This window comes from Lytechinus variegatus, chromosome 16, assembly GCF_018143015.1.
Source record: "Lytechinus variegatus isolate NC3 chromosome 16, Lvar_3.0, whole genome shotgun sequence".
Lineage (NCBI taxonomy): Eukaryota > Metazoa > Echinodermata > Echinoidea > Temnopleuroida > Toxopneustidae > Lytechinus > Lytechinus variegatus.
This window is the reverse complement of record NC_054755.1, coordinates 10,689,923-10,812,345: the sequence shown is the minus strand read 5'-3', so window position 1 is coordinate 10,812,345 and position 122,423 is coordinate 10,689,923. Positions and strand designations below refer to the sequence as shown.

The 122,423-nt window shown below is 36.2% G+C and overlaps 4 protein-coding genes across 6 annotated transcripts; 1 reads left to right on the top strand and 3 right to left on the bottom strand.

The window, feature by feature from the left end:
• Positions 1 to 5,631: 5,631 nt before the first annotated feature.
• Positions 5,632 to 11,541, bottom strand: LOC121430077. The gene is made up of 2 exons (XM_041627351.1): positions 11,434 to 11,541; positions 5,632 to 7,610 (listed from the first exon to the last, which is right to left on the bottom strand). The coding sequence occupies exons 1-2, from the start codon at positions 11,458 to 11,460 to the stop codon at positions 5,916 to 5,918; spliced, it is 1,722 nt and encodes a 573-aa protein (XP_041483285.1). The 5' UTR covers positions 11,461 to 11,541; the 3' UTR covers positions 5,632 to 5,915.
• A 7,958-nt stretch (positions 11,542 to 19,499) lies between these two features.
• Positions 19,500 to 83,090, bottom strand: LOC121429448 (rho guanine nucleotide exchange factor 7-like). 3 transcript variants are annotated; one of them, XM_041626455.1, is made up of 17 exons: positions 82,697 to 83,090; positions 69,781 to 69,905; positions 68,398 to 68,650; positions 54,488 to 54,570; positions 52,974 to 53,068; positions 49,083 to 49,178; positions 45,118 to 45,240; positions 41,560 to 41,698; positions 39,465 to 39,524; positions 38,324 to 38,404; positions 37,533 to 37,679; positions 36,891 to 37,127; positions 35,693 to 35,939; positions 34,457 to 34,591; positions 30,691 to 30,784; positions 28,390 to 28,505; positions 20,922 to 21,009 (listed from the first exon to the last, which is right to left on the bottom strand). In XM_041626455.1, the coding sequence occupies exons 3-16, from the start codon at positions 68,618 to 68,620 to the stop codon at positions 28,409 to 28,411; spliced, it is 1,857 nt and encodes a 618-aa protein (XP_041482389.1). In that variant the 5' UTR covers positions 68,621 to 68,650; positions 69,781 to 69,905; positions 82,697 to 83,090; the 3' UTR covers positions 20,922 to 21,009; positions 28,390 to 28,408. The 3 variants fall into 3 exon arrangements, with proteins under 3 accessions (XP_041482388.1, XP_041482390.1, XP_041482389.1); XM_041626454.1 differs by lacking the exon at positions 28,390 to 28,505 and having other exon boundaries at positions 19,500 to 21,009; XM_041626456.1 differs by lacking the exons at positions 28,390 to 28,505; positions 30,691 to 30,784 and having other exon boundaries at positions 20,916 to 21,009; positions 82,697 to 83,089.
• A 6,112-nt stretch (positions 83,091 to 89,202) lies between these two features.
• LOC121429900 (thymidylate kinase-like) lies at positions 89,203 to 97,823 on the top strand. Its single transcript, XM_041627159.1, has 5 exons — positions 89,203 to 89,379; positions 91,439 to 91,547; positions 92,299 to 92,389; positions 93,431 to 93,619; positions 97,057 to 97,823. Exons 1-5 carry the CDS (start codon positions 89,256 to 89,258, stop codon positions 97,171 to 97,173), a joined length of 630 nt encoding a protein of 209 aa, XP_041483093.1. The 5' UTR covers positions 89,203 to 89,255; the 3' UTR covers positions 97,174 to 97,823.
• Positions 97,824 to 99,191: 1,368 nt separating this feature from the next.
• On the bottom strand, positions 99,192 to 119,050 carry LOC121429480 (very long-chain specific acyl-CoA dehydrogenase, mitochondrial-like). Its single transcript, XM_041626505.1, has 15 exons — positions 118,860 to 119,050; positions 117,004 to 117,100; positions 115,825 to 115,897; positions 114,481 to 114,545; positions 111,087 to 111,221; positions 109,821 to 110,089; positions 109,382 to 109,510; positions 107,725 to 107,819; positions 106,978 to 107,081; positions 105,940 to 106,131; positions 105,633 to 105,695; positions 104,795 to 104,896; positions 104,374 to 104,471; positions 102,577 to 102,795; positions 99,192 to 101,913 (listed from the first exon to the last, which is right to left on the bottom strand). The coding sequence occupies exons 1-15, from the start codon at positions 118,928 to 118,930 to the stop codon at positions 101,700 to 101,702; spliced, it is 1,926 nt and encodes a 641-aa protein (XP_041482439.1). The 5' UTR covers positions 118,931 to 119,050; the 3' UTR covers positions 99,192 to 101,699.
• Positions 119,051 to 122,423: the final 3,373 nt, after the last annotated feature.

Here is a 122,423-nt window from a genome sequence, read left to right as displayed (position 1 = left end):
TGTTGGTATATAACTAAGACCTGATAAAAAAATTTTTTTCTTTTTTTATCATTAGTGTTATGAGAAAATATCGAATTTGTAACAAACTGAGTTACCAAATAAAACATGTCATCACTGGTTTCAGTGATCAGGGCTGCGCCCCAACATTCAAGTCATATACTACTGCAAATGAATAAAGGCAGTTATTATATACAGCCAATGTCAAACAAAGTGAAAGGGTAAATGATAATAATAATGATGATGATAGTACTAGTAGCAGTAGTAATAGTAAGTAGTAGTAGTAGAAGTAGTAGTAATAGTAAGTAGTAGTAGTAGTAGTAGTAGTAGTAGTACAGTCGTAGTAGTAGTAGTAGTAGTGGTAGTAGTAGTAGTAGTAGTAGTAGTAGTAGTAGTAGTAGTAGTAGTAGAAAGTAGTAGTAGTAGTAGTAAGTAGTAGTAGTAGTAGTAGTAGTAGTAGTAGTAGCAGTAATAGTAGTAGTAGTAGTAGTAGTAGTAGTAGTAGTAGTAGTAGTAGTAGTAGTAGTAGTAGAAGTAGTAGTAGTAGTAGTAGTAGTAGTAGTAGTAGTAGTAGTAGTAGTAGTAGTAGTAGTAGTAGTAGTAGTAGTAGTAGTAGTAGTAGTAGTAGTAGTAGTAGTAGTAGCAGTAGTATAGTAGTAGTAGCAGCAGTAGTAGTAGTAGTAGTAGTAGTAGTAGTAGTAGTAGTAGTAGTAGTAGTAGTAGTAGTAGTAGTAGTAGTAGTAGTAGTAGTAGTAGTAGTAGTAGTAGTGGTAGTAGTAGTAGTAATATAGTAGTAGTAGTAGTAGTAGTAGTAGTAGTAGTAGTAGTAGTAGTAGTAGTAGTAGTAGTAGTAGTAGTAGTCGTCGTCGTCGTCGTCGTCGTAGTAGTAGTAGTAGTAGTAGTAGTAGTAGTAGTAGTAGTAGTAGTAGTAGTAGTAGTAGTAGTAGTAGTAGTAGTAGTAGTAGTAGTAGTAGTAGTAGTAGTAGTAGTAGTAGTAGTAAATGGGAGGGCTTGGGTGCTCTTGCGCCGTCTGTAGGCCAATTTCAGTATATGACTTCACTTTACATTTATATCCGCATTAATTTTCAAAGGGAGTAAACGCCAAAGTTCTAAAAGCCTAAAGTGCGTTGACACGATCTCAGCCAGCTGAAAATAAGTCATATGACCTGTTCATTGTACAACCGCTAGATGGCGTTGGCCAAAAATACAATGCAGTGGTCTTTCAAGCTAGGCAGAAAACGAATCTAAAAATTACAATGAATTTCATGTAAGGTTTTTATGGGAACAATGAACAGGAGAAGAGAAATGATAATTAGACATCGTCTTCAAAACATAAAAATTAATAGTCATCTAGTTTTGGTTCTATTATTAGTTCACATAGGTCAACTTTATTTTTGTGTTTTTTCTCCCCCCCCCCTTCTCTCTCTCTCCTAATATATGCAAATGGAATAATGACGAACAAACTTTGATTATCAGCTTGCAATTAACCTTCGTCACATAATCATAGAACATTATTAGGGTTTCTATATAACAATGGAATGAAAAAAAGACATTTGTAATATATCTATTTTATCAACTGAAAATGAAAGTGGCACTATGCGTTAAATACACAAAATCGTTTCGGTATAGACAATTTAATGAAACCATCATGACCATAGTCATGATAATATTTATTAAGTGTCTTTCATAAATATTGATAATTAGATGTTCTTATAGGATTATCCTTATTCCTCGGGGTCATCTAGATATAGGCCCGTATTCTGAAGTCAGGTTTAACTTAAACTCAGGTTTAAGTATGGATAGCCAATTGTCAAATAAATCACTAACGGATTATAAAGATTTCATATTTCAGCTCATTTGGCTCTTCATTCATTCTTCATATTCTTCTAGGAAGTATAAACAGATGATTGTCTTCACCATCGATATACTCTTAAAACAAATCAGTCAAATTGACTAGACCAGTAGTCAGCTGGGAGCAACTGATATGGCAATCACTGATATTCACATTTCTGACATAATTATATTCTAGTCAGAAATAACTCTGTTCTAGTAAATTATGACTAGAAAATAGTCAAATATGACTAGAATAACAGTTGCACCCAGCTGACCCTACTAGTCATTTTTGACTGATTTGTTTTTAGAGTGTAAATCAGGAAAAAGCACAGTTAACATATAAGAAACATACAACATGATCTTTTTTTTACACTTTTGGCTTCCCATACTTAAACCACAACTTTAAAATCCGACTTCAGAATACGGGCCATATATTATGGTCTAAATCATCGGCCTAACACACGCGGGACAAGACGGGTTATACGTGATAAAAGGTCTTATTTCTCATTATTGAATAAAATACGGATATTGTAGAGCATAATGAGACAAACACTTCTTTCCTCTTTTTTCAGTTTCTTGCTTTCTTTTATTTTAATTCATTTCTATCCCTTGTAAGTTGACTCGAAAAATAGGAAAGGCGATCACCCCTCCCTCCTTTGACGCACTTCTTTCCATTAATTGAAAATGAAAGCAAAGCTGAGTTACAATTTGAAAGTTTTGAAGACAAAAAAATAGGAGCATAATATAGGTTGCTATGATGGGACTTTTTTATGATAATATACAGAATTCTGAAATATTGGGACCGTTCAAAAATTTATTTAAAAATATATCATCGATTCTCTGATGAGATTGGTATGTTAAAAAAATAATATTATGTAGGCCCTATTTACTATTTTTTTTAATTCTTTCGGAACGGGTGTTTATGAAATGTAGTACAAAGTGTTAGGAGTTTTTTTTTCTTTTTTTTTTTGGGGGGGGTTAAGTGATCTTGAGAAAAGCGAGCAAAAGATTTTGAGGGAGTGCACATCACTTTCTAATGAAGTGAATCGAATAATCGCAAAATAATTTATGTTCAAAGCTAAATATAAAAAAAATGATACAAACATGCAAAACATATATAGAATTTGAGGAACATTCGAGAAAATCCAGATAACACAAGTTAAAACGAGGTATAATTAAACATCAATGAAATTTTTAATGCTAAAAATTTCTATATACTTTTCATCCGATCTCGATAAAGCAACATCTATGTTATACTGTTTACAACCGCTGATGTTGCAAACTAGACGGCAATGATTTGCAGCATAATTCAGGCAGTGTACCTCTTTCTGTAAATTTTGTAAATTCGAGTGACAAAGTGTATAATTTTTCTCACACACACGATTTTAAGTTTTAATTTAATTTTTTATCTTTATAAAGCCAGGATAACAATAAGCTTGAATTCAGCATTCCATGCTGGCATCTCTTAGAAATAGAAAGAGGGGGAAATTAATTATTTGCTAGATTACGAAAATCATCATTATCAAGATGAAATACAGTATCTCATTTTGTTGTCTATTTCTAAAACAAAAATAAACAAAATTCTTCCAGGTGAAAAAAAATCGCATTATATCACACAACTTATGCAAATAATATGAATACGTTTACACCAACGAAAGTCAAATACAAGCTTGCCAGGAAATCTCACACATTAGGTAAAAAAAAATATATAACCTAAGGATAGATTGAAAGAGGCAAATATTGTATAATTCAAAACTTGTATCAAAAAGTCAATAAATATGAATTCGCTTTTGTTATCTGTGGGCGCGTCGTGGTCTTGTGGTTCTGACTCTCGCCTTTCAAACAGAGGATTGTGGGTAGAGGGTATAGATTTATTCCTTGACGCTTTAGCGCCAAAGCAGCCAATATGGCAGCTGAGCTATATACGGCCTAGTCTGCTGGGCAAACCCTTCACTCGAAATAAGGGTCTGAATGTGCAGCCTACTCATGCCTTGTGTACTGAAGGCTCTCTCGCGTATTGGAACAGCAAGTTTTGTATGTGCTAGTCTTTGCGTGGAGGCACACTTGTTGATCAAAGTTCCAATCAGGGTCTGTGCCTGCATGCATGCAGACTATATACGGCCGGGGTACGTTTCAAAGCGCACATAGTATAACAGCGATATATAAATTAACATATTATTATATTAGTAGTAGTAGTAGTAGTATCATTATTATCATTATTGTTATTATCATTATTATTAGTACATATCTATTGATCAAGCTATATGAATAATTATTCATTAAGCGATGTATTGATTAACATTTTTTTGTTCGCTTTTCTTTTGTTTCCTTTCTTTCGCACGTCTTTATTTTTATAGGTTTACACAATAGATAGATAATTCCGAACGTCATTGACTTTTAACATGTTTTTATTTACGTTGCCTTGCGTTATATATGATAATTTTGCAGATAATACCACGTGTTCCTCAATAACATGGAGTCTTCACTCCGCGATGTAGGGGACATTAAGAACACAGTAAATGTATTGAAAATTCCCGTCAAAATGCCAAAGAACAGATTGGACGTCTTTGTCGAAAATTGGTGGACCAGGGACCCATTGCAGAAAGAGTTGTAATCAATCGCAACTCTAAAAATCATGCGCAACTTGATTTCCAACCAATCAACAGCGCGAATTTGGGACTCTTTTTGCGATTGATTTTTTTACTTGCGTTTAAACGCAACTCTTTCTGCAACGGACCCCTAGAACAGCAATTTTGTCCTAAGCTTCGGAACGGACGATATATGTCGTTTGTCTAGAGTCAAGGATGCAACTGCTCTATTGATTCACAAATTTTCGACAAAATCTTCTTGGTTGTCATGAAAGGTATTTGGCAATATATTTTCTCTGTTCTTAAACTTTCCGTCATGTCCGTACGTCTCGGAGTTAAAGGGCACATGAGAGTATTTAATCTGTGCGCAAAGCATGTCGGACAGGCGTAAGTAAAGATCACATGACTTTATTGATTAAAATAATTCATTAAAAATAGATCAGATGTTTGTATATCAAAAGAAAAACGATGGAAATAATGCTATGGTCATACTCTTTCATAATGAAGGCGTTTGGGGAGGCTAGACTGCATTTATGTATTTCATTTTAATTATTATTACCCTCAATGCAGTTCTGTTTTTTCTGGCAATGAACTGGTGGAAATTATAGTTAGTCTTATTAAAGTTAGGCCATTTAACTTTTGATTGAGCAGGGCAAGTACCTGGTTAACATATCAAGTCTTATAATGTACTGTTAATTGTGACTAATGTCAGCGAATTAAAGCAAAATCTATCGAGGGATTGATTTTTAATTACTTTTTGATGAGCTATGATATAACACGTGAGTGAATGGGGGTCTGTAATACTCATGTGAGCTCTAAAACTCTCTAGCATCAGTTTCCGGGATTGGTTCTGCCCTTATTAACCATTCCCCATTTGTGTCTCTCTTAATAAAATCCTCGATCTTAATCATTTTTTTTTTGGTCGTTCTCGTTTTTATCCCACTAGAACTCGCAGGTTTCCTCTCTCCTTTCAGTAGTCCAGATTCTGACCATTTTATTTCTTGCTTCTTCTATATTCCGTGACCCAACACATCAAAAGCTGTGGTGCTGTTAGTAGGCCTACATGACCACAGTACTTTACTCCGCCGGTATTAAAGGGATACTCCGGGCTGTTAATATTTAAATCTAAATAAATAGAGTGTAATTCACAAAACAAAATGCTGAAAATTTCATCAAAATCAAAACAAATAGCGAAATTATTGACATTTTAGATATGAATATCTTCAGCCTGGAGTATCCTTGTGGTGTATAGTCCGGGTGTAAGTTCAACACCAATCTGTGTTATGACAACACCTTTCGTTGTTACTTAAACATTCTCTGGTGTTATAAGTTCAATTTCTATGGTGTAATTTTAACACCTCATTATGATGTGCTCCTCTAGGGACACCAACTGATGTTAGTTCTTACTCCCCAGTGCATTGAACTAAAAAACATCTTTCGCGTCATTGTTGAGGACTACGTTTCCGCTTTAGGTGTCTTTACTTCAAGCGCCTTTTCTCACTTTAATTTGATTGGCCATTTGACACTCGACTTGCACGAGTTTGTCCACCACTCTTTCCAATCCGGGAACTTCGGCCTGTGGTAAGTTCCTTCCCTCATGTCTCTCTCGTCACTCAGAAGCCTCGAGACAATGTTTTCACATACTTGTTCCGGCTCCAGGAGATATTCTTCGATGGTGAGCTGCACCCAGCCGAACTTCTTCCACTCGAAATACGTGTTGTAGAGCCCCTCGTCTTTGCTGAGCCTCCGCAGGTACGATGCTAGCTCCTTAATGGAGTCGAAATCCTCGACATGGATGAACGAGTCGGGCGGAAGGACGCGTTCATAGTCCTCCTTCGAGGCTCCATAGACGACGGGAACGACGTTGTTCAAGAAGGCATTCCGCCAGAGCTTTTCCGTGATGTAATCGCGGCAGGGACTGTTCTCTAGAGCGAGGTAAAACTTGTGCTTGCGGATACTCCTGTTGCACCGCTCATCCCTTGGGCAAGGCTTCGTTCCGCACTTCCCGTACATACTCACCGGGATGTACCTGGACAAGGCCTCCACGAAACCTTTACGGTCCCAGGAGACTAGTTTACAGTTGGAAGCCACCCAGGCGACTTGTTTGGTCTTGTCCGATGCCCAGTTCCTCATGGCCGTAAACTTCATCTCAGGATGATCTGTGTTGTATCGACCGTAGGATCCGTAGATATGGGATTCCCTAAACCGATAAGACATAATGTAGTCATAGCTGGTGTTGTAGAACTCTTTCTGTGGGATGACGTTCTTGTCTGTATTGATGGGATTCTCTTGCGTGTAAAATATCCACTTCTGACCCTTCGGTTTGTGACGGTGCAGTTCTGCCCAGTCCAACTTGGTCCGATGAAATAGAACCACGGCATCACTGCTCTTCAGTGTCCCATAGTCATTGTCCACGACCAAACGAACTCCACATGGCAGTCCCGGGCAAGGAAAATCACCAACTCTCCTAGAAAAGCTCCTACCTTCGTCGGCCCACAGATGGACTTGTCTGTAACACGACCCTGCCTTAAAAGGAGCAGTGTTGTTTGCTTCTAGCAAGCTAGGGTATACGACATTCTTCACAAATATCGCCTCCTTCTCGTGGTTTCCATTGTGTAAGCCGGAATCGTGGCTGGGACTCCAATGTGATTTGTCAGTTTTATGTGATACAAAGTTCCTTGACTGGAACTTCAAGAGCGTCTCTGTTTCAGGAAAATGCAGTTTGCTGATATCGATGTCGACGAAAGGCAGCTCTTTCGATTTCTTGTGTTTATGATGCTTGTGATGTCTTCTGTGTTTTGCATGATCAGTTCTATCATGATGACCCCATGGCGCAAGAGGCGGCAGGTATTCGCCATGCTTGCTATGACCATGACCTTGCAAGTCACCTGATTTATTGTCACCTGACCCGGACTTGCCATCTAACCTTGACTCTGGGACACCTCCAGGGTTAGACTGCAACGATGATCTTATGACCGGCGGTATAGCTTGTGACTGTGCCTGGGTCAAGATGTTCATCTCGATCAGGTCAGTCTGAAGATATGATGACGTAATAAAGATCTCTTGGGCCTGGAACTTGAAGAGGCTGGCGGTCACAAAGAAGATGAGGGAGATTAAGAGAGCGTAGGTGAAACGACCCCTCGCCAGACGTTTTGGACCACGTACACCGAGGAGCTTCAGTACTGCAGACATCTGTAAAAAAAAAAAAATGGAAAATAGTATCATTTATGATATAAATCCTCATGATAATGATGATGATGATAATAATAATAATAATACTGATAATTAATGATAGTAATAATAATAATGACGATGATGATGTTTTTAAATCTATAATTAGTATAATGATGATGATAGTGACAATGACATTTTACACAGTGGGAGCAATGCCGGACATTTACCCCCTTGATAACTACCATCTAGGGCAATACCTCATGGGGCCCGTTTCATAAAGCTGTTCGTAAGTTACGAGTGACTCTACGCACGACTGGTAATCCTTTCTTTTGCTATGCGTTATCCCTAATGTAATTGAGTTCTGACCTAAGAATATGTTCCAGTCATGCGTAAAGTTGTTCGTAACTTTACGAACAGCTTTATGAAACACCCACCTGGAGTGGGCGTATTGCTGGGAAGGGGTGTACTTTTACAGGGGTTTGCCCGGGAGCACCTGTCCTAGTAATAAGCTGCTTGTCCATGCTTTGTGGTAAGTTGTGTATATCGCATTTTCACCCCACCCCCCCCCCCCGAAAAAATATATTATTTTGCTGGTAAGATTTTACCCTTCCTATTCGAAAGCGATTGTTATCAGAGTGAGGTGCGAAAATGAACATTTTCCAGTGTACTCAGGCTCGGATCCAGGGGGGGGGGCACAGTGGGCATTTGCCCCCCCCCCTTGAAAATAAAAAATAAAAATTGTAATGTAAAAATGCCATTGAAACCGAAATGTTCCCCCCCCCCCCAAAAAAAAAAAAATGAAATTGAAGACTTTTTGTTTGCTTGTCAAATTTTTTTCGGGTAAGAAATGTCCTTAATTTGTGGTTGAAAACCTTTTTTTGGGGGGGTGGACTTGTCAAAATTTTCCTCCGAAAAATTTGCCCTCCCCCCTTTTGGAATATCCTGGATCCACCCCTAAGTGTACTCACCCACTCCCATTTATAAAACCCTGGTTCCACCCAGGCTGCGAGATGACTTATTGAGCAGACCAATGGTGAGCGTTAAGTGAATCATTCCTTCAGTTATTTTCACTGACAAACTTGCTCTGAGCCAATAATCTGCTAGCATGATTTCAGTAGCTTATAACAATAATCGATCAAAGTCATTTATTTTTCATTTTTTATCATTTTTTTTTATATCTCTCTCTTGGCATTCAATACATCATGTTGGTATTTCATTTTGTAGTTGTTGAAACGCATAATTGTAAGTATTAATTTCCGGTATCTTTGAAGTTTGATGTGTATTTGTATAATTATATGGGATAGAGATTTATTGTATAATTTATAATCGTGTTTCAAATAAGTTGTACAACTTGCTCATGGAATGTAAATGTGTATTTTGATTTGAGAGACTACAATAAAAACATCCTTAAAAACAGAAATCGTTTCATGGAACGACCCCGTTATGTGAAATCACTAAAATCATGCAGAAGACCCCATGGCCCCGGAAAGTGGGGGTGCTGACTGCTTTCCCCCAGTCAGCATCCCCCCCCCAAAGATTTTCGTTGGGATTGTTGAGTGTATTATTTTCCATAGGCAGCACTCCCTGGAAAATAAAAATAAAAAGTTTGTAATGAAACCCTTTTTTCTTCCTTTTCAAATTTCTCGGAACCAAAACGACCCCGATTTTGTAGTGAAAACCTTTTTTCCTTCTTTTTTTTGCTTATCAAATTTACATCAGCACCCTCTCTCAAAAAAATCATTCCCAGAGCGGGAAGACCCTGATTCGAAAGAATAAGTTCCCTCATCTATAATCTTGTTTGTAGGGCATCTATATCTGTATTCGTACAACATAATCATAAAAAGGAAGCCTTACACCAAATCTTAGCAATCAGTTATACAGGATTGATTTTCAGTTTAGTGCATGTACACTGTGTTCAATGCAATCAATCGCAGAATATTGTTCGACAATTAATATTCTTACTCATCTTACTGTAAGGGCCCAGGGAACCGCAACACAAATAAAAGGTTTGCAATTATTGACTAAATAGCCATCAATGACCAATTAATATTTGTTCAAAATAAAGACCAAGAACCAATCAAACTTTATTTTTCACATTTGCAAACCATTACGAGGCCCAGGTCCCTAGGAAAGGTCACAGCAAGCCGTTGGTCCTCTGGTTGCTGTATTATGCATTCGTAACAGCTAGGGAAGCCACCGCCACCTCCCCCCCCACCCCCACCAATTAAAAAAGACACGCATAGTCAATATACGGAAGTAGTTTTATTATAAAATGATGCCATTCCCCAAAAAATCTAGATCTCGACTTATAAAATTCAATTACTTTCAAGTGAAATACTGGTCATTTTGTTTAAAATCTGTCAAGTTTTTATATTGTTCAGATTTTCAGATGATCAACACTTTGTTGGACAATGCTGCATGTGCGCAATATATATAGTATCCGGGCCTTCTAAAACGAGTCATTGGGCATGTTGGATAATTGTCAAGTTCTGTCTATTTATCATGTTTATCTCATATTTCAGAAGTCGATTCAATCACATTGTTTTTTTAAAACTATTTTTGCATAGCATTCAGAAATATAGTGAGAGATATATTATGTAAGGCTGCCAATCGTCTTGTCAGTGTGGATGCGTGTGTGTGTGTGTGTGAGAGAGAGGGGGGATGGATGTAAATAATCCAATATTTTCATGGTGAATTTTCAAGGTTTTTTTAGTAATTGCATGAATTAGCTGCATCTTCATGAAATAGGACTATATCGTAGAATAGAACACTGTAAAACAATCCTACAAACCTGATTATTTCAAACACTGTAAAAAAAAATATACTGGGTAAAAAATTCACCACCACGAGGGTAATTATGTGTCCAACCAATTTGGGGCAATATTTTACCCAGCGTATTAAAAAAATATTGGGTATACGGGGGAAAGACTCTGTCGGGTAAAACATCGCCATGCTGTATAAATTTTACGCAATATTAAGTGGAGACCGGGAGCCCGTAACACAAACCTTAGCAATTAATTTTCATTGTACGCTTGATTTTTACGATTGATTGTACATTGTAGTCAATGGAATCAATCGTAAAAAATGTTCTACGATCATTGCTAAGGTTTGTGTTACCATGGACCTACTAGAGATGGTGTTACGGACCCCAGGAGAGCGATTTGTACGACTCGTCGTCGGATCTGAAAACTCTCCTTGATTTTGATTGGCTTAGAAGGCAGAAGTACGGTTACTTTGTCGGATCGCGTACCTATAGGCCTATAGGTCCATGGTCGGATAAACAAACTTTGTCGGATAAAACATTCGAATAGTCATTCCGATTACGAAAACATAGTAGTTATCTTTGAATGATCACATTTTATACGATATTGATCGATTCTTACCTAAAAAATGATTTTTATTTCATGAGTTAGACTACTGGCATAGGCGATACGGGGGGGGGGGGGGGGCTTGACGACTCCGAAGGGCAAGTGATATCTATTTGCAATAATGAAGAACCCGATTACGTTACACTAGGCCTATCTATAAATAATATGACATTGATTTTCGTATATTTTCGTTTCTTGAAAACTCATGCAGGATGCGACCCCCCCCCCCCCCTCCGATCCCCCACCACCAACGTAGCCAACTTATTGGACATTTCGGAAGGCTTCTTAAATTCCTTATCCATTTTATAGACTTTCTTCGTGGGCCGCGTAAAACAATAATATATTCCAAACAGGAGAGTAACCATAGATGATGTGGTATTCGAATAAGCAACCAATTAATAACGGTATACTTATATTCATTCACAATAATTTTTTAAAAGATAAATATAAGCTAATCTTAAACAGGTACTTACGCTTACTGTAGACCGGGAGTATTCCATTAAGCACTGTGTATGCGACACGATAAACGATCAAAGTAAAAACTGTGTAAAGAATTGTTCAACTTATATCGAAGAAAGAGAATGTATTTTTGGACAGCGCTTTGCACAATGTATCAGAGAGGCCTCGGGAGCGATTGTAGTTGGGCGGGAATCAAGATTATCATGAGGTAAATTAATTGTAAGGCCTTACTCGTTGACTTTGCTTTGTCTTGAACTGTTAGTAGACAGGTACATGCCTAAACGTCAAAATAGAATGGATACAATCATGAAAGGTCATTATGGTTACAAATTCTTGGCAAGTTCTTCTTCGGGTTTTTTTTTTACAAGAAAGATAATCTCTGATAAAATCCGGTATGCGATATTACCTCCTCTTTTAATCCCTGTATAATGTACGCCTGTCAATTCTTTCCATGCTTGCATTCCGTGACTTAGTATTATTACTATCATTATTATTGTTGTTGTTGATATCGTAATCATTGTCGGCATTAATAATAATAGTAATAATAATGTACTTATATAGCGCATAAAATTGGTGATCTCTATGCGCTTAACAAATGAATTATTTATTATAAGAGATCAATCAAATTATTGATATGGTTTTCATTACAAATAAAATATTATTCTACATTAAACGAAGTATTGTGCTACATTGCAATAAACATTAAATTTACATATATCATTACATGGTATTAACTTGATACTGAACATATTGAATAAAACTATATTAAACTATATTACGCTGTTGTTGTTGTTATTATTATTATTATTATTATTACTATTATCATTATTATTACTTTTATCATTATTAGTATTGTTAATATTATTATTATCATTATTGTTATTATTCTTGTTATTATTATCATTATTATTATTATTATCATTATCATTATTATTATTATCATCATCATTATTATTATCATTATTATTATCATTACTATTATTGTTTTTGTTGTTGATATTTTTATTATTATTATTACTATTGATGATGTTGTTGTTGTTGTTTAGTAGTAGCCGTGTACAATATTTAACCAGCGTTTTGACAGTGTAAACATCAATTCTACTGTAACCGCTGTGAGGCAGTCCTCTTCGTCCTTAATTACTGGGCAAAAGTATTTATTTCCAATTAGTCCAATGCTGCTATACATCTTTGCCAAAATTATTTCATAAATCGTTACAATCTTTTCAGTGTCATTCGTAATTGCAGGGCCGTGATTACTTTCATTGTTCCGGTTTTTATTATTTCATTGCCGTTTTGCAACTCTGAAAGTAATAAATCATAATTTTTTAAGTCATTTCGCGCGTGCTGTTTTACAGCCACAATTATGACAAAAAGCAAAAAAAAAAAGTACACCATTTCCGACCATTTCATTCCAATGTTACCCAGGCCCACAGCCATATTGCATAAAAACTGGTTTGAAAACATTACATTGTTTTGAAATCGAAACTAATATATACTCATTTGCCTTGTCTTTTTTCAATTATTCATTGCTGTATTACAGTTATGTATTTTTCATAACTATTATAATGTTATGCAGGGCCCGCTGGTAGAGCAGTTTCCAAACTGAAGTGGCTACCCTGGGTAAATAAAACGTTATTATTATTATTATTATTATTAGTTGTGTCATCAATTTTCATAATTTCAGAGCTGTTACACAATTCATGCATTCTCTTTTACAACCAATATCCAGTTCTTTTAATGCAGCTTCACAGAATCAATCATTTCTTTCACTTTCACAGCTGGATCATAATCACAATTACATATATATGCAATTCCGTTGTTTTGTTCGACTATTCGCAATTCACTTGTTTCAGTTTCATAAACTTGACATACTATTTTACAGCCGTGAAATGATCATGCAATCTTGTCCGATCATTATTTTCCAAGATCCAAACTGTGCATTAAGCATTCTATTGCAGGAACAAGATGAAACAAAATAATTCTCAATGTTAATCATTTCAGCTTCCATTATTATCAGTGCTATAATGAAAAGAATAATTTTATAATCATTAAATTTTTATCAATCAAAGAGAAAAAACGAAAAAAAAAAGAAAAGATGAAGGGCGAATGATATTAACTTCTGATCATACTGTCAAAATCTATCATAATATAACTTTTTAAAATACTATTTTGAGGTTCTTTTTCTTTGCTCGCTTGCAACTATTTCGAAACTTTGCTCCATTCATCATGTTGCCCCTCCCCCCCCCCCAAAAAAAATTATTATTCAAGATTTGGTTGATTAGATCACTTAAAAAATTGTGATATCTGATAAAATATGCATTTAATATCTTGTTTGAATTTCACATGATCCACCTCCGGTAGAACAGTCGAGCTCCTCCCCCACCCTCTACTGGCGTCTTGCCCCCTCCCCGTACCTCAAATGGTGTGAGTGAATTACTCATCTCCGAATTGGGATCGAGCAAGTTGGTTTGTGGGCCTCCAATTATGATACGGATGCAAGACAGGCTCGAACAGCCATGAAAAATGCGTCAATGCAACATTAAACTGAGATTTCACCAAGTCTAATTCAGAATAGCGTAATGAGCCAAAAGAATTAGGGGAGCGGACACGGATTATGGGGCAAAATTTCCAACAACAAAAACTGTAAAGCGAGCAATAATGTTGATGTTTTCTGATACGAAAAGCTATTTTTATAGTATTTTCTAAATGGGTCTCTGTACAGTTTGTCTCTAAAAGGGTCTCTATCCAATAGATGCTGAATCAGCAATGTTCTTATCTGTGGAAAGAGCAGAACAGTTTAGGATCCTCCATCTCCCCCAAGCCTTTGGCGCAACGAGATGCGATAAAGCGAGTAAGAGGCAAAGATGAAATTCGAATTCTCTTCAAAAAAGCAATGTCTATGTTGAAAGGCTCCTCCTCCATGCAAAAAGTTAACTCTAAAAAATAAAGAAAAAAAATGCAACGTCCAAATAAAAGTGAACATAAATGGGTTTCTGTACCGGCGTTTGTCTCTATCCCGTATGTTTTTTTTTCCTTTTCCTTTCCTTTCCTTCTCTTCCCTTTCCTTTCCTTCTCTTCCCGTTCCTTTCTTTTCCTTCCTTTCATTTTCTTTCCTTTCCTTTCCTTCCCTCCCCTTCCCTTTCCTCCCATTTCCTTTCCTTCTCTTCCATTTCATTTCCTTCTCTTCTCTTTTCTTTCCTCTCCTCTTTTTTTCTCAAAAAAATCTTGTGATCATTGATTTTTTTTCTTCAGCCGTCAGAATTCGAATTCATCACAATGTGCCCTCTTTCGGATGTTTTTATTTTTCTTTCAAAAGTAGGCCTTGTCTCTTGAGTTCTTACGTTACAAATCCAATAATTGGGAAAAAAAACTATTAACAAAGATATCCTAAAATGTTCATCCCATTCCGTGCTGGAGGCGGAATTTGTATAAATTATTTAGCAAGTCAGATATTTTATTTTGATCAAGCCCTTGTTCAAAATAAATTTTGATGTAAAGTCTGTAAATTTCATTTTATTTCATTCAGGCAATAAACATTAAATTTCACACACTTTCAGATAATCTAGCAATGAATTGGGAGTCACAGGCACTTTGGGGAGATAAAACAAAACTCCAGTCTTTAAGCATTTTCTTCGAAATTGGATAACACATTTAAAAAAAAATGCAGCATTCATAAATTTCGCAAAACAGTGATCCATCATAAATGTTCTGTATGCAAATTTCGTTTAGCTATTGAGGTCAAGTCAACCCCACTTGTTCTTTTATGCTAATTTTACTACAAGAAAATATTTCATTTCTCAAATAGGTGAATTTTTCCTATGTATGAGTAATCGTTCCATGCAGGAGCTAAATCATGAGAGTCTAAAAGAAAATTATATTTGCACAGTCAAAGGAGAGATTCAGAATTCACACCATCATGACTGTAGATCGATTAAAAACTCACTAATAAGCATTGGAAATCATATTTTTGCATGTTTTATTTCACTGATAACTTGTGGTGTGCAATATTTTATTCTCATGGTCTAAATGCACAATATAGATAGTAAACACTTATCAAGAGAATAATTATATAAATTCTCACAAACATTTCAGGCCCCATCAGTGTAAATAACTTACGAAAAAGTAAAAATCGTATAATATCTCGCTATGATAACAGAACAAAATAAAATCTGTGAAAGTATCACCGATGAATAAAATATAAGAAATTAAGATATGAAAACTCAATAATGGTTCACCCATCAATGAGAAGACATTTACAAATCCAATGATGATGAATTATATTTTAAGTTATTAATATTTGTTTACTGCGTATGAAAAAATAAAAGTATATGGCCATATATACCCCTTGGATAAGATGTAAAATGCAGCCCAACTGTGTAAAGGACAAATCAAGATTAATAACTTTTATTCAAGACAATTTGATTGAAAATATATATGGCTCTATATACCCCTTGGATAAGATGAAAAATGCAGCCCAACTCTGTAAAGGACAAATCAAGATTAATAACTTTTATTCAAGACAATTTGATTGGAAATATATATGGCTCTATATACCCCTTGGATAAGATGTAAAATGCAGCCCAACTGTGTAAAGGACAAATCAAGATTAATAACTTTTATTCAAGACAATTTGATTGAAAATATATATGGCTCTATATACCCCTTGGATAAGATGTAAAATGCAGCCCAATTGCAAAGGACAAATCAAGATTAATAACTTTTATTCAAGACAATTTGATTAAAAATATCTAAGTAACAATCTGAAATTGTAACTAATGAAACAAAATAAGATGCACATGATATTGTGTGGTCCTTTCTGACCTGCCTCATAAAAAAAGTTGAGTTTGTATTTTCTTTCAAAATTGTGAAGTACCGGTATAAGCAATAATCATACAAAATCGAATATTTTCTACAATTTGAATGAGATTACTAGAACTACTGCCATACATTTATCATCCCAGGGGAAAAACCTTTCAGTTGGCTTTCAAGCTTAGTTTTCATTCAGTAATGGTGTAACTTTATGAAAGGCTGTACGATACAACCTCTGATACAGTAAACAGCATATGAAAAAGGACCACATAAGATCAATCAAAATCTTGCAACTTTACATCTGATCAACTGCCTCTTAACAACTGCACATCATTGATAATTTTCAATCAAATTTCCCCTCAAGCCCTTGCCGATTTGCTTTCTAATATTCATCTATCCATACCATTTTGCTTATATTCTAATCCATTTGAAGTAGATGATTAATACCTCATTAGGAATTTTTAAAAAATACTTGAAACTGAAAAACCAAAGGTTGAAATGGAAAGTCACAGGTCACTTACATCTTGCACAAGCCACAATCTGCAAAATTCAACGCAAACTGGATAAAAATTTTGCTCTACTAAAATATCTATCACATACTGATATCTTCAATACAATCTTCCTTTGCCTATCAACAGTTTATATTAGATAATTCGATGGCCGCAATTTTTTTTTCATGAGAGTAAAAGTAAGATACATCTGGCCCCCTTGCATAAAATTTATTACACAAGACATTCGAAGATTCTTGTAATTTGATTGGTTGAAAGCCATTCAATATTTGTTGATCCATTTTGTGCTGCATAAAAATGTTATTTTCTATTGCACGGCAACCGTGCAGTTTTATTTTTCCATTGCACATTGAGCTCTTTCCCTCTGTGTGTAGCACTGAGAATGTGTGTGTCCCTACATTTTGATTGTGTGTGTTTGCGTGCATCAAAGTAAGCGCATTCACAAGGCTGACTATGCGCACTTTAATAGATTCTTTCATCAAAATTGATAAATTGAGCCCATTATTACTTTGTTTACATGTAATTGGCTTTTGCATAGCGTGCAAACGTAATTAATTTGGATCAGCTCTCGGTTCAGAATCAGCAATTTTGCACCACCAAAGTAGTACGTTCAGAACCACGAGCCGATGCAGAATCAGCTTTTTTACTACGTGTAAACAGAAAGCCAATTCTGCATCAGCAATTGGTGTGCATTATTTACTTTACCATTGTGATGTAATTGTAAACGCACAGATCCAGCGTTGTCTTTATTTTATGACATATATTGTTGATGTGCGTATCATTTCAGGTTTTGGACACGCAAGCCGATTCTGCACCGCAAGCTGTTACAGCGTGTAAACACGGTGCAAGATAAACCAAAAGCCGATTCTGCATCGGCTTTTGGTTCTGAACTAAATGCAGATCACATGCAAACACGGTATATGTTAAAGATTTATTTAAAGACTTGTATTACATTTGGCTTTCCATATTAAAACTTTAAACCAGAATTTAAATCAAACTAGAGTTAAGAATACAAGCCACTGTGATTTTCTGGCATATATTCCCTACTAGAAACTGAAGCTGATTTGAATCAAATAAAAGATAAAAGTGGGCCACAAATACATCATCCAGGGGTAGGTACCAAAACTTCACAGAAAATGTGAAACAAAAATAACCATTCAATAAAATCCATGAAATACCCCAATCTGACCAAACTAGTCCCTCACATACATGATGTACATGATACAAAAGTAAGACCTTCAAAAAATATCATGTAACATCAAACATATAAATCAATCTAAGATTACATTAAGTGTTGGAGCTGAGAATTTCATGTTCTATATACATATATCATATACCATAAGATTAACGTTCCAGTACTATGTATCTTGCCCAGTGAGACCCTGTTCGCACCAAACACAGTAAACCATCTTGACATTAAATCAGTCCTAATACTTGAACCACTCAACAATATGGACAGACAAGTCAATAAATCACTTTACCAAAGTCCCCCCCCCCCCCAAGTTCATTCACAATAATTATATTTCAATACATGCAGTTCACTTTTAGAGGTGATTTACTATGTCAGGTGCGAACAGGGCTCAATATTAACATATCTTAATGGTTAGTGTTCCAAAGACACAATGCTAAGTATCTATCAATATAAAAATTACTATTTCCTTTTTCCTTTCTCTTTATACAAACAGTGGCGGGCACGCTAATATTTTACAGGCCCCCATTGCCTCACTCAATGCGAGAGAAACGTACAAAATGATGTATATAGTACAATACGACTGAACATGTTCTGCGAATGAAAATATTTCATTTCTATGTTCTGCACAAGTGCATTACACCTCATTAATAACATATGTTAAATCAATCCTATTTAATATAATATATATCAGTAGTATTTTTAAATAGACTAAATCAAACTAAAACTTATTTGTTGGACATCTACCACCCTTTGGGCTAGTGTTTGTTCAAATAAAATTTATTCGCGAAAAGAAAGCAATGTAAGAGAATTGCGTCCAACAAAAAACTTCCCAATAAATATCTAGCAAAGGGTGACACTTTGCGATCTCTCTTAAATACAGCAAATTCTGTGTAATATTACTTTGTAGGCTTGCCATTGGAAGATTGTAAATGTGACATGTACGTACTGTATCTATTATCAAAAACAGTCTAAACCTCTCCTGATCAATCTTGCTAAAAAGAAAATGAAAAAGAACTCAACGCTATACACATATACCTTCAATTTTTTTTCAATCCTGAAAAAGACAAATTTGTCCCCTTTTCTGATCTTTCGAGTGCAAAGTTCATTTTTAAAATTTTTTTTACAATATTTGGAGTTAGAAAACCAGCACTGACAGCACAGAAACGTTGTCAGTGCAAACAATGCGCGAACAGAGTCCCTAATACAACCGGCAATGTGGGAGCGATGCCTAATGTTACAACAATGCAATACTAATACCTTGGTCACATTTGCTCTACGGCAGCCGTACGGCGAGTCGAAAACAGCCGTTTAAACATTTTTTACCAACTACATATAGGTGGTTTGAATTAAAATTGATATAACCGCTGTTTTCGGCTCGCCGTACGGCCGCCGTAGATCAAATGTAACCAAGGTATTACATATTGAAATAAATGTTTTGACTTCACAATCTTAAAGATGTGACTGGGCTTACTGTTGGCGCTCTGTTAGGCTAACAACGCCTCTGCGCGGCCAGTACTGGTGTATTTGATCAATTGTATGGAAGTAATATTGTTCATATCCTTTTTTTGTGTGTGATGCTCTGTAGTATAGTAAAGTACCAGTAGACAAGGATCATTAAGCTTATGAGCCACCATAGGATATTAACAAGAAAGACGAGTTATCAATCATTATATAATAGACATTGATTATGATCAAAGTAGGATGCATGTCAAAGCAGACTCGTAATGAACACATGATACCAAAGAAATGGCATAAAAGAGAGAGAACCTTCATAAAAATCTTTTTCGTCGTATTTCAATTCTTTTTGGCTCAGAGTAAGTTTTAACAACTGTTAAGTTTCCAATATGTAAATTATAACATTCTTTTCTACTTTATTACATCCCTTGCCATTTTCTTCTTATTTTCTATCTCCTCTTCCCCCTTTTTACCATCTATCAAGAATGAAATCACATACTTTCCTTACATCAAAACTGGACATATATTCAGAAATTTGATATCATGCACTTTTTTATTTTGAATCATATTCTCTCAATCTATGCCTTTCAGATTAGTTTCTACAAGTCTGCTTGACTGCGATAGATAGGATAATGTTAAAGACAGAAAGCATTGCCATATTAATGCATTTCCGAGTGCATCCAATCAATAGCCTACACGAAAATCCAGACAGACATGGGGGCGGGGCGCCTAGATATGAAGAAAAGAACTCCAGAGACATCTTCACAATTCATTGCTGACAAAAAAATACAAATTTTCCTCACTTTTTGTTGTTACTTTTACACCTTAAATGCACCACTATCAAATCTTAGATTGCAAAACTACCATTTTAATGCATTTTTTTTAGCTAGTAGTGTATGTACACTACATACCAATATAGTTCAGTGACCCCTTTCCCCTCCCCCTTCTGCAAATGCATATCTTGTCACAGTTTCTATACCCGACTCAAGCCTTAAGAATGCTTTTTCTTCATATGAAATGTGGTATGATTGCCTCATCAAAGTTTATAATTGTCATCCAAAGTTCCTACGCAAGAATCAATTTGATGCGTAAATTTGAATGAGAGAAGAGTATCAAAAATAAATCATAACGGTTGATCCATGTAGTGTCAATAAACAGAAGAGGTTCCAAATTTTTCTTGTCTCACTTTGAGGTGGGCTTTTCTGTAGATGTCTTCAAACGATGAAAGGATCATCGAAGCGTATTGCGGAATGAGATCACTAAACTGTCGCATGCAGCATGTTTCTGGGTCTTCTCAAATTTGCTTTCTTTCGCATTTCTGTGTATGATGATGAATGCCTCAAGCGATGATATTAAAGCCAACGTGTAATTACACAACCACAAAGAAAAAATGATAACGGATGAAATGCAACGTAAGGGAAGGAGATTAGAGACACGTCATGGACTGCACATGTCATAAGTTCGTCTCGTCCACTCTGTCGTATTTCGCGATGGAGTGCCTGACGGACGTCTCGAGCCGCCGTCGGGCTTTGCGTTCATCGTCCAAATCGCTCTTGAGTCGTTTTGTTTCGTCCATGAGATCCTTGACTTGGTCTCTGAGGGCGTACACTGTATCCACTAGGGTTCTGGCGAGAAAAGAGGACGAATAGAATGGTATTGGTTTATTACAGGCATGAATCCATTAGAAACACTTCATGGCCACTTGGCCATGTTTCCAATAATTTGACACTAACAATGATGCACAAACATATCCTGTTGCATTTTGTACGGACTTTTCAGGAAAAAAAAAACATTAAAACAATTTTTTTTGTTGATAGTCATTTCTTGCAGAGCATACTGAGTAGTTTAACAGCATGCAAACGGGGCCTTTTCATAAAGCTGTCCATAAGTTTAACAAGTGGAATGCCTCTGGCCGTCTCACCTGCATCACGCGGTTCAATATAGCAGCAGTGCTGACTTTGAATACTACTCTAACTCGCACAAGATGTTCAGTGATACATGGTTACTCTTATGTCCACTTTTTATGAACTAGACCAATAAACTTACAGAGATATGATGGTTATTCACCAAAAAAACCCCAACATGGCCAAAGTTCATTGACCTTACATGACCTTTGACCATGATCATGTGACGTGAAACTCAAACAGGATATTCAGTGATACTTGATTACTCTTATGTACAAGTTTCATGAATCAGATCCATAAACTTTCAAAGTTATGATGGTAATTCAACAGATACACCCAATTCGGCCAAAGTTCATTGACCTTTGACCTTGGTCATGTGACCTGAAATGTGCACAGGATGTTCAGTGATACTTGATTACTCTAATGTCCAAGTTTAATGAACTAGCCCAATAAACTTCCAAAGTTATGATGGTAATTCAACAGATACCCCCGATTCGGCCAAAGTTCATTGACCCTAATGACCTTTGACCTTAATCATGAGACCTGAAACTTGCACAAAATTTTCAGTGATGCTTGATTACTATTATGTCCAAGTTTCATGAATCAGATCCATAAATTTTCAAAGTTATGATGGGAATTCAACAGATATCTCCAATTCGGCCAAAGTTCATTGACCCTAAATGACCTTTGACCTTGGTCATGTGACGTGAAACTCATGCAGGATGTTCAGTGATACTTGATTAACCTTATGTCCAAGTTTCATGAACTAGGTCCATATATTTTCTAAGTTATGATGACATTTCAAAAACTTAACCACAGGTTAAGATTTCGATGTTGATTCCTCCAACATGGTCTAAGTTCATTGACCCTAAATGACCTTTGACCTTGGTCATGTGACATGAAACTCTAATAGGATGTTCAGTAATACTTGATTAACCTTATGGCCAAGTTTCATGAACTAGGTCCATATACTTTCTAAGTTATGATGTCATTTCAAAAACTTAACCTCAGGTTAAGATTTGATGTTGACGCCGCCGCCGCCGTCGGAAAAGCGGCGCCTATAGTCTCACTTTGCTTCGCAGGTGAGACAAAAAATGACTGTAATAACGACTGGTGATCCTTTCTTGTGGTAAATGATATTTACCATTAAATCTTCATTGGTGATTATTTAGCACATAAGAAAGGTTCACCAGTCGTTCTCTATAGCATGTTTCATATAGAAGGAAGTATATAATTTTTATGAGTGATGATTTGGAAGTGTGAAACCAACTTCTGCATTCAGCAAAATCATGTTATCAACAGCATCCCTTCAAATTTATTTTGAACTGATTGGTGTTCATACTAAATGCCTTCCACATTTGTCTTTGAATTATAAACAGCAATGGTAATTAAACATCACAGAAAAAAATCTACAAGTCATTATAAAAATTAGATTTAGATTTGAACTTTATGGGTTTAAATTTAAAAATAAAAGATTCTAAAGTAATTTCAAATGCTTTGATTTAAAATTATATCTTAAAGAATTAAAATAAATCCTGAGGAAACATATCAAATACATTTAATGTTTCGCCATTATTGAGAGCCACTCTGGATTCATTTTAAATCCTTGAAATTTAAATCAAGTCTTTCTCAGCACAATATTTGTTCCACAAAGATTTCCTTTTCTCAGCGAATGATACAATATATTGAACATAACAATATTTCACAACACAAGAAATTGAACAATCTGAAATAATGAACGAGCGCAAACAGAACAAATAAGGAAGGGGGTGATTCCATTTGACAAGGAATATTTTTAACAGGTACAGAAAAGGAGTTTCAAACAAGGCATGTTTGCATTAGAAAAAAACATATTGAGTGCAAAAGAAGAATAACACATGCAGATGCAATTTTATATTTTTTTAGTGAATGATGCAATAAGCAGAAAAATCAATCAGAAACAATATGACATGAGACCAATACACAATGCAATAAATGATAAAACAACTTATTCATTTTACAACATAATCTCATAATACACTAACATAATTTACAAAGTAAAACTATAATCTATTGTAAAAGTGTTTTAAGCATTTGCATGCACTTTTGAAATGCAGTCAATCAATTCATTAAGTTATTCAGTAAATATTCATTTTTGTTGCTGATTACTTGAGTAATCTATTTCAGGCAAAAAAAAAATCATTTTCAGGGACAACTTTTCACAACCTACTGCATAAATATACATGTATAACCATGGAATAAGTTTTAACATTGCAGTGAATCAGCATTTTATTGGTGGTTGGTGGGGATTTTTTTACCTGATTGCTAAGAAAGCATGAATGCTTGTAAGCGAGCAACCTGGGGAGCGTTTCATCAACATTTATGTCCGACAAGTTGTCAGATCTGACAACTTTCCCCGATTCTGATTGGCTGAGAGGTACTGTTGCTATGGTAATTGTCGGATAAAACAGGACTTGTCAGATAAAATCCTTTCATGAAATGCTCCCCAGAGGACCGACAGTTTAAGGTCCTCTCCGAAGGACCTGGTAATAAGGATTAATGCCTTACCAAAGGGCACTAGCGCACCAAGTGGGAATCGAACCCGGATCACAAGAATACGAATCCCCCGCTCTACCAACTGAGCTATCGCGCTTTTGAGCAATTCAGGAGCAAAATCGCCCCAAGCCCCCATGTGATTTTACCCTGATCTATTTTATGATTTTATTAGTTTATTATTATCCTTATCATAATTACCATCATCAGTTCATCACCACCATCATTGTCATCCCTGTGATCATATTTATTCACTTGTATTATTATAATTATTGTAATATTATGTTAGGGCATGGCACTTTTTGATGTCTTGGTTCATTGTTTATGTGCATTCTTAGGTTATTTTGTTTGTTTTTTAGAAATGTTTTTGCTATATCCATGTTATCATAGCATTTTCTATGTCACCTTTTCGTCTAATAATGGGTCAGCCTAATTATAAAGATTTTTTTTTCCTTTTTGGCTGCTACCCCTCAGTATGATTCTGAACCATAATGCAATTTTTAGACTGTCTTTAAAACCGATTTGTAATACATGTATTTTAACTTTGTATTATACATGTATTTATTTTTTTTATGTAAAGGTTTTATTGAGAGAATAAAACAATTTGAATTTGAATTCCCATAGATAAATTTGTTTTCATTGGGTTTATGTTTTACTATGGGCTAATTCAATGATATTTGTATGTAACTTTATATATGTTCTATAACAATATGTGATCATTTGTTTAACAAATTTTCGGCATTACTCCTATTTGTTTAAGATCAGTATGCTCGATCTGTAATGAAAATCATAAGATCAGTATCTGTTTGAAAATCATAAATCATAAGTTATGATTTTCAAACAGATCGAGCATACTGATCTTATGATTTTCATTACAGATCGAGCATACTGATCTTAAACAAATAGGAGTAATGCCGAAAATTTGTTAAACAAATTATAATTTCCTCCAATAAAAGCCTCTTAATTTACTAATATGTGATCAACGAAGTAAAATCATTAATAATTCACTTGAAACATATCATCACAACACAAGTCATCTTCTTTATACAGTCTCAATTTTCAAGCCCTCTGAAACAGATAAAAACCCCATAATGATGAACTTGCCACTGCGATTGCAAAAAAAAGGAATTACCCAAAATTGTCTGAGACAAATTCAAGAGGAAACTGGTAATTATACATTTGTTAGGAATGATTGGATGTGACATACCATTACTGTAATATCTGTCCTTCAAAGTAAAATTGGGCACTCCCCCATCTATTTGTTCGAATGCCTTATCATGTGACATTGGTGAATCTGAAAGGGGGGTGGTATGGGTACATGTATATAGGGGAATATGCCCCTATCCCATGCTAATTTTTGGCACTCGGCCTCCCCTATTATGAAAAGACCCCCCCCCCCTTTTTTTTTTAAAGTGATTATTCTTTGCTGGTCAGACAAAAATAGAAAGAGATTGACCAAATTTCTGCACCCCTTTGTTTAAGATATCCTACATCATGCCCTTGCATGCCAGTGAGCTCTGACAATGTATATGTGACCACAGGAGGTGAGTACATGTATTCTATGAACTTCATTGGTTAGTAATACTAATTTGTTTTTCCCACCGATACATCTTTCGAGAGATCATCTGTTTTATGGAAGTTTTCAATAATGCAGACAAGGCATGTATCCATAGGAATAACTTCTGGCTCCGGTGAGAATATGGATTTGAACAAGAATTTGGAATGCACAAAATGTACAGTATATACCCATGTGTTTTTAATGTGGGGCATTTTCTTTTTTCAAAACATACTTTTAATAAATTATGCAAATTGTTTGATCAAAGAAATTACTTTTTTTCGAGGGGGGGGGGGAGAACCAGCAGGATTCAAATCTATCAACATCTACTCACAAGGCAACAACTCTATAATTATAGATATATAAGGCTACTCTTATATTTTCACTTCTATCTTGACTCATATGTTCAAAATATTATTCAACTTCTTTGATGGCTCAGATTCTTCATTCCTATATTCTTGCTTGCACAGAAAAGAAATATTGAGTTTTCATTGCACTGTCAAACAAATGAATAATTGAAGGACTTAAATCAAGAGAGAGAGCCAAGACAGCCGCACAAAGAACTACATTAATTATTTGGACAGGTCAAAATAGTCTGGCATGTATCTCTAAAACCAAGCATAATAAAGGTTAAAGATGTCAGTTTGCAACTACGCCTTGAATGCTAGCCAATTAATGCTGTAATCAAGAGGACACATACAAATTGCTTAATATGGGGAAACTTCCAAAATAAAACAAAATTAACCAGAAAAGTTAAATATCAAATGTGGGTTATTTGCATACATTCTATGTACTAAGAAGTATAACTTATATACCTTATATACATGTACATGTATCTAATTCTCATTTTTACTTTATATTGCCCTTAATACTTGATTTACTAATTTATTCAATTTAACCAAATTTCACTTTTTCAAATGCCACTTTATTATCTTCATGATAAATGATCTATTAATCATTCTATTGAGTGAGGGATTACATTATATCAGGAGACCCTCCTCCATTTTTCTACAAATGAAGACATGAAGATAAACACAAAGAAAGATAAGTTTCCAAAGTAGTGGTCACATTCAAATCAAATAAGAATTAAAGTCCTTGAATTTCTACTTTAAACTTGAATTAAATCTAACCTAATAAATGTGTCTTTGAATGTGATGTGACTGTTTAATTCTCAAAATTCAATGTTTAAAATTTCAAGTGAATACAATACAAAATGGACGGATATAATAGTATGCATTGTAGTCAAATTCAGTGGACAAAAGTGGGCTCATTTCCAGCCTTTGTTAATTTTTTTTTTGCAATTCATTTATCGATGACATCATGTATCATGATTGTAAGCATCAAGCATTTGTTCTTTGTGATTCAAATCAAATTCACTATGTGTGAATGGTTGACAAAGAAAAAAATAAATTGTGATTCAAATTTCTCTGTGTATAAACATTCCTATAGCCCCCTTGGTTGGTGCATGCAATTTATGAATTATCATTACAATCAGTTCCAACTTTGGATCGCTTTCAAAATGAGTGTCTATGATTGCAATTTCAAGAATTGACAAACGCAGTTTCTTCTGCACTCGATTGCATTCTGAATATTCTTATTTTATATTTATCTGCAACAGACCCTGCACACTTTCAAGAATCGAGAAATGTACAGAGAAGTTTCAATTTGTCACTGATCTCAGTGACATCTTTGGTTCTGATTCGTCGAGAGATGCTGTAACTATTTAGGTAACTGTATTTAAATGGCAACTTCTCAGTGACGACAGTCTTCATGAAACAGGATCCTGTTTCATGAAGAGTTACAACTGTTGTAACTTTGCCATTATGGTAACTATCATGTTAACCTTAATTTTGATTGGCTGCTGAGCCCTGTTGCCATAGTAGTTGTCATCATGGCATGTACATGTAACTCTTTATGAAACTGGCCCAGAACTTTGTTTAAATGCAGTGAAATGCTTGATTTTTAACTGGTCAAGAAGCATTGTTACTATGAATGTCAGCTATTCAGTAACGACATCAGCCTTCAATGAAACAGTGCTCTGATACCCATGCAATCAAACCGCACAAGATTTACATCATGATGCAAGAGCTAACAACGTGAAACAAAAACAATCAATTTTAAAGATAGGGTAATAGTTATCAAAGCACAAAATAAATCATATCTATTATGAACATTTTATTTTGCTGAAATGCAAGAGAATGCAATTACATGCATGTTAATACTGGAATGCTTGCAAGTGCACGACTCGAAGAGGACAAGAATACGAAAAGACAAAATAAGTGTATGAAAATTACCACAGGTATTCATGATGGTGTAAAAGTTTAAATCCTAATTTAAATTTGTGGTCTAAAATGGGTGGTCAATATTGCCCCAAATATGAAATGGCAGATGTTTGATTTATCAGTAATTTGGTGCTTAAGCTGCCCAAAAATATCACAGGATGAGCAGTGAGATACTTTCCTGAACATCAAACATGACGAACCAGAATCCAATCAATAAAATACCAACAAATGGAGCACTGTTTGCATTCCATAATTTGACCTTTCTTCTGACATTGACATGTTAAGATTTTAACTAAATAGTACACCAGAATGAATATTATGGGGAAGGGTGTCAATAATTCAACGAGAACATGCTCTCAATGTCTACAGTACATTAACACACAATTAACACAACAGCAGGCAGGGGAGGATACTAAATGCACTTCTCAGGGGGTGCCACTTTTTAATTCTAAAAAACATTGAAATCATAACATACATGTATAACATGGCCCTAAGGTGCAGATCCCCCTTGATTATTGAAGTCTGCAATACGCATAGGCTTTTACAGAGATCACCCATTTCCGGTAAGCAATGAGTTAAAGAGGTATCTCTATAGCCAAGAGTATGTGTAACAATGTCACATTTTTCTCGTTATGAGAGTGGCATCCCCCAAGTTCTTCACTGGGTGAGCAAAGGGAAAACGGGGGAGGGATTCTGGGAGGCAGGCATACAACGATCCAAGCAAAGCCTTACCCAAGAAAGGGAGGGGGCGCTATACTCTAAGCACCCCGTTCAACGCACTCAGCCCCCCACTCAGCTTATAGGCCGTCATTTTTTTCATCTGATGGATGGGCCAAAGTTTCTGGGGTCTACGTGTCACGTCAAACCATACCGCATGATAATAGGGCAGAGTTTTACAGGTGGGGCAGGGGAGGGGGGTGATTTTCAATGGGGGAGGGGGTGGGTGTCGCAGATGGGGAGGGACAAATGGCATAGTTTTGTTCCAGTGATGTGGGTGGGGGAGGGGCGGGGCACGGTGCAGAAGAGAATGACAGAAAGCCAAAAGGGGGGAAAGAGATACATATAAAATGGTTAATTGAACGTACAGTACATTAGACGGTACACTGAAGAAATGATCTATGCAATGTATGTATGGTCTTAAGATTATTCTACTGAATCAAGTACAGGACTCAGGAAATACATTTCAAACTTTCACACTACAATCTACCAGAATGGTATGGTTAGAACACGATAGAAGATGGCGCTAAGGGAATGCGATACATGATTCAAAACATCATCATCCTGTACCATACATGGGCAATGATTCAAAGAACTATTTCATATGGACTATTTCAATGAAGTGCGAATTACAAGAATCTCTGAGACTATGCACAACTTTTAAAGCTACCATTACAGGAAGAAATTTCTTTGATAATAAATCGTGGACGATTTGTGATAATTACTGTAACATAAGCATTCTCTGCCTTTTTTCAAGAGCGGCATGTTATATTAAGCTATTATAATGCCAAAAGTTGCATTTTCACACATGTAGCAAAGAAAAAATAAGGATTTTTTCAGCAATATGGGATGTATAGCTTTCCATTGATTGTTAGTTAAGCATTTAATGCAACAGCTGAGGTTAAAAACGATTAATAAAGCAATGATAAAGACTTAACTGGGGAGGGTGATACAAACCGCATGTTTACAAAACCGAAACAACAATCATATTTGTCCTTGTTTCTAGTCATTTTCATAATACATTGATATAAAAAATGAAAAAATTACTCAATCTACAACCAGGAAGTGGACCTCTCAACTCCCCGGTACATCTCTCTTGGTCATTTCTGCTTACTTTTTCCACATAATAATCATTGACAATTATAAACCAAAAATTTTGAAAAATAAATAGGGCACTAAATGTGACTTTTACTGAAATGCATTTTATAAGAAAAGATCCAGCCTCGTCACAAAGCCTGTAACAAATCATGTTGCACTTCTGAAATAAATTCATTTTAAAATTTTGTCTTTTTTTTAAACAAGAAATACATCTTTTTTCTCCAAATAATAAAATGTAAAATTTCAACTTCACAATTTAAAGGATTACACAATTTTAAGATATAATTTATTTTCATTGAAAATGAATACATCATACAAGAACAAAAACTCAAATACCATATGATCTGGATATGTGCATGAAAGGGAGTATACACATAAATGATTAAAAAAGAAATGATATTAATAATAAGACAGAAAGTGAGACTAGTAATAGCCACAAAATCTACTAAACAAAGGAGATAATATAAATGCTTTAGGATATATTGGTGCATTATGAATTGGAATGTGAAAAATGCTAAAGCTACATGTAAATGAAAGGTATTAAATTGCATATCAGGAATTAAAAAAAAATTGGGTCATGTGTTCTTTACAAATAAATGAAAATTAAATGAAATACAGAGGAAATATGACTGAATAAAATGGGGGGGGGCGGAAGAGACATAATAGTCTACTGGGTGTACGACAGGGATGGATCAAGTGTGTAAAATTACAATACAAATTTATTAAATCAAACTTGACTTTCACTTCTACGGTATTTGGATATAAAGGAAATTGTTAAAAACCAAACTAATCAAGAGGATTTTTTTTAAATGGCCAGTATTAAAGTGAGGAAGATATATACACCAAAAGAGCAATTTTGAGATTTGTTTTTTTCACATGATACTTGTTTTGTTGTAAAATCAACAGTATCAAAATAAACATTAATGATATGAGAAATGGAAGAAAAAAGGTGAAGTGATGATTGATGACCAACCTTTTGCTAAAAATAAGGGCAAATACAATTTTAAAATGCAATAGATGGTTTAAATTTTGAAGCGGATCAGAAAATCAAAATTAAATGATTTTTACTTTGTGTGCACTATTTGTTTTATTTTGGTGGGGGAGGGAATTGGATGGAATGTCTATAACTTATAAAGATCATAAAAAATGGAAAGAGGTAAAACATGAAGTGAAGATTTCAATGACAAAAAAAGAGAGAGAGAGAGAGGAGGGACTCACTTTTCTTCTACTACCGTCTCTGTCCCTTTTGTCTCTTCCACTATTATCTTCTCATCCTCGGCCAGAAACACGTGAGGCGCCGCCTCCAAGGGAACTATTGCCATGGTAACAGGGTATGGTGGAGGAGAAGAGAAAATTGAAAAATAAAAATTGAAAATAAATCAAAAATAAATTGAAAAAAAAGATAAATAAAAACTGAAGGGGAGGAGTTGGTGGAAGGGTAGTGGGGAGTGTTAGAATTGATTTTCTGTTTAAAAAGAGAGGCGAGTTCAAAAGAATCCTTCAAATAATGGGTTCTAATACCCTTCTCTTTGCTACCCAACAACGGGTAAATCAGACGAATATTTTGAAGAAATTGATAAACATAGGGGGAGGAATGAAATGTACCACGCGACCTCCTACTTTAGGTTCATGTCATATAATCAAATAAACTTCCTGTCATCACCGAGGCCGAGAAGAATTTCTGAAGAAAAGATGGAAGACAGTGTAATTCTGATATTTCCCATGATTCCACACCAAATGAATAAATATCACACAGCTTTATAGCAGGCCTTTACATAATAATGTCGCACACCTTTTTTTTTTTTAGTAATGAAGTAAAAGCAGCAATCTTATCTGATGTTCTTCCCTGAATTATGCAAAATACATTTTTCTGCTTTAATTTCCTCAACCAAAGACATCTAAAATCAATCATTATTGACAAATTCATCATACAATATATATGCAAATATACATATAATGAAGCCTAGCAATATGAGAGCCACTCTGATATTTTCCCATTATTTCACCAAATGAATAATCAAGCTAAAGCTTCATATGCAGGCTTATACATCCCTTTATTATTACCATTTTTTGCTCTTCCCCATTCCCCATGTTATACAAAAACATTATTCTTCTGTATCTAAGCCTACACTGCAGAGGAGTTTTAAAAACCTATCATTGTCCAGTAATTGACATGTATACACAAGTTCCGCAAATTGTATGTTCTTTTCTAAATTTGTTAAGAATACAGAAGATAGACGGGAAGGACATGATTAAACCATGACATAAAACAAAAACATAAAATGAGAGCAAAAGGCCAAACTGGCTCAGACATGTACATGATTATGTCAACAGAGGGGGTAGTTTATTAAGGTTCAGGCATGGGGAAAGAAAAAAGCAGGGAGTTACTGGGTTAAGCAGAGGTCAATAGATAAGGAAGAAAAGATCTGGGGCCCAAGACACAAAGGTTAGCGATTAATCGTATGCTTGTTCTTATGACTGATTGTACAGTGTAGTCAATGCAATCAATCATAGAAAACTGTTCTACGATGATTGCTAAGCTTTGTGTTACGGACCCCTGGATCCTGCAACAATAAGGTTAGCGATTGATTGTAAGGCAGATTTTATGATTGATTGCACTGCTAATCATGTGCAATCAATTGCACAAATCAACTACACGATCAATCGCTACACTTCGTGTTACTGGAGCCTGGAGAGAATTTCATGAAGCACCTTGTCAGTGGATTTCACCAAAAGATTTGATTTCAGCCAATCAGATGCAAGGATTTTAGTAGCTTATAACATGTTGGTGAAAAATCACCAATGCAGTGCTTCATGAAACACTCTAATGGTTACTGGTGTTTGCACAGGAGGTAAATGCAGTTAAGCAGGGGGAAGGAAATGTTAATGATTTCATGTCCAATTGCTTCCTTCTTCATGCCATTACAGCTGTTTAACGACACTACCATATTCACTGCAACAGTCCTTTCAGGATTAACCACGTGGTCAACCAGGAGCCTCCTCCAAGTTAAGGATAACATTGCTCATGAGAAATTACCAATCTCCCTATTAAACTGCTACTGAAAGACAATTTGTCCATGAACACAACCTTAGAATGATGACTTGACGTATCACCCCCTCAGCCCCCCCCCCCCTTCCCCGCATCATAGAGACTATTGGTAGGATGTAAAAAACAAACTTTAGAAAAAATATATAAACTCCCATGCATTTCTTTAAGTTTTCAAGCACTATAATTGGCCCATTGACTGCGTTATTCTCATAAACTAGCATGGAAGTAGCTGATGCCGGCCTTAAGGGACTCGGAACTTCCGACCTCGACTAATCCCTATTAACTAGCCAACTATTTTCTTCTTAATTTACACACTTGCAAATACCCAAACAATATTTAGTTTCCTCCTTTCTTGCAATAATTCAAACAAACTGAAAGGATTTGTAGCACTAGACAACCATGCACTCTAGATTCTTCCTACTTTTCTTGACAACTCTCCAGGGGAATACCTGTCACCATGGACTCTTCTGTGGTGGTCAGGAAATCACAGACACCTTTGGTGTGGGGTTCAGGGGATGAAAACTTTGTTTTACACATAAAGGCCCGTATTCTGAAGTCAGGTTTAACTTAAACTCAGGTTTAAAGTTGTGGTTTAAGTATGGACAGCCAATTGTTACATAAATCACTAACAGTGGAGACATCATACTTCAGCTCAATCGGCTCTCAAATCATTCATAATTGTGTAGGAGGTATAAATAAAAATTGTCTTCAATATCGATGAATCAGGAAAGAGCCCAGTAAACATAAGAAACACACAATTTAATAAAAATTTTGATACTTTTGGCTTTCCATACTTAAACCACAACTTTAAACCTGAGTTTAAGTTAAACCCGACTTCAGAATACAGGCCAAAGAGTTTTCAATTTCACATTACTTTGTTTGTCAGCAAGGAAATTAGAGCCAGTCATCTGGTTTTGATATGCAATGAGTGCTTGTCGTATTTTTTTTTTGCTGTGAACGGTTCTGACTTGCATGACCACCATAGTGATAAACTCTAGTCAGGGGATACTAAGTTAGAACCAGTTGGCTGTAGCAAGGTTCATGGTATTACTGGAGCTTGTGCCCATGCGATTGGGGTCAATTGTCAATTATATCTTATCATATTCAAAAGACATAGATAGAATTTCAGTAGCATCGATCATCTGACAACTTTTCTTTGTTCTGATTTGCTGGGTAATACAGGTGTCTAACTGTTCCAATAGTAAAATGTCAGATTTTGTCACATTAAAATAATATGACAAATCCTATGTGAAAACACTACCCCAAGGAGTGTCATTGGGGGAAGTTTCACCAATCTTAACACGGGAGAAAAAAAATCTGCATAAGTCCTCTAAGCCAAACTGAAAGCCATGCAAGTCAATAGCAGCACTGAAACTAATCTGAAGAAATTCATGTAAGTCACTGGGTATTAAAAAATATTAATCCCAAATTATGTGAATTATCTTTGTATAGGGACCACACTGTTCCCCCTGGCAATGGGTTAAGGTACACATATTATCATCAAAGTCAATTTAAAAATCTGGAGTCTAGAATTGGTGAAACACTGCTACCCTAGAACCTAAATTAAAACTTAGCACGAGATCCTTGATCAAAGGGAACATGGTGAAAATGGTCACTTTTGACTCCAAAACCTTCTTCTTTCTGGGGGCTCAAATTCTCAATTTGTGCCGTCGCCTTGTCCTTTCACTATCTTAATTCATGATCTGAAATATGCAACTCATCAGCTAATTGTGGTCCAATTAAAAACACAAGATTCAATTGGAGAGGAAGTCAGTGAACATCGCAGTGGACATCTCCACACATGGCGAACATATCGCATGAAACATAGAGGGAGATCCCGGCCCAACCTCTATTCTAACCCACTATATTCAAAGGAACGAAGACAGAAGCATAGGTCGGGCCACCAAACGGCAAAGATAGAAGTCAAGGCATTACCTGAGTTGCTGGCATTACGGGAGCCGGCGCTTGTGCAGTAGGCCTCTATCACTTTCAGTATTCTGTTATCCTCCTCTAAAACTTGACTGTCCAGTTTCTGGATGATTGCTGATTCAAGGTTCTTGTCTCCTTTCCCTTCAGGTACAGATAGATATGAAGAACAGAGATTCATGACAGATATAATAATAACAATAACTTTACATTGTGTGCAATTTCTATATGTATATACTCGACTGCGCATTACAATAATGTTATCTTAATTAATATTACGTAAATCTTGACTGTCTTGCATTTTGGATAGTTGTCAAGTCTATTTTCTCATCACCTTTCCCCCTCATGACAAACAGGGAATGATGATGAAGATCTTTATGGCTTTAGGTTATTCTAGAAAAAATTGTCACATTCCACAAAAATTGTGTTGCAATTTCTCTTGTCATCACCACCTTTTCACATCATCATCCCTTTTTTTTTTACAGAACTTAAATGTACTAATTACCTGTGCTTGATGGCTAGACATGCTTTGGTATGAATACAAAAGCAGATTTCAAACAAGGGTATTATGGATGTAAATTTTATGGGCATTCACTAAGTATTTATCTGCTTTCACCGCAAAGAAATAGTTGGGCTATTTCCTATGAAGCCTGTCATGCCATAGCACAAAATTTGGAGATTGATTGTACAACTGATTTTCACATTTCATTGTAATCCATTGATAATAATAAATAAATCCAATAATCAAACAATCAAATGTGTCCTACAATCAATTGCACAGCTTTGTTCAACAGGACCCATAGTCAGTAGGTAACACAGTACTCCCTGGGTTATGTTACAGTCACACCAACGAAACAGACTCCAGACCAACCAATGGTACCTCACTGGTAATAACGTTATAATTTTCACCTGTCTGGAGTCATTTCTGTTGGTGTGACTAGCATTACGTAGAGGTGTTTTGGCTCAGTGGATACGTCTCCAGACTTTGAACCACTGGGTTCAGGGTTCAAATCCCTCTGGAGCACTTATGCCCTTTGGCGAGACGTTTATCAATATTTGCCACTCTCCACCCAGGTGTAGTAAATGGGTGCTGATAGGAAGGAATTCCTTGAATGCTTGAGCGTCCGATCAGGATAGCCATGCTACAGCCGGGGTAATAGTATTCAGCACTTAGAAACATTGCATTAAGCGCTATATAAATGTTGCATATTATTATTGTGTTGTGAATGAGAGAGACTTCCTCACCTTTCTTTTTACTGGACTGAAGCATACGCCTCTTGCCCTTGGGGCTTTTCCCGCTACCCTCCTTGCGCGCCCAGATGGTCATGGGGTTGATGGGTGGGGCAGGACGCAGGCATGTGATGACGTTGCCGTGCCTCATTGCCATGGGGACGGGGGAGGCAAGGTCGCGGCAATTTGCTAGGATGGGACTGTTGGACGTGATGTGGTTGGAGTCCGGGAGGGACGTTGGTGCCCCTGGTTTGCCTGCAGTCTGTGGAAAAATTGAGAGTATTATGGAGAATAAGATACTGCAGGTTCTATTGACATCTACATAGATTCAAAAGAAGTCCAGTACAACTACCGACCATCAATACAAATATATTTGGATAGTATTATCAGTTGCTTTCATATGCTATCCTCGTTTATCTTGGGCTACTCTCAAATGCTACCATATGCAATCCTTGTTTTTCTTGGGCTACCATTTACAAACCATTGCAACATCCTTCCAACCATGTTTCACGCTACAAATTATTGTAAACCATCCAATATCAGTTCAGGCTATGTTTGTGTTATAATCTACACTAAAAGGGACTGAGGGTAATACCATAAATCCACATTTGGTAGAAAACAATCTTGGACAGGTTAGCAGCATTGGAGGGAAATCCAACCTTGGTCATAAAATTATGTGAGAGCGGAGAGGAATAAATTAAACAGAATGATGAACGTTTGGAAGAAATCGGATAAGCAATCAGAAAGTAATGACCGTTTTCAAACTGATATCCCTAAGACTATGTAAATTTCAAATTGGCAACTGGGTAAGTAAATTATGACAAGTGGTAAGAACGACTTTCCCATAGGTTTTTTACTGCATTGGGGCAGTAATCAAAGTAGAACAAGGTAGCATATTGCTTGATGTCCTTGTGAAAGGAAAATAGAATATGAATAAATACTTTAGAAAAAAATGACTCTAGCAAATTCATGTATTGGAGTAAATGGAAGGCTAGCCTAGTTCTTTCTTTACATCACTATAACATCACCAATGCTGCCAATCTGAAGTCTCCATAGGTAGAGTGATTAGCAATCATTACAATTCATAACTAGCTTATTGTTTGTCCGCTTTTGTTTTTTCCTCTAAAAATAACCTAATTTTGGTTGAATTACACTTAATTCTAGGACTGGTCACTGGGATGAAAGAAAATGTAAGAGAGGACAGGATACTCACCTGTGAAGGAGGCACAGGAGGGGGTGACCCAGACATTGCAGGAGACGGCGTTGAGTTCGTCTGCGGAACTCTTGAGGGCGCCACCTCGATGGCGTCAAACAGCTGCTCTCGATCCAGGACCGACGGACAGGTGATCTTGGTCTTGTCAAGACCGGGTGCATTCATCTCAAAGGCTCCCTGCTCCTTCTCCGTGTCCGGTAACCTGTTGACCCGCACCGATGTGATGGGATACCTTCCCTGTAATGTGGACATTCATATCAATTCAAAGTTTATTCATTTCAATACAGAAATTCAGCTGAGTACATAAACTTAAAGCCTACTTACACACCCAACACCTTTCAGAGGCCCACCTGTATTGAAACATGAACATGATTTTTCTTTTAAGGGAGAGTGAAGTAGGAACACGTAGGAACCCATTTTCATATTAGGCATTTAAACTGAACAATCTGGAGCACAATTTGGTTTGAATTTTTCTTTTAATTTGTGAAAATTTGTAAGCCTCCCCCCCAGCCCACCTGGAAAGGCTTCACTACCCTACCAGTGAGCCACGGAGCACCAGTTGGGAAGCGTTACCTAAGAGGAAGGATTTAAGAAATGCTTAAAATAAAAAAAAGGTGTGCACTGTGCAATATTGCATCTTACCAAGAAGATAAAGCCATTCATTCCAGGTGTTGGAGACAGCATGATGAGACATTGATGGAAGACTAGGAAGAACCTTTCACATTTGGCTCCATCGATGTAAACGGCACCCTGCGTCATTTCTATCACCTCACCCAAATGATGAATTTCCTAGACAGATGGTAAGATAATGAGAGCAGTGTTATAGCTACAGTGGACGGCAGTGGTTGGCCCAACCTTTACAGAAGGTTTCTGACCATCACTCATCATGAAAAACACTGCTTTCGTCCACCACTAATTTCTAATGAGAAGTGTTTCAAACCAACTCCTTGCAAAGAGGAATTGCATTCGGGTTCTATTCCATCTTTAATCTTGTTTTATTTGCATTATTTACATTAAACATTCTTATATTTGATAACTACTAGCTTATTTTCAAAGATTTGCTAATGTCAGATTGTTATTACATTGATGTTCCTTCACTTTTGGCTTTAAGCATTTTATCACATTTTTTGTCCGAGTTGTCAGATCTGACAACTTTCCTCAATTTTGATTGGCTGAGAACTGTTACTATGGCGACTGTCAAATAAAACAGGACTTTTCGGATAAAACGTCTGACACGTCCATTTCATAAAATGCTCACTAGAGTTAATTTCCAACTTAAAGATTAATGAACCACCATACTGATCTACATTAGAATTCACAGAATATCTCTTTGATTTCATGAAGAACTATGACGAATTTCAAATTCGTGAACGCATGACCTTGCAATATGCTACAGGGGAAAGATAATAACATTAAATGAATGTTGTACATACTTCTCCTTCCCAGCCTTGGATAGGACCAGTAAAGATATCAAGTTCTATCTCCTTCCGTTTCCTCATTGCTTGGCAATATGTCTGTACATGACAGAAGAGACAAAGAGAGGAGTAAGAGTGGGAGAGATGAGGGAGAACATGATAGAGATGAGACAGACAGACAGACAGACAGAAAGGCATGAAGAGACAGAGAGAGAGAGAGACAGACAGAAAGGCATGAAGAGACAGAGAGAGACAGACAGACAGAAAGGCATGAAGAGACAGAGAGAGACAGACAGACAGAAAGGCATGGAGAGACAGAGAAAGAGAGGAGACAGACAGACAGAAAGGCATGAAGAGACAGAGGCAGACAAACAGACAGAAAGGCATGAAGAGACAGATAAAGCCAGAGAGAAAGGGGGAACTGACAGAGTTAAAACTTAATTATACACTCAAGTATATAAAATAACATTTTTTATCACGAACAAAAATTGGTAGTCCTATATTGAAATGAGGAATATTGCCCATGATAATTATAATACTCTGCAAATTTTGATGAAATTCATCATTTATCTAATCATTAAAATCTTTCTTCTTCCATATCCAACATTACACAAAACATATGATTCTATTTCAATAACAGCAAAAATATATATTGATTTGCAAATTATAATTTACATTTTTAGACAAAAATATCTTGATATAGACCAAGGAATCAAATGTTGAAAATTAAATTAAATGATAAGATACGCTTGTAATGCATTCTCCCTGTCACAAAAATATTGCATTATCTGAAATGTTAGGAAATCTAATCTAAAAAAAAAATTTTAAAGTTGAACACCAGCAAAAGATGACTATGTAAATCCTCACCCCTAAACCAAAGAGATACAGTAGTGCTAAAAAGTTTTTGAACTCTACCAGAAAAATCCGGCCCTTCATGCCGAGTGTTGAAAGTAGACAACAATATTACGATGTCCGCGGCCAGGGAAACAAACTTCATTGAATGTAATATTTCATCCCCTAACTTCACAATTAAGCATCTAAAAAGATGGCAGATATTGAACACTTGTGGGGGGGTTCACTAACTTCTTAGCACCACTGTATTAGACTGCTGGTCCTGTTTAGCCAAGACAGAGACAGAGAAAGAGCCAAATATACTCACAGCAATTTCTTTATAGACTGAGATGGCTGTTGACATATCGATTTTATCTGGATGACCAGCCTAAATAGAAAGAAAAAGAAAAAATTAAGTAAACAAGTGGAATGGCTCTGGCTGTCTCACCTGCATCACACAATTCAATATAGCACCAGTGCTAACTTTGAAAACTACTATGAAATAATTATTCACAAAAAAACAACATTCATAAGATTATACAATACTACGTTCATTGACATTTGACCTTGATCATGTGACCTAATACTTGTCAGTGATACTTGATTACCCCTACATCCACATTTCATACACTATATCTATAAACTTTGAAAGTTATGACAGCAATCTAATAATTACCTCTAAAATGGCCAAAGTTCAATGACCTTAAATGACCTTTGACCTCGGTCATGTGACCTGAAACTCACACAGAATGTTCAGTGATACTTGATTACTCTTATGTCCAAGTTTCATTAACTAGACCAATAAACGTTCAAAGTTATGATGGTAATTCAACAAATACCCCCAATTTGGCCAAAGTTCATTGACCCTAAGTGACCTTTGACCTTAATCATGTGACCTGAAACTTGCACAGAATTTTCAGTGATACTTGATTACTCTTATGTCCAAGTTTCATGAATCAGATCCAGATACCCCATTTGGCCAAAGTTCATTGACCCTAAATGACCTTTGACCTTGGTCATATGACGTGAAACTCAGGCAGGATGCTCAGTAATACACGATTAACCTTATGTCCAAGTTTTATGAACTAGGTCCATATATTTCCTAAGTTATGATGACATTTCAAAAACTTAATCTTCGGTTAAGATTTTGAGATGTTGATTCCCCCAACATGGTCTAAGTTCATTGACCCTAAATGACCTTTGACCTTGGTCATGTGACCTGAAACGCAGGCAGAATGTTCAGTAATACTTGATTAACCTTGTGTATGGGCAAGTTTCATAAACTAGGTCCATATACTTTCTAAGTTAGAAAAACTTAATCTTAGGTTAAGATTTGGTGTTGATGCCGCTGCCGTCGTCGCCGCCGGAAAAGCAGCACCTATAGTCTCACTCTTCTATGCAGGTGAGACAAGAATTGAACATTTTTAAAAGAAAATGAAAAGAAGGTGTGTGTTTTATAAGGTTGTTACTTATGAATGATGTACCGCATGATTGGGACCCTTCATGTGCTAAATGTTATACCCTAACTTTGTAGTGGTGTTTATTTAAAGGACACCCCAACAAAAAAGCTAATTTGAATAAAAGGAGAAAACTCCAACAAGCGTAACACTGAAATTTCATCAGAATCAGATGTAAAATAAGGAAGTTATGACATTTCAAAGTTTTGCTTAATTTCACAAAACAGTTATATATGTATGCACATTCTGGTGGGTATGCAAATGAAAAGACTATGATGTGATCCACTCACTATTTCTTTTGTATTTTATTATATGAAATATTCTAATTTTCTCCTCATTGTCAAGTGATACAACTATTAATTTCTCTTTGAACATGTGGCATTAGCATTTTTTAATACTCCATGTATATGGTTCAGTCAAGTCAGTCCTTGTTTTGAAATCTATAAAAAATGAAATATTGTATTCAAACAACAAAAAACACAAGAAATATTGAGTGACGGACTGACTCACCTAGTTGTGCATACCACTGTTTTGTGAAAAACAAGGGAAACTTTAAAATGTCATAACTTTCTTATTTTACATCTGATTTTGATGAAATTTCCAGCACTATGCTAGTTTGATTTTTCTCTATTTATTCAAGTCAGCATTTTCCTGGGGTGGACTTGACCTTTAAAGAAATTTGATATATGGGAAATTTTGATATGGGACTGACTCCTCATTTATTTTTAAATCTCATAGCTTTTTAAGAAAAAAATAATTTGTATTTTCCAAAATATTTTATCAATGTCTCACATTTATATCAAAATTGATGAGAATAATCAGGAATAAAATGCAAAGAAAATATTCATAAAAGTGGAATAGATTTTACGAAAAAAAGTAGCAAATTTATAGTGTACATGTAAATGTCTAGTTTACATCATAGACAAGAACATTCCCATACAAAAGGATGTAATATAAAATTCTTACCGGTAAATGTCTCTCAAGTTCTTTGAGGACTGCTGTGTACTTTTCCATCTTTCTGAAAGGGCTGCTAAGTCCCGTCGTTAAGAACATGATCCCGGGGCTGGGGGCACCTTTACTTTCCATAAATCTACTTAGTTCATCACTAAAAAGAATATACATAGAGACAAACAAATATAGTTTTTTACTCATAATCTTTCATGCTCTGCCTATAGGGACTGAGTATTATGAAGCTCAAGATGAATGAGAGAAAAGCAAAAAAAAATCAACTTCATGACCTACACATGAATATAAAATTATGTTTATATTACATCCTTGTCTGATCATACAGGCTTGGTTTTTATTACCAATCTTCCTTTTTTCATTCGTTTTTAGGGGGCCGGAGGGGGGGGTTCCAGGTATCTTCAAGTAATTTTTCATGTCATGTAATTTATCATCACCATGTGTAAATCCTGGGGGTAGGGCATAATAATCATGCTCAATGGGGATAACATAAACAATATAAAGAATGTTAAATATTTTTTTTCAATTCAATTTCAATTCAATTCGGTTTATTATGAAAGACATTGTAAAACAGTCCGAAGACTGACACATACAAAGTTAACAGAAAAAAAGGAAAAATACATTGAATTATGTACCTACGAATTAACAAAATATAATAAGAACATAATAATAAGATTAAATATTGCACTCGAGGTTAACACAAGCGGTTCGAGTGCGGACGACCAATTGTAGGAGTTCAAATGAGAGAGTAAATAAAAAACGGTGCTAGCTGTAAAAACAGCGCCCTCTTTTATCTTTTGTCTCTTTTATCATCATGATCTTACGCTCAATATTACTGAAATATAGATGTGAACAACAACAACAAAAACTGGAAAATTAATTTCACATCATATGATTGGACCAGGGAGGAGGGGGAAAGGAATGTGAGGAATAAACATGTAACTCAACCCCCCCCAAAAAAAAAAAGCACTTCATACACCTTTTTCTAAACACTACAAGTTAATAATTTTCAATATGTACTAAAAACACTTCTTCAATAAAAATATCCAAACATATGCATCAATGTTCATATTACATTTCTTATCTTCATCAGAATTTTGTTCCTCCTATTAAGCACATATGGTTTAATCCAATGATATTAAATCAAAATAAAATAATCAATGCAGAGTTTGATTACTGTTAATTTGCAAGTGGCTGATAAGAATTTGACTTCCTGGTATCAACAGCTCAAGCAAATTTGATCCAAAGACTTTGAAAATGTCACATCGAACATAGATCTTGAAAATGATATTATGCCTCAACAAATATTGATCCATACTGTGTAATATTTACTTTTAATAGACTTTAAAAAGTATTCAATAAATGATTGATCATGATGAATGATAAATCTTCACTCGATTGAAGATCACTTGAAAATCAATCATTCATGAATAAATTGAATATTAACAAATATACAAAGCAAATCTGTATTTATCAAATTTACATTACATGTTGGTATGTTAGCACAATCCATTACAATGCTTTTGTACATGCAGTGAAAAACAGATTGTGCATGCAGTAAGCTATGAGAGGAGATTTTTTACAAGGAAAGTCTGCTCTATTTTTCAACAAGATGACATTGTATTTGCACTTTATTTTCTATTGAGAGTACCGTCATATCTTGCAGATGCACTACGAAAAGGCCTGCATGTACTTACTAAACAATTAAAACAATTTTACATGTTTGTTTTTTTGTTGTTTTTTTCAAATTGTGCTGGCCTTCCATTTTTTTAGCATTACGCAAAGTAAATCTAACCTTGTTGACAACGTCAACACATTTTCCACATACACTGTGTACAATAAAAGGCAAATACAAGACCAGAACCAGTCAACTGGACATATATGAGAAAAACTTGGCAATCACTGCACTGTGAGTGTATTATCATATAAAACAGTAATATAAACATCCTAATTGATATGTAAATCAGGAAGACCTTTAAGGATGTCATACAGCGGCTTATTTCTTTGCATTTTATCAAATATTGGTTACCATTTGTTAAAAGTTGGTTAAGGGTTAAAATGCAAATCTTTCTTTAACGAACCCAACGACTTCTACAAGATCCTTGTTACTGTATTCTTTCCCATGGTAACAGGAAGGTGTTTAACGAAAGGACTTATCAGACATTAAATCTGACTAGTCTGGTTTTATTCAACAATTACCATAGGAACTCAGCCAATCAAAATTGAGGAAAGCAGTCAGATGAAAAATGTTGTGTTGATGAAACACCCCCCCCCCCCCCCAGTCCTTTGAAGTGCCAGTCCCTATTCACTGAACTCCAGAGGTGGTATTCTGGAACTCTGTCGTAACTTTTTTCATAAATTTTGTCATTTCTCTCCGAGATGTGACACCCATATGATCGTCACAAATCGGGATTCTGAACATTGTCTTTTCCCTGTCATATCTCTCAAAGTTCCCACCCATCTTTTCGGAAGCAAACCAATCAAAATCATTGTTAGCTCCCAGTTGGAGCCCTTCTAGCCAATAGAAAAGCCCCGTGGGAGGTAGGGCGTATCCCCAAAACAGTTGCTGGCATCGCGCAACTACGCATATATTGATGCACTTAATTACAAAGAGAGACAGGAAGCTGTGAAGAATTTTAGAGAAGTAGAAAAGTAAGGAAAACAGAGAAAAAAGGAGGAATAAATATGTAGGGCCTAACTAATTGTAGCATGAAAAAATAATTTTGAAAATTGTCATGGAAGATGAGTGAAACTAATACCACAATCTAATCTAAATAATATAATTATTTGCTTGACATTCAGTCGGCAGGGTATCGGGATATTCGGTACTAAAAGATATGACAAAATTTATGACTGCTACCCCCTCTCATAACTTTTGTTATATCTTTTACTAAAAGGATTACGCGCATTTAAAGCCACATATTTTTGGTGCGGGTTAAAGAGAAGAGACAGAATTCATGACATTTTTTGTGACAAAAGTTATGACATCCACCAGAATACCGATTTTGTCATATCTCTGAGAAAAGATAAAATATGGGGAAAAGACAATGTTCAGAACACCCCACCAGGATTTCATCAGGTTGTCTACAGGTCTGTAAGATTCCAGTAGGCTATTGGATCCATCTTGATGATTACTTTATTAGATCTCTGGGTCGGCTGTAGATAAAGTTCACTCCTCTTTGGACGCTTCCGTCCTATATCCTTTATTTCTGTTTACTGTTTGATAATACTTGATACATGTATGTGTCATATTTGTAGTGTTTATAATATCGTCGGCCTTATGCCAAAAGGGCCTTAACTGCTTTTGGCCATTCCGAGATAATGGCGTTTATTAAGGTTTTGGCCTCTCTAATAATCAAAAGTTTGTGGTCGTTTTTTTTGCTTTTGAAGCCAATTTCGATAAACGTGTTAAGTTATTAAGTTTTACATGAAATGTGTTAAATTTATTATAAAATATTCAGAACCCCTAAAATCGGGTTAAGGCCCTTTTGGCATAAGGCCGACGATATATTGCTTGTTTTATGATAAGAAAAAGGGATTGAATTGAAATCTTCAACTCACCTGTGTTCCGTTAATACTGCTACAGCTTTTGGATGGTTTGCACAGTAGGTTGAGTACAGGGTCCTATATTGAGTTGAAACTTTCATGAAACAAGCACCTATCCGCCTGTGCTTTCCTTCTAGTCTGTAAAAAGATGACAAAAAATTGCTTACGTTCTTTATTTTCGTTTTTTCCTAAACGGTCTAAAATATCAAACTTGTGGACGATTTGCACAGTTTGAGTACACGGTCCTGTATAGGGTTGCAACTTTTATTAAACAGCACCTAGATCCACGTGTATGCTTTCCTCCAAGTCTACAAAACCTTCTTTCTCTGTGTGTGGTTGCACCACAAAAGTTTTGCTTTAGCTGTTATTTTCTCTTTGTTAGAATTGTCCTAAATATCAAACTTGTATACAGGCTTCTCCTACATGTACATCAAGTACAAACTATCAAGAAACAAGCACCTACATCTATGCACCTCAAGGTGCTTCCCTTCCAGTCTACAAGACAGATAAAAAGACAATTTTGTTTCAATTCTTTATTTTCTCTTTCCTAGATAGTCCTAGATATCAATGAAAACAGGCCAACGAGACATCGGTATCAAGTTCTCCCAACTATAATCCGTTCCACAGCCCTCTTCCAGGGCTTTTGATAGAACCTTCTGCAGTAATGGACACTTCTTTGAAAGATATGTTGTCATTGGGTTTCCATGAGTAATTCGTTGATGGTGTTTTGTTTCTTTTTGGCTAATTACATGGCTTTGTGACTGTGATTTCTGCCTGAAATTAAGCTTTCTATTTTAGCCCTTCTTTTATGAAGACACCAACCAAAGCAGCCCTTAAAGCCAAGAATTAGCAGTGAATAACTTAGAAGTCATGTAAATGGTCACCTTTAGAAGAATTTACTGAATCAACTAAAAATAAATTTTGTAATAGTATAGAGTGATGAGAACTGTTTTTTGCTTTTTGCCTCAAAAAGTTCACTATTTATGTCCTTTTAATCTTTTAGTATTGAAAGGGATTGCTTAAATAGTAGTTGTGGGATAGCTAAAAAATATTACGACCTTTCACATTTTCGTTTATAAAAAAATGGTCCAACATAAAGCATTGCTCTTCAAATGATACACAAGAAAGCCAACTGGAATGGTTGAACTGTAAAGTTTTATGTGCAAGAAATGTGACTCTAGGCAAAACTATTCTATAACCCTAAAGCAAACAAAATTCTTTGATGCATAATGGAGCGTTATGGCCCAGTGGATTGGTGTCCGGACTTTGAACAGAGGGTCATTGGTTTGAATCCCACCTGTGGCGTAAATTCCTTCAGCAAGAAATTCATCCACATAGTGCTGCACTCAACTCTTGTGTCCAAGTTTCATGAATCATATCCATAAACTTTCAAAGTTATGATGGCAATTCAACAGATACCCCCAACTTGGCCAAACTTCATTGACCTTACATGACCTTTGGCCTTGGTTATGTGACCTGAAACTAGCACAGAATATTCAGTGATACTTGATTACTCTTATGTTCAAGTTTCACAAATAAGATCCATAAACTTTCAAAGTAATGATGGCAATTCAACAGATACCCCAATTTGGCCAAAGTTCATTGACCCTAAATGACCTTTGGCCTTGGTCATGTGACGTGAAACTCAAGCAGGATATTCAGTAATACTTGATTAACCTTATGTCCAAGTTTCATGAACTAGGTACATATATTTTTTAAGTTATGATAACACTTCAAAAACTTAACCTTAGATTCCCCCAACATGGTCTAAGTTCATTGACCATACATGACCTTTGACCTTGGTCATGTGACCTGAAACTCAGAGAGAATGTTCAGTAATATTTGATTAACCTTACAGCCAAGTTTCATGAACTAGGTCCATATACTTTTTAAGTTATGCTGTCATTTCAAAAACTTAACCTTAGGTTAAGATTTAGTGTTGACGCCGCCGCTGCCATCGGAAAAGCGGCGCCTATAGTCTCACTCTGCTATGCAGGTGAGACAAAAACGTTGAAAGCACATAGAGATATTATATTATAATGTGGTACACACTATACTGTTTAAGAACTGTTTTAATTTATTGTTATTATCATTATCATTATTATAAAACCTTTCTCAGTGATTTTGGGACAGTTCTTTCCATTAAATTCAAACCCAGAAAAAGAACTCAATACTAAAACTCATAATTTGAGACATCCTGACTCGTACAGAAAAATAGTGCACACAAAAATGAAGTCTTGTGAAATTATTATATCTAGCCTGAAAACCAAATGTGCTGGAGATAGCCAACACAGATAAGCGCATGCATTATCATTGCTGTAAAAAGCATATCAACTGGTAGATTGCCATGTGCTATTTTGTCAAATACTGAGTAATTATTCATCATATTTTTAAAAGAAATCATTTGGCACAACAAGGTTATTCAATATACATTTAAACACTTGGGTGGTATTTGGATTCTGTTCAAAAATAACTTTGTGATTGTTGCCATAACTACGGCTGTTTCACAAAGACTTGGCAAAAGCATACCTGCCAAACCTGACAGCCACGTTTTGGAACAAATACTACGAAATTTACAAAAATAGGAACATTTTTTAATTTCCTATCCAATACTACAGATCATAAATCAAAGAAATAGGAATACGAAGGTAAAAAATGCATTTATTTTCTTTTCCCCAAAGTAAGAATATTCCTATTAATTAAGAACACTTTGTGCGATATAAAATGCATCAATTCATTGGTCAAGTCATGCTTGGCGGGTGCTTACAGCATATTCAATAATGAAACTTGGCATTACATAAAATATTCCTATCAGTAAAGAGTGTGTTCAATATCGACTTTCAAATTTAAAGGACAATTCCACCCCAACAAAAACTTGACTTGAATAAAAAGAGAAAAATTCAACAAGCATAACACTGAAAATTTCATCAAATTCGGATGTAAAATAAGAAAGTTATGGCATTTTAAAGTTTCGCTTCATTTCACAAAATGGTTACATGTACATCTCGGTCGGTATGCAAATGAGGAACTGATGACATCACTCACTCACTATTTCTTTTGTATTTTATCATATGAAATATGAAACATTTTTATTTTCTCGTCATTGTCATGTGAAATGAAGTTTTATTCCTCCCTGAACACATGGAATTCCATTATTTTAACATTTTGTGCTAAGGTCCTAATCGTCAAATTCGTAAAAATTGAAATATTGTATAATTCAAACAATAAAAAACAAAAGAAATAGTGAGTGACATCATCGACTCTCTCATTTGGATGTAACTGGCTCTTTCATATAACTATTTTGTTTAAAATAAGCGAAAATTTGAAATGTCATAACTTTATTTTACATCGGATTTTATGAAATTTTCAGCATTGCGCTTGTATGATTTTTCTCTATTGATTCAAATCAACATTTTTCTGAGGTGGACTTGACCTTTAAACAGCAACCAAATCATGATTAAAAACTGAATTACCAAACACAGAACACAAACACGATCCGCGGTGCACTGTTCAGTGTCGATAATATAAAGCTGATTATTTGTCAACCGTTTTTAAATTAATAGGTCAGTTCTGGCACCTGGTTGTGTAGGCTTCTACTGTGATAGCAATATTAAAGACATTTCGAAACTCAATTTTGTTTAATGTCGCATTTGCGATGCTGGAGGTCATAAAATCTGAGCTGATCGCGTACAAAAACTCATTTTTTCAACATTTAAAGTTTTCTCTGAATCATGATTTGAAAGACGTTTACATTTACAACCGGGAGTGGAGGACACTGAACACACACTTTGTTTCTCATGATAACCACGTTTTGCAATAACGTTTTCAATCATGATTCATGTTGCCGTTTAAATTTGGAAACCAACACTGAACACACCCTAAGCATGACTCTTTGTTAGATTGGACTCTTTGCAAAACATCTTCCTGAAGCTTATGATTCCATTTAAATGTGACAGAACTTGTGAATAGATTACACTTACCTTCCAGCTTCTTCTATTGATCTTGTGAGGTTTATTTGGAAGCTGAGGATATCGTCTAGATTGCTGCATATCGCTGACCAATCTTGTAACGTGAGGCTGTATACAGATATAGATAGACGAAGAAGTACAGAGACAGAGAAGAGAAAGAGAGACCAAGAGAGATAGATAGATAGATAGATAGAGATGGATGGGGAGGTGGGTGGATGGATGGATTGATGGATGGATGGATGGATAGAGAGAGAGAGATAGATATATAGATAGATAGATAGATAGATAGACAGACAGACAGACAGACAGACAGATTAGATAGAAAGAGAGATAGATAGATATGAGGATGTAAAGACGTGAAAGTGGAGAAAGAGATAATAACAAAGAAAAAATATTAAAGATAAATGCATGTACATGTATCAAAGAACCATTTTATAGTCTACATGTACATATTTCATGATTTCTGGTTGGACATTCTTCATTACTATCAATATAATCACTATCAGCATTATCATAATTGCTATCAACATCGTTGTCATCATCATCGTTGTTATCATCATCATTTAAAAAACAATTAATATGTCTATAACAAACTGCAAAACATTTATTGTCAAATCAAAAGACAGAGGGAGACATAATAAATAGTAAATAGTATGTTTAAAAAAGAAAAAAAATTAGATTAATTTTTTTCCAATCATAACAGCCTTGACAGGAACCAGGAGGTGAAACAGAATGATATAATTTTAAAATATTGGATCAGATTTTTCATAACTTAAAAATACTTCATGATGATACAAGATGAAACTTTCAGATTGTTGCTTGCAAACGACAACCATACAATCTCATCTGTTTATACCATTTTCAGTTATCAAAAAGGGGGGTATTTCACAAAGATTTAAGTATGACTTAAGTCGCACTTAAATGCTGACGCGTACATGATATGCAACGCGCAATCTTATTGATAGATACGCAGTAGTGCGCGTCCTCATGGCACAATCTGACCAATGCGATCAAGCCTATCATACCGTACGCAACTCAGCATTTAAGTACGACTCTGATTCATACTTAAATCTTTGTGAAACACCCCCCTGGTCACTCAATCACCTTTATGCCAAACTGTTTCATTTCCTTTGTCATAATGAAGCAAATACCCATGAAAGACCATTACAATTGGCTTCATTATGTATAGATTATATTGATCATTATACTTCTAGTATATAATTTGCAGTAATAAATGGAATTTTATTCATGGCATTGGTAACGAGTCCATCAAATCCCTCAAAATCAATGCCAAGAGTTAATGATGCTAATGACGAAAATGCCCCTAATCTGTGAACTGAATAATACAAACCCATATAATCCCGCTCTTAATCCCATTTATTAATGCACTCAAAGGGGTTTCCAGTGATTATCAGATTCATAAGATGGGAAACTTTTAATTCCACATGGGGAAATAATAAACTATGAACTTCAGGTTTATAGTAAAGGCAATTATATTGTGGCCTGTATCATAATAGCAGGGCTCGCTGGTAGAACAGTTTTCGAAACTGAAGTGGCTACCCTGGGTAAATACATGTATACATGTACCTATATTATTATTATTATGCAAAAGTGAATGTCTTGGTCAAAAAATAAATACCTACATGTACATATCACCCCCAAGTAGTCTACAGGCACAGACCCTGATCAAAACTTTGATCAACAAGTGGGTTTTCACACGAGACTAGCACAAAAAGAATTTGCTGTCTGTGCAAAGACGAAGCTGTCTTTTCACATATCTGTTTGTGACATCTCTGTAATTTTCATGCTTGATTTCCCTATATTATCTTGAGTACAGAAACAGTATTTATATTGTCTCTTGTTCACGCAAGAACGGGGTTTTTAATCTGAATTTGTAACCAGGAAATTCCTTTTCCCATTTTAATATCCGTCATATGTCCCAATATTCAGTTAGCATTCTATTCAATTATGATCTTTTTGAAGTCATACTGCCCTCAATGATTTCTTGGTTTTATCATTACGAGGAGCAAAGTTATTAGAGATTTTGTCTAGAGCCTACATTACAAATTACAAGCCGTATTAAATCTTTTATGTTTTTCTTATATTGTATGCCTAGATATTGGGAAGCAATGACAAGTAACACAAATTCAATCAAGATATGTAGGTGTATTTCATTATTAAGAGAGCATCAACCCCCCCCCCCTCCCAACCCCACCACCACCCCCATAGCCACCACAAGTACAAAAATCACTACAGGCCTGACACACACATAAAAACTTTAATGAAATATTGCAATATGAGCATGATATTATGCACACCCATGACTCTCTCTCCATGCTGACCATACTAACCACAATCATACCTTGCATTTGTGTGTCTGAAAAGGAAGTAATTTTCACTACAAAATGAGTTAATATAATAGGACAAGGAAGTAGTTCTACATTATGTTATTAAAAGCACTTTCATATAACCCTCATATTTATTGTTCATTTGCTCTCAGTTTCAACTTGGAGGATTTGCAATTTGTATCATTATATACAGGATTTCTTGCTATTCTTTGCTATTTCTTGCTATGTGTTAGCCCTAAAAAGACTGGGCTATCCCAATGCCTGAGAAAATTTGGCCTTATTATGGTTAAAAGAACAACTTTAGTATTAATATTTGCACAAGATCAAGCTGATCGTTTCTGAGTCATGCCTACAGTATATAATTATCAATCATTATCACTTACTTTTATAATCAAGAGTACATACTCTGACAAGATTTATTATCGGTAAATGGACATTTTAAAAACCAGACAAAATAAATTGTAAGTTCTGCCAATTTTGTCCCTTTTGATCATCCTTCCACCCTCTACTGCACTCTATTATTTCCTCATACAGACAATTCTATAAATAAAACAAATTTCTTCCTCCATTTTTTTGTATGTCTGATGTTCAGTAAGATTAGAGTGTTTCTTTGTAACCAACTGTGCATCACCAGATATTAAAGCTAAATGATAGTAGTTGCAGTAAAACACTAATTTCGTGCGAAAGTCTGTAAACCAAGGTTAAGTATGACTATATCATAGTGGATCTAGATCTGGTACAGTTACATAAACTGAACTTTGTGAAATCATAAAATCTAAGCTGAAATATGATCACACTAAAGATTGCCAACACAGATAGGCACACATGGGACAGTGTATTATAATTGCTGGAATAAAGACCCGATGGAAGTGGCCGAATATGCCCTTATTTTGCTTATTTCTCAGCAATTACACGATTTCTTCCAGAATCCTTTGGCACATATTTTTTATTCATACAAGCAGACACTTGGGTGGTCATTATATTAGATTCTGTAAAAAGTCATTTTTAGATCGTTACCAAAACTGGAATTTATCTTTAACATTAGGAGGGAAAGACCACAGCACTCTCCTACCTTTATGAAAATCACTAAAATATCATGAATGTAATTCAAAGAATCTCTTATTTTTTTTACATGTTTTTGTTTGGTTGTTTATTGCTGTAGTTTCTGAGGGGTATCACGTGACAATATTTTGCAATCAGGGGTCCGTAACACAAAGATAAGTGATCAATCGCTAAATCGATAGACCAATCACAATCAATGTTTCACGCGCATTTGGTTCAAAGTGCCGACTAGGAACCAATCAGAAGTGTTCTTTCATATTTGCTATTCATCGCTAAGCTTTGTGTTACAGGCCCCTGATTTATGTAAAATTTTGCTTTAACTTTCATATTATTTAGATTCCTTTTCATTTACATTTTGTACATTCAATGTTTACTTCTCGGGCTGTTTGTTTCATTAATAACACACCTTTGAATTTCATTACCTTTTTTTAATGATACAGCTTCATGGAAGAATTGCTAGTTGCAGATCCCCATGAAATACTAGGATACTTACACATTTGCGGATTCCAGTGGTCTGAGGTATGTTGATATTAACGTCTGTAATTCTGATGTGAGCTGCTTTTCAGTTTCTAAAAGGGACTCTATAACCTGTTGGTAATAAAATATACAAATATGACACATGATTATCTGTGGTATATTTATAAAAATCAGAACACGGGAGAGTGGGGGGGGGGTAAGAAATGAAACCCTATCCCACCAATTGATGTCAATTGAACTTCTCTTATATTGTTTATCAAATTGATTTTGTGTCCCCTACTCAAACTAATTATCATCATTATCATCATCATTATTACTATTACTATGTAATATTAGATAGCCAAGACAGACAGCCAAGCGCGATCGGTAAATTGCGCGTCACGTGATATGATCGAAATCAGTGTATTTTCCCAGCCGGTCCACCTTCGATGAAATATTGACCAACTGGTCCATGAATATATTTTTCTATGTGTATGGCGCCCTCTTGTAGATTAGATGTTACCAACTATACGAAAATAAAATGTGTGGGACTGAAGTAGCGATCGTTTGTAATCGATCAACACTCGATATCAATTGGTATCTAACTGGACTCTAACTTTAGATCTAGGGCTTGGCCTAAACAAAGTTGATTTGATTAGATTAGAAAAAGGTAATTCACTGGGTTACAGTCTATACCAGTTCCATCATTCATTGTGACTATCATAAACAACAGGCTGCACGCATCGTTAGGCCTAAATTTATCTTCATCATAATTTAGGCTATCTAATATAACAGATATTGACTGATGGGATGTGTAAAAAAAAAACATTCTTTGGACCGCCTAAAGGATTAATATTTTCCCTCAGCTCTGCATGCTTCGGGAAAATATAAACACTCAGGGAAAATATAAATCTGGCGGTCCAAAAATGCTTATATTACACAACCCATCAGTCAATATCTGTATAGTAGAAGTAGTAGTAGTTGTAGTAGTAGTAGTAGTAGTAGTAGTAGTAGTAGTAGTAGTAGTAGTAGTAGTAGTAGTAGTAGTAGTAGTAGTAGTAGTAGTAGTAGTAGTAGAAGCAGTAATAGTAGTAGTAGTAGTGGTAGTAGTGGTAGTAGTAGTAGTAGTAGTGGTAGTAGTAGTAGTAGTAGTAGTAGTAGTAGTAGTAGTACTAGTAGTAGTAGTAGTAGTAGTAGTAGTAGTAGTAGTAGTAGTAGTAGTAGTAGTAGTAGTAGTAGTAGTAGTAGTAGTAGTAGTAGTAGTAGTAGTAGTAGTAGTAGTAGTAGTAGTAGTACTAGTAGTAGTAGTAGTAGTAGTAGTAGTAGTAGTAGTAGTAGTAGTAGTAGTAGTAGTAGTAGTAGTAGTAGTAGTAGTAGTAGTAGTAGTAGTAGTAGGCCTAGTAGTAGCATTTATTATTATTATTACTATTATTACTTCTACCTTAAATCACCAAAACTATCACTACTTCATACTTTAATATTATTGTTACAATCATTATTGTCACTACCATAATGATGATAATGATATTGATGATCATTATCATATATTACCTCTGTATGGTACTTGAGTTTGTCTATAGGTTGGTCTGTTCCTGGTGTAACATCATTTACTATTTTGGTCTCTGATGGTTCATCTGAGAAAACAAAAATAAAAGTAACAACATCAAATATTATTGAATCCATTCATAGATAAGTGTTGGGGGGGGTGTTCCAAAAGGTCGCACAAGTGCTGACGTGTAAATGATACATGTAAGCAATGCATAATCTTATTAATACTCAGATGTGACCGATGTGATCATGTCTTTTGTATCGCACACAACTAGGCATTTACAAGTGCCACTCTACGTCATATTTCAATCTTTGTGAGACACGCCCCTTGTGTAGTATCATTTTATACTACAGTGCGTCCCAAAAAAAACTATACACTTTTGAAATGGCTGCCAAATAAAAAATGTAGCACTTTGGGGGAAAAGACTTATAGATATGGAAAGCCAATAAAGTCAACTTTCAAATGACACCAAAAAGTTGAAAAATTATTCATGCTTGAGCGAGCACTGCCCACTGAAACAGAGGGTATGCAAATTAGGGTGGGCTGGAATTAGCCTTCCAATTTCTTTCAGATTTTTTGTTTGGTACTTGCAAAGTTGAAGGTTATTTGGTGAGTTAAAGATCAGATGTTATCAGTTTGTTGTTTGTGAAAATTTCATACGTTATTAAATTGAAATTTAATGCATGAGTGATCATGAATTGCAATTTTTAGTGCAGCTTTATCATGTGGATCATGTGGATCTTAACAATGTGTTCATTGGAGAAGAGGGGGTAATATAACTTAGGTAGGTGAAGTAAGTTGATGGGCTTAAGGTCAACAGAACATTTAGCAACCCCTCCCTCCATCTCTACCCCCCCCCCACTTCTCTCCTCCTGGGAGACTAAGCTTGGCTAGGCTGGGCAGGAATTAGCCATACAGTTTTTTGAGAGGTTAGTCCTTTGGAACTTACAAAGCTAAGGGTGTTCTGCTATTCATGAGTGAGATAAGTTTTGGTTTTAATAGGCAAATTTCATGAATTACTCAATTGAAATGTACTGCATGTGTGAACAGGAATGCAATTTTAGTGTAGCATATTCATCTTGTGGACATCAGAAGTGTGTTCATGAGAGAGTCAGAGTAATGTGATGGTACATGTACCTGTTACAAGCAAGAGGGCGAGGTATGCTAAGACTTGGTTAAAAGGGCATTCCTCTTCTTTTTGTCCTTTTACAAATTAAAAGTCATAGGTACCCTCCCCTCTTCACCTCAATTTTCCAGCCCCCTCCCCTCTCTCTCTCTGTCTCATCTCCCAGACTGTAGCCTTTTCAAAACTTAACTGCCAAGTGACGGTGGCTGATGGTCAGTTTGAATGATTACCCCCCAAAAAAAATGATTATGATGATTAATGAAATAATTTATTGGGAAAAAATGAATGTTTTATTGATCACATTGCACATTGAATGAGTTAATTTACTGATAAATTGTTGATTGAATGATTGATAGGAAAAAGTTGATGCCCTAATTCAGAATTAATCATTAAACCAACATTCTGCTCTGGACTTCACGCGTACATAAGAATAGCCATCAGTCTCTCAACAGGAGGGGAGGGTGGGAAAGAGGGAGGGGGCGGGGCTGAATGTTCTGTTGACCCTTATTCCATCAACCTACTTCTCCCACTTAAGCCCTATCTCACCCCCTATTCTCCCGACTCCCATGAACACATTGCTGAGATTGCCGTGATAAAGTTGAAATGCTGCCTCAAAAGAGATCCAAATGATAAAGCTGAAATGCTGCTCCAAAAGTGTAATTTGTGTTCACTCATGCATAAAAGTTCAATTTAATAACTTAAAAAATTTGCTTAAGCTATCAAAACTGATCAAGGTTGATCATTAATTTATCACAACGCCCTTAACTTTGTAAGTTCGAAATGATTTGCCTCTCAACAACTGAAATAAATTGGAAGGCTAATTCCAGCCCACCCTGATTTTCATACCCTTTGTTTCAGTGGGCAGTGCTCGCTCAAGCATTAATATTTTTCCAACTTTTTGGTGTCATTTGAAAGTTGACTTCATTGGCTTTCCATATATGAGAGTCTTCTTCCCCAAAGTGCTAGATTTTTTATTTGGCGGCCATTTCAAAAGTGTATAGTTTTTTTTGGGACGCGCTGTATATGAATCTCTGATGGTTCATCTGCACATACATGTGAGGAGAGAAAACAAAAATAAAAGGAACATCAAATTATCTAATCTACTAGTATTCATTGATAAATTTTCTTGGTGCAATAAAACTATCATAGTCTCTGATTGTTCATTTGTTACAAGGTGAGAAATCAAAAATAAAGGAACGATATACTGAATCCCTTCATTAATTGATGTGATTCAGATTCAAATTTTAATGTTTGTATCAATATTTTCAAATAAAAAACTGCAGAACATAAATTGCATATTTTTGGAGTTAAAGGGAACACTCACCCCCTTCAAAATCAGGAAGTAATAAGCTATTTTTTTCCAAAATGCCAATGAGAGGAAAAAAATACAAAAAGAAATAGTGAGCGGGGGACAACATCAGTTCCCTTGTTCACCTATCAACCAAGATGTGCATACAACTGTCTTGTGAAATAAAGCAAAATTCTAAAATTAATGAACCTTCTTATTCTACATCCGATTTTGATTTGATTTAATTTGAAAATTTCAGCATCTAGCTTGATAGATTTTTTCTTTTTATTCAAATCAAACTTTTGCAGGGGTAGACTTGCCCTTTAAAGAGGTGCGTTTTCTCGATATATCTGGACTGGAATAGCTTTAAATTGTGCAAATATATTTGGACAGGTTCCAACACAAGTACATGTAGGTAGATGAGGACATTTGAAACTGATGATGCTTGCTTTATATTTCTTACACTGTGATGCAAGCAGATATTCTATCACACGTTTATATCATACAACAGGTCTATAATGACGACTGGCTCACGATGCAAACATGTTAAGTGATTACACAGATAGGAATAGATGTCAATGTAATAATGAGGCCAGAGGGGAAAGTTCTATACCATACTAGTCTCTCTTCACAGACACTAATAAGTTTTAAAGTAATAACGACTGCTCAATTATAATCTCATAAAGGTGTTCATAGCGGGTCTGTGCCAAGACTATGCAATTGTAGCTGTGCCATGCCGCAGAATGGTCCATGCAGCAAGATGTTAGAGAATTAGTCTAAACATCAGATTGTGTGAGAATGTGATTAAAAGTCAAACTGGGACTCTGCCTTGAGACTAAAGGGTGGGAGGTGTTGGACTTTGTAAAGCGATATGTCCAGTTTGAAATGCAATCAGGTTCATGATGAGATGTATTTCAAAAAGACAATGAAGAGAGATGATGTATGGCTAGGGATGCAATTCAAATGACACTGGAGTGTAGGGTCTATGCTCCATATATATTTGAAGGCTTTAATCAATAACTTTGGGAAGAATTAGAAAGAAAATATACCGTACATCAAAATACTCCCAGTATCTAATTGATTATACATTGGAGGAAGTCAAATGTTGATCAACCCCCCCCCCTAAAATTTTGAAATATCATAATTGGAAAATCAATTAATAAACATGAAAATTTAATAAAATGTGCCTTAGGGAGAGCATTCTACATCAATTAAATATTTATTTGAAGATGGACAAATAAAACAAATACAGAATGAAAATCGTGCAATACATTAGGCCTATTAAAAAATTAACATTAAAATGAACAAGAGTGTCGCTAAGGTGAGTACATAATACACCCGCCTGTAACATGGAAAATTGAGTTATTGGTCAAGCAAGAAAAGTGAAAGGTGGCGACTTCACCTTTGACCTTCTGACCTCAAAATCAATAGAATTCCAGGGATCTATGCTAGTATCATACACACCATATTATATGAGCCTAGGTTAAGTTAACCTAAAGTTATCACGTTTACAAGGACTGCAGAAGGTTAAGATGAAAACATGTCAATGTGACCTTGACCTTTAACCTTTTGACCTCAAAATCAATAGGCATCCTGGGATCTATGTTAGAATTATACACACCAATTATATGAGCCTACGTTAAGTTAAACTGAAGTTATTGCATTTACAAGGACTGCAGAAGGGTAAGATGAAAACATGTCACTGTGACCTTGACCTTTGACCTTATGACTTCAAAATCAATTGGCTTCCTGGTATCATACACACCAAATTATATGAGCTTAGGTAAAGTTAAACTGACGTTATCGCGTTTACAAGGAAAAAATAACGGACGGACAGACAGAAAGACGGACACCAAGCGCAATATCATAATGCGTCCCATAGGACGCGCATAGGACGGACGTATAAAAAGGGGAGGATTTTGTTATGATATTCAAAATAAATATTTTTTTCCATAAAAGTGTGTGATGATATAATATCATCAAGAGAAATAAGATATTCATTTTAAAAAAAGTTTGGAATGGCAACAAGAAAAATTAAATTCTTTCCTCAAAGAACGGTCAGAAGGTCTCCAACACATATTGTGTGGGGGGGGTGGGGAGACAGCAGGGGCATGAGAGAGATCTACAGAGAAAATGACCATATGTACATGTAGGCCTACATGAACACTAAGGATATCATTTGTGACAGAATAAAGAGGAATAGGGGTATCAACATAAAAAAAGAAAATCTAAGAAAAAAAAAAAGTAAAACTAGAATTTTAATTCGTCATGAGGACGAATTAGGTGATCTGTCTCTGATTTTATGAACACGAAGACAATCAGCATGTTTATTGAGATAAATATGATCATCATGATGAAAACTGAACTTTTCTTACGAAAAGAATATGTTGAATACTCTTGAAAAAGAGGGAAATGAGAATATGTGAAATACATGTAGGTGTAGGCGATACACATTGTACATGTTATAGGCTTATTAAAAACGATTTTAATCTACTTAATTGTGCGATATTTGAACTTATATACCTTGTAATGGTGATTAAGGAACATTTGCGAAATGTTGAAAAGAAAAAAAAAGAAAAAAAATTTATGTCCACTTTTGGGTTCGAACCGGGGACCCTAAGGACGCAAGTCTGATGCCTTACCCATTGAGCTACATGCTTCCCATAGACTTAACACATAAGCAAAACGAGAAGATCTGAAATCCAATTTTGCAAGTGAAATACGGGCATGATCCCGGCATCTGATCGGAAAATGGAGACCACATTAGCGATAGCTTACAATGTCAGCTACAACATACTCAAAGCTCAGAGAAAACCAACAAACAGAAATGGAGATATGGCTCGCGAAATAGAGGAATGTAAAATCCAGTTTTGAGAAAAAGTCATTTCCCATAGAGATTGCACACAAAATGAGCGAAAATGACATGCCTCTATAACTTGCCATTTTTCAGGATGATCCATTCCTTTAAAAGTGAATTAAGCCATCAAATTAAGAAGAGCATGTTCTCAGCTACAACATATTGAAAACTGAGCGAAAATTAACAAATATTTAAAGAGTTAGAGTCAAATTTGCATAATAATGATGACGTCATATGTAGCAAAGTGGGAATTTTGAGTTCCGACGCCATTTTGATGACGTCATGATAAAATTTCGGGTCAAATGAGACATGAAATCACATCTCCCATCCATACTCTATTCGAATATGAAAAAAAAATTGGGGGTCAACGGACTACCTGAAGAGCTATAATGAATTTTGTATAGGCATGTTTTTGCACATATATTGTCTATGGTTAGTGCGCGCGCGCGCACGTGCTGTAAACTTTGATGGAGGCTAATTCCTTTATTACTTGTCGTAGAAGGTTGATCAAGGTATCAAATTGTTCAGAATTATATTATCGGTGCATTGATATGAAAAACATGGCGATCCTGTGTTTTATAGTGCCGTTACGCGCGGGAACGCGCGCGTAACCGTGCACGCGCGCAAATTTTTGAAATGCTTAAAATCACCTGAAACATACTCTCTTTTGGTCAAAAAGCGATTTTGAGCATTTTAAAATTTTGACGCGCACGTACGCGCACGTCGTGACCTGTACATGACCTTTGATGACATGGACAGTTGACCCTTGACCTGAAATTAATGTGATGTAAATATTGTCAATTTTTGATAATTGATAATGAAGATATGATTGATAATGTGATTTTACAAAATGGCGTCTAGATGACGTCATGATGACCTTTTGACCTTGAACTTGCTTTATACACATCACATGATAAGTCCCCATATCTGATGATATTTTGAAGATAATTGATGATGTAGATTTGGAGATTTTGCGCTAACAAGAAAAGGGCGGAAAAATAAAAATAAATAAAGAAATAAAAAAGAAAATTCGTACGAAATTAATAGTTGATCTGTCGATTGACAGATCACCTAATTATTATCAAAGGGAAAGACCCCTATGACAGAGGAAATGAAAAGTGGGATGTTGTACCAGAAGTAGGAAGTTATTGAGGGATAAATCAGGGATGTACAGTTTGGTCAGATTGTCACAAGTAGATGATTGTGTATGGTGATTGCATCCCTGTCCTCAGTCTTCGGACAGGGGGGGCACTCAATTATATGTGCATGTATTATTATGTGTGACCACGACATGAAACATAATATGATTATTCCCCGACTATCATCAAATATCTGGTTGCATTAAATGTGCATGATTACAAAGAAGTTTTTTTTTTGGGGGGGAGAGCAAAACTGTATCATATATCAATACTTTCCCACTAAAAAAACATCCATGCATAAAAAGGTACTTATTCAGATTCAGTTTTCTGCTTAAGTAACATGCAACAGATGCAAGTAAAAGGTGTAAAGAAAAGCTAAAAATGATAAAAGGTAGAACCCTAATGAGTTCTTTTAAAAGGAGGAGCAAGAAATAATGAAAAGGGTATGTGTTTGTGATGCATAATCAGTTTATACTCATTTGCATAAAGTTTACATCATTTTGTCTATACTAGCCTGGACTTTCAGGCAATATAAAGTTAATCTTAATATAAGGAGCATGTTTTTTATAGGACTTTCACTTCTTCAGGGGAAGATGTACATATACATAATAAGTTGAGTGCCACCCCAGACCCCACCCCCTTCTAACCTATTATTGAGGTGGGAAAGCAGACAATACATATTCAGCTGGGAAAAAACAATCACAAAGGGAGCTATTGAATTTGTTTGTAAGAGTGTGACAAGATGACATTAGGTGGTTTCAAACCGCCTCGATCACAAGAATCCCCGTTAAATTACGAGAACTTTTGTTGGCTAAGAAATACCCATTAATTATTCCTGCATTCACACCGCCCCGAAACGTACCCTTCAGGATAAGTTCCCTAAGTTACCAGCATGCGCAGTATGATCTGATAAGCAGGCAAGCCGCGAGATTCAAATTCACTAGCCCAGCAGCCACCCACGCCGCCGCGCCCAACAACACGCTGAGCTAAAAGTTCCCGTAATTTGCTTTCACATCGCCAAAATACCTGCGACCTTGGAAAAATCCCCGCGAAAGTTCTCGTAATTTTGCAAAGTACTTACTATTTAGCAGGTATTTTCTTTCAGGGAAATTACGCGTAGTTTGCTTTCACATTACCAAAATACCTGATATTTTCTGATCGGGGTAAATTTCAGAGAATACCTGGAATTGACGAACTTCGAGGCGGTCTGAAACCACCTATTTTAGAGTAATTGTTGCTTTTAATATGTAGGTAAATTTTATTCACAAATAGGGCCTACATACATGTAGATAACAAAAAAAAATCTTTTCATTCTAGTGTAATCTTTATTTTACTTTTCGATTAAAGAAAATATGAATTCGATAAATTCATTTACAAGTTAAAATTTAGAAAAACAGGATGGCACGACATCACTTCTAAAACAGAACAAAAACTCTAATATTTATCAAAACAAAGTCTGACTTACGTTTTCTCATTGGTTTTCTATCAAACACATACTCGAAAGAAGCGGCCCTGTCTCTTTGCTTGAACATGGCGCGTTTTGCACCGCAGCAGCACATGCACATAACGACCATCATACGCAGCCTCGAACTAGCAAAGGAACTCCAAGGGAGTGCATCGGTACCATCTCCACTGAATATCCAAGCCATGGTCTGAATGAATAGGAATACTCTGCCAACTAAAGCTGCATCATCAACAGCTACAGATGCTGAGAGACAACAGAGCCTGCGCTGGCCGATCGGCAGTTGGTGATGTAATTATTCCAGAATCGTTAACATTGCTGGGTAATTATTGTAGCGTGGTTGAAGAATTCACACCGACCAGTATCCGATCCCGGTCCCTGCGGAGGCTTCCGTGCTATGTCATCCAGCTTGATAATCCAATGATGCTAATCATTGGTGCCTTCAACATGGTCCCATCAAAGTCTGATTGGTTTGAACTTGGGGGGCCAGCAAAGTTACAACTGCCACAGAATGCTGCTGATGATGATAAAGTGCCCAGAGTTATGCACACTTCTCAAGTGAGATTAACGCTCGGATTAATCCGCACCGAACAAGATATGCCCGACGCCCCGATGACAGTGCGCCAACGAGGCCTTCTAAATTTGGGGTGTGGGCGAGCCAAAATACTCCCAGGCATTTACAGAAGAAAAGAGAGAAAAATGACAGGAACTGGGAGTCCCCTCACCCGACGAGGTACGATTAGTCATGTCATGGAGAATCGCATCGAGCCTCTCTGCTGGATTTTGAACCCGACAGCCCTTAAAGGAACGTGGGCTGACGACATGACGTCAGTCAATTACCCGTCAGAGCACGAAGCGCCCTTTCATAGCGCTATCCCACCTGTTGTGTTATTATGACGCCTAATCTTGTGCAAGAATAGATCAATTTCAAATTTGCCATTGAAGACAGGATGAGAAATTAACCATCTGCATGCCATGCTATTGTATATTTCCCCTCATCCACATTTGATATCAAAACAAAGATAGTATCACTTCATTCTAAACAAGAAGGCCAACAAATCTGATAATTGGACTAGATTTTTTAAAAGAAAACAGCACTTTTTTTTCCTTTTTTAATTCATTGTGATCATTGCATGTATATTACATGTGCTTGTACTGCACAGAAGGAGGCTTTTATTGATATTACCACTATAAACTAATATTTTTGTTTTACAAATATGGATGCATTATGAATTATCTTTTCAGAAATTATCACTGTCAAAGACAATCTTTGCCAATAAGACACAACGATTTCAGTAGCTTATGAAGAATGTCAGTTTTTAGCTCTCCGACACATTGACATATTTTCTCATTTCCAGGCAACTAAAGACGAATGCCTGTCGCTGTATGGTAGTATCACATCTTTACAAGATAAAAAAAATCAAAACAAAATGATATTTCATTTTTAAAATGGAAGGATGGCCAAAATAGTTGCGTCAAAAAATAATTTCCAGAATTGTTTTGTGGAAGTATGACTTCATGATGCAGTCACAATGAAAGCACATCATACAGGTTCAAATTAGAAAATCACAGCCCTTCGGGTAAATCTAGGACACTTCTCACCTCTCAATCTGAGTCATTACCTATCAATACATTATCTCCTCAAATGACTTAAAGACTTGACCATACATGTAGTGTATTTAAGGTAAGGTCAGTATATGTCAGAACTTAATCAAATTTTCATACTTCAATTAAAATACTGAAGAGTAATTTTCTGACTTCTAATTGATGGGATAATTGATAGAGGTTTTCTTCTTTTTTTAGGGGATGGCCTCTACTAGGAATGGTGATTATTTACATATATTTGGAGAAATGACTAATATACAAGTACACACTTCAAAACATACATGTACTCTAGAAAGTTCTATACTTAGTCGCTTATTCATATTCACATTCAAGTTAAACTCTTCATTTCCAGACAACTTGGAACCTTCCATCCAGTCATCTGGCTGAAACACTGTACATCAGAGAGTTCTTTGCGGGGAGGGGGCTCTGGACTTGCCCCCTACATACAATTTTCCGACTGAGCTCCATGGAAAACATCTCGAAGATATAGTACAAAATATGCTTCAGAAATTCAAATTCTCATAATAGGTGGATTCCTTTGACAGTGTTGTTGTTGGAAAGTTTGCAAAGAATTAGACCTAGAAAAATATATCAAATGGGATCACAAGACAACACATCCAGCTGACAGATATGGATGCGTTCACACAAAAGTCTATTAGGCTGGTATTTTTCCACTCAGGAGAGTGAGGGGAAGGGTATAGGAGCTGAGACACTGGTGTGTTCACTCCAAAGAAAATTATGCAGGCTAATATACACACTTAAGTGGGAACACACCAGTCTTGTCTCACTCTTGAAGAGAGAGTATCTTTAAAAAGTTACATTATAATATTTTTTATATTATTGGTTTAACAGATGTGTACAGTCAATGGTCACTTTTCAATCAAACTCATTTTCAGGTCTTATTTGTATGCAATTAAAATCATGATATGTGTGAAAACGGCAAGTCTACACCAGCGGCCCATTTCATCAAAATATTATCATAACAAATACGCAATTACAGTTTTAACTAATGTAGGCTCCTGAAATCATTCAATTTGAATGGCTGAAAGCAGGGACGTGCTCCCGTCCCTGCTGAAAGCAAGCTTGTATTGTGCATTTATGAACAGGGGACCTAGGTGGAATATTGAAGAAAGGTGTGCTTCTGCATGGAAGCAAATTTTTTACAGGAAACGATGTAATAACCCAAAGAGAAACTCGGACATGCTCACCGACAATCATCTTGTGCGTTCACGCAACGTTCAGTGAGAAACATGAATTTTATGATCTTATTAGCTTGCAATTAACAATTAATATCATGTTAAGTGTGAACAGGGCAAGTCCACACCAGGTATAAACAAGAAAGGTGTGCTCCCCCACAGAAGCAAATTTTCTAACAGGAAACAATGCAACGAACCGAAGAGAACCCAGACGTTTTACCCGGTTGGTTCTCACCGACCAATTATCCTGGGCGTTCACGCAACGCTCGGCGAGAAACATGAATGTTCCATTTCCCAGTGCGGTGCCACACACGATCAGTCATATCCCAAACATTGGCAGCTCCGCAGGTGTGACACATAGGGAGAAACATGTAATTCAATCACCAGTCATGTGCAACACAGGTGCATTGAACTGCACAGGCAGCCCAAGGACAGGGAGAATATACCCCCACTCATGTAAATTCATTTCTCATTTGGTTTCCTATGGAATTCAACCTTGAAACCATGACTCATACATGTACCTCAACTCTTCATTTGGTTGTAAAAAATGTGAATAATTTATCAATTCTTCTTGTTGTTATTTTTGTTGTTGTTCAAATGACTGCAAATGACAACCTATTGCTTAATATTATTTCATGTGAATATATATGGGCCCTACATGTATATAGACTAGTCTGCTGTGCAAACCCTTCACTGGAGTAAAGGGTCTGAATTGCAGCCTACTCATGCCTTGTGCACTGAAGTCCCTCTTGCTCTGAATTGAAACAGCAAGTTTTGCATGTGCTAGTCTTTGCGTGGAGACACATTTGTTGATCGAATTTTTAATCAGGGTCTGTGCCTGTAGACTATACATAGATAGAGGGAAAAGTCTTGCAAAAACTATAATTTCAGGAAGTGACACCTCCAAAAATTAATCATTACTCTATTTTTAATCACATATTTCTTAAACTTCCACCTTCTTATTCCTCATAATTTTCCACTTTAAAAACTGAATATCTGGGTTGATTCCATTTTGCCATTTTTTTTCTTTAATCATCATGTCACACAATGTCTCAAATCAATTTTAAAGCAACAGACACATTCACACTTTCCTGGCTATGAAAAATACCTGTATTCTTTCTGGGGAGCATTTTATGAAAGGATATGTCAAGATGTTTTTATTTGACCAGTCCTATAGTAACACAGCATCACAGCCAATCAAAATTGAGAAAAAGTTGTCAGATCTGACATTTCAAATAAAAATGTTAATGAACCACTCCCGAGGCATCAAAATGAATGATCTCTTTCATTCTCATTTCTGAACCTGGGACCAGTTTCATAAATAATTAACTATTGTAAATTTGCCATTTCAACTTCAATGGAAACCTTAAATGACAAGTCCACACCCAACAAAAATTTGACTTGAATAAAAACAGAAAAATCAAACAAGCACGACAATAAAAATTTCATCAAAATCAGATGTGAAGTCACCCAATTAACACTTGGTCCAATTAGACTAAGTGGTATATGTGGGGGGTGTGAAATTTACATGTACTTTAAAATGACATGAAAACTATGTGCCTCTGTATTTTCCTTCACAGGCCGGTATGAGCATGACCATTATTATGCTTTTCACACTGCACAAGAAATTGGTGTGTCTAAGGGGGGGGGGTCTTAGCCCTACCAATTTCCTGGGGTTAAGCTTAGCCCACTTCATTTTCACACTAGTAACAGTACGGTACTATCTGGCCCTGCAAAAGGGCAGGGTTAGCCGGCTTATTGTGGTGCTAGCACCACAATCGCGGTGCTAAGAGATGCAGTGTGAAACAAAACTGGGGCCACTGGGCTAAGGAAAAGTGGGGCTATGAAGTTGCCCATCACAGAAGTCAAAATTGCACATTAATCACGCTCTGTATGGTAAAATCATCAATATTCATGAGCTGTGTGATTGTCCAGGGTTAAGGCGTTAACCCCGGCTGACCAAATAGTATGGGGTTATGGGGTTAAGAAAGACAATGTGAAACAAAAAAAAGATAGAATGGGGCTAAGGATAGTGCGGGGTTAAGGATAGTATGGGGTTAAGGAAATGCAGTGTGAAAAGCGTATGTGTATCTAAACATATCCCACCAGTATAACTCTCTGAAATACAAGCATTGGATACCCCCACAGTAATTTGATATGCGTTATAATACCGACCACAATACTAAACTGATGATACATGTGTGCTTAATTACAGATCCATGTTTCGGTTTCCATGTCTGTACAGCCCAGCAGACCCACTCATTAATCACACGTGCACAACACTTGCTTCTCATTTCTCTGCCACAGACCCTTGTCAGGGATGAAAAGAGGGTCTGAAGAGTTAAAGACTACAGAGATCTCCCTGGCCAAAGCCATGGTTTTCTTCTGGTTACATACAAATATGTGTCTCCTTGCCTTCTTGAGACACAGAATTGTCCTTTCGTCGTCATGAGACCTACATGTACATGTCTACACCTTCTGAATTACTTCATCAGCTGGTTGCAATTGTAGGCTTCCAAACAAATCCATGGTTGTCACGAATTTCAACAGTGATACAGAAAAAATGTACAGAGGAATACCCGAGTCCCTAATCGGAAAGCGATTGCGATTAATCCTACAGATGGTTAGTAGCCTTCATTGCGCATAACAACCGATGTACTCAAGCATAAAAATCAGTCCTAAAATCTGAAAGCTGAAATTTTGAAATGCAAACTCAAAGGGAAAGACAAACAAAGGGAGGAAATGGAGGAAATAAATGAATAAGCATTCAATGAGCACAATCTATCTAGAAATGATCTATTCGCAGGTGACAATTATTATTATCCCAGCTTTAGCTTGGTCAAGCTGTCATTTCAAACAAGCTGCCATTTTGAACACTACGTGTAAGTACTCAAGGAATTCAGCCTGCCAGGTACATCTACCATCCATCTCACCTGGCCGGGTTGGATGCAACAAAAAGTGGATGCATTTCTTACTAAAAAAGGCCCAGTCACATGGTTCCATGCAAGCCTTGCAGGTGACTTGCGGGTAACTATTTTTGCTACCCGCAGGTCAGCTGCATCGACAGTATCTCGCACGCAACTCAAGCACAGAAGCGCCAGCAAGTCTGATTTGCACACAGAAAAGTTTTGAACATGCTCAAAATATTTTTCCGGGTGAGTTGCAGGCAATCATCCGCAAGGCTTGCACGGAACGATGTGATAGAGCCTGTAATGGAAGAACCCCATGGTAGTACTCACTCTTTGGCTTTATTTCCCTGACGTAATTGCTTGGGAACCAACCGGACCTGCCGTTTAGCATCCCCTCCCACCATCCTCCCGGAACCTGCAGCGTGACCGTGATGATGTCACCCTTCTGGAAATTCAGCTCGTCGTCCTTCTTCCCCTCGAAGTTGAAGCGGGCGCGGAACTGCTGGAGGGGCTCCGACCCCATGGTGATAAGACCCGGCGGCACCTCGGCCATCTTGGACTGCTTGCTCAACAAGCAAGGGAGCTGTGACCATGAAAGGAAATACATATATGTTGAAAATGTGAATGTATTGTTGATGCTTTTATGAAAAAATTGTTTAAACATGTACATGTATTAATAGTAGAGGTACAAGTAGTGGTCATAATAGTAGTAAATCTAGTACAAGAGGTAGTAGCAGCAGCAACAGTGGGAGCAATGGTGGCAGCAGCAGTATTAATAGCAGAAGTAGTAGGAGTATAGTAGAAGCGGTAGAAGATAAGTGGTAGTCAAGGTGGTGGTTGCGGTGATGCTGAAAGCGCCGCCAGCAGCACCAGCAGAATCAGCAGCACGTAGCTAAAGGGATGGTCTGGGCTGAAAATATTTATATCTTAATACATAGAGTAGAATTCACTGAGCAAAATGCCGAAAATTTCATAAAAATCGGGTAACAAATAATAAAGTTATTGAAGATTAAATTTAGCAATATTTTGTGAAAACAGTCATCATGAATATTCATTAGGTAGGATGATGATGTCACATCTCCACTTTCCGTTTTCTTATGTTATTACATAAAATCATAATTTTTCATTATTTCATACTTGTGTGAAAAATATGTCTACCTTAAAAAGTTATAATGAAATAAGTTGCAGCAATAGATATCTATTAAAACTGCACTAAATAAAATTAGCTGCCAATCCAATTTTTCTAGTTCATGGAGGAAAAATTTTGAATAAACCTTATTTCATATAATAAAATACAAAAGAAAAAGTGGAGATGTGACATCACCAGCCCACCTAATGAATATTCATGACAACTGTTTTTACAAAATATTGCTAAACTTTAAAATTCAATATTTGTTATTAAACATTTTCAGGGAGGAAGGGAGGATAAAAGAGAACGGGAAAAGAAGGGAAGCAAGGGGAATGTGGGGAAGAGATTTGATAAAAGAAGGGGAGGTGTCGGGAGAACAAAGGGAGAAATGATGAGGAGGTGAAAAAGGAAGAGGTAGGTATGAGGATGGATGGGGATGGGAGTGGAAGAGGAAGAGGCAAAAAGGAATAGAGGGGGGAAGGATGAGAGTAAAGGATGATGAAAGGATAGAGGAAGAATTTAGTTATTTCTTCAGAGATGCACAAGACATTTGTTATCCAAGAGGAAAGACATCTTGAGCTTACCGATAATTGTACTGCTTAGGTTGTTTCTTGTGATGATATTTCTTTTAGAATTATGAATAATCTTGGATTTTCAGTGTCTTCCTTTTCCTCTTCTGTGACTGTGATCGTAGAGCATCGTGAAAATTCTGCACGGGGTAGAATAAAAGAAAAATAACATAGAAAGAAGGATTAATGTACTGTAAATCAGTTTATAACTTTAAGGAACCAAATACATTATACATGTATACACATAAAACTGATAATATAAATTACATGTAAACTTGATTTTATAGACATTCTGGAGCATTGTGGCCCAGTTGATTAGTCTCCGGACTTTGAAAAAGAGGGTCGTGATTTAAAAATCCCAGCCATGGCGTAGTTTCCTTCAGCAAGAAAATTATCCACATTGTGCTGCACTTAACCCAGGTGAGGTGAATGGGTACCTGGCAGGAATTTATTCCTTGAAATGCACTGAGCGCTTGAAGGCTGCTTGAGCTACAGCCAGGGTAATAATATCTAAGTCCTTTGAAAGCGCATAGAAACGTTTACTTTATATTTATAGTGTGTGTAATATGCGCTATACAAGAACTGATTATTATTATTATTATTATTCTCTCAAGACTGTGATGAGAACTTAAATTTAACAGACAATTCATAATAATAATAATAATAACAATAGTCATAATAATAATAATAAACACACATCATTCACCATACATTATATATCTAGTGAACTATTCTGAAGTGCAGAATCATTAGAGAGAGAAATTACAGATCAAACAATGTTTGCTGCGTGAACATATTAAATTACTTACGATAGACATAAATAAGATGAAACCAGATCTAATTTTAGATACTTTTTAAATACTTCAAGCGATTCTGCTGATCAGATCCTTGGTGGAAGCATTCCAGAAAGATAAAGCTAAAGACACAAAATCCTTTTCAACTACACTGTAGAGTTAAAATTTGTTTTTTGCACAAGTCCTCATTCAATCAACATTGTAGCCTAATGGAAAAACTAAACTTATCGATCAAATAGATTTTGAAACTAAACTAATGAAGATTCCACATGAAAACGATAAGAGGCTCCTCAAGAAACAAGCAGAGAGTTGATAATTAAATAGTAAATGTAATCGCGCATAGTCATTTTCCAACCAGGAACAATGAATAAAGGCTCAACATGCCTCACAGGGAAGTAGCAATAAGATTTCTTCTCCTATTGCTATGTACTGTACAAATTCCTTTTTTTTAATCTCAAGTACCATGTTCAAATAGTCATGAGTTTACAACAGAGTTACATGTACATGAAGATAAGATGAGTGATTGCTTATTAAATAGAAGTGCATGCACTCAAAACTAACAGGCAACATAAAAAAAGTATAATCCATATTAATTGCTTTAAAATTGTTTTGTAGTATTGTTAGACAGGTAATATATCAATTCCTGCAGACCGATACCGAAAGCGAAGAGCATATTAAATAATACTGCCTGCAGTAGGCTGAAATAGATGCAAGTCAATGACAATGGGGAGTGCACGAGGGAAACATTCAAAGGTTAAAAAGCAATCTAGCTATTAAATATGACAAATCTAATATGTATATATGTATAATATGTAAATCTGAAGTCTATATCTTTGCTTATTTCCCTATCTCATTTTAGGGCCCCGCTCACAAGCATTCCTAGCAATGTCCTATAAAAAAACTTTATCATGTGTTTTTTTTTAATCATCTGATTCTGATCAATGACTTTTGTTTGTACCTGTATGTTTGAATAAACTAAACTTGAACTAAAATTTGAGGTTCACATCTGAATCACACCCAGAAAGTTAATCATAACAAGTGGAATTCCTCTGGCCGTCTCACCTGCATCACGCGGTTCAATATAGCAGCAGTGCTGACTATGAATACTACTCTAACTCGCACAAGATGTTCAGTGATACATGGTTACTCTTATGTCCAAGTTTAATGAACTAGACCACTTTTTATGAACTAGACCAATAAACTTACAGAGATACATGTATGATGGTGGTTATTCAACGAAAAACCCCAACATGGCCAAAGTTCATTGACCTTACATGACCTTTGACCTTGATCATGTGACCTGAAACTCGCACAGGATGTTCAGTGATACTTGATTACTCTTATGTACAAGTTTCATGAATCAGATCCATAAACATTCAAAGTTATGATGGTAATTCAACAGATACACCCAATTCGGCCAAAGTTCATTGACCTTTGACCTTGGTCATGTGACCTGAAATGAGCACAGGATGTTCAGTGATACTTGATTACTCTAATGTCCAAGTTCAATGAACTAAACCAATAAACTTTCAAAGTTATGATGGTAATTCAACAGATACCCCCGATTCGGCCAAAGTTCATTGACCCTAAATGACCTTTGACCTTAATCATGAGACCTGAAACTTGCACAAAATATTCAGTGATGCTTGATTACTATTATGTCCAAGTTTCATTAATCAGATCCATAAACTTTCAAAGTTATGATGGGAATTTAACAGATATCCCAAATTCGGCCAAAGTTCATTGACCCTAAATGACCTTTGACCTTGGTCATGTGACGTGAAACTCATGCAGGATGTTCAGTGATACTTGATTAACCTTATGTCCAAGTTTCATGAACTAGGTCCATATATTTTCTAAGTTATGATGACATTTCAAAAACTTAACCTCAGGTTAAGATTTCGATGTTGATTCCTCCAACATGGTCTAAGTTCATTGACCCTAAATGACCTTTGACCTTGGTCATGTGACATGAAACTCTAATAGGATGTTCAGTAATACTTGATTAACCTTATGGCCAAGTTTTATGAACTACGTCCATATACTTTCTAAGTTATGACATCATTTCAAAAACTTAACCTCAGGTTAAGATTTGATGTTGACGCCGCCGTCGCCGCCGCCGTCGGAAAAGCGGCGCCTATAGTCTCACTTTGCTTCGCAGGTGAGACAAAAAGGAGCTTTCATTTATCAAATGAAATGGTGGCACTTGCCACTTAACACAAATCATCAAAAATGCATCATTCATGTACATACCTAGCATTTATGTACATACATGTACATTGCAAAATTACATGTACATGTACATTGCTAAATGTACATTGTACATGTAGCTAATGTGCATACAGCCACAGAGCCAGAGCAAGGAGCTTGAAGCTCCTTGGCCAGAGGAAATACATGAAGGGCAGGTTCAATCACAAAACGATAGGAGGCCCTCTTGAGGCATAGACAAGAAAGGAATTCCAAGTCAAACTCTTGGAGATGGAAAGAAATACCAATGGTATACATCAGGGGTTCTCAAACTTTTTCTTTGAAGGGCCAGATGAGACTCCAAGTAAACCTGAAAGGGCCAGGGTGAAGTGGATACTTAGAAAAAAAATGTGCGCAAAGTGCAAAGACCCTTGCGGTCCGGGTCCTAGATGCTCTTTTGTGCAATCTGGCCCGTATTTGGGGAGCAATTAATCCAACAAATTTATTACAGTTTCATATGGAACGCAGGCAAAATTAGAAAAGATTTCAAAATATAGCCAGAGTCGATATTAATGATAACAAAATTGTAGTACTTTGTCAAAAGGAATCTAGATTGCGCCTACATGTATACATGTACATACCTGGTATTGAGGAGTCTTGAAGTATCAATATTTTTGTAGTCAAAGTAGAATGAATAATAGAACATGTCTGTTGTAAACTCTAATAATGGTGTCAGTCTCCTAATCACTTCAAAGGTAAAAGTGACACTGTCTGTCACCAACAAGTTGCTTAAACCTTGGCACAAAAGGTGTAATTGCCAGACGAAGGCACTGGTGCAAATGTTCACTGGACAAGCAAGGGCCGCGGAAGCGGGGGGGGGGGGGGCTTTAGCCCCCACTTTTTTCCAAAACCATGTACAAAAACGTAAAAATGACCATATGATTGTGATGTTTTGCATGGCCAGCCCCCCCCCCCTCCCCACTTTGAAAAACGTCCAGCGGCTCCTGTCAAGGTACTTCGGTATGAGTTAGTTCTTTAAAATGTTCATTGTGGAAAATGCACTTTCGCACCTGTACCAGTATGTAGATCCAAACATGGTGAGAGCAGCGCAGATCGAACAGACAGAAAAGACTCCACTAGTCTAAACTTTGTTTAAAAGTCAAATTAATTTGACTGCCATTACTTTTATTACGATTAGGTCTACATGGATACACAATGTAATCATATTAAGCTGTTTCATATTGTGACTTAAAAGTGATTTTAAAAAACCCAGCAGCAGAGTCTCGCGGGCCGGATTGAGAAGCTCCGCGGGCCGTAGTTTGAGAACCCCTGGTATACATGTACATGTATCCTACATGTAGTACCATGGGTATCTGATAGTGCCCATTCAGGCAATATCATATCCAGAATGCAATAGAAAAATTAACCACTATTTTGTATAAGAAAAGCTATCTTCCAAAAGGTGATACACCAAGGATATGGTAATCAAATATTTCAAATGAATTAAACTATCAATTTCCAGTGATATGTGCATTGGAAATAATCCAGATAAAGTTATGTGAATTCTATCTAGTTACAATGTATATTGTATACATTATTACGTTTAGATAAATCTAATAAAGTATAATTTTTTTTTTTACAAATGAGATATCAAATTACAAGACCTTTGGGAAACTCCATGACTCTAATATCATGTTTCTCTTCATGGTCAAAGTTTTAGGGGAATTTTCCAACCAAACAAACCGTTTGTTTTAATTTAAAAGAGAAAACTCAAGCAAATTCAATTCTGGTGAGGAGACCTGGGCCCTGTCTTACAAAGAAAATCAATTGCAACTCTATGGAAATCTATCAGGGTCAAAAAAAATTCTACAGGAAATTCTCTTTTATAGCTCTACTAAAAAATCACAAAATTTTGGTTTATGACTATTCCAATTCATTACCAGATTTATACATGAATGTGTATGCCCTATTAATGTAGAGGATATACATGTATGAAATTAAAATGAGTCAAATTACAGGATAAATTTTGCAATTTTACAAAAATAATGTATTTTGACCGGGTGCCCAATCAAAATAAAATATCCTCATGGGTTTTCTATTTAATATGTAAAACCAATTCCAAAGCCTGGACTGTGATGAAAATTTTGGGAACATGGCATCTTGATATCCAATGCTCAAAAAGCCCTATTTAAGGAAAAATGTCATTGCCAATAGCCGAGATACAGTATGCGCAACATTCAAATTTTACAGAGAATTGGTCATTCAAAAGGGTTCGAAAAATGTAATGTCACCATTCAATAGATATCAAACAGGTTAAAGTTTATAAGATTAGAATCTATGACGCTCAAGTATAACGAGTATTGCACAACGCCTACTTTGCTTGTTGTATGCTAGCGAATGGGAGGCTGAATGTCAAACATTTGTACCATTGCACAGCTTTAAGAGGTGACATCACAATACAATTTAATTCATTGCGCTCAGTAAAAATGAAGGAGCAATACGCGTATAAGCCCACTCTCTAAATGCACAATGCTGCCCAAGGTCATGTGCGCTTGTGGGCCTTTGCTTTTCGCTTTCAGTATTTTTGCTCCCTTTTCAATTTCACAGATTACTACAGGGATAAACTCTTGTTTTTCATATTTTCGCTAAATTCCGAGGCGTTGTACAACACAAATTGCGAATATTCTTATTCACACAACGGTGCAAGATGTTGCATTCGGTGAAAGAAAGAGGCACTCTTTTCAACTCGGCTAATGCCTCATTGAATAGAGCATCTTTCTTTCATCTCTCGAATGCGAAATCTCGCACCCATTCCAATGCGCTATTTGTATAACATTTTATCAAAGCTACACAATGTACATGTAAAGACTGACTATTAAAATATACATTCAATTTTTAAAAAGAAAAATCACATCTACAGTGAAACTTTTTTTAAAGAAGGAAAATCATATCTACACGAACACATACCGTATGCGTACACATACAGTGAACCACAGCATCAGACATTTCCTTTAACCTTTACGTGTACATTCCCAGTATGCACATACATGTAGATTTTTTCATTTGGAAAAAATAGAACAAGATCATGTTCTGATTGTATTTTCTGTGACCCTGCTATCGCAGGGATGAAAGTCTAATATATTTATCCAGCACAGCCCAATAATCCTCATGTTCATGATTATTTAATTCCAAAACATGTACATACATGCATTATTCAGCCATTCCACGTATTCATTGACACCCTGGCCCAGGCTTCAATTTCCAACTTTAACTAATTAATGATATCAATATTAACTTGTTGCTACAGGTACATGTACAAAAAAATTATGTAAATCTGATTTTTCACCAACTGTCACCCTCCCATGAGTGAGTTAATCACCATCCTACAGAGACATAAAATTTGCATTAAAAATACATGTATGCCCTTTTTTGTACTTTATTCTGCGGTCTGTTATGTGTAATACCATGTGCATCACTTTGGCTTTTGCATTTATTCGAACCAAGTTTCAAGCGTGTAGCCAGGGGGCAGCGATCGCTTCCCCAAAAGCTCCTTGCAAAAACGTAACAAAAAATTTTTAAAAGGAGGGGCAAGGAGGAGAAATGGAAAAGCGCCCTGGAGAAAGAGGAGAAATTTTCAGATTTCCTCCTTTATTTTGCATATTTCACATCATCTCCTGACCTTGACATACATGTACATTGTATGTGAATTATTTTTCCCATGACATATTATGCTTAGAATGAGGTGATATGCAATTTTAAAGATAATAGGGAAAATCTGAAAAATTGTGTACAAAACAAATAGAGAGTTGTCCACAAAATCAGCAATTTTGAAGCACGATTTGCCAATTTGAGGATCCCCATAGAAAGTACAACAAGAATTTTTAAATGTCCATATTGCTTATTTCACAACCGATTTTTATGAAACTTGTTTTAAAAAATTATTTTACTTTTTCCAATAAGACCGCTTCTCATCTTGGGTTTTTGTTTCCTTTAATTTGTATAGGATGCAACTGACCATATACATGTATGTTCCTTTTGGGTGAAATTTGTCCTATTAATTTTATGGTGATCATGACAATGTATGTTATCGTTGATGATGATTGCGATGATGGTGATGACAACGATGATGACAATGATGAAGATGGTAAAAATCCCAAATCTATTTCTATAATCACTGAAAAAAATAACTCAAGTATCAAACAGAAAATTGGGTCAAAACAAAAGCAATATCAACACATTCAATGTTGCATTTTTCCATCAAGCAGGAATTTCTGATTTCCAAATGAAATCAAGAATACAATTCTTCTCCATAAACGATATGATCTCCTCTCAGCTACAGCTCATCCCAAAATAGTAAAGCACACAATGAAATCATAATAGACTTGTCATACCAGCTATCTATTATTAGAATGAGGGAGATATTTATACCACAAAATCTATGACAACACACAATAAGTCACTTCAGAAATGCTGAATCAATCATGATCATTCGATGATTTTTCTCTCTGATTCATCGCTCAGGACTTGGCTAGATGATATTGTTAAGAGTCTGAAGAATATCTCTTTATTACAATGTAGTCTCCTCTCTCCTCTTCTCTTTCTTCCCTGTATTTACATTATTTTCCTCCCTTCTCCTCTTTTAAATGTAAGTCGAGTTTAATAATTGTAAAAAAGGATGACACTGAAAACTTCCTTTAAAAGTAGCTGTAAAATGAGAACATAATGACAATGTTCAATTAATTCTTTTTTTTTCCATAACTGTAGTGTATGCAAATGTATGCATGCACGTTATGTGCGAATGAGGGAGCCAATGATTGTAGTACGGTATGTAGTGATTTTTTTTATTACCTGATTGCTAAAGAAAGCATGAATGCTTGTACATATAAGTACAAGCAAGCAACCTGAGGACCAACAGTCCTCTCCGAGGGACCTGGTAATGAGGATTAATGCCTTACCAAAGGACACTACATGTAGCACACCAAGTGGGAATCGAACCCGGGTCACCGGAATCTGAAAACCCCACTCTTACGACTGAGCTTTCGCGCCTCATGGCAAAATAAACCTATGCATTTCATGATTTTCATCAATGTTTTTGAAAAGGAAGCTTTTGAATATTTTGACTGAATGTATGCATAATCAATTAATCTATAAACCTTATCTCACATTAAATTTCAAACAGTGAATGGGGGTTATCATCCGTTTTCTCATTGCATAAATGACCAGGATGTGCATGTAATCATTTTTTTTACAATACAGTGCGTCCCACAAAAAAAAGGAATCCCGTTTCCAGAGATAGATTCTATTAAACATGCTTTTCTATGAATTTGATACTTGTGGCAAGAATGGAATCTCATATTTAATTTGAGACTGGTCAACAGCTTAGGAAATCATTCAAGCATGGCAGATTAAAAAATAAATATTGAGGCAATGTGTCTATAATACATGTATATTTACCACTCTCCACACAGGTGTAGAAAATGGATACCTGGTCAGAAAAAATTCCTTGAGTGTTTGAATGCCTACATGTACTATAGGTGGGCCCAGCAAAAGCTGGGGTAGTACATCATAAAGCAGGTCCCGCTGGGAGAACAAATTTTGGAACTGAAATGGTTTCCTTGGGTAAATATTTTACAATATCTGTGCAGGGACAGTCTCACTTCCCTGGTTAGTGTTACACACTTCATAGTACACATGTTCATGTACGCAGTTCAAAATTCAAAGTAAATCATGCCATTCCCTTGGATGCACTCTTGACTGACCTGGGGGGCGTTTCAAGAAAGGACTTGTCGGACATTTTATCCGACAAGTCCCATTTTATCCGACAGTTACCATAGGAACAGTGCCTCTCAGCCAATCAAAATCATGGAAAGATGTCAGATCTGACAACTTGTCAGATGAAAACATTGATGAAACGCTCCCCTGTATGTACATGTAATGTACATCTCTCATTGACCATGGTCTTTTTGTCCTTTTTCCCCAATTTGCACTGTGTATTTTATATACATGTACATGTATGGGATAGAAAAATGGCCTTGCCAAAGAAGCTTCAAACACATTTGCCCTACACTTGTACAGTATGTACACATAAAAAATATAAAAATGAAAATGTCATTGAAGTCTAAGGCCTAATACTTCTCATTTGCTTGTTAAACTTTCCTTTGCTCTTTTTACTCAATTAAACTACAAAAGGAAACTTCTTGAGAAGTATTTAATATAGACTCCCCAGTCTCCTCGGCTCCAGAACTTAATACAATGTAGTACCTACAGGTACACCCTGCCCAAAAAGGGGGTCTACATGTACATGTACACTTGTACTGTAGTAAGTGTACAGAATACTGTGCAATGTAGATTTCATGTACATGTAGTACCTAATTAAATTTAAAAATATGTTACTTCCTCGTACATTCAGTATATTGAGAAATTGTATATACTACATTATACAAGTATGTTTGCTTTGAAGAAAAAGTTGGAAACTTAATATGGTTTTAAAATACCTGGTTTCTGGGGAGTCCATATGAAGAGAGAAACAAAACTGACAAAGTTTTTATGAAAGTACTGAAGTCAGTCGTGGGTCATTATAAAGAAAAGATCATTCCCAATTTATGGACTGTAGAAACTACATGTAAGTTTTCATTGGCTCTTTATGAAGGGCTCAAACTCAAATGAAACCCAAATACCGGTATAACTTTCATAATTGTTAAAGGATTTCCTATATACCAGGTGAGTGCGCCATGGTCTAGTGGTACTGACTCTCGCCTTTCAAACAGAGGGTCATGGGTTCGAATCCTAGCCATGGCATGTTTTCCTTCAGTAAGAAATTTATCTACACTGTGCTGCACTCTACTCGACCCAGGTTACATTAGGTATTATGGGAAGTAATTCCTAAAAAAGCTGTGCGCACCAGGGACCCATCTTACAAAGAGTTATGGTTAATCCAATCAATCGTAATTCTGGAAATCCACCAGTGTCATAATTTTTTATACAGGAAATTTGCGAAATGTCCTCATAAAAAAGGAGAACACACCAAATTGTCAAAGTAATCAATGAATTTATGGATATATATTAATATCTACAATGTAGAGAAATTTTTGAGCAAACACGCATTTCATATGTTAACTTTGCTGGCTTTCCATAGATAGTTGCGATTGATCAGATCAATCACAATTCTTTGTAAGACGGGCCTGGTAGACTAGCTTAGCTGGGGACTGGGGTAATGTAGGAGTGCCTTGAGCACCTCGCAAGATGGATACGTGCACTATACAAATCCCATATCAATTCCAACTGTATTTCATGGTTCCCTTTATTACCAAATAAAAATTGGAGGAAAAACAACCTTTTGCCATCATCATTTTATAATTAACCCTATAAATTTGACTTTACCATATGATGGCATACATGTGATGGGTGTCTGAAACAATGAATGTCTGCAATACTCGACACATATGTACATGTAGACTGTATTACATTCAATTTGCTTGAAAATCAAGTACTGGGTAGGTTAAAATTGTTGAACAGAAATACAACCTTTAAAAAAGAGCCTTCATGAGCTCCAAAATAGCCACCACAAAATGAATTATTAAAGGGAGGTTATTTTTCAGGGGAGAAATCTAAAATGAGCCCTCGTAAAAAAAAAATCTGGCTGGCACTGCCCCATCAGTTGCTGTCTTCCAGGGGGCTACCCTTCCGGTCATCAGAGGGTTAAAAGACTTCTGGATCCCGTAACACAAAGGCTAGCGATTGATCGTACGCTTGATTTTTTTTGTACATTGTAGTCAATGCATCAATTGTAGAAAAATGTTCTACCATCATTGCAAAGCTTTGTGTTACGGGCCCCTGAAGGATCCACAAGACTGTAAGCACGGGGAGCAAGATTTTTACCGGTACTTGCATTTCACCATTTTTATTGTGCATAAATGTACATAGAATTCCAGCAAAATTGTCGGCACCACCACCTCCTGTCACAGCACATCTCATCCCAGCTAAGCTTAGAAGAGCTGCTAAAGGGATAAGTTCAAGATATATGAAAATATATACAAAACCATGTGTGAAGTCTACCTGTTTTAAACATTGAGAATAGACATTTGTGAAGAGACTGGACAATTTTTTTTTCTTGTGTTATTCTTAATGAAAAAAATTGGAAAGATTATTGATTGTAAGGAATTGAGATATTGGGGACAGACTACATTGTACTATCTGGACTAGAGATGTAACAGTTACAATTTTTTTTTTTTGCTTGTCAAATTTCTTGGGACCAAAATGGCCTTTTTTGTATTGCTTGTCAAATTTACATGTACATCAGCACCCCCTGTAAAAAAATGTTCCTAGGAAGGAACCTTGATCTAGGCTTCTCTTGTTTAAATTCGATTTTATTTTTTGTAAGCTAACGTTAAAAGTGTAACGATTCAATATCGATTAGCCTGGGCACAATCCGCAGTTCATGATTTTTGTAACATCCATGGGCTCTATCACAAAGCAAAGTGGCAGAGCTTCCTGGGTTTTAATTTGTATGGGTAGGGTCTATAACCTGTAAACATGTCAGTTCACCATCTGCAAAAAGAAATAAGATTGCTCATAATCACTCGATTTTGAAAGTGGGGGGATAATTCGTCGCACGCACCACGAACCGTCCCCTCTGCGCACTTCGATATGAAAGTTAGTTTCGCAGAAAACGCATTTAAAGAATTTAAGCTTTTTTAAAACCAACAATAAGTGCACCTACAAGAAAGGAAAATTATTTGCCGGTGTCTTTGTTCGATAGTTTAGGTTCCAAAGTTTCATCCCGTACCTTTATATTTTCTTGAAGTGAATTATTTACGCCACAGTGGGCATCGTAACAGAGAGGACGGTTCGTGATGAATCGCGAGGCGCGATAGCGCACTGTATCTATTCCACAAGGACGGTTCGTGGTGCGTGTGACGAATTGTGAAATAAGTAATGAATATAAGAAGGGTGGCACCTAATAAATCCCCACACACAAAGAGGCTTCAAGAACTCAGCTTGATGCACTTTTTTGTACGATCCGTGCTTACAAACAGTACATGTATGTGCGTTAATGCATGATATGGCCCTGTACGTAGACGTAGTAGTAGTAGTAAATGTATTGAATGTTTCAAAAAGGCAACTTAAAATCAACCCAATTATTACTTCACCATTCCTGAGTTATTTCATTACATGCTTTAATAGAAAAATGCAATTCCAGGAGAAAAGAAATTTGTGGATACTTTCATAGATTCTGGTAAATTTTTGTTGTTGTTGCAAAAGGTTGAAGAGCACCACGCCAATTATTGCTGATGGCGTCTGCAGACTATTTAACGAAAATCGTATAGGCCCTATGCCTAAAGCGTACATGTCAATGTCATGCATGTAGATCTAGATTAAAAATTTTAATCAAATCGTTGGCTTCTTCCCTGGCGCTTCCGCTGGACGATGGAATAGATACCAGCCAGGGCCTACTGCCCTGCATCATGCAGCACCTGGCCGACAGACAGTCCCCTTTCTCCAGAATGTAGAACTGCCCTCTTCCCACTTTCCATATAACATTAGACAGGAATAACCGTCATTCCTGGGGATTTATTTAATAACAACTAACAAGAGACTTCACAATTTTGTTCAGCGGAACAACCAAATATACAGACGCTTTTGTTTTGCCCTTTTGGTCTAGTAAAACATCAAAATCATGAAGAACTGCCCTCTTTCCATCTCAAATAAAACATCAAAATCATAAACTTGTAATCAACTTTTTTGATTGGCAATGAATTCATGTTCAAACTTGAGTGTTTGATGTGATGTAGGAAACAATTGATAAACACGGCTCAGCTCAGTCTCTCTCACACACACACTCATTCAGAATCAGACTCACATCAGCTCAGCTCAGTTGAACTTGTAACTGTAAGAGTAAGATCTAACGTTAGAATTAATTTATAAAATGAAATAAAAACTACTGTATTCACCTGTCTATACTTGGTCCGTCTGAGATAAACGATTTTGTCATTGAGTGGTCTTTCATTCTTGAAGTGCCTGCCAATTTCTAATCAATCTTTCCTATCTTCTTCCGGAAGTAAAAACACACAATAATTCCATTACAAAATGGCCGCAATCGGACCGTTCGTGAAATAAATCTGTCCAGTTCCAATGGTAAATTTGGTGATTCCCGGTATCTAATCACAATTCTATTTGAATATTCCAATGCCAAAAACTGTTAGGTATTTGATATTACAATATAATGTTTGGTAAATGTGGAGAAATGGTAGAAAATCATCTGCGAACCGGTAGTTGGATACGCTGGTCGTCAATATTGCGCTAGCACACCTTCCATGTATGAAGTCAAATTGTGTACAATTTCCCCATTGAAAGAATGTGCTAGCGTCTTTTGAGAAAGCGACAACACTAAAAAATGGATACCAATCTGGGCAAGGTAGAAGCGTTGATTGGATTCATTTGGAACTTTTGTTTTTCAATTTCCCCTTCCCTTTCAATCCATAAAGAACAACAACAACAAAAATGGCAAATTGTTGGCCTACTATGAACGTTCCCTTTTCTCAATTGGCATCAGTATGATTTACTGCTCAAGATTTATGCAGGGGAGGGGGCGGGTCTAGGGCTCGAGGGGCGGGGGCGGGTCCGCATGCAGACCCCTTTTTTGACAAGTTTGTCAATTCTTTGAGGAGGAGGGGGGAATTGCTTGTATGTTGGACAGGGTTGGGCTCAATTACAAGTTGATTGATCAATTACGTAATTGATTACATTATTTAGTAATTGTAATTGAAGTTTTGAAAGGAAAGTAATTGCAATTGTAATTGAAAATAATGTAACTGATTAATTCAATTACTGTCAATACTTTTAATGACATTCAATTACTTTACAATAAATTTACTTAATTTATCATTTAATTTCACGACGTTTTTCATGTCAACTGCTTCATCATCAAAGAGAGTAACAGAATCCGTGCATCTTATCAGTTCCTGTGTAACCGTCAGAATTATGTTGAAATAGGTGGTATTATGTACAGAATAAAAATCGGTTTCGTTTATGATTTTTCAGTATGGAAAGTAATTGAAATTGTTATTGAAAGAAATGAACTTTAATTTAAAATCAAATTGTAACTGAACATTTCATTGTAATAGAAGAAATTGAGCCCATTCCTGGTGTTTTTATCTTTAAATTCTGGTTTTGTTCTCTTTTTTAATCTTTTAAGTTCTGGACAATTATGTTAGATTATTGATATACCTTTGGCCTCTTTTATAAAAGTTGGCAAAAAAATTGTAGGCCCTGATACATATCACCCCCCCCCCTCCTCTTGCGATCAATTCTTTTTAGGTGTTTTTCATCATTTTGGGGGTTTCTTTTCAACAAGTCATATATGAATAATTTTCATTAAAGAAGGAAGCGGGTCTTGCTGTCAAGTTTATAATAGGGCCTAAACTGTCAGATAAAATCAATGACAGCTTATACCAGCATACTTCATAAAGTGGTCCGACCGGCCTGTTGAATAAATTGAGAATTGCAGTTTCTCAATGGGTATAGCCAATTTAATAAAATTATTTTAAGAGTGTTTCTCTTCATCATCTCTTTTACTTAATTCTTGCGTTGGGCTGCTCTTTGTCTATTCAACTTTAAAAAATTGCACATATGCGTTTCAGGGGACCTGGTGGTATCATACAGAATGGGGAGGTCCATAATTTTCCATTTAGGCCTATATTGGTTTGCTACATCAAATTGTGACAAAGATTATTTTGGCTATTTTAGACAAATTTGACCAACTGACAATTTTTACATTTTTTTTAATCAGCATCATGCTACAGCTAGGCCACGCAATTAAGATTATCCTTCCATTACAAGCCCGTATAGCCAGGGAGGAAAGTGGGGTATTAATGGAACCCCCCCCCCATTCATATTTTCCGAAAGCACGAAAAAAAAGAAGAAAGACAGGCTCTCGGGTACGGAATAAGCCCAGTTTGAATGACGACCTTTATTATTATTGTTTTTTTTTGGGGGGGGAGGGCATCAACCTTTTCAGCCAAGGAAGAGATGAAATTTGAACCCTCAATTGGAATCCCTTGCTACGGGCTGCAATTTTAACGGTGTGAGGGCCGCAGCAGGGGCGTCGATCCATTTTTCAGATTGGGGGGGGGGCAAAATCATTAACGTTCCAAAGGCGCACGATCGTAAAAAGTACCCATCCACACACACACACATACGTATATATATATATATATATGTATATATACATATATATATATATATATGTATATATATTTGACTCATGGGACACAGACACGTATCTCACCAACAAATTAATGCGAGCGCGAAGCGCGAGCTGATTTTCTTAGTATACTGACTGGAAAAGCGTGCCTGTTTAGGATTAGGACTGTTTGTAGTAATGAGGATACATTATCTCACTACACAGATAGTACGAGTGCCGAGAGTGAGCTGAAATTTCTTAATATTCTGACCTGAAAATTTGATATTCTAAGCATTTTTGGTACCAATGATTAAGATTTGTATCTAAAAGAAGAATAGATGCGAGCGCGAAGCGCGAGCTGGAAAATTTGAAATTTCGATCTGAAAAAATGAGTTTAATGGACGTTTTTGATAAAGAACAAGATATATATATCAAAGAAAAAATAATTGCAAATCGAAGCAGGAGTTCTTTTGAGGTTTAGAACTGAAAACGGACATTTACATTCACCTATTTAATCATGAAAAGTATGGGTCTACTACAGAAATGATGCGAGCGCGAAGCGCGAGCTCAAAATTTTTATATTCCAATCTAAAAAGTGGACGTTTTGAGCATGATTTTAAATAAAGAACGAGTTGTGTATTTCAATCTCGCTTGCTGAACATTACAATTATTTATTATTATTTTTTAAATGCATATCCGGAATTATTGGGGGGGGCAAAATGATATGTTTGCCCCCAATGTTTTCATTGGTGGGGCGATCGCCCCCCCCCCCTGCCCCCCAGGATCGACGCCTCTGGGCCGCAGGGATGTGTTAGTTTGACATTTTCCCTATCTCTTTCTTTCGTGCTTTATATATAGGGCCTAGATGGGGCCTTATACTGGAAGGATGGCCCCCGTGTGCCCGTATACACAAGAAGTGCTTGTATTAGGACCAAAACGGTATTGCCCCAGGGTGGGACGTCTGGGAACGATTTCATTTTTTTAATGAAGGTGATTTTAGCACCCCGAGAAAAATATCCTAGTGGTGGTCGTATAGCCGAGGCCAGGATATAGCAAAATTATGATTGGGCTGAACATGGAGAAAAATAATTACTTTTTAGATTGTCATTTTAATTTTTGTATATATAATGAAGGGGGTTTGTGTGTGAAGCCCCCTTTATCTGCCCTCGTAAAAAAATGTACCATTATAAGGACGATGGTGTAACTATGGTATGGTATTACCATAGTAACCATGGTGAATTCATTTTTACTGTAGTACGATCATAGTACTACCACAGAAGTACCGTACGGAATAGGAAAGTACTATTTGAAAATACATAAGTTCCATTATTATAGTATACCATGAATGTACCATATATATTACGGTATTTCAATGAAATAACAATATTTTTTTTATTATGGTTGATGTTACTGAACAGAGTGCCATCCTCACACATGATACTTTCATGGTATTCCATGGTACTTTCATAGTTCTTTTGGACACTTTCAATGCACTTCGTGGTACTTTAAAAATTCTCTAATCAGACTATGGTACTTGTTTGACTGGCATGTGCTGCTACCCTATATATAATGCCATGTTACTACACATAATCTTGCAAAGTATACTTTTATGGAACATGAAACAATGAATGAAGAATGACGCAGATGTTTGCATACATGATCTGTTATCATAATTTCGAGGATGATATATTCATGAACATAACAGGGGCGGATCCAGCCTTCGCCAATAGGAGGGTGTGTGTGCATGTGTGTATTTGAGTTTTGTCAGACGTGTATCAATCAGATATGATTATTTACGTCTGGGACCGACCTTTAACGTCACCATCCGAAAGAGGGGGCGGCGGCGGATTTTTTTAAAGCCATATTTTCCCCTATCGGCCGCTCGAAGATGACTTTGCCGGTAATTTGGTTTCTTTGAAGGGGTAGTCCTAATAGTAACTTCTTAGTTTTATTCTTATGAAAAAACATAAATATATAATACCATAATCCTTATTTGTATAATGAAAGCGTAAAGCGCGAGCTAAGTTTTTAGTGGAAATCTTATGTATTTTTTCCCTAAAATTTTGAACATTCTGGGCAACGTTTGTTATCATGAGAAAGATGTGTATGCAAATGAAAAAATATATACTACGAACGCGAAGCGCGAGCACAAACGAACTGATGGAAAAGGCAAGCGTGGGTATAAAAATGTTTATATTGTGATCTAAAACTGGATAATGATTTGAATAGAGAACAAGTTGACTTTCTGAATAAACATGTCATGAAAAGGGGATTTTAATTAGTTTGTTGTTTAATCAATATTGAGACAACATAACTCCGCTATAGCTGATACGTTGTGAAAATCAGACCTGAAAAGGGATATGTTGAAAACTTAATTGAATACACGAAAACAACAAGTACCTGATAAATCAAAATTTGCGAGCGCGCAGCACGAGCAGAAATGTTAATATTCAGACATAAAACTGACATTTTACAAAGCACTTTTTAAAAACAATTTGTAAATCGCACAAAATAATGAAAGTTTTATTTCCAAGGTGAAATATGCCTATTGACTTCCAAACTTGATATTTAAACTCTATATTGAACAAGATATGAAAATCACCTGACAGCCAATGCGAGCGCGAAGCGCGAGCGAAAATTTTATACGGTGACATGAAAGATTCTTTTTATTTTCCAAGTCTTACCCTCATCTTCTTTTATTCACTAATCTTCCTCCTCTTCTTTTTTCTCCTCTCTTTTCCCTCCTTTCCCCTTTTCTTCGTTCTTTCCTTTTTTTTTGCTCCTCGCCCCCCTGGATCGGCCAATGCATAGTTTGAAGATTATACTGGAGAAAAGTTTTGTAGCACGGAATTTGCTAAACGTTTTTAATATGGCTATAAAGTACTGTGCTTTTACCTCAGTTCTTTTACAATGCTGGACGGATGAGGGTATAGTACATTTACCATGATGAAATACCATGGCAATACCATAGTTTGGTTGTACCATTGATTCATGGTACTTCCATGTCATGTTGAGTACTATATTCTTTTGTAACAAAGTACCACCATGACCATTACCATGGTACTTTGTTTTTACAAGCTATATAGTAACCATGGTGGACTTCACTCATGAATATTCTAAATGACCAAAATTTTAAACAATCAATAGCACTCCTGAAGACGGACAGTCAACCTGTCCGAAACGTCGAGTCTCTCTACTACTCATCATCTCTACTCGCCGACGCAAGCCAGCATCTCCTCATCAGCTCTACTACTCAAGCTGTTCTCACTCAACATTCCTTCTGGTTTACAGTCCTTTTCAGGACTATTCTCAAGAAAGAATACTCTATTCTCAAATCTCCACTTTCTCGCCTATATCCACTTCCTTCTCTTCTTCTATCCACTGCTTCTATCAAACACTCCACATGGTGTACCGTAAACCACATCAGCAAATCAATGTTATGTTTAGGCCTATCTGCCTATGCAATGATTCCACCACGAAAAGTTTTAGAAAAAAATGTGTGGTTTATTATATATGACATTCATTTGTGAACTCGCTCGATATACTAACCCGCACGCCTGATCATGAAAGAATATGGTTGCTCATGACTAATGACAAGGAAGTAGGCCTATACCATATGGTAATAAATTATGGTACAACCATGGTAATTCTATGAGGCAGCGATATAAATGCTATGATACAACCATGATGATACAATGGTATTCCCCATTGTATTTTTACCATCAAAAAAAATCCGTGGTAAACGTACTGCCTTGCCTTCATCTGTCAATTTACCCTACTGTTTGTATTACCATTGTAAAAGTACTCTGGTAAAATCATGGTACTTTTTATAAAGGTGTTCCGCGGCCCCTGTTTGGTCAAGACTCAAGGAAAGCTTCCTCTGTTTGAACTTTGAAGCTCCTTATAGTAGTCAAGAGTTTGCTCTGCATGCTACATAGTCAGGGGCGCGGCTCGAACGGCGCCCACTTTTGGAGTAACTACCTCGATTCCAGACAATTGTAGAGGCTAAATGAAGATTATTTCATGTTGTTGCTGTGTTGTTGTTTTTTGTTCAGATATATATATTAGATTTGCCCTGGTTTATGATTCATTTAGTAGCTTATATAGTTTTTTTCAAAAAAAATCCATTGATCTGTTGATTAAATCCTAAGGATCGATGCGGGATCATATTTATGGAAAAGATGTTGCTAAACGCGGGAAATCCCGAATTGTAAACAAGCACAATATACGTGGTACACGTTATACATATAGGAAGGAAGGAGCTTCAGCTCAGACGAGTCAGAGACACATCACTATTTCTGAATAAAAAAGACTAAATCGTTCTAAAAATGCGGCGTGGTGCTCTGGTAGTTTTCGAGGGTTGTGATCGCTCAGGAAAATCTACGCAATGCAAGAAATTGGTGGACTCATTGCGAGAAAATGGATTGAAAGCTGAACTGATGCGTTTTCCAGGTAAGCTCAGCTCAGACTCAGTTACACTTACACTGCATTATTTACAGTCACACTACCGAGTCCGAGTACCGGACGTCGGGGACAGTTTAGGTCGGTCCGGCCTAGGCTTGGGAACTCCACCCCGAGCTCGGGCCAGTCAGCTGAACAGTATTCGGGGGCAGACTAACTGGATGGATGGAACTGGGGAAGACTTCCATGTCCCCTCCACTAATTTTAAAAAATAATTCCCCAAAACCCCCTTCTGTTTTTCTCTTTTTTCTTCTTTTTTTTCTTCTTACTTCCGAAGTTCCGGTGGGAACTTGGATTCGAACCTCTCGCTGCAGAACAAAGCATCTCCAGTCTGTCGCCTTACTGAGCTAGCAGGAATTGTTGAAAGCCATGGGTTTCATAACAATTATCAACCGATATTACGACTAGAGTCTACTCTCCAAGAGTATTGGGTATTTATTTTTCTGACTAAATAAACCGATGCCATTGGGAATTACACACACTCGAATTTTTGACGGAATAAAGCCATATTTTGGTATGTATCCGACTTTTCCTTCTTAAATCTCTTAAATATATGTAAGATAATTCTTGATAAACCTCCATATTTTTTTTTTCAATTTCAGTGGAGGGGACATATGGAAGTCTTGCCGGAACGGGAGCTATCGTTATCTGGTGGCGGTTGTACTGTGCTCTTGAGTCTTGAATTATCTCATCAAGTATCAATTAACGTATTGTCTTGATGGATAATAAAGGGGCTAGCTCTGGCTTGAAATAAATAATCCTTAACAAACTAGAGACAGAGTTTTTAATATTAATTAGAATCCTACCTTGTAGTTGTATGGAACAATACAGATAACTTTTAGTTCTAAATTTTTCACCTCACAAGTGGCCAGGCAGCTTCTAGAGAGTAAAAATCATTTACTAAGTAGCTTATTCTCAATGAAGCCAGGTATTCCTTCCCATTCATCTCCACGAAGGGCCCCAAAACCTGAACTTTCACCCCCGAGATTTCTACTTCTAAAAGATCTAGCCCGAAATCATGTACATGGGATAAAACTTCATTTCCAACATTTCTACACTATCAATTTTATTTTTGAACAAAAATTCATCAAAAAAATGAGAAAAATATGAAAAGATGGAAGAGACATGCCCGATGTTTACGCCGCCATCTTGTTTCCTATTGTGCTTCCCCAACGTTACAGACGCGTGCAAGTTTTTTTTACTCTCTAGAAGCTGCCTGGCTACTCACAAGCACTGAGCCTTCTACATGGGACTGCTCACATTACCAAGTAACCCAGGGAGCTCCGGCCTGCTTTGTGGGCCGGAGCTCCCTGGACATGCTGGGTTAATTACCAATCAGCCCCTGTACATGTATGTATGTTGTATGAACATGATATTTCATTTCATCCATTTTCACATTTACACAAGATAAAACAATACTGCGTAGAAACTAAATTACAAAGATAAACAAAAAATGACAAATGATTATAAATACACTGGAAAATGTAGCAGGTGCAGGGAGTTGGAAAAGGTCATAGTATGTTCTCTTAGAAAATCAAAAATTATTTTACCTCAGTCATGTAGTATACATCATAAGATTATATTTATGCAATGTTCCATTGCAAAGATATTTTCATTCATCATTAAACATTAAAAAAAGGAATTCACATTACATGAAGTATAAGCTATTTTTAACATCACAATCTCATAGTATGTAACATTTGAAATTTATTAGCTTTATATTAATTTATTTTCTTTAAACATTGAAATGTGTGTGTGTGTGTTTGTATTAAAACTTTATATCATGGTTGACCTCTGTACATAAAAATGATAATAAAATATTGATGATACTAATAATAAGATAATAATAATTATAAAATGATAATAATGATTATGATGATGATGATGATAATAACGATAATGATGCAAGAAAAACAACCACCATAATACTGCATATATAGTGTCATTTCCATTTTGATTATTGCTCAAGATGCTTAGAAAAGAGCAAAAACAAAAGGTAGCCTTGTAAAAGGCTGTAATTGAGTATCCTCTTCTCACCTCTTTTCTCCAGAGAGATCTACAACCATTGGAAAAGTGATTGACAGTTATTTGAAGAAGAGCAGTGATGTTCAGGATAATGCAGTGCACCTATTATTCTCTGCAAACAGATGGGAACTTGTGTGAGTACTCGCCTGGTCATTTCAGGGGCCCGTCTGACAAAGAGTTGTGATTGATCCAATCAATCGCAACTATGGAAAACCAGCAAAGTCAACATATAACATGCATATTTGCTTAAATTGTTTTCTAGATATGAATGTATACCCATAAATTCATTGATTTCATATCAGTTTGGCGTGTTCTCCTTTGTTTACAAAGGACATTTTGCACATTTCTAGTAGAAAAAATTATGACACTGATGGATTTCCATAGAGTTACGGTGATTGGATCAATCATAATTCTTTGTACGACGGGGCCCAGGTTTAGAGGTGAAAGGTAGTTTCGGCATTGATTGCAGTGATCTCCTGCACTGGACAATGGAGCTCACGTCAGATGGGCTTCAAAATGATGAAGGAAAGGTATAGAGGACTAGTAGTAGAGTAGTTGAACAAGCTTTGCTATATCTATGATTTGTTAGGAATCCCTGAAGAAATTGCCATTGAAATAAAACCCATACAGGTACATTTAGTAATGCTGTTTCCAGAATACACCCAATATCCTAGGACCACATGGGAAGGGAAAAAATTATCTACTTAACTAAAACCCATTTTATATATTATGCCAAACCATTTTTTGAGGTCTTGTGTAAATTTAATTTATATGTTTGTGCATATATGCAAAACTTTTATCTTCATGGTAAAACTTGCAAGTTCATTTGTGTTTTGTGATTTTTGTCATCTAATTTCTTTTATGTTATTGTATCTACTTTATTAGACCAGAAATGAAGAGGAAGCTTGGTGAAGGGGTGACGTTAGTGGTCGATCGCTATGCTTACTCAGGAGTAGCATTCACAGCAGCAAAACAGGTTAGTGGGACTACATGCTTTACAGCTGATTTATATTTTTCTCTACATTACTGTAGTAAAGATAGTTCAATAAGATAATAAGTGTAAGTAATAATAAGATATTGTTGAAAACTAACTGGAAAAAACAAATTTTAAGTGATCAATCTATCAAAGCTTGCATTTAGGATTTTCTTTTTCTTATTTTTTTGTTGAAGTTTTATAAAAACAGGTTGTAGGCACCTGCAACACAAAGATTTGCGATCAATTTGCACCATTTAATACAATATCAATAATGATTTGGACTGGATGGTATTAGGTACATTTAGTTAGTTATTTTTTTTGGAAGAAGTACTAGTAATACAATAATCTTATCTGCAAGATAAGAATCCTTTACATACTGAGACATTTTCATATTGTGTTTGATTATACTGTACTTTAATTATTACCCTGTGTACATTCATTCCTGTTTATCTGTAAATTTATTTATCAAATTTCCTTTAACATGGACATTTTGCTGCACACTGAAATTGACTGTTTCTTTTGATATTATTTTAACTCGAAGTAGAATTTTATTCTAGTTTTATCTACATAACAGTAACTTTATTTAAATTTCAATCACTTGACCTTTGCTTCAACTACACCACTCATTTTCTGCTTTTGTTTATTGTTGTTCATTTAGGTCCTATTTTTTGTTTCTGCATTTTGATTTCAAACATAATAGAAAATAAATTTATTGTTATTTCTATCATTTGCATTTGGCATTTTATCGATGTTAATTTAACTTTGTTTTATCTCTCACCATTGTATGTAAGTATACTATCTCTGTTGATTTTTTTGCTTGTAAAATGAACATTTTCAGCCTGTGAGCTGCCTGTTTGAAATTTTTTTCAATAAACAAACCAATTCAATTCAATTGAACAAAACAGTGCTTGCAATGATCTTATTTGACCACTGTCACTGAACATCTCTAATCATAATATGGGACCCGTGTCTCTCTACTTACCAACTTTATAAGTTTTAATGGCATGAAGTATTCAATTCAAGCTTGATTTATCTTTGAAGGGTTTTACGTTAGATTGGTGCAAGCAACCCGACGTTGGGATCCCCCTCCCAGACCTTGTGTTGTACCTAGACATCTCAAGCGAGGCAGCCGGGAGGAGAGGAGGGTTCGGCGAAGAGAGGTACGAGAAGTCCGACATCCAGCTCAGGGTAGCCGAGAACTTCAAGCGCATGCAGGAAGATGACTGGAAGGTGAGGCAATGAATGGTGTTGAATTTCAATCCTGATTTAAAGGACAAGTCCTCCCCAACAAAAAGTTTATCGGGTATTCAAATAAAAAGAGAAAAAATCCAACAAACATAACACTGAAAATTTCATCAAAATCGGATCTAAAATAAGAAAGTTATGAGATTTAAAAGTTTCGCTTAATTTCACAAAACAGTCATATGCACATCCTGGTCAGTATGCAAATGAGGAGACTGATGACATCATCCACTCACTATTTCTTTTGTATTTTATTATATGAAATATTCTAATTTTCTCATTGCCAAGTGAAACAACAATGATTCCTCCCTGAACATATGGAATTAGCATTGTTTAATACTTTATGGTTCAGTCAAGTTGGTCCATATTGTCAAATTTGTAAAAAATGAAATATTGTATTATTCAAACAATAAAAAACAAAATAAATAGTGAGTGAGGATCATCATCGACTCTCATTTGCATGTCACTGAGTTGTGCATATCACTGTTACAGTCCGACCTCTATTATCCGGCCTCCCTTATCCGGATCTCTCTTATCCGGACGCGCACTTGCCGAGATTTTTTTTTTTTCAATTCAATCTAGTACGTGAGTAAATGAGATTGCAATCTAAACTCAATCCTATACGCAAACTCCCTTTGATCACATATATTTTCCAATATAGTCTACCTAAAACAACATTATTTTTCATGAAAATATCTCACCCAAATCACCAAAAGAACTTAGGCATGATAATTTTCCAGGAAATTGGGGCGCAGTGCAAACATTTCATCACGTTCTCTTTTTGTGTCTCGCTCGCTAACGCTAGGCCTCAATACGGACAGCGCCATCTATCATGTTTAAGCCTACAGCATAGAGATGTATAACAATGGCTGACATTGCGAAGCTGCGATAGCCGCCGCGATGATCTAATTGTAAAACTAACTTTCATCGAGTCATTCATTCTCTTTCTTTCGAGGTATGCTCGAGTTATATCTCAATTATTTGAGCAGGTTAATTATCCAACAGTTTTTGCCACCAATCGATTTTATCTCTGTAAAAATACCGCCTATGATTTGCACTGACACTGCAGTGAATACTGTCTTTGTATGCCTACTTAGCTTGTTGTATGCGATCAAATGGGAGGCTGAATGTCACACATTCGTACCGTTGCACACAAGACGTACCATCCAAAATGTACCGTCCAAAATGTACCATTGCACGGCTTTAGAGGTGACGTCACAATGCGATTTCATTGAATAAGGTGACAATGCGCGTACAGCCCGCTGGCTAAATGCGCAATGCTGTCCAAGATTATGTGCGCTTGTGGGATTTTGCTTTTTGCTTTCGATATTTTTGCTCCCTTTTCATAGATTACTGGAGGGAAAAACTCTTTTTTTTCATATTTTCGCTAGATTCCGAGGCGTTGTACAACTCAAATAGCGAATATTCTTATTCGTGCAATGGTGCAAGATTTTGCATTCGGTGAAAGAAAGAAACGCTCTATTCAACTCGGCTACCGCCTCGTTGAATAGAGCATCTTTCTTTCACCTCATGCGAAATCTCGCACCATTGCACTCATGCCTATTCGCTATTTGTATACTGTCTGTGCATGCCCAATATTTTAGATTACGTGCAGCTACCGCGGAGGCAGCTGCGTGTATTTAATATTGGGTCTCCCAGATCCGGATAAATCCCTTATCTGGATAGGTGCTGGTCCCAACGTGTCCGGATAAGAGAGGTCGGACTGTATTTGAAAAATAAGCGAAAATTTGAAATGTCATAACTTTCTTATTTTACATCCGATTTTGATGAAATTTTCAGCGTCATGCTAGTTTGAATTTTCTCTATTTATTCAAATCAACTTTTTCCTGTGGTGGACTTGACCTTTAAATAATTGTGAAAAAGTTCTGTTGTAGACGCCCTAGGCCGTTGGGCTACATAGTACTACAGGGACTTAGTGGGTACATGTACAGTGATGCTACAAATGTAGTGAACTCCACTAGTAAATTAACATATTTCAAGTTCTGACATGTTTTAGATATTTAATTATGAAGTCCAGTGATACAATATTACATTCAATGAAGTTGATTCTCTAGGCTCGACGAGCATTGTAGTGTTGTCTACATTCAGCACTCGGCATGAAGGAGTGGATTTTGTGGTGGTACCGGTATTCACTGAACTTTTGAGCACAACTGTATGTCATAATAGCTTACTTTGTAGGTTTGGTATATGACGAGCATGATAATGACAAGGATTCCCCCCCAAATCACATCTTTCGCCAGGATCTTAGACTGGCAGTGTGATTTGGAGGAGAGAAGCATCTTTGTATGCTGTGGACACAGCAGGCTTTTGTGACATACTTGCGTCATGTCCATTTATTAGTCGACGTGCAAATGAAAATTGGCTCATACCTATGGAATTGGGCTAATGTTCTGGGAGCTATGCGTTGAACTACACTAAATCATGTTTTTCGATCCATTGTGCTCGGTGTGAAGGCAGGAGCTATAGTAATGACCAAACACCTATGACCTTTGACTTGTGCCATCACTTTGGGTTGTCGCGTCTGGTGGGGCAATTGCGAAACCAGACCATTTGAGAAAAGGGCCTCCAAAATTCTCAAAAGGTTGGTCCCTGTTTGCCTTTCCCTTTTAATATAGTTTTTCACAAAACGTTGGGTAAATTGGACTTGAACATTTGACTGATAACTTTCACAAACCTTCGGATGAACTGGACCTGAACTTTGGGGAATTTAGGGGGCCCTTTTCTCGACTAATCCGGTTACGCGATTGCCCGGCCAGACGTGATGGCACAAGCCTGTGTCTGCAAGCACAGAGTCATATTTGACACTTTAACCAATAACATGTCTAGAGTAAAGACTACATGCCAAAGGCTCTGTCTGTGTCAAATAAGAGCCAGCCACAGTACATAGGGAATCTAGTCTCACTACTTCAGACTCTGCATTATGCACTATGCAAATTTGCAAAAAGCAAGGGTCTGTGCCTGCAGACTATTCTAGTTGTGAGATGTATAATCAATTTACTTGGGTGATTACTTTGTCTCTAACCGGAATGTTGACCCTCTTAAAGGAAATAAATTTGTTGTTTCATTTTCAAATTAGAATAATTTGATCATAATAGGTAAGCCTCAGAGTATCATACACTTTTTCAACTGATACTTTTGACTGTCATCTATGAACAAATTTTCGTAGAAGAATATGTACCTAGGTAAAATCATGTGTCCAATAATCAATGTGAAATTGTAATTTATGAACTTCAATAAGTGGAATAAATGGTGATAAAATCCCCCCAAATACTTCATAGAATATAAATTTGTCTTTTTGTAAACACTGATTAAAGGGATATATTTTATGTTCTTTTTCCTTCTAAGTCAGTTTTCCCGTAAGTTTCAGACTCATTCTGATACAATGTCATTTTATTTTCTCTCAGGTAATAGATGCTGATCAATCCATGGAAGATTTACACAGACAGATTAAAGACCTAGTCCTGAAAGTCATAGACCAGGATCTACCTGAACTAGGAACATTATGGACCAAAAAAGACTGATATTTGATGTCATATTTGAAATGCAATTTAAACTGTGAAATTATCAGCGTTTTCTAAAAGCGTCATCAACCGCAACCTAATCAGCATTTAATGTGCTCCAATATTACCAATGCTTGGCAATGCTATCATTTACAGTTCCATTGGTATTCAAAGAATTTGTTCGTACTCTTTCACATTCACACCTGGGTGGAGAGTGGCAGTGACGATTTAATGCCATATCAAAGGACAAATTTTCCAAGGGGGATTGCGAACTCGGAGTGTGAAACACATATTTTGGTTGTGTTGCTGCCAAGTCAAGACATCTCTTCATGCAAGCGTTGGTGACCCAAAGGCCGAAGGATACAATTGCATTCCAATCCTGAGAATCCTTTCTGTCAAACAATTATTGTGAACAATTGTAGTTTAGTCTTATTACTCAAGAGTCCTGCAACATGGAAGATACTCTCAATTGTACTTCCTCTTAAGTGAGACATCGCAAGAAACTTCCATTCAATTGCAAATCAAGTATAAGTCCCAAATCAAACGTAATGGAGAGTTAAATTGAATGCCAATCAACTACAAATTTGTGTTACATCAAAGGACTGGCACTTGATTTCAAGACGGATGCTTGATTTACAATTGAATGTAAGTTTCTTTCACCACCCCTCAAGTCTATGGTGAGCCATGTACAAAATGTTACAATCAGTTGTAAATATCACTCGTATCCCCTTGTTATTTCAGGGCCTAAAATGCCAGGAATCGACTCCCATTCTTTCATGTGTTTAGTCAGGAGACCAGCACTATTTGGCCATGGCAGCTCCAAAAAATTGTAATCATGTTCCCTAAAAAGAAGTTCACATCATGGATGTAGTAGAGGCCACAACATGCAGTCGTCCTTGGCCGCTCATACAAATCAATGGGCAAAGGTTTTCTTTTAGTGGCCTAATTTTTTTACATTTATTTTAGATAAGTCTGGCCGAATGAATGATTAATGTCAATTTATATTTGTGTTGATATTTTTGACTCGGTGCTGAGATCAGCTTCTTTAATGCGAGAGCATATGTTTATTAAGCGTTGAATACAGAAATTTATTGGAATTTGTGGAACACAAGAGGGCAGGAAAGAAAAAGAAAGTGTTCCAAACCATGTGTTTCCTTTGCCAAAGGAATTGATATATATTTCAACAAATTGTGAAAACTAAAAAAAAACTAAAAAAAAACTAAATTGATTTCATATCTATTATTTATACTAATTGTAATGTGATGTATTCATCATTTTATTGCATAACTGAATGTCAATATATCTAATAGAGGCAACAATCAAGTCAAACTTGTCTTTTATAGTTTTAGAATTTTATTACACATCTCTTTAAAAAATGCCATCACAACCCATGACATTCATATCAATATAAATTTACATAGAGGTAAAACTGCTTTCTAAACCGACTACAGTATATCACTCCTCAGTAAGCACACCACTCCATAAATACCATTGGCCCCTTAAAGCTTGTGTATAGTTTTGGTAAATCCACCAAAATGCACCTATCACTATTCCAATTCATTGCTAGCTAATATGAATGGATATGCCCTATAACAGTTATGATGTGGAGGATATGAAATGAAAATGTGTTTTACAGGATAAATTTTGCGATTTTATATGGAAATTTAACTTGATCGGGTCACCCGATCAAATTAAAATATGTGTGTTTTTCTCTTTCAATTAAATCCTATTCCAAATCATGGAATGGGCTGAAACTTTCGGTTATCTAATCACTAAATTTATAAGATAAGTGCTTGAATGCCCATTTTTTAAATTTAAAACAAGCATCGCCAAGAGAGGGCGCTATATATCCAAGATTTGAATATTTGAAATTTTCTCAAAGAAGTGCAGTTGGAAAAATATCTAATCGTCTCTACGCTTCAGTAAGACTGTCATATTAGATGATATTCGATTATCAATCACATTATTGACCCTTTACCAAAGCTATACACAGGCTTTAACATGAAGCTTAGCGATTGATCATGGGGCTCATATTCTTGATTGCTCGTACACAACGATTAATGCAATTCATTAAGAAATCAACCCTACAATTGATTGCCAAGCTTAATGTTATCAAACCTTGGGCAGGGTCTTCGACCGAGCCCTACACACTAATATTTTTACACAAGTTTTGCAATGTCTTATCGGTCTTAAAGACCCTGTCACATGTTAACTGCCATCCAACAGCAAAATCTGCTTCCATCTAACAACTCTCAGTAGACAGTTGTATTTAAGATTTTAAATGCAATTTGAAAGTGGACTTCTGACCCAGACAGGAAGTTTGTTGATTTCTAGATATGTTTATCCTTTATACTGAGACCAGTAAACATTTATATTTGTTTATCAGAAAGCATTAATAATAATATATATGCAACATTTATAAAGCGCTTAATAATACAAATGTTTTAAGCGCTGCATACTATTACCCCGGCATTAGATAGCAATGTGTGAAAGGGTCATTAGTGCAGGCTCAGAATATTTCAGAATGCTTGGCAAAGCATGCCTATGTCGGTACTTTGTTTAAATCGGAACTGCTTGAAATATATGAAAAAAATGATTAATTAAGAGAACTGCACTGCATTAAGATAACATCGTTCTTCCATATTTTCTGCTTGTCTTATAAAATCCCACCAAATTACTGTGTTGTCGTTGCAAACACAGCTGTTTTTTTTTTTTTAGTATTTCAGGTGCGGTGGGCCGCAGAAAATCAATAAGTTTTTAAATTATTAACCCTGCGTCACTGAATGCTCCATATACCAGAGAGAAAACCCGTAATTGCTGCATTTTCAAAACTTTTATACAAGATTCACACAATATGAATAACGATTTAAGAATGTAGCAAATAAAACGTGAACCACTGTAAATGCCCTCAGTGCACTGCATCTCAACTACACTATTCCCAGTGCATTATTTGTGTAACATTTAATGGCTATATAGGACCATTCAAGCCTAAAACTTTTACATTTTAAAGAACAATACTGCAGCATTTACAATAAAAAGAATACACGTTTAGAAATATATGATGTAATAATGTATAAATAAAAATGACAAATACACTTTTAACAAATCAGGCAATTACATACAGTATCATATTGTGGTATTAGAGAAGAGAAAACTCATATGAATTGCTGCTTAAAATCTTGATCCATTAAATACATACCACAGCTAACTTGAATGGAATTTGGCAAAGAGAAAATACAATCAATCGTGTCCCTTTTTTCATTCCAATATTCTTTTAATTTTATTAATTCTTGAATTATATTTGGGAGCAGGGTGTAACATACTACTCTTGAGCTATTAATGATTAAATTTTGATCAAACTCCACAATATCTCACAGTCACTCCAATATATATACCATTAAATGGTACCCAGAAGTTAACCATACACATATTTGATATTAAAAAAAAGAGGATTTTAATTTATTGGAAACCTTTGTATCCTAGCAACTTAATTCCACAAGTGTCCAATTTTCAACTTAAGTTAACTTAGTAATTGTAAACCAATATGTAGTTCACAATGAGTGATTTCATGTATGGTGTTAAGAGATGGTGCAGAGAAAAGGCTGCTGAACCAAGCTCCAACAATTAGCTTAAAGACAATACTGGTCCTGTCATCGATGGCTCAAAATGATGTGATTTGTTACGTCTAAGCGCATTTGCTTTAACTTCACAAGTAAGCCTGGCTGATGAAAAGCAAAATTGCACTTGAAGTTACATCACAGAGAATGCATAAGCTAAAATGACATTAAAATTAAGAAAGGGCAAATAATAAATTCATTACTCTAATGTACAAAGCTCTGATGTTTGGCTCTTATTGTGAATGTGACTGTAAAAGCTTTACTTTTGATATTTTCAATCTGTTCGTGAGCTCGAGCTCACCAACGCCATACTTGAAATCACAATTGTCTAAATTCTTTGTCACGAATATTGTTGAAGGGGAATATTACATTTTGATTATAAACATCAACTGTAATACTTGTTACAAAAGAAAAAATACAATATCAGCTTCCACCAACTTAAATAGAAATAATTTTACATCTTTGGGTCCTAGAAAAACACATTAATATTTGCATGTTACATGTATTCCTTTATTTCTTATTGAATTTCAATCTTGGTGAATTCATCCATGATTCATAATCAATCCATGTCTTTAAAAATATATTAAATTCTCTAATATTCATCAATAAATGTTACGTTGATTCAAATATCTATAGGATTACTTCAATATACCTTCATCAAATTTGATGTATCACACACATCATCAATCACCTCTAGCAAGTGATGATTATTATTGATATTCAATCAACAAGAACCAAGTATTCTGGGAAGTATTTCTTTAAATAAATGATGACCAGTTAGTATAACAAGGTTTCAAAATAGCTCATGCTTCATATCAATGGTAAGCAATATACATATCATAATTGTCTATTATATAACATATATGTACATAATGCTAAGTGTTCAAATATTTGCTGGCTGTGCGTGTCGATCCCGTCAGTGGTTAGGTATCAGCATTTGAGGGGGTGTTCCGGGACGGTAGCGCCATTCTGGACGAGCTGCTGTGAGATGGATGCTAGTCGGCCAAAGTTGGCCGCTGACTCCGAGGAGCGAAGAGTCTTGAGGTTACGCGTGACCCGCTCCGAGGCCTCACTGCACCACAGCTGGCAGATCTGTTTCTCGTGTTCGGCGGATGCGGCATTTTCCGAGAGCGATCGTGATACCCTGTTACATGACAATATGAATGAGAAAATTAAATGGATGATCAGTTGATCCACAACACCTTTTGGATGGTATGTCTGTGAGTTGGGTAGGGGCTAATTGTCACAACTGCATGTTTTTGTCAGCGGGTATTGATCTCCCTTTGGCATACCATTTTAATACTTATAACTTATTATCACTTCTTGATATTAGGAATAGTCATTTATGATACACAAAACAGTAATTTCTTGATTGAAATTTCTCAATACCAAGAAAAGATTTCTTGATACGAAAAAAAATATAAAAATATCCAGGGAGTGTTTTCACAAAGTGTGATTTTACTCATTTTTGTGCAGACGTGCACATGTTTAAACTGCAATCTCATAAATAAATATGCAATAGCACGCATCCTTTTAACATGATCTGGGGCCGTTTCATGAAGCTGTTCGTAAGTCAAGAGCAACTTTAAGAACGACTGGTGATCCTTTCTTGTGGTAAATGGTAGATTCAGTGGGAATGGTTTAGTGCCTAAGAAAGGATCACCAGTTATTCTTAAAGTTGCCCTTTACGATACACCCACCTGACGTGTTATATAGCGCAAGCAAATGGGAATTAAGTGCGACTTACCGTCAAATTCAAATCTTTGTGAAACACCCCCCCCCCATGTGTAACAGCTTCTTTACTAACCTTGAGAGGGTGGCCATCATAGAATAGATGTCAATAGATGCATCGGCTAGCCTCCAGAGCATGAACTGCTTATCAACGACCTTCTTGCCGTGTTTGACGAGGAGGCCTTCGACGGCGACACCGAACTCCTCGATGGACGTCGCAGCCTTGGCGGCAGATTCTTGAAGGTCGGGATGGACATACTGATTCAGTGAGGGGCCAGAGCTGATTCCAACCATCCTATGATATGACAAGAACAATGGAAAATGATGGTGTTATAAATGATACAAAACAAAACTTATCATTCAATGGAATTGTTAGTGCAATGAATCGGATTAGGGTGAGAAAGTGTAGCAGAACTGCAGAAGATAAAATGACATGAAGAGATAAATGCAATTAACCTCAAAAATACAAGAAAAAAATAGATATAAAGAATATATTCAACGGTTGAATTCATTTTGAAATCATATAACATAATTTTTATTACAATAAATCAGATTACGATGAGATGATTAAGTTTACCAGAATAACAGATAGAATGAAAAGATGCTGCAATTAACTTCCATAATAGGAGAAAGATCTAAATCTTAAGATTTATTCATTTTCAAATTTTGAATTCATTGTTAGATAAAATAGGTAAAACCTGTGATTAAAAAAAAAGAGTGAAAATCAAAAAGCCAAGTCTCTGATATTTTTTATTTTTTCTTATGGGTACAACACCATCTCTAATGAGTGATCAGGGGTAGGGATACACACTTTGCACACAGAATATACTATATGATGTACAATAGTGAATTCATTACATAAGTGTTTAATAATCTCTTCTTATATAATAACAAAAATACACTACCGAGAAGGTTCTAATAAAGATCAACAAAGAATCAATCAATGGAAAATCATTATGTTCAGGAAAATCTATTTTATTTCAATTATACATCAAGCATATATTGACTTTCTTGAAGCGCCATGAGCACCAAAATGTGAACCTGTGAGCTATATGAGTAGCCACTACCATTATTACGATATAACAGACACTAAACTTTTGTGATATTAGAAAGTTATACTCCTATGAAATTGACATTACTGAAACTATTCCAAAGCTTTGATTTCGTTACCTCATCAAACCCCTTTGATTCCCACACAGAATGAGTGACAACAGAACAGGAGGAAAAGATGACATGAGAAAAGAGAAGATGAATATTCAAGGGAGAAGTCATGAAATGAGAAATGAAAGGAAACAGACAAGTTAGAGGAAAATTTGACATAAGAGATGAGCAAAAAAAATAACAGAAAAAAAACAACAATGAAATCTTGTACTTTGGTTAACTTAAAAAAAGATTAACATTTTAGATATAAAAATAAAGCAGAAAAAATTATTTCAGAAGTAAATACTTTATACCAATTATATTGAAACAAGGTTGCCCATGATAATCAAACATGATCAATTAAGGATTCAGTACATTTATATGTTTCTTATTACACTCTCACTTAATAAACTGACTTGAAAAAGGTCTATGACTCTTTTACCACTCTTTTACGCATACATGTATACTGACATGACAACTTGTACATTTTGACTTTGATTATCAGGTCATTTCGGTATAAAGGTTTAATGTATCCCTCTGTAAGTGCCATCCCATCTTTACTCAAAGTAAGGGTGACAAAGGGCATTTAGCCCTCAGAATATAAAATGAAAAATAGACCTTAAAATTGCAAAAAACTGTTTTATTCCTACTGAACTTGAAACAAAAAGAGCTATTGGTACGAACAGATGAGGAAAAAATAGGCCTTGTGCAGAATTTTTATTTTATATTTTACCTCTTTGCTCTCTTGTTTGCTTCATCCATAATCACACCAATGTTGCCTGCAGGGTTGCGCATGGCTTTCTGTAATCCTTGCAGATGTTTGCCAGCACTCTAGGAGAAAGGAACAAGAAATACAAACATATTTGTGGTTGGTTATTCATTCTAAAGTCATTATGCAGAAATGCGACTACAACAGGGATGGAGAAACTACTTGTGACGACGGGGAGGATCAGCACAATTAGTCCTGTAAGAGAAACAAAGAGTCTATAACTGTGTTTCATAAAATGTGATCAATTACCAACCTGGAAATGAGCTTGCTATCTGCCAATCATATGCTACAATGTAAGAAACTTAAAAACGATTACTGTAATTTTGTGTTGATGAAACTATTTGTGAAAAGGGCCAAGTATGAAAAAAATCAATTGGTTACTGACCTGTAATCCTGTAAGAGAGACAAAGAGTCTCAGGATGTCGTTGGTTCCTTCAAAGATTCTGAAGATCCTAAGATCACGCATTACTCTCTCTAATCCATAGTCCTGAATAAAAAAAAAAGTAGGAAGCATACGGTTTTATATCATCTTTATCTGATTTGTTTTATACTAAATTCTGTAATTCCTATAAGATCTGCACCATGTACATGTTCAAGATTCAGTAGGCAGTGACTTCATTTGCCTCTTGTAACAGTACGTAAGTTCTGTTGGTACATGTAGACAGGGGTGTGAGTGGTCACAAATTAAAAAAATCTGAAAAAAGCTGAAGAGTGCTGAAAAAGTCTGAAATAGAAAGAGCTCCCATACATTTTGTACAGAGGGAAGCCAAAATAAGCTGAAAATAAAAATTTAAAAAATCTGAAATCAGATAAAAAAACTGAACTCTCACACCCCTGCATGTAGAACAATAGTTTTAGTGCAACTAGTAATCTAAGTGTAATTATTAGTCACACTTCAAACTTGAGTGATACTTCTGACATCTTTGTTATATACTTTGTAATATCGAACATTTTTTTCTCCAATAGTATTCCAATCCCAGGTTGGTATCATCACATACCTCACTTATGCATACATGTGTGCATGTCTCAATCAAGCAACTGTTTTCTCTTTCAAATGTATATAATTTTAAGTGCACATACAATCTTTGAATGTAAATCATATTTTAATTTAAACATTGTACAATTAGTCCTCACACTACAGCATTGTATTGTTTGTATATGTTTTATATCTAATTGACCGATATTGAATTGAATTTATGAATAACCCTTGATTTAGTACTCACCTTCATGAATCCCATTCCTCCACAAACTTGGATTGCTTCATCTGCAACAAACCATGCTGCCTCCTGAAAGAAAAATCATCAGCAAAAAAAAAATCTTTAGATGGTATAATACTCCTTCAACAAATTCAATATCACTACATGAAAACATCATGGCTAAATCCTGCATGAGTCGAAACAGGAATGAACCGTAATACTACCATAATACGTTCCTACTACACAGTACCATCCATAAAAGACAAGATGTTCACTAAAACGTCATTGAATGACTGACCATTGCTTCAGGTATGGAAAGAGAAGACCAACTCACCGATGCAAAAATCTTGCTGATGGCGGCTTCAAGCTGGAACTCCTTAGAACCTGAGTCCATGTTGGCGCAGAGGAGGTAGGCCATGCTCTCATTCACGTATTGCATCATAGCCATACGGGCTAACTTCTCCTGGATGGCGCCGTATGAGTCAATGGTGTAGCCAAACTGCTTGCGACCTGCTGCATGCTCAACCTGAATGGAAAGTACGATAGATGAATTTGTCACTGCGTTATTTCATTTTTTGAAATATTAAGGCCACCGCACACCTTACGACTGTTCGCGATCCGATTTAGGAACAAATCGCATTTTGCTCATTTTCTGAAAATTTGAATGGAACATATTTCATTTTAGGTTAAAATTAAGTAAAAGAATACTAATATAACCACTTCGTAAGATTGCAAGACTTTATTTTGGAGTAAAAGTCAAATTAGTTTCAAATCGTAGCAAATCATTACGACTAGATATTACATTTGATTTTATTCTTAGAAGGATGATAGTGTAGTCATAGGTATTCGTACGACGATTTTGAACATTACACAGTAAGATATTCCAAGTCTCAATATTAGCATCACATTCTACTACGTTTTATTCCAAAATTGAGTCGCAGACCAATCATAAGGTGTGTGGTCTCCTTAAAACCTCTGAATCAGCTAACATCCACAAAGTGGATTCAAGGATACACTGTAAAGGGGGGGGGGGGGGCTGAATCAGTCCTCCAGCTTTTTGCAAGTGGCCCTAACATTAAACAAATTTTGCATAGTTTTGTGACAAAATTTCCACCCCAGAGTTCCCTGGTAATAAAATTATGCATGATTCTGTGCCAATATGAAAGAAACAAATATTTGAAAAAATGTGATTTTCATGTACAAACAAATCCAATAAAAATTTAAAAAATCAATGATTACATTGTTTTGTAAAAAAGTAAGGAATCATTCTTGGAAATGACATGTACACCACAGGCGGCAGGCACGCCAACTTTCCTCTTGCAGTCAACAGCTAAGGTAACATAACTAAGAATCAATTTCAGAGAAGACTTACAGCTTTCTTGATGAGGCCTTTCATGGTACCACCCAGTGCAGCACCCATTCCAAATCGTCCATTGTTCAGAATCATCATGGCTACCTTGAACCCTTCTCCAACCTCTGTAAGAAAGAAATAAGCAAATTACATGCAAATTGAAATAACATGCATATTTTGGCGAAACCTGCAGAAAAGGCTGGATGGATTCGATCATAAGCTAGTAAATAAACTGAACCAGCTTGGAAGAAGCTTGTATAATACACTCACCGGATGTACTTTTATAGACAAACTGATTTTTTACTGACAAATTTTCTCTGAGCCAATCAGATGCTGCCATTTTGGTAGCTTATAACAAGAGTCAATGAAGAATAAGCGAAAATTTGTTTTGTGAAATGCTCCCTAGATTTGTCCCAATTGTCCTGTGCCTGAGATGCACTGTGAAAATTAAGCCCATAAAAAATTGCACCTAACAATCAATATCAAATGTAAAAATGTCATACTTATTTTAGTTCATTTACTATACGATAAGTGGTATATACCGTAAGCAAATGGGAACAACTCAATTATTGTCCCCAGCAGAGAAATTAAAGGATTTTTCAGTTACAGATATCATAAAAGTGTGACTGCCTGAATTTGATTATTTTCCCTTTCCAGCTGTTTTGTATAAGTATGAAACAACAACATAAAGTATAGTTACTCTTTCAAACAAGAATTCTGCATTTAACTCTTCTATCACAGTTGAAAAAAAAAAAGAATGGGACTCACCACCAAGGAGATTCTCTCTTGGGACCTTGACATCTTCAAAGTAAACCTCAGCTGTGTTAGAAGCCTTGATACCCATCTTCTTCTCAGGTGGACCACTGAATGAGAGAAGGGGTGAACAAAGGTTGAAATTAGTGTACATGTATCAAGAGGTGTTTCACAAAGATTGTGAATAAAAATCCTTCATATCTGGTTTACCATGAACAAGGAGGTGTAGAAATAGATTAAAATTAATGTATCAGGGGGGGGGGGGCAATAACAAAGATTTAAAAGTGACTAAAAATCACACTTAAATTGCTGGTTGAATGCGAGTAGTATTGTAAATCATCCCTGCATTAGTCAATGTAAGGAAAGTTGCAGGGATGTCATAACAGACATACTGGATTTGCTTTCTAACAAGTTTAGTTGGCCATTAAAGGGTGGCTTGTGTTGGGAACAATAATGCCGTGAAATGTTAGATTTTTCGCAGTGTTGTTGAGCTATTTTTGGACAAGCCAATGTTTTATATATATGTCATATAATTTAATGTTTGAAAAAAAATATGAGCCAAACAGCTACGCAAGTGCATGTACGATTTCATAGATCTTTGATTAATGGCTTCCACTCATACACAGATTTTGCTTTGCTGTTTGAGCTTACATAATGTAACGCAATGAAACGACAATTTAGCAATAGCTGTGCAGATGACCTGTGAATCGAATGTGATTGTTCAAATTTTATAGTAGGTCGGAGGTATTCTGTGAAAAGGAAACCGTTTTACGGATGTGTGCTGTATTGCCATATTGAGAGAATGGTGATGAATTTGAAGAATTACATGTTTTGGGGGGACTTGTTTGATAATTTTACTGGCTGACTTGATAATATGGAAGGGTCATAGAAAGTAGGTCAGGCCACATCTGAGGTGTGAACTCAAGGTAAACAAATGGAATGAGTGTTGAGGTTCTTTTGCTTTATAAAATGGCATTTTATTACATGTATATTCACAATATAAATCACAAACACCAACACTGTCACTAACACAAACATCATCGCAATCACAAACAATACCCAGTCTTATGGTTCACGATCTTTTTATTCCGCATCCTCTCATCTCTGGAACAATCTACCACAAAGTATAAAACAAGCAGATTCAACAGAGAAATTCAAATCCATGTTAAAAACCTACTTTTTTATTTAAATAGCCTTTCCCTTCGCATGTGAAGCCCCTCAACTGTCTACAGTCTACTGAGAACTATACAATTACTTTAGTTATTTGCTGAAATTCCTTCTCCCTTTCTATTTTTTCCTAAGCGCTTAGAGACATGTTTTGTGATAAGCGCTACACAAATAATGTTTATTATTATCATTATCATTATTATCATTATTATTATCATTATCATTATCATTATCATTATCATTATTATTATCATTATTATCATTATCATTATTATTATTATTATCATTACTATTATTATTTTTATTATTATCATTATTATAATATTATAAACACCAACACCACAGTTAACACCATTACAATCCCAATCACCAACACCAACACTAACACCATAAACAAAATCAACACCGACACCAACATCCCCAACAACACCATCAATGACACAAGTATGAACACCAATACCAATGCAAACCACCTACACTAGAAATCATGGAAAGTGTTGCTTACTTGCTGACTCCCCCAAAGGACCTCTCGACAATAAACGCCGAGATCTTGTCTTGGGTGTTGCCTTCTGAGTCAGTGACAGGAGTCTGTGCAAACACGGTGAAGACTTCGGCCAGACCTCCATTGCTGATCCTACAAACCAGGACAGATAGGAAAACACTTGTGAGTCATAGTGGGGCACCTGTGTGTTGCGCAGGGCAGGGGGTCAAAGTGAGGTCACTGTGTCTTGTATACATGACAAGGGAATGTAATTACAATGTGACATGACCAGAGAATCATAATACAATACAGTTTAAAAATCCTGGGGTCAGTCGCACACAAACAAAATCACTTAATTATCAATATGGAATATGGAAAGCCATCAATGCCATAATTTTTCATTGAGAGGCATGTCAAAAGGGTATGGGACCCTAGTAGATAAGTTAAATTGCCTGTGACTTACCATATCTTGCTGCCATTGAGGAGGAAGTGTTTGCCGTCGTCGCTGAGGACCGCCCTGGTGCGGATTGAGCTTGCATCGGAACCACTGGCGGGCTCAGTCAGGCAGAAGGCAGCCATCTTCTCTCCAGAGGCCAGTGTAGGGAGGTACTTTTCCTTCTGCTCTGGGGAGCCATAGAGAAGGATTCCCTTGAAGCCGATGGACTGGTGGGCACCGAGGGTGATGCCGACACCCAGGTCAGACTCGCCAACGATTTCAACAAGACGAGCGTACTGCAAATCAGATAAGAACAGCTTGTATATGTTCACTCACAACTTTGTGTTGAATAAAACTGTATGAAATAAGTAACCTATGGACTACTTGCGGATAAATAAATTGCTTGTTACATGAATTTGAATTGGGTTGCAAATGTTACAGCTGATCCGACTCCTTCAGGGATGTCTTGCATTCACAGATTCCCAGCATTATGTGATCTCTGTATTAATCAAATTGCCTTATCTGATAAGGTGTCAAGCAATCCAATAAAAATAATCCAGGGGGGAGGGGGCCATTATGGCCCTCCTTAAGATCTCAGCCGCAGATTGCACGATCATAACGAAAATTTGCATGATGGTAGAGAATGACATAATCTACGCAGTTGCATTGGTAAATTTCACTGAATTCATATATCTTTATTATATATGAATTAATTATACTAATTTATTCATGAAATCATACTTTTTGCTCTGATTCCCTAAATAAAGCTCCTAGAATGCTATTTTTTGTTGAAAATATTCTCATTCCTAACAATTGTGAATGAAAGAAATTCTGGTAACAAGACCTCTTTCTTACGTATTTCCCTGTTTCTTTACTTTTGTTTTTTATTGTTTTCTCAATGGAAATCGTTCCATACTTAATTCTGATCACAAACAAGGCAAAATTAATTAAGTTTAATCAGTAAAAGTAGAAATAATGATACATTTATGAATTTTGGCTAAATACACAATTTGCATTGGATTTGTACATAAAATCACGTTTATGAGCAATCATGGGTCTGACAGTATGCACTTACATAGCAGATATATTGCGAAAATCGTTGAGGGGGGCATTATGCCCCCCCCCCCCGGAGAATTAGGGTTAATAGGGCTAATTCAGTTGTCATTCCTACACCACCAAGGTAATGGGCACATCAAGTCCAATGGTAAAATGTCTTGAAGACCCTGCAATGTGTGGTTTGTATTAGGAATAAGACCAATGAATAGACCAAGCAGCTCTGACTATAATTCTTACCTGTGTGTTGGTCATTCCCAGTCCCCCGTGATCAGTGGGGACCTGTAGCCCAAATGCCCCCATCTCCCTAAGGCCCTGCATTGTGTCGTCTTCAACCTTTTCCAAGGTGTCATTCTTCTGTGCATCATTGACTTCCTGCAACAAAGTGTATGGGAATATGAGTGAGTCTATTCTTCTATTTTCTGGTTAAATATTTGGATATTGAATTGTTTTTTATAAGCAGTTCTCGCATTAATAAACCTTGCGAAACAAGACTGAACGGTTATAAATATTTGTTGTTAATTAAATACTAGAACATACTCACATAAAGGGGCAAATTCAAATCAAATTTGTGAATTTTACTCCATTTATTGAGATATAAAAATCTCCAGCCTGGATCATTCCTTTAATATACATGTAGCACGGTATGAATTATATTTTCCCATGACATATGTTATACTCAGGAGGAAAGATGAAATTTGAAAGATAATGGGGAAAATCTGAAAATTTGTGTACAAAACAAATAGAGTTGTCCACAAAATCTGCCATACTAAAGCATGGCGTAGCAAATTTGAGAACCCCCATAGAACCTAGAAGACTCTTGAAACGTGAAAGACTTGCTGCTCATTTCTTAACCGATTTTAATGAAACATGTTTTAAACCGTTCCTCCCATTTCACTCTTTCTAATAAAATTGCTTCTCTTCTTGGGTTTTGGTTTCCTTCAATGGTACATATACCAATTTTAAGTGGCTTTCACAATTAGTATTTGGTTTATGACCAAGTTCCGCATTCCACAAGCCAACCAACTGTGAAAGAGGCCCTTTGGTTTCAAATATTCAAAAGATCTCATTTAATGAAACTCATTTCATAAATCTCAGAAGTGAGAAACATGAACATGTACTATGTATTTTTCTTTTGTCATTCAAAAACAGCCCTACATTTCATGAAGGCCTGTATAAATTCATATATTGATGACAATGCAGTTTAACAGTACGTATCTAGTCTCTTCTACATGGCTACTACAAACAACAACAGCCGCACACACCCCTATGAAAAGTTCATTAGGCTAGATGTAATATCGTTTTGGAACTATCTTTTACCTACTTCAAATTCATATTTTAGCAAATACATGGTGTGTATACTACTGTATAGTACCTGACAGTGACAGCCAAGGTTGTATCTTATCTTTGGTTTGCACAATTATCTCCTGTACACATATTACTTGAAGAATAATTTGATAGCAAATAAAAAAAGGGCATGGAAAACTCGGTCAGACTGGACAACTGACTTTTTATATCACTTCAAATTCAAGGAGATTATATTTCGAGTAGTGAGATTCTGGTACTCATCAAACTCATCGGTAGTGGTCACTGCATTATGTCCCCCAAACATCAACAGACCAAAATATGTAAGCAATAACTTTGAATATAATGTTCAGGACATACATATACATATCTTGCAGGCAATACTGTAATTAAAGTGTCAAAACATTATAATTTCCCTACTGGGGGTGGAATGGAACTGTGTGGCCTGACAAACTTTATTAACACAGGAAGTTAGAACTTCCAATATACAGTAGACTTATATCTAGACACAATTGTGGATTATGGTATTAATCAGAGTCTAAGCCTGCAGACTATGAAGAGGTTTGAACCAGGAGGGATACGAAGTCATGGACTACGCAGATTGTGTGTATGAAATGACAGTGCTTAATTCAGAGCACTTTGCAAAAAAAGTGTGCTCCAAATCCTATTATTGAAACTTTCTCACTTTACTTGAATTCACATCAAATCTGAATAGTCCATCTTTCTATACCCTCTCTTGGTTTTTCAACCTGTTTTTGTGAATTCATTTTCGACAATGTTTTTTCATACCAGCACTATTGACAGGATGTGATGATTCGTGACAAAGTGGGGACAGTCTGACAGTACCAGTATGTTCATAAGTATTCAAAGTTAACATCCCACAAGGGGGTACCAGTAAACCCTAGGTAAAGGAGGTCTGGACATCCTACATGCCTACAAAATCTTACATATCACCAATGAGGAAGAACATTCATACATGTGATTCATTAATAAAAGCTTCGAATCGGAACCAAGATGGAGTTACAGAGCAAGTCAATGAACTCTTGCTTTATCCACTATGCCTGACAAGTCCATCTTGAATATGGTTCATCCTTTTTGGGTCAATTTAAGAAAAGGAGTCCGTAGCCATAGGCATCAATAAGTTCCAGATCAATGATTCTTTGTCTTATTTTTGCACTTTCCTGTAGTATCCAATATATTATAATGCCTTATAATAATCACAAAGTTTGTTAGTCTTCACCAGGGTCCCTTTGCATAAAAGTTTCTGTGATAATATGCCAACCTACATGTATGATACCTTTACCAGAATCCTTCACTCTGATTGGCTGTTGATCATTGTTACAAAGGTAGTCACCATTGAATAAAAAAGTTACGACAATGGTAACTTTCCTGCAATGGGCCAAAGGATGTGACCCTGTCCATCATGTACACATTGATGTTCATCAACCAGTTTCCAGAAATCAATCCTTCTGAGTTTCAAACAGTGAAATATCCTGAAAGTAGGCTGCTAAACATAAGTATATAACTAGAAGACTACAAGTGACTTTAAAGGAGAATGAAACCATTGGAACAAGATAGCTTGTGTGAAAACAGAAAATCAAAGAAACAGATCAACAAAAGTTTGAGAAAAATCGGACAAATAATGAGAAAGTTATGAGCATTTGAATATTGCGATCACTAATGCTATGGAGATAGCAAATTGGCAATGCGACAAAGATGTGTGATGTCACTTGTGAACAACTCTCCCCATTACTTTAGTATATATTTCACTTGAATAGCCTCTTTTATCACATCTATCCATAGATCATGTGTTCTTTCTATAGGAGGGCATGTAATTCATATTTTTTTAAGAATACATCTTGGATAGAGTTTGTATCATCACAAGAAAAAGTAAAAAGAGACATTTTGAGGGTATTTTATAGTCCACCAAAGGGAAAGTTGTTCATCAGTGACATCACACATCCTTGTCGCATTGCCAATGGGAGGATCTCCATAGCATTAGTGATTGCAATATTCAAATGCTCATAACTTTCTCATTATTTGTCCGATTTTTCTCAAACTTTCTTTATTCTTATTCTTTGATTTTTCTGTTTCTACACAAGCCTATTTGTTCCAAAGGTTTCATTTTTCTTTAATAACCAATTCAAAGGCAAAGGCCTATCATTTGTATGATGTGTGGCTGATGTTAGCCTCTGATTCAGCCCTGACTTTGAGCATAAGAATTCCTGTTTATTTGTGAACAAAGTATTGACTTCACTAATATGTTAAAAAGTAATTGATTTCTATTCTAAGGTAGAAATAAGAATGGGTAACTAATAACCAAACTAACCTCAAAAAACTTCTGCGTTGGGTCCACTAACATTTCAAGTGTGGCTTTCTGTTCTTCATTCATTACTGTGTGGAAAATATAATCAGGAAAAATGTTAGGTAAAAGGAAAATGTATTATCAACATTCTCCTTTTCCTATTCCCTTCCTCTGTCTGTATTATACTTCAGTAAAATAATGCTGAAAAAATATAACATTTTTGGTGTTATATTCACATATATCACTTAAGCTCTATACTAGCACAAATATCAAATGTTTTTGTCAAGTTTTTATTCTTAATTTGTCTAAAATATAAGATTGGGGGGGGAAAGGTCTAAATATTTTTTCAGCTCCTGATGACAAGGCAAAGTGATGAAGGGGCATGACATACTCATTTGTTGATATCAAATCCGTCATTATAGCACAAATATTTTATAAGATGTTTGGCAAGTGTCAACTTTTCTTTGAATATCCTGGGTGTATGCAAACTTCTGGCCTCAACCGTACAATAAATCAAATCTCCACATGCCAATTGTATTGATACATGAATTAACTGGGATTTGTGTCACGAAAATATATTACATTAACTATAATGGCCCCCCCCTCAACAATTTTCGCGATATATCTGCTGCGCGAAATTTTTTCACCTAGCAGCTCACTGACTTTTTACATTCAAGTCTCGCGCAAATTTTGAGACCAAATTTGTGACGCCCGGGTACGCGGTTACGACATTACGCAACATTATGCAAGTGCATGTCAGACCCAAAATTGCTCATAAACGTGATTTCATGTACAAATCCAATGCAAATTGCGTATTTAGCCAAAATTCATAAATGTATCATTATTTCTACTTTTACTGATTAAACTTAATTAATTTTGCCTTGTTTATGATCAGAATTATGTCTGTAACAATTTCCATTGAAAAAACAATAAAAAACAAAAAGTAAAAAAACAGAGAAATACATAAGAAATTCATAAAACAATAAAATACATAAGAAATTTATTTCCAAACCAAAGTTTTTTTGAATTACGATTGTTAAGAATGCTACAAAGAAAATTTTTACCAAAAATTAGCATTCTAGGAGCTTTATTTAGTGAATTAGAGCAAAAAGTATGATTTATGCATAAATTAGCATAATTAATTCATATAAAATAAAATCTCATTATTTTGGAAAATTTTACCATACAGCCTTGTAGATTACATCGCACACTACCAGCATGCAAATTTTTGCGTCGCTCGCGCGATCGGCGGCTGAGATCTTAAGGGGAGGCCATAATGGGCCCCCCCCCCCGGGAATGACAAGAATCAAAATACCCCGGGAGATTTAGGGTTAAACTAACTAAATAAATATACATGTATGAACATACCTTCAGGATAGGGAAACACTTCTGCAGGGTTGATCTGACCTCTGAAAAGACCCATTACAAATGATTTGGTTTCCTAAAAAGAACGGAAAAGTTAAAATACAGGGGTGGTATTCTGAAAATTGTCTTAACTTTTCTCTTAACTTTTCTTGTAAGTCAGCAAGATAACACCGCGCTAAAATTCTCTTAAATTGGTATTCTGAAAATTGTCTTATCTCTGTAAGGACGTCCCCTATTTTATCTCTGACACGCCCAATATTCTGTCATCAACCAATTATTAAGCTTGTTATATCCTTAGGCCAACCAATAGAAGCATCTCTTCTTAAAAATAATTAAGTGCATTGTTGATATGAGGCGTAATTTCCTTGCGCCCCCGACGCTTATGCTTGTGCGTTTCTGTGGTAAAAATACACGTGGCTCTTCTCAAAGATATATTTTCTCTAAAAAGATTCATCATCTCGAACACCAATTTGTAATTGCTGAAATGTCTACCAATCCGTCATTATAATGTCTTTGGAATGTCTCCTTTTGTAAAACATGATGTTCTTGCGGGATTCAGCAACAAATAATTATTGCAGACGGGCAAATATCGCATGCAACAATAAGTTACAATAGCCCCCCACCTCTTGTAAATTTCATTGTATTTTCCAAGGAAGTTAAGAGAACGTAAAAATAAGAGAATTTTTACGGAATACCTTGTAACTCGATATTTTATCTTGCGCACAGACATAATATGCGCCAATTATACATTTACGCATTATCATATCACTGACATCATACGCTCTCGGTGAAAGTTACAAGAAAAGTTAAGACAATTTTTGGAATAAGGATTTTATTGTAACTCTAAAGATACAAGAATATTTCTCTTAAGACAATTTTCAGAATACGGCCCCAGATCTTAAACAATTTGGCAGTATATTGTCTGAATTGACAAATAGAAAGTGCAATATACTGAATTAACAACGATTTTAAGATAATATATCCTTGAATAAAAAACAAAGTTTGCCCCTTCCCCCTACCACTGCAATTAAGAGTGTAAAAAATTTATTTATTGGTCATTTTGCCTCCGAGGAAGATTCTGCTAGGATCGAAAGCTTAGGCCCCTTTTGACTCTCTAAAAAATTTATTGTTAGAAAAAAATAAAGTTAGAAAAAGTAAAGAAAGATCAAATACTGAACCCACCTCTGTTTTGGGAGATGTGGTCTGAGCTGTTTCTTGCGGCTGGGCAGCCGAAGCCTTTTGACGCTGATGAATTTGGTTCCATGCTACAGCTCCAGGCCTGAATTCGGTAAAATAAAAATAAAAAACATTGTCATTACTCACTGATTCTATGATTGATTATGTAAGATTCTATTTTTTCAATTTCAAGGCACTCTTTTGCATTTTACTTTTTAGTGGTGCCATTATGTCATTGCGAAAGAAGTTGTGACAGGGTCAGAGATGTCATAAATTTAGTCAGGTTGTTGTCCCTGATCTTGGCAAGGTCTTCGAGAAACAGTTAGGTGACAAGTAGCTCACTATCTCGAATGTAATCAAGTTAGGCTTATGAAATGGTAGTGTTGAAAAATGGGCACCTGCCTGGATCCAGTGGCAGATCCGGGGATGGGGGGGGGGGGGAAGTCAGCCCATGCCCCCCCTCAAGAGCCGTAATGCAAATAAAGACTCTATACCATTTTTACTTAAGTGTGCCCCTCCCCCCTTTGAAAGTGAGGACCTTTTTGTTTCAATTTATTTTTTTGCATGTCAAATTTTCTGTGGATGAAATGATCTTCAATTTAAGGTGAAAACTTTTTTTTCTAGTCAAATTTTCGCAGACAAAATGACCCTTTAATTCTTAGTGAAAACCTCTTTTGAAAAATCCTGGATCCCCTGAGTCGAGTGCAATCTGATGCTCGATCATAAACGTCAACAATAAAATTAAAAATAAAGAAAAATAGAAATCTAACTGTAGTAGCGTTAATGATTTAACGTTAGAAATTCATATAATCAGTCTCGACTCAGAGTTAGACTCTTAATCAGTCTCAGAGTCAGAGAAGTATGAGCTGATGCCATGGGCAACATTTAATTAGTTCGGCAAGTTTCATTTCAGCCAATTTTAACAAGCGATTACCCTTAAATAATAATTCGGAACCATCTCATGATGAAGTTGCATGTGTTGTGCCTGTGGAGGCTGTGTCTGATTTTGGCCACACTGAAAAGTGTCAGCATAAAACAGGCTGCTTTAGGGGAAAATATGGCACTTTTTTTCGGGAAGTTCAGGCAGCTAGAAAAATGTGATCTGAATTGATTATTAACTTGTGTTTGGCATGTATGGAAAGAGAAAATTCAGGGGCTTCTTTTGACAGTAAGGACAAGTTTATATGATCATTTTAAATAAGAATTTAGAGATAAATTGCAAACCCTTATTTGTGTGTGTCTTGAGATTGCCATTTCCCTATGCGTTTTCTATGGTTTGGTAGGCCCTATGCCTAGCCCTATGGCTGGGGAAAATGAAATTTCTGTTTTGCACAATTTTTTCACTTTGTTGCAATTTTTCATTGTGATCTGGTTTCCACATCTTTATTAAAATCATATCATCAGAAAGAGCATAAAAAATCCTCTTTGACTCTTTATGGACAAGTTTTTGGCAATAATTAATAAATTCATATAGGCCTGGCCCTAGGCCCTAATCTAAACAATTTTTAACATCTCTCAGAATTTCGTAAGCGCGAAGCTAAAAAGTAAAATTTGGATTTGTGTGTGTCCATTTCTTAATCTTATTAGCTACACAGTCTATGGCAGAGAAATGCTGAAAATTTACCTAATTTCATTCTTCTTTTTAGCAGCCAATAATTGGATTTTTTTTCAAAAATGTAACATTTCTGTCAGTTTGAAGGTCGACAAGACATTCGCTCGCCCACGGCCTACTTACGTCACTCAACAGATCTGTACCGGCGTACCGGTACCGGTACCGTACCGTACATCATCACAGTGTCAGTGACACTGACAGTGCTCAGCATGCTGAAGACACATTTTAAAAATGATCCAGGTCTACTTACCGCAACGTAACGCCGGGTTTTTGGAATACTGTATTATGTAGCCTGTTCACGAATCGTACTGACTTCATCATTTTTCTGATTTATTCGCTCTCCTTTCCGTATGAAATAAGCAAAAGTGCAATTTAGAAACAAGTCGTATTTTTTACAAAACAAGTTGACGTTACATTACGCATGTTGTATTTTGACGCACGCACATGACGCGCAGATTGTATTGTTGCAAATATCTAGTGTTATCTCTCTCATGGTACGGGGGCGCACGCACATGACGTAACAATTGCTCAGGGTGAATTACGGAAGTTATGAATGACGAAGAATTGGTCTCAGCTGAAAGTCAGGTCAAAGTCATGCAAACTTACATAACTAAAGCCTATATGGTGAGACTGAATTTGGGCTCTCTCTTTTTTTTTTTTACATGATTTTCTCTTTTTAATGACGAATCAGAACGATATTGATGCCCGTAACAATCGATCAGTATTCAGAAGAGAGAATATCATGACGCAGATCGAGGAATTTAATTAAACTCACCATTTCCCATGCAGAGGTATAGGTTCAAATAAAAAATAGCCCACCTCTCTTCAAATAGTTACACGACAAAAAACAACAACTTTACACAACATAAATAATATAACTGTCACAGACAATTAAAAAAAAGACAGAGAAAAAAAATCAATGAAGAACAATTTCCTATCAGTTAGTTTTTTTATCGCCCCCCCCCCCCTCTCATTTGGGCTTAATCACGAATACAAAGTTAAATGGAAAATAAAATTTGAATACAAAAATGTATAATGCACGCGTAGTAAAGGGTTATAATCACATGCACCCTGTCAAAAAGGGTGTGCCAGGGGCGTGTGTGGGGGCGTGTGTTTGTTTTCATCGGGGCGAGAGCGCAAGATCGAGAAGATCATTGTATGCCATTATATCTCTATGTTGAAGGCCCATATCGCTCACTTTATAAAAATAATACCATAATAGCTCCATGATTATATGCTCTGTCCTTTTTATTTGAAATATTGTGAATAAGATTATTAAGATTTAATTGGCTCATATCTTTTCTGAATTAATGCTTAAGCACCGTCACCAACAGCAATAAATGCCCCCATTTATTTATTTATTTTTGGGGAGGCCTTACTTTTTTCTCATTTTGGAGTGAAAGCCTTTATATCTTTATCTTTTGGCTTGTCATATCCCCCCCCCGCAAAAAAAAACTTCCAGCACCCCCTCTTCAAAAATCGTGGGGCCCTTGACCCTGGCGGTATAGTCATCGGTTCTCCGATCGGTACATCAGGAGTGGAGTGATCGAGTCCATTCTCCATAAATGGAAAGGATTTATTAATCGGAGAAAAAAATCCCGACAAGCAAAAATCGAGAAAAAATGGAAAATATGAATAAGATGGTTTTCACTCCACCACAAATAATTTTATCTATACTTTTCTGGGACAGTGTCTTGATAAACAATGGAATGAATATAGATAAAGTCAATTATAGGCCTTTGGCCTGGCCTTTTCACACGCGAGTCGAGAATCATCATTATGATGATTGCTATTGTAACCGTGACTGTGATAAGCGTTCGAGTGTTCTAGTTTGGTTTCACACATGCTAACCAGGGGCGGATCCAGATTCCGCCAATAGGGGGGGGGGGGCTATATAATTTATTTCACCCATATTTTCCCCGATCGGCCGCTCAAAGTTCAGTGATTTTTGTTTGTTTCTTTGAAGGGGTTGTCCCAGTGGCGAAATGAGCCAAAAAAAGAGAAAAATTAAGGGGGCTTGATACGGCGTATCGCGTAAAACTAATAGGCCTATCAAATAATAGCCCTATATTTTACCCTTATTCCTTTCCTTTTCTCTTTTTTTTCTCTGTCATGAAAACTGGCCCAGGGGGGGGGGCAAAATCCCCATATCCTAACAGTAATTTCTCAGGTTTATTCTTATAAAACAACATAAAAGTGTAATATTCTCATAAGCCCTATAAAATAGTGCGAGCGCGAAGCGCGAGTTAAACATTTTTGGAATTTCATGTTTTCTGTCCTGAAAATTTATCATTCTTAATTGGCAATGTTTGTAAACCTGAAAAAGATGCGTATGTAATTAGATAATTACATGCATGCGAGCGCGAAGCGCGAGCAGAAATCTTTAATTATGGGTTCTGGCTTGATCGAAAAGGGACATGTAAAAGATGTTTTGCAGTTAGCCATTTAGACGATAATAATATTTAATAATAATAATGATGATTGGAATTTATATAGTGCTTTATAAATCTACGACTGTTCTTAGTGCTTCACAATTATTATGACCCGGTCACTGCATGGATCCATAGCATTTCACTTGCTAAACCAACCACAATGAAAGTTGTTTCCTACTGGTACCCAATCAGCACCTGGGTGAGAGTGGCAATGTGGGAATTGACGCCTTGCCAAAGGGCACTGGCCCATGGTGGGATTCGAACACACGACACTCTGATTACAAGGCGAGAGTCAGAACCGCTACACCACGGCGCTTCCGATACACATTTCGACCATTAAATAATGCGAGCACGAAGCGCGAGCTGAAAATTGTTGACATTCCGACCTAAAATATTGACATTCTAAGCACTTTTTGTAATCATTAACGGTGTAGGTACATAACGAAACAATTCAAGCGAGCGCAAAGCGCGAGCAGAAAAAACAGCAGATTTCAGGCGTAAAAAAATGGAACACTCGATCTATTCATGTTTTGTAAATCATGAAAAAGGATGGGCAATTAATTCTTCCTACATTAATAGTGCGAGCGCAAAGCACGCGAGCAGAAATTTTTTGATATTCTGATCTTAAACTGAATTATTTTAGCACGTTTTGAATAAAGATCAAGCTTCGTTATTTCAATAAACATTTGTGCGTGTGTTTTAGAGTTAGACAGAATCTAGGCATTCTGAATACATTTCATTTTTTCTACCACGAAAATCACTAATGCGAGCGCGAAGAGCGAGCGAAAAATATTTTATATTCGGTATGAAAAGGGTGAATGTAAGCACTATTTCAAACACCCAGGGAAATGTGAAGTGGATGTGGATAGCACCGAATAAAATGATGCGAGTGCGAAGAACGAGCTGATATTTTTATTATTATTTTGACCAAGGGCTGGGATCTGGACATTCGAGGACTAAGGTCATTTGTCATCATATAAAAATCATAATGACTATCTTCCTATTCTTCTCCTATAAGCGCCATATGTAACTTATCTATATTCCTTTCTGAAAAAGGGGGCAATTTAGTTGTTAGGAATTCATGAAAATTTTATCATATTTATTTATGTGATAAACCTAATGAGTGAGTGAAGTTTGTTGACATTGAGGCCTGATCCCCTGGATCATTAAGCACTTTTGTAATCATGAATAGGATTCATGAGTTGATATATTTGTAAAAATTAACGCGAGCGCAAATCGCGAGACGAAATTTTTGATAAACTGTCATAAAAGGGAAATTAGTTTGATATAGAATTCATATATAAAGAATCTTATGGAATAAACAAAGACAATATTCAGGCCTACTTAGCAAATCAAATAATGCGAGCGCACAGCGCGAAAAG

Excerpts from the sequence above, each read along its gene's own strand:
- LOC121429448 (XM_041626454.1), bottom strand. The coding sequence starts at position 68,620 with ATGGCCGAGGTGCCGCCGGGTCTTATCACCATGGGGTCGGAGCCCCTC. Across the intron at positions 39,525-41,559 it reads AACTTGAGAGACATTTACCG|GCTGGTCATCCAGATAAAAT; the intron begins GTAAGAATTTTA and ends CTTTCTATTTAG. Across the intron at positions 34,592-35,692 it reads TCAGTCCAGTAAAAAGAAAG|GGAAAGGAGACAAGAACCTT; the intron begins GTGAGGAAGTCT and ends CTGTACCTGAAG.
- LOC121430077 (XM_041627351.1), bottom strand. The coding sequence starts at position 11,460 with ATGGAATACTCCCGGTCTACAGTAAGC. Across the intron at positions 7,611-11,433 it reads ACTCCCGGTCTACAGTAAGC|ATGTCTGCAGTACTGAAGCT; the intron begins GTAAGTACCTGT and ends TTTTTTTTACAG.
- LOC121429900 (XM_041627159.1), top strand. The coding sequence starts at position 89,256 with ATGCGGCGTGGTGCTCTGGTAGTTTTCGAGGGTTGTGATCGCTCAGGA. Across the intron at positions 89,380-91,438 it reads TGAACTGATGCGTTTTCCAG|AGAGATCTACAACCATTGGA; the intron begins GTAAGCTCAGCT and ends TCTTTTCTCCAG. Across the intron at positions 93,620-97,056 it reads TGCAGGAAGATGACTGGAAG|GTAATAGATGCTGATCAATC; the intron begins GTGAGGCAATGA and ends ATTTTCTCTCAG.
- LOC121429480 (XM_041626505.1), bottom strand. The coding sequence starts at position 118,930 with ATGATGAAGTCAGTACGATTCGTGAACAGGCTACATAATACAGTATTC. Across the intron at positions 106,132-106,977 it reads AAGGCCTCATCAAGAAAGCT|GTTGAGCATGCAGCAGGTCG; the intron begins GTAAGTCTTCTC and ends CTTTCCATTCAG. Across the intron at positions 105,696-105,939 it reads TCAGCAAGATTTTTGCATCG|GAGGCAGCATGGTTTGTTGC; the intron begins GTGAGTTGGTCT and ends TTTTTCTTTCAG.